Genomic DNA, 144,179 nt, shown 5'->3' with positions numbered 1-144,179 from the left:
TAACATCATCTTTCACATTACACAAAAAAATTGGGCTAACTTTACTGTTTCGTTTTCTTAAAATTCATGAAAGTGTCTTATTCCCCAAAAAGTTGCGTTTAAAAGACCGCTGCACAAATACCGTGTGACATAAAACATTGAAACAATCACCATTTTATTCTCTAGATTCTCTGCTAAAAAAAATTATACATAATGTTTGGGGGTTCTAAGTCATTTTCTAGCAAAAAATACAGATTTTTCACTTGTAAACACCAAATGTCAGAAATAGGCTTATGCCGCGTACACACGGGCGGACTTTTCGACGGACTAAGTCTGGCGGACTTTTCAACGGACTAGTGCCGCGTACACACGAGCGGACTTTACGGCAGACTTTGCCCGGCGGACGGGATTTCGTCTGACAATTCGATCGTGTGTGGGCTCCAGCGGACTTTGTTTTCTCAAAAGTTGGACGGACTTAGATTTGAAACATGTTTTAAATCTTTCCATCGAAATCGAGTCCGGTTGAAAAGTCCGCTCGTCTGTATGCTAGTTCGACGGACAAAAAGCCATGCTAGGGCAGCTATTGGCTACTGGCTATGAACTTCCTTGTTTTAGTCCGGTCGTACGTCATCACGTACGAATTCGACGGACTTTGGTGGATTGTGAGTAGGCAAGTCCATTCATTCAGAAAGTCCGTTGTAAAGTACGTTGAAAAGTCCGCCGGGCAAAGTCTGCCGTAAAGTCCGTTCGTGTGTACGCGGCATACTTTTCGACGGACTTTCCGAATGAACAGACTTGCCTATACACGATCAACGAAAGTCTGACAGATTTGTACGTGATGACGTACGACCGGACTAAAACAAGGAAGTTCATAGCCAGTAGCCAATAGCTACCCTAGCGTCGGTTTTTGTCTGTCGGACTAGCATACAGACGAGCGCACTTTTCGACCGGACACGAGTCCGTCGGAAAGATTTGAAACAGGTTTCATTTCTTGGTCCGTCGAACTTTTGGGGAAAAAAAGTCAGCTGGAGCCCACACACGATCGAATTGTCCGACAGACTCTGGTCCGCCGGACCAAGTCTGTCGTAAAGTCCGCTCGTGTGTACGCGGCATTAGTCATGAAAGGGATAAAGTCCTGATAGGGAAAAACAGGAAAACTTACTTGAGCATGCAAATACCTTCATGCTTTGAAAATCTCCTTGAATATTGACCCCCATATTTTGCCTAAAGAAGGAACACAAGAGATGTTTTCAGTGTAACTGATGAAAATATATTGGTTAAAGCTGAACTATGACTAACTTTTTAAACATTGTTACAGGTATAGGTTTATGGCAGGTGAGACTGTTTATGTCTCTTCTGCCATAAAACTTCCTCCTGGCCTGCTAACATTTTTTTCCTATTTGCACTCTGACTGCTAAGCATGCAAGTGAACAAACTCAGCATTTGTAAAATGAGAAGAGCAAGAGCCAGGAGCCATGTGCAAGAGTTGTGTCGTCCATGGCCGAGCAATGCAGAATTCCCTCTTTCACAACCTTAAAACGGAGTTCAACCCGAAAGTGGAACGTCCGCTCTAGGGCCTCCTCCCCGACTCCTGTTTGTGAATTCCACTATAGACACCCATGTGTCCTCAGGTATCACCTATCTCTAGCATTTATTGCTGCTCTCACAGTAAACCCTAATCACTACCTGAGCATTAACCACTTCAGCCCCAGAAGGATTTACCCCCTTAGCCACTTGAAGTGGAGGGCCACCCTAAAATAAAAAATTGCATGAAAAATCGTAAAATAATAAAAAAAAAAACATTTGGAAAAAAAATGTTTTTAAACTTACCTGAACCCTTGTTGCTAGGCAGTCTTCCTAATCTGCCTCTTCCTATTCCGCGGCCTGTCCTGTTCCTCGGTGAGCGGCCCCGTTGCCTTCTGGGAACTGTGTGTGTTCCCAGAAAACCACGGGGCCATTCACAGAGCGTCGCGCCGCAGGAAACTGGCAGTGAAGCCGCAAGGCTCCACTGCCTGTTTCCCTTACTTAGGCTGGCCGTGCCAGGACCCGAGAGCCGAGGGACGGGTCAGCTTCGGGCGGCCGACATCGTGGGCACCCAGGACAGGTAAGTGTACTTATTTAAAGTCAGCAGCTACAGTGTTTGTAGCTGCTGACTTTTAAAAAAAAATTGTCCTGGCCGGAATCCCTCTTTAAGCCCCGGACCATTTTGCTGGCCAAAGACCAGAGCACTTTTTCGGCACTGCGTCGCTTTATCTGACAATTGCGCGGTCGTGCGATGTGGCTCCCAAACAAAATTGACGTCCCTTTTTTTCCCCACAAATAGAGCTTTCTTTTGGTGGTATTTGATCACCTCTGCGGTTTTTATTTTTTGTGCTATGAACAAAAATAGAGCGACAATTTTGAAAAAAAAGCATTATTTTTTACATTTTGCTATAATAAATATCCCTCAAAAAATATATAAAAAAACATTTTTTTTCCTCAGTTTAGGCCGATACATATTCTTCTACATATTTTTGGTAAAAAAAAAAATCGCAATAACCGTTTATTGATTGGTTTGTGCAAAAGTTATAGCGTTTACAAAATAGGGGATAGTTTTATGGCATTTTTATTCATAATTTTGTTTTTACTAGTAATGGCGGCGATCAGCGATTTTTATCGGGACTGCGACATTATGGCGGACACATCGGACATTTTTGACACATTTTTGGGACCATTGTCATTTATACAGCAATCAGTGCTATACAAATGCACTGAATCCTGTGTAAACGACATTAGCAGTGAAGGGGGCAGTGTAAGGGTTAAGTATGTCCTAGGGAGTGATTCTAACTGTGGGGGGGCGTGGCTACGTGTGACACATCTCTGATCTCTGCTCCCGATCAGTGACAGTGTCACTAGGCAGAACGGGGAAATGCTTGTTTACATCAGCATCTCCCCGTTCTTCCTCTCCGTGAGGCGATCGCGGGTATCCCCGCGGCAATCGAGTTTGCGGGCCCCAGGACACGACTCACGGAGGTCCCGGCCGGCACGGCGGCAAATTTAAAGGGACGTACAGGTACGCCCATTTGCCCAGCCGTGCCGTTCTGCCGACGTACATCGGCGTGCGCCGGTCGTTAATGACCAGGTCAATTTTTGCGATACGGCACTGCGTCGCTTTAACTGACAGTTGCGCAGGCATGTGACGTTGTACCCAAACAAAATTGACGTCCTTTTTTTTTCCCAGAAATAGAGATTTCTTTTGGTGGTATTTGATCATCTCTGGGGTTTTTATTTTTTGCACTGTAAACAAAGAAAAGTCATACAATTTTGAAAAAAAACAATATTTTTTACTTTCTGCTATAATACATATCCAAAAAAAAATATATAAAATAAATGTCTTTATCAGTTCAGGCCAATATGTATGATTTTTTTGGTAAAAAAAATTGCAACAAGCGTATATTGATTGGTTTATAGGTTATTGGTTATAGCGTTTACAAAATAGGGGACTTTTATTTATTTTTTATTGTTTTTACTGGTAATGTCCCAATCACATCACAGCCATCCCCATCACAGAGTCAGAGGCCCTCCATCACATCAGAGTCCTCATCTACACAGAGTTCCTCCCATCACAGAGTCCTCTCATCTGTTTCTGATCCAGGGCAATCCGGGTCATGTGCTCACAGCACCCCAGGGAAACCAAATGGTTAAGAAACGCTGCCATATACACTCACCAGCCACTTTATTAGGTACACCTGTCCAATTGCTTGGTAACAAAAACTGCTAGTTAGCAAATTACACGGCAGCAACTTAATGCATTTAGGCACCTAGACGTGGTGAAGACGACTTGCTGAAGCTCAAGCCGAGCATCAGAATGGGGAAGAAAGGATATTTAAGTGACTTTGAACGTGGCATGGTTGTTGGTGCCAGACGGGCTAGTGTGAGTATTTGAAAAACTGCTGTGATTTTCACACACAATTATCTCTAGGGTTTATAGAGAATGGTCTGAAAAGAGAAAACATCCAGCGTGTGGCAGTTGTGTGGGAGAAAATGCCTTGTTGATGTCAGAGGAGAATGGGCAGACTGGTTCAAGATGATAGAAAGGCATCAGTAAGTCAAATAAGCACTTGTTACAAACAAGGTATGCAAAATACTATCTCCGAACACACAACACTTCGATCCTTGAAGCAGATGGGCTACAGAAGCAGAAGACCACACCGGGTGCCACTCCTGTCAGCTAAGAACAGGTAACTGAGGCTACAATGCGCACAGGCTCACCAAAATTGAACAATAGAAGATTGGAAAAATGTTGGCTGGTCTGATGAGTCTCAATTTCAGCTGCGACATTCAGATGGTTGGGTCAGAATTTGGCGTAAATAACATGAAAGCATGGATCCATCCTGTCTTATATCAATGGTTCAGGCTGGTGGTGTAATGGTGTGGGGGATATTATATTGGCACACTTTGGGCCCCTTAGTAAAAAATTGAGAATTGTTTAATCACCACGGCCTACCTGAGTATTGTTGCTGACCATGTCCATCCCTTTATGACTACAGTGTACTCATCTAATGATGGCTCCTTCCAGTAGGATAATGCACCATGTCACAAAGCTCAAATCATCTCACCACTGGTTTCTCGAACATGACAATGAGATTACTGCACTCCAATGGCCTTCACAGTCACTAGATCTCAATCTAATAGAGCACCTTTGGGATGTGGTGGAACGGGAGATTCACATCATAGATGTGCAACTGACAAATCTGCAGCAACTGCGTGATGCTATCATGTCAGTATGAACCAAAATCTCTGAGGAATGTTTCCAACACCTTGTTGAATCCATGCCACAAAGAATTAAGGCGGTTCTGATGGCAAAAATGGGTCCAACCCGGTACTAGCAAGGTGTACCTAATAAAGTGGCCAGTGAGTAAATGATGTAGTCTATCACTAGTAGGGATGAGCCGAACACCCCCCGGTTCGGTTTGCACTAGAACCTGCGAACGGACCGAAAATTTGCACGAATGTTAGAACCCCATTGACGTCTATGGGACTCGAACGTTCGAAATCAAAAGTGCTCATTTTAAAGGCTAATTTGCATGGTATTGTCCTAAAAAGGGTTTGGGGACCCGGGTCCTACCCCAGGGGACTTGTATCAATGCAAAAAAAACTTTTAAAAACGGACGTTTTTTCGGGAGCAGTGATTTTAATGATGCTTAAAGTAAAAAAAAAAAAAAAATGAAATATTCCTTTAAATATCGTACCTGGGGGGTGTCTATAGTATGCCTGTAAAGTGACGCGTGTTTCCCATGTTTAGAACAGTCCCTGCACCAAATGTCATTTTTAAAGGAAAAAATCTCATTTAAAACTGCTTGCGGGTTTAATGTCATGTCGGGTCATGGCAATATGGATGAAAATCAGTGAGACAAACGGCATGGGTACCCCCCAGTCCATTACCAGGCCCTTTGGGTCTTGTATGGATATTAAGGGGAACCCCGCACCCAAATTAAAATAAGGAAAGGTGTGGGGCCACCAGGCCCTATATACTCTGAACAGCAGTATACAGGCGGTGCAAACAAGACAGGGACTGTAGGTTTGTTGTTAAGTATAATCTGTTTGTAATTTTGAACGGGTACATTTTTAACATGTTTAGCTCCAGCCAAAAAATCTTTTTTAAGCTTTTAGGAAAACATAGGGAAGGGTTATCACCCCTGTGACATTTGTTTTGCTGTCTTTCCTCCTCTTCAGAAGATTTCACCTCACTTTTTGTCCCAATGACAAATGTTTTTTGAAAATTTGGGGTTTTTTGTGGAACAAGGATTGGAAAGCATCAGTGGAAAGGAGAAATTGTTTTTCCCATATTAACTCTTACAGGAGAGAATTTCCCTTCCTAGGGGTAGATTTCATCTCACTTCCTGTTGTCTCCTTCCGTTTGCAAGTTAGATGTTTGAAAGCAGAAATTTGGGCCTTAGGTGTTGTTGTGGCCACAACACTGTAATGCCCCGTACACACGGTCGGATTTTCCGATGGACATTGTCCGATCGGAGCGTGTTGTCGGAAATTCCGACCGTGTGTGGGCGCCATCGGACATTTTCCATCGGATTTTCCGACACACAAAGTTGGAGAGCAGGAGATAAAATTTTCCGACAACAAAATCCGATCGCGTCAATTCCGACCGTGTGTGGCCTGTTCCGACGCACAAAGTGCCACGCATGCTCAGAAGAAATTCCGACACGGGACAGCTCGTTCTGGTAAGCTTAGCGTTCGCAAAGGATACAGCACTTTCGTCACGCTGCAATGTTAAAAATGGTTTAATACAGCGCACTCTCTTCTTCTTTATAATGTGACAAGAATTAAGTCGTTTTGCTGCTCATATTCACACACACTTCTCACAAACTTTTATTTGTGTTTTTTTAGTGGGATTCCCTCAATATATTGTTATTAGTTGTCACATCTGACAGTTTTATATTTTTTATGTTTTTTTTTTTTTTTGTTTTTAAGCCTTTTTTTTTCTTTAATGTTTGGATTTTTTCCAAGGCTGATCTTTGTTCATTGTTATTTTTATTTTTACTCCAGAATATTTTTGTGTGTGTTTTGTGTGTCAAGTTACCCCAACACCATTGATATCTTTTATTATTTAATCTCCAGGAGATTTTTTGTTGTTGGTGACCCTTGTTCATTTCACATTGTATATTAGAAATGTACCTGAATCCTCACAAACAAACTGTCATTTTTGAAGTAAAACACATAGGAGAGTATAATTCAAAACAAAAATCCTTTATTAAGGGATCAGAACCAAACAAAGAGGAAGGCAACACTGGATCAACAGGAGAAATTAGTGAAGCCTGGGACCCCCACAGCAGACATCAATTCTTAAACATCAAAATTGGTGGCCTGAGGAGTCCATATGTAAGGGAGGGCAGTCTGGTCCGGGATTCACAGAGACTTGGATAGCAGCAGATGACATCAGTGTCCCCAGGCTGTGGTACCACAAGAGGCTGCATCTTTTGGCCGACCAGACTGGATCCAGGGCAATCACTCTCTGGTCTTCCTTTCACACTTCCTTCCGGGCTGTGGCTGTGCTGTTGGAGATGTGGCAGGAGGAGGAGTAGGACCTGGAGGAGGAGGAGGAGGAGGACTGGGAGGACCTGGAGGAGGACTGGGAGGACCTGGAGGAGAGGGAGGAGGAGGAGGAGGACCTGCAGGAGGAGGAAGAGGACCATCCCAAAGCTGTGTGTGAGGTGTAATTTGGCCCCTCACACCTTTCTCCAGAGCCTCTGATATGAGGGCCTCACACATGGCTTTTTGGCCCTCCTCCATCCTCTGCATTTTATAGGCAATGAATGCAGCAATGTTCTCCTGCCTGGTGTGTGGTGCTCCCAGGACCTCTGTAGCCCTCCAAAAGAATCTGATAGCCGCCTCCTCTAGGGCACTCGTCCTACTGCCACTTTCTGTTTTCAGGGGGGGTGGAGGGACCTGCAGATCAGCCAGCCGGCTCGGCCCGGCCACCTCCTGGCTAAGACTTCCCTGTGTATGAAAAAAGGACATAGTTGTAATGTTTTGCATCATCAATCACAATCATAAATTAGTACTCCCAACTAACATATAGTTCACATCATTGATTGGACAAGCAGAAATATTTAGAGGAATGCTATACCTGGCTCAATCTGGGCTCCTCCACATATGGCCTGGAAGGCCCAGGTTGGGCGTCAGAAGCCTCAGCCGGGGGGGAAGGAAGCGTGGAAGGAAGACTGGAGAGGGATGGCCTGGGTTCAGTCTGGCCTGCCAGAAAATGCAGCCTGTTGTAGTACAACATCCTGGGGACATAGATGTCATCTGCTGTTCCGGATCTCTGTGAATCCAGGACTTTCTTGCGCTCCCTCAGATATGTGCTCCTCAGGCCACCAATTAATATCTTTAAATAGGTGATGTCTGCCGTGGGGATCACCTGCTTCACAATTTCACACAATTGCTCCAGTGCTGCCTTCCTCTTTGCTTGGTTCTTGAAATGGGGGTGGGTAATCTCCCACAGACAGGGCAGCTCCCTTAGCATATCAATGAATAGTGACATGAAGTCAGTATCTCTCATTAAGATATCCATGTTCACTGCAAGACACAACACAAGACAAAGCCTAATGTCAGACCAAACTCTCCTAATCTTGTTACAATATAGGCCTCAATCTAGAAGCAGTATAGGCCCAAGTTTGTCTCTTACCTTCGTTCTTACGATCGGCGCGTCCAATGCTCCTTCCTCCGCTCACAGATCGTACGTAATACGCACGCGTGTTACGCCTTATACACACTGCGCATGCGTGTAACTCCGCCCGCCCCTGACGTTCTTTCTAGTCTATTCCCCGCCCCTTTTCGTTCGGCCCAGTGGGGGAAGAGCATGATGGCGGAGTTACAACAGGTGCGTGATAATTCTAACAACGAGGAGGAGGAGGAGGAAAGCCCGGATCCAGGCACGTCCCGATCCAGAAGGAGACGTTTTAAGGCCACAAATATGTAGTTTGGGGAGATGTTGGAGATGGTAGACATCGTGAGGAAGTCCGACTATGACGGAAAGTATGGGCCTTACCCCCACCCCAACATCAGAAAGGCCAAAATCATTGGTAAAGTGGTCAGGAGTCTTGAGCGGAATTTCGGGGTACGAAGGTCTAAAGATCAGCTCAGGAAGCGGTGGTCGGACCTGAAGTTGAGAGAGCCAGAGCAGTACCGAAAGATCCGGAGAGTGCTGCAAAAAAGTAAGTAGTTGTGCTGTGTTCATATTCTTTCTGTCTTTATTCCGTTCGTTCTGCTCCATATGCTTTTAGTAATTGTAACGTTTAAAAAGGTCAACTTTAATGTTCATGGGCCCATTATTCGTTCGTATCAAACATTTTTCTTTCGGCCTCTAGAACACCATTGTTTAGGCCATATGCATTTTCACACATTTTTTTTGGGCCTACTTGGATGCCAAATATTTGTTTGTGTAGATGGGTTTGTTACTAGAATGAAATGCAAACTAGATTGTGTGTAAGGAGAGGACACTGAGCAGCTGTTTTCACATCTGGACACTGGAGCACTATTGTGGGACACAAGAACACCATTTTTATTAGGGGGGGCACACAGGTGCTCCAGTGTATACTATAGGGGGTGCTACATCTGTGAAGCTTGTACTAAACAGGTAAAGTATTGCAGCTTGACAAAGGACAATAAAAAAAAGACATCTTTGAACTCGGCTAAAATAGAAAATTATACCCCACTTCCAAGCAATGTTTCCTATTTCTAGTTCTGCCATCAAATATCTGTGTGCTAAGTATACCATTTTTGTTTTACATAGGGGAGAAAAGACTCGGAGGACACTCCTCATCCCAGGAGACCAGAGACCCCCCCCTCTGGAAGAAGGGGAAATACCAACCCAAGAAGAAGAGCAGGAGGAAGAAGAAGACGTGGTGGAGATTGGCACCACAACAGGTGAGTGTCTGCGACCACAGGCTCAGGTAAAAGAGATGGATGTTGGCAGATTTTTGAGACCTGTTTTTTTTGTTCTTTATCTCTTTTTAGGTGATCGTGATCCAGAACGCTTTACATCTGAAAGTGCCCAGATACTGATCGGGGAGATCATGGGGTATAATCTCCAATTGCAAAACATCCAGCAACAAATCAGTGATGTTATTAAAAAAAATAATAACATCATTGATGTTTTGGGGCGAATTTAAACCCCACAAAATCACCTGTTTTATCTTACAAAAATTTTTACAATGTTTAGAAAAGCCAAATTTGGAGGATGCACACAGTGTGCCAACATGTGCTATCTGCCATCACGGGAGATCAATGGACGTGTTTTGGGGGTGCAACCCCTTCCTCAATTATAAAGTAGCGTTGAGGAAGGGCTTGCTCCCCCAAAACACGTCCCTTGATCCCCCCTGATGGCAGATAGCACATGTTGACATTGGGAAATTTGTGTGCATCTTCCAAATTTGGCTTTTCCAGGGGTGATTTCCCCCCATCTGAACGCTATATCAAACCCAGTTCCTAAATACTGATGTCTGATATAGCCTTCAGGTTTTACCTAATGTGAACTTTGTAAGTTCAAGTTTTTTGGCTTTCTTGTTGGTTTTACACAGGCCTGTTTTATCTGAAATGGATATTTCGATTTTTGATAATGCCCCCCCAAAAATTGTTATACAACAAACATGTTGTTTTGTTTTAAAAACCTTTGGTAAATGCACATGTGATTGTGCAGGTATAAAAAAGTGCCTTACTCAAGAATGTGTGGATTATTGTCTCAACACTACAACACTTTTGGGGTGATGTAATTGCTGTTTTATGCAAAAATGGGGGTTATTTCCTAAGGGCAAATACACTTTGCACTACAAGTGCAGGTTCAGTGCAGTTGCAAGTGCACTTGTAGTGAAATGTGTTTTTGCATTTAGGAAGTACCAGCCAACACTATTCTTTATAAGGTTACCCAATCACGACATTTTCTGCACTCAACACATTTCTGTCAGGGTCAGCTCAAACAAACACAAGCAGTAAATGTCCACCAAGAATTGCTTTTGGTTGTTTTTTATTTGAAAAAGGTGTCACAGATTGTCTGGCATATTGATAGCCCCCCTACCCGCAAAGAACTCCAGGTATCGTAACCGGACATCACGGGCACTCAGGGAGGGCAAGCCAGGACGGCCGCTTTCAAGCGCCGTCATTGTTGATGTATTTGGTATTCTGGCCTCAGGCCCAACTGAGCCAGCATAGTTGGCTGAATGTTTTCTTAAAAAATTATGGAGAACACAGCACGCCAGTATAATATGGTTCAGTTTATACTCCGCCATATGGATGGGTGTCAGAAATAGTCGGAACCGGCTGGCCAGGATTCCAAATGTGTTCTCCACCACTCTTCGGGCTCTGGCCAGCCGGTAATTAAAAACCCTCTGTTCCGGGGTGAGGGTCCTCATCGGGAATGGCCGCATCAGGTGGTCCCCCAGCGCAAACGCTTCATCAGCAACGAACACAAATGGGAGACCTTCAACATTGTCCTCTGGAGGTGACAAGTCCAAGCTGCCATTCTGGAGACGCCTGTAGAACTCCGTCTGGGCGATGACTCCACCATCGGACATCCGGCCATTCTTCCCCACGTCCACATACAAGAAGTCGTAATTAGCCGACACCACCGCCAACATCACTATACTATTAAACCCCTTGTAATTATAATAGTACGACCCCGAGTTGGGTGGTGGGACGATGTGGACGTGTTTCCCATCAATTGCCCCTCCGCAGTTAGGAAAGTCCCACCGCTGGGCAAAGTGGGAGGCCACAGTCTGCCATTCCTGTGGCATGGAAGGAAACTGTTGAGGAAAAAACAATAAACATTACTATTTTTTCACAGAAACATGGCAAGCAGATTAGACACAAACATTATGGGTCAACCTCCAGATAGCATTTACTAAGGGGAATTTTACAACAACAAAGTATAAGGTACACCTATCATATTCCCCCTCCCCCCCTCTCATGGGCCATTTCTAACATTATAGGGGGGGGGGAACTCTTGGACAGGTAACCCTCTTCACTTCATTGAGAGATGAATGCCTAAATACAGGGTATTACTTGGAACAGCCCCTCCTTAGTTACACTATTGGCAGACCACTGGACAGGTAAGAAGTGTCATAATACAAAGATATAAATACACACTGTACACATTTGAGGACATTTGAACATTCTGCTATTACCTATCAAGATAATAATAGGATACAAAAACTTTAAACAGTACCATTGGAAAGTAGACAGGCAGGCCCTTGCACTACATGCTTTGGGGAATTCATCCATAAATCTGACCAGTAAAGAGATGGGTATAGTGTGTATGGGTTTGGCAAAGTCAGCAGATAGATGATTGAGGATAATGAATTGGGATCAGCTGACTTAGCAGTTGGTGGGGGGGGGGGGTTACAAAAAATTTGGGGACACCACAAAAAAAAGCCTCTGGCCCTCTGCCTGAATTTAAATCAAAAATAACATTTCCAAACATTTTAGGGGGTGTAAAGCACTACTATGGAGCTGATAAATACATTGTTAAGTGACTACATGAGGTGACTATAGGGCAGGAGACACCATGCTGGGGAGGTTATTGAAGGGCAAATATGTATGAAGGACCTAAAATAATAATGACATAAAAATCCAGCATGCATGAGGACAAAGGGGACATTCACAGCATATTACAATCATGGTAATTAGGGAATGAGGAAAGAAATACAATATATTATCAAACATTCAATCCAATAAAATGTGATATAAAAGGATAAAAATCTTACCTTCATATACTCCTTCTGCAGGACCTGGATGATGGCAGAACAGGTCTCTGGGATGATGATACCCAGAGCCTGGGGGGAGATGCCTGTCGAGAACTTCAAGTCCTGCAGACTTCTCCCTGTGGCCAAATACCGCAAGGTAGCGACCAACCTCTGCTCCGGAGTGATGGCTTGCCTCATGCAGGTATCCTGCCTGCTGATATAGGGGGTCAGCGAAGCCAACAAACGGTGAAACACGGGGTCCGTCATCCTGAGAAAGTTCCTGAAATCATCAGGATTATTCTCACGGATCTCACGGAGCAAAGGCATATGACAGAACTGGTCACGCTGAAGCATCCAATTCTTGGTCCATGAACTCCTCCCCACCCTGTTCATGGACTGGACTTGTGTCAAGGTCAGGACCCCAACACCAAGCCCCCGCACAGCACGAACTCTACGAGGAGTACGCATACGAAACATGGCTAGAAAACGGTCGGCTGCTCAGAACGAAGTAACAGAACGCACTGAAGAACAGCAAGGCCTGTGAAGAGCGACCTGAAAAACAGCAACGAGCAGGCAAGATCACACAGAAAACTCCGATACGAACTGACTGCACGCACTGAAGAGCAGATACAAACCCACAAGCACAAACTGAACGTCAGAAAACGATCTGAAAGCCACGAGTCTGAAAAAGCGCGAATCAACTCTCACCAAACTTTTACTAACACGAGATTAGCAAAAGGAGCCCAAAGGGTGCCGTGCTTGGTTCTGAACCGGCCTTTTCTAGTCTCGTCGTACGTGGTGTACGTCACCGCGTTGTTGTCGATCGGAAATTCCGACAACTTTGTGCGACTGTGTGTAGGCAAAACAAGTTTGAGCCAACATCCGTCTGAAAAAATCCTAGGATTTTGTTGTCGGAATGTCCGAACAAAGTCCGACCGTGTGTACGCCCTATAAGCCCTCACAGGGCCCTGCTGTGAAATATTAGATCAAGAATTGTAATTACATGCCCCTGTTGAACAGGGGCAGAAAAATGGGCCTTTGGTGGTGGTGCTGGTGCCACAACATTGTAAGTCCTCACTCGCTCTTGGTGGGCGCAGAAATGGGCCCTGCTGTGAAATATTAGATCAAGAATTGTAATTACATGCACCTGTTGAACAAGGGCAGAAAAACTGGGCCTTTGGTGGTGGTGGTGCCACAACACTGTAAGTCCTCACAGACACTCTAGTTGGAACACAGGAACGAGCCCTGCTGCAAAGTATTGCATCAAAAATTGTAATTACACGCCCCTGTTAAACAGGGGCTGAAAAATTGGGCCTTAGGCACTGGTGCTGGTGCCACAACACTGCAACCCCTCACAGATACTCTAGTTGGAACGCAGAAACGAGCCCTGCTGCAAAGTATTGCATCAAAAATTGTAATTAATAGGGGAGGTTATTCCCGCGCTATCTATTATGGAAAAGGCTGTGGGTGGAAAAGCCGCATACACCAATAAGGTGAACACCTGACCTTTTAGATGAATGTGTGTAAGTAAGTGGTGCTGCGCTGATCCTTAGTGTATAAACAGGTGAACATAGGCTAATAAATAATAATAACCAATGCGCTAGATAGGAAAGTGGTAGAATGGCGTAAACGTGAGGAATACTGTGTATTAAAAAATGTTCATTTGAATATTCAATACCTTCAATAGTGCATAAAACTTAACATAGGTATACTCAAACAAAATATCACTTCAATTACCTTAAAAATAAAATCCACATAATAACAGTATAATAACGTGATAGTATCAGAGCACTAGTGACTAGCTCTGAATTAAAAAATAGAGTGCATAGTAGATGTGCATATATACTTGGACCAGCGAAATTTAAAGTGCGGACAAAAGGTGCTAAGTGCAAAAATTGGAAGAATAGTGACTGGCTATTTCTATATAAAGTGCATATTGTGCATGTTGACATCAAATAATGAATAAGAGTAAGAAATCTACAAAAACAAAAAAAAAAAAAAAAAGGTTTTTTTAAAATATAATGTGACAGCCACGTGCTACCATGCACACGTTGCAATTAAAGTGCTAAGGAACGCATTCATAAATGCTCAAGTACAGTCCTTGTGTATAGTTGTGACAGCAACGTCCTGGCATGCACACGTTGCAGTTAGAGTGCTGGGTGAGTCACATCTAATTTTTTCTTCGTGTGCTAAACACTTTGGTGGGTAGTAGCCCCTTACCTTCAGGTAATGGGGCAAAAGCAGGTAACAAAAAGGTTGTTAAGGGCGTCCGCCTATGGGTCCCAGCGCGTCCCTCTCTATCCTGGATCTTGGGTTGAAGTTCCCTCAGATGTAATGCAGGGGGGTTGTATTCATAGGGGGTAATCCACAGAAGAAAAGCCCAATAGTGTAATCCAGTTTTAAAACGTAACACTCTTTATTGTAAAAAATGCAGGTACTCACATAAAGATAGGAAACAATAGTAGCAATCCAACGAGCAGCGAGCTCGTGTGCCTCTGTCTGTGTTTGCAGCCTGTCTCGTCCCTACGCGTGACGTCACACCACGTGGACGAGACAGGCTGCAAACACAGACAGAGGCACACGAGCTCGCTGCTCGTTGGATTGCTACTATTGTTTCCTATCTTTATGTGAGTACCTGCATTTTTTACAATAAAGAGTGTTACGTTTTAAAACTGGATTACACTATTGGGCTTTTCTTCTGTGGATTACCCCCTATGAATACAACCCCCCTGCATTACATCTGAGGGAACTTCAACCCAAGATCCAGGATAGAGAGGGACGCGCTGGGACCCATAGGCGGACGCCCTTAACAACCTTTTTGTTACCTGCTTTTGCCCCATTACCTGAAGGTAAGGGGCTACTACCCACCAAAGTGTTTAGCACACGAAGAAAAAATTAGATGTGACTCACCCAGCACTCTAACTGCAACGTGTGCATGCCAGGACGTTGCTGTCACAACTATACACAAGGACTGTACTTGAGCATTTATGAATGCGTTCCTTAGCACTTTAATTGCAACGTGTGCATGGTAGCACGTGGCTGTCACATTATATTTTAAAAAAACCTTTTTTTTTTTTTTTTTTTTTTTTTTTTTTTTTGTTTTTGTAGATTTCTTACTCTTATTCATTATTTGATGTCAACATGCACAATATGCACTTTATATAGAAATAGCCAGTCACTATTCTTCCAATTTTTGCACTTAGCACCTTTTGTCCGCACTTTAAATTTCGCTGGTCCAAGTATATATGCACATCTACTATGCACTCTATTTTTTAATTCAGAGCTAGTCACTAGTGCTCTGATACTATCACGTTATTATACTGTTATTATGTGGATTTTATTTTTAAGGTAATTGAAGTGATATTTTGTTTGAGTATACCTATGTTAAGTTTTATGCACTATTGAAGGTATTGAATATTCAAATGAACATTTTTTAATACACAGTATTCCTCACGTTTACGCCATTCTACCACTTTCCTATCTAGCGCATTGGTTATTATTATTTATTAGCCTATGTTCACCTGTTTATACACTAAGGATCAGCGCAGCACCACTTACTTACACACAAAAATTGTAATTACACGCCCCTGTTAAACAGGGGCTGAAAAATTGGGCCTTAGGCACTGGTGCTGGTGCCACAACACTGCAACCCCTCACAGATACTCTAGTTGGAACGCAGAAACGAGCCCTGCTGCAAAGTATTGCATCAAAAATTGTAATTACACGCTCCTGTTAAACAGGGGCTGAAAAATTGGGCCTTAGGCACTGGTGATGGCGCCCAGAACCAAAAATGTTCTTACAAGCTATCAGCGTGATCATTGAGGAGGAAGAGGATAATTACTCAGGGATAGTCACTCAGCATCAGTATAGGCAGTCTTTGAAGGGATCTGAGATTTCAAAAAAAATTATTTGGTTACATCAGCATCAGGTGCTTGGTAGCTGGTGGTGATCCAAGACTGATTCATTTTTATGAAGGTCAGTCGATCGACCGAGTCGGTGGACAGACGCACCCAGTGATCGGTTACAAAGCCTCCAGCAGCACTGAATGTGCGTTCCGAAAGAACGCTGGATGCAGGACAGGCCAGTAGCTCAATTGCATACTGTGCAAGCTCTGGCCAGTGATCCATCCTCAAGACCCAGTAACCCAGAGGATTTTCGGTGGGAAAGGTGTCCAAGTCAGATCTTGCCCCTAGGTATTCCTGCACCATGTAAAACAGACGCTGGTGATGGTTGCTGGAACCGATCATACCTTGGGGCTGCGGACCAAAAAATTGTCTGAACGCATCGGTCAGACGGCCACCTTCTCCACCGCTCCTTCTTTGACTGACCGAAGCCTCAGCAACATGTTGTCCAGAAACAGGAGTTTGTAACCTCCCAGTCTCTGGGAACGCGTTGCACAGACCTTTCTGCAAGGCCTCCCAAAGATGTTTCATCCTCTGCTCCCTCTGCGATGGCAAGATAAGGTCAGCAACCTTACCATTGTAACGTGGATCAAGGAGGGTTGCCAGCCAGTATTGGTCCTTCTCCTTGATACCACGAATATGAGGATCCTTACGCAGGCTTTGCAGGATCAGGGAGGCCATGCAGCGTAGGTTTGCTGAGGCATTCGGTCCGGAGTCCTCTGGGTCACTAAGGACGACATGGTCCGCAGCCACCTCCTCCCAGCCACGTACAAGTCCATGTGTTTCTTGGGACTGATCCCTTAAAGACTGCTGCTGATGCTGAGTGCCAGGCTCCACCTCCATACTGACACAATCTTCCTCCTCCTCCTCCTCGTCCTCTTCCTGTGTGATCGGCGGGCACGCAGGAACACTGTCTGCATAAAGGGGGCCTTGAGAGCTAAGGAAGTCCTCCTCTTCCTGTCTCTGTTCTGCCTCAAGTGCCCTGTCCATTATTCCACGCAACGTGTGCTCCAACAGGCGGACAAGGGGGACAGTGTCACTGATGCATGCACTGTCACTGCTCACCATCCTCGTGGCCTCCTCAAATGGTGACAGGACAGTGCATGCATCCCTGATCGTGGCTCCTGTCCCCCAAGCACACCAGCTCAAGCACCGCATGGCATCTTTTGGCCTGCGTACTTGCGTAGCCCCTTGAACGGCTACGGAGCACTGCTGGTTCCGAGGAAAAAGCACAGGAAGAGGCCATGGAGGAAGAAGAAGAGGAGGGGTGGAGGAGAGAGGTGTGTCACAATCAGTACTGGCATTTTGGAGGCGTGGTGGCGGAACAACCTCCAACACTACTGCACCTTGTCCTGCATCCTTCCCAGCTGCCAGCAGAGTCACCCAATGCGCCATGAAACTTAGGTAACGTCCCTGTCCATGCCTGCTGGACCATGAGTCAGCGGTAATATGCACCTTACCGCTGACCGCCCTGTCCAGCGAGGCATGGACATTGCCTTTCACATGCCGGTAGAGAGCCGGAATCGCCTTCCGTGAGAAAATGTGGCGTTTGGATACCTGCCACTGAGGAACCGCACATTCCACAAACTCACGGAAGGGGGCAGAGTCTACCAACTGAAAAGGCAGCAGTTGAAGTGCTAGCAATTTTGCCAAGCTAGCATTCAACCGCTGGGCATGTGGATGGCTGGGAGCAAACTTCTTTCGGCGGTGCAGCAGCTGGGGCAGGGAAATTTGCCTGGTACAATCTGACGTCAGTGTACCAAAAGCAGATTGCCCATAAGTACTTGGCTGTGACACACCTAATTCTACACCTTCATTCCTCTCAGTGGAGGTCTCAGAGAGGACTGAAGGTATAGTGGGGTTGGAGATCTCAGCTGATGAGGAGCAAGGAGAGGTCCTCTTTGTTCTTTGGTGTTGGTCTTTTAGATACGCTTGCCAACGAACTGCATGGCAGGTCAACATATGTCTGGTCAAGCATGTGGTACCCAAGCGGGAGATGTTTTGGCCACGCGAGATACGCTTGAGACATATGTTGCAAATAGCAGCGGTGCGATCTGATGCACTCGTCTCAAAAAAGGCCAACACCAAAGAACTTTTTGAATAAAGCGCAGAGACTGCAGCGCCCTGCACATGTGGAGCTTTGGGGTGTGATGCAGTCAGTGTGCTGCCCTTAGGCTGGTCCCTGGAGGGCATCCTGCCTCGTTGGTGATGTGCCGCCTCCTCCTCCTCCTCTCTCCTATCAGGCACCCACGTTGAGTCAGTGACCTCATCATCCCCTCCCTCCTCATCACTGGAGCAAACCTGGCAGTATGCTGCAGCAGGGGGAGCATGACTGCCAGATTGCTGTCCTTCTTGGGCACCCCCTCTGTCCGTGCTCATGTTACTGCATTCATCGAGCTCAGTATCATCATCAGAGCCTTCCAAACGCTGGGCATCCTCCTGGACCATGTACCCAACACTGTGGTCAAACAGTTCGAGGGACTCCTCAGGAGGACATGGTGGGGCTAGGGAAGGAGTCAATGATGACATTGAGCCGAGGGAAGAGGCCACTGCTTTGCCAGACAAAGTACCCTGAGCATGGGTGAGAGAGGATGAGGAGGATGAGGACGGCTTGGTCATCCACTCGACCAAGTCTTCCGCATGTTGCTGCTCAACACGGCCAGCTGCCGAAAAAAAGGCCAAGCGTGTCCCACGGCCACGTGCTGATGAGGATGCACCGTCTCCACGACCAGCACTAGACACAGAGCCTGCTTGCCCTCTTTTATTGGTTTGTGACTGTCTGCCTCTCCTTCTTGGCCTTCCTGACATACTAATGGCCTGTAGCTGCACTAATCTGGGATATATATATATATATATGTACTGATACTGCAGCTAGCAAAATCAACTGCCTGCCTGTAGTATGAGAACACCACCAACCTTCTACAGGTAGCTTTAGCTGAACACTGTGCAGAGCTCGCAAAAAAATAACTTGTAGGTTTAGCTGAACACTGTGAGGAGGACACACCACACTAACTTGTAGTTTTAGCTGAACACTGTGAGCAGGACGCACTGCACTAACTTGTAGCTTTAGATGAACACTGTGCAGAGGTCTCACTACACTAACTTGTAGTTTTAGCTGAACATTGTGAGCAGGACGCACTACACTAACTTGTAGTTTTAGCTGAACACTGTGAGGAGGACGCACCACACTAACTTGTAGTTTTAGCTAAACACTGTGAGCAGGACGCACTACACTAACTTGTAGCTTTAGATGAACACTGTGCAGAGCTCGCAAAAAAATAACTTGTAGGTTTAGCTGAACACTGTGAGGAGGACGCACCACACTAACTTGTAGTTTTAGCTGAACACTGTGAGCAGGACACACTGCACTAACTTGTAGCTTTAGATGAACACTGTGCAGAGGTCTCACTACACTAACTTGTAGTTTTAGCTGAACATTGTGAGCAGGACGCACTACACTAACTTGTAGTTTTAGCTGAACACTGTGAGGAGGATGCACGCACACTAACTTGTAGTTTTAGCTAAACACTGTGAGCAGGACGCACTACACTAACTTGTAGCTTTAAATGAACACTGTGCAGAGCTCGCAAAAAAATAACTTGTAGGTTTAGCTGAACACTGTGAGGAGGACGCACTACACTAACTGTAAATAGTCTAGCTGCCTGACTGTGGTACTAATAGGATCAAAAGAACACCAGCAATTTTCTTCAGGTAGCTGTAAATACTGTAACAAGACAAGCCTGCCTGTCAGTAAGAAGATAACAGGAACGGATCTAGCTAAACTGAATACAGTGTATATATATATATATATATATATATATATATATATATATATATATATGCAACACCTGGGATGCATATATATACACAATACACTGTAAGTGCAGCTAACTCACTGATTGTCCTGCCTAATCTAGCTAACTCAAATGAAATGACACTGTCTCTCTGTCTATCTATGTATCTCAACGCCGGAACACACACTACACAGGGCAGCCGTGCAGGCAGCCTTATATAGTGTGGGGCGTGTTCTAAACCCCCTGAGCCATAATTGGCCAAAGCCACCCTGGCTTTGGCCAATTACAGCTCTCTCTACCGACGGCGCTGTGATTGGCCAAGCATGCGGGTCCTAGTGCATGCTTGGTCAATCATCAGCCAGCAATGCACTGCGATGCCGCAGTGAATTATGGGCGGTGACGCGCCACACGAATTTGGCGCGAACGGCCCATAACGTTCGGAATTCGGCGAACGACCGAACAGCCAATGTTCGAGTCGAACATGGGTTCGACTCGAACACGAAGCTCATCCCTAAATCACCAGCAATAACACAACAGTGTTTGTTTTTCTAAATACTTCCTGTAACCTATTAAAAAAAGAAATGTGCAATCTAAATTATCCATAGGCACATGCATATTTTATTTGGGAGCAGTATTCTATAAAATAAAACGCTAAAGGAATAACTACACATTTATTAAGAACTTTGAGTGTGCTCACAAGATTGACAATACAATATATATATCTATATCTATTGACAATACAATAGATACCAAAGTCTGGAAAGTGCTTGTGCAAGGTTTTAAAAAAAATAAATAACACACACACTTTATTATGAAAAGTGTTGGGATGCCTGCCTTTACACGTACATGAACTTTAGGCTGGATTCACACCTATGGCATTTTTAGTGCTTTTTGCATTTTGCAGATTTGCACTGCAGAACGTGTTCCATAGGAAACTGTGTTAAATGGACTGTAGTGCAAATCTGCAAAATGCAAAAAGCATAAAAAAATGCATACGTGTGAATCCAGCCTTAAACTCGCTCATCCATGTCTTTATGGACCTTGCTTTGTGCACTGGTCCAATCATTTGGTGGAGGGGGGATTATGGTGTGGGGTTGTTTTTCAGGGGTTGGGCTTGGCCCCTTAGTTCCAGTGAAGGGAACTCTTAAGGCATCAGCATACCAAGACATTTTGGACAATTTCTTGCTCCCATCTTTGTGGGAACAGTTTGAGGATGGCCCCTTCCTGTTCCAACATGACTGCGCACCAGTGCGCAAAGCAAGGTCCATAAAGACATGGATCAGCGAGTTTGTGGTGGAGGAACTTGACTGGCCTGCACAGAGTCCTGACTTCAACCCGATTGAACTCCTTTGTGATGAATTAGAGCGGAGACTGCGAGCCAGGCCTTCTCTTCCACATCAGTGCCTGACCTCACAAATGCGCTTCTGTAAGAATGGTCAAACATTCATTCCCATAGACACACTCCTAAACCTTGTGGACAGCCTTCCCAGAAGAGTTGAAGCTGTTATAGCTGCAAAGGGTGGGCCAACTCATCATTGAACCCTACAGACTTATGCCCCGTACACACGGTCGGACTTTGTTCGGACATTCCGACAACAAAATCCTAGGATTTTTTCCGACGGATGTTGGCTCAAACTTGTCTTGCATACACACGGTCACACAAAGTTGTCGGAAAATCCGATCGTTCTGAACGCGGTGACGTAAAACACGTACGTCGGGACTATAAACGGGGCAGTGGCCAATAGCTTTCATCTCTTTATTTATTCTGAGCATGCCTGGCACTTTGTCCGTCGGATTTGTGTACACACGATCGGAATTTCCGACAACGGATTTTGTTGTTGGAAAATTTTATATCCTGCTCTCAAACTTTGTGTGTCGGAAAATCCGATGGAAAATGTGTGATGGAGCCTACACAGGGTCGGAATTTCCGACAACAAGGTCCTATCACACATTTTCCATCGGAAAATCCGACCGTGTGTACAGGGCATAAGACTGGGATGCTATTAAAGCGGAGTTCCACCCAAAAATGGAACTTCTGCTTTTCGGATTCCTCCCCCCACCTGGTATCACATTTGGCACCTTTCAGGGGGGAGGGGGGAGCAGATACCTGTCTAATACAGGTATTTTGCTCCGACTTCTGGGCATAGATACCCGAGCCACCCGCGAGTATCTACGCCACTTCCGTCGCCTTCTCCGTCCCCCCTGCTGTCTTCTGGGAAACACACAGGTCCCAGAAGACAGCATGGACCAGTGGGAACGCGCTGCGCAAGTCGCGCATGCGCAGTAGTTAACCATGCTGTGAAGCCACAAGGCTTCACTTTCTGATTCCCTTATCGAAGATGGCGGCAGCAGCACCCAAGAGCCGAGGGACAGATCCGCAACATCACGGGCACCCTGGACAGATTAGTGTCCTTATTTAAAAAAAAAAAAATCGGCGGCGCTCCGCTTTAAAGTTCATGTGTGTGTGAAGGCAGGTGTCACAATACTTTTGGTAATATAGTGTGTATAAAATAACGTATATTCTCCTAATTAGTCCATTGACTACCCACCATATACTACAATACCCATAACAATGTATTTCACAGTTTTACTGCTTCTTCGGGATGAAAGATACATATAGTAGGGTTGTCCCGATACCGATACTAGTATTGGTATCGGCACCGATACCGAGCATTTGCCCAAGTACTTGTACTCGGGCAAATGCTCCCGATGCTTCCGCCGATACCTGTACAATCAGCGGTGATTGGCGCGTGGTGGAGTTACAAGCTTTCCCCCCCCCCCCCCGCAGCTTTCAGCTGCTTAGTGACATACAGCGGTGATCGGTGCTTGTAACTCCCCAACACGCGATCACTGCTGACTGTCACCTCATCCTCCATGCCCCCTCTGTTCCTCTGTCCCCCTCTGCTGTCCCCCTCCATTCCTCTTTCCCCCTCCATTGTCCCCCTCCGTTCCTCTTTCCCCCTCCGTTCCGCTGTCCCCCTCCGCTGTCCCCCTCCGTTCCTCTTTCCCCCTCCGTTGTCCCCCTTAATGTCACGTGACATTAAAAAAAAAGTATCGGTAATCGGTATCGGCGAGTACTTGAAAAAAAGTATCAGTACTTGTACTCGGTCCTAAAGAAGTGGTATCGGGACAACCCTAACATATAGTATATCAAAAAACAAATGCAGGGGGTGCTTCATAGGGAGGGCTGCTCCAAGCGCTCTTCCTAACCTAAACCTTCCTAACCTAACCTTCCTAAAAACTTTACTAACCTTTAAAATGACCCATAAAACTAAGCCTATCCACGATATCAAGAAACATAAAGCCTTGCTTCTAATTAAAATATTAAATTAATTAATTAAAATTTCTGTCCTGTTATTCAATAAAAAAAAAAAAACTTACATTAACCACTTCAGCCCCGGAAGGATTCACCCCCTTCCTGACCAGAGCGTTTTTTTGCGATTCGGCACTGCATCGCTTTAATTGACAATTGCGCGGTCGTGCGACGTGGCTCCGAAACATAATTGACGTCCTTTTTTTCCCACAAATAGAGCTTTCTTTTGGTGGTATTTGATCATCCCTGCGATTTTTATTTTTTGCGCCATAAACAAAATAAGAGCGACAATTTTGAAAAAAACGCATTATTTTTTACATTTTGCTATAATAATTATCCCCAAAAATGTATAAAAAAAACATTTTTTTTTCCTCAGTTTAGGCCGATACATATTCTTCTACATATTTTTGGTAAAAAAAAATCGCAATAAGCGTTTATTGATTTGTTTGCGCAAAAGTTATAGCGTTTACAAAATAGGGGATAGTTTTATGGCATTTTTATTAATAATTTTTTTTTTTTACTAGTAATTGCGGCGATCAGCGATTTTTATTGTGACTGCGACGTTATGGCGGACACGTCGGACATTTTTGACACATTTTTGGGACCATTGTCATTTATACAGCAATCAGTGCTATAAAAATGCATTGATTCCTGTATAAATGACACTGGCAGTGAAGGGGTTTACCACTAGGGGGCGGGGAGGGGTTAAGTATGTCCTAGGGTAGTGATTTCTAACTGTCAGGGGGATGGGCTGAAAATAGAAAAAATGTGTCTGCGCTAGATAAAAATTGCCATAAAAGTGTTATAGCTAACCAATAATAAATAAAAAATAAATCAAAGATAACCATAAGTACATAAAACTGTAAAGTGCTCAGTGCTGTATCAAACATGCAATGTAAGTGCTCAATCAGGGAACATATAAAAATTGAATAAAATATAAAAAGAAAATATAAAAAGAAAATATCTTCTTGTGAATCTAATCAAGTCCAAAACAGGGTGCATCCAGAGATATAAAAGTGCCCAAAAACATTGTCCGTATTCAGTGAAGTTCACACATCTTTCCTTCTGAAGGTGTATCACCATAAAACGTGCTATAGTGTCTTCCAGCGTTCCCCACAAGCATATATGCTCACCTTCTTGCGTGTGACACAGTGATTACACTCTGTCAAAACAAGCTTTGGAGACACTCCTGTGCTCTAATGGAAACCGCTGTGTAGACCTCCAATGCTCTGTCGAAAATTGGAGTCCAAAGTGGTGCTTAGGCTGAGGGTGGAGGTGTTAGCATAGTCAGGCAGCCTGGGTCTTCAACAGAACTGGCAGAAAGGCCCAACATCAGAATCGTCAGGCAGAAGCGTCATCAAGAAATCAGGCAGAAGTGCGAAACCAGTAGTTTACACAAGAAGGCAGTCTACCAGTGAACAAACTCAACACAAACGGGTTGGGGGATGGGCTGGTGTGTGACGTCACTGATCTCTGCTCCGATGACAGGGAGCAGAGATCGAGTGACACTTGTCACTAGGCAGAACGGGGAGATGCTGTTTACAACGGCATCTCCCCGTTTGTCCTCTCCGTGAGGCGATCGCGGGTACGCGACCCGACTCGTGGAGATCGCGGCAGGCGGCAAATTCAAAGTAACGTACGGGTACGTTACTTTGTGCAGCCGTACCATTCTGCCGACGTAAAAGTACATTAAAAAAAATAAAAAAAACACTTCTCAGACCAGCTTTTTATGAAGTTGTAGGTTTCAGTGGGCATGACTGGACACTACAACTACATTAGGACAATCCCTGAAACCATTTTGTTCAGAAATTGCAGTGGCTATTTTCACATTAATTAGGAAGCCAACAAAAAGCAACATGTCTGTGAAGATTTTCATTTCTCCAGTTCATTGTATAATTAGTAGCAGTTAATAAAATTCAAATGGTCTTGTTTTTAATGATAAAGTGTTTATTACTCATTTCTCTTCCTCAGTTCGAATGAGTGTTGGGAACACACCCCAGCATTTATACCAACATGGCAACTCAGTCACCAGAATCCAATCAGCGTGGTTTCATGAAATGTGTCTGTACATATGCTGATTGTCCGAGAAGACTAGGGGTGGGAAAGAAAAACACCGTGTTCTAATTTGGATTATGCTAATTAGAGCATGTTTCCACAATGTTCACACTACTTATCAGAGTGGTCAAACGTCTTCATTACCAAACAATTGGATGTAGTTTACTAGCTAGAAATTCCTAACCTCGTTATTTTTAACAGATAAAGGCTGGTACACCCTGGCTGAATATTGGTTCAACAGAAACTGGCCTACATTCAGCCGGTGTGTACAGCAGCCTGTCTGACAGAATCTGGCCTAATGTCCAGCTTCTGTTGAACTGGCATGCTGCAAAACCAGCAGCCGATCCGCATCCAACCAGCCCGAAAAAAGCTGCCTGCGCAGTTGCTGCACCCCTCCTATAATCTCTAATGTGAATAATTCTGTTAATTGTTTTAAAAGCCTAATACTCTGTTGCCTCATACCCATGGTCTTCACCCTTCAGATCCAACTAGATGGCCTTGGCAACTTTCTCACTAACTGGTAGTCCTTGTGCATTCACCTATGGTCCATCCTTTGCATGGTCTGTCTGGCAACATACCCAGCGTACATACAGTATTCTCCTTACAGGGACTGAGCAGGTCCCAATCTCCACTCCAGTCTCTACCACAGGCAGGGTTAGGTGCAGTGCAGACGGCCACCATTTTGTTGAAGTCTACTGGAGCCTGACAAACTAGTTCTGTTCTTTGGAGAAAGGAAAATTATACATCCCCAGAATCATTTTAAAATCTTTGGGATTCCGTGCATTATATTATGCAGCATCCACAATATGGAACTCACTGTTATCCATTGTCCAATAAGCGGATGTTTTTTTAAAGCGGAATAAAGACATATCTCTTCACCTAGACCAGGGGTCTCCAAACTTTCCAAACAAAGGACCAGTTTACTGCCCTTCAAACTTTAGGGGGGCCAGACTGTGGCTAGTGGGGGAAGAAAATGTCTTGGCGTTAGTGGCAGTAAAAAATGCCCCATCATTGGTATTAGGGGGAGTAATAGTGCTCCATCGTTGGCATTGGTGGAAGGAATAGTGCCCCAATATTGGCATCTGTAGGAGGAACAGTGTCCCATCATTGGTGTCAGTGTGTCAGAAACCATGAACCAGACCGAGACAGAAGTACAGTAAAATAACACTTGTTTATTAATAAAAATAAAAAATGGGAATTTCCTGCGAGCCACAAATGGATCAATGCCTCTAAGGGGTGACAATCATTAATTAATTAGCAGCAAACACTCAACCACGTTTCATATCGTGTAATATAAAGCATAAAAATAATAATAAATGTGCCTGCGCTGAAAAATATACTAGAATAACGTGCATCTATAGTAAATTAATCCACTATAAATGAGCTGTGAAATCATATATGTATACTATAAAAGTGCAAAATTAAGCCTCAAAGTGCATATATCATTGTGCAAAAAACAATATAACCCATTGAAAGTGCACCATGCATAAATAAAAACAACAACAAGTGCACAGGTAACCTGTGTATTGTAAGTGTCCAGCTCAATCCACGGGTTAAAATCCAAAAAAATGTATGTAAACAGTGTCCATAAGAAAAACGTTCCTCCGAGATCTTCTAAAAAGGTGCTCAAATCACAGCAAACAATACGTGCTCTCCCGTGACACCCCACATGTGCTTGCGCTCACCTCTACTCGTGTGACCCAGTATTTAAACTGTGTCAAACACGCAGTGGGGCCAATCCTGGGCTCCCTCAGGATGGAATAATAAGAATCCAATCCTCACAGGTGCAGTCAGTATCCACATGTATAGGAGAGAAGTAAGAACTCCATAGTGTAATAAAGCAGGGATATTTTATTAAACCAAAAGAAAATCCTCCAGGAGGGTACTCACATTCAGTGGGTGCTTCAGTGCACCAAACTTAACATGCGTATAAAACAAGCTGCGATCCAGATGGCGTGCGGTGTGGTGTGTATTGTCTCCTCCACTGCTGACAGCTCCGTCCTACCCCTCCCCGACGCGTATTCGGCACAGGGATCACGTGCCTTCCTCTGGGGGATGTCATTGGACGGATAATCAGTGTGGTTTTATATATGCTGATGGCGGCCATTTTGCCGAGGACCGCCGACAACCTTATTATAGAACCAATAGCTCAGGACGGTCAGCGGCCATTTTGCGTGTGATCCTCAGTCTATGGTGTAAATAGAGATGGCTTGTGTATGCTAATTATACATCGCCCACCATCCAATAGAGATGTGTCAGCGGCCATCTTGCCTAAGACAGCAGACAATTCTAGTGATGGGCTACAGCTAAGATCACTCAGTACATTATGTTGGCAAACGACAGCGCTATTCTTACGACTTTAAACTACTCTCCTAGTTAGATAACCCAAATGTAAATGGCATAATAAGCCCTAAAGGTGCATAACCATAATACTACTACTATATTGATGAGAACAAGGAAAGAGCTGTGCATTTAGGAGCCACCACACCGCACCTCACATGATAACAATGATAATCATATGAATCTAAGTTAGCCATACAGAACATAAAATAATAATAAAACATCATACTCATGACCTATATAAAACTAAAATAACTAATGAAATGTGTGAGTACTCCTCAATAAAAAAACAACAAGCCCATAATATCTAAAAAGAAATCCGGGTCTCAGAGCCCTATTTTAAAATAAAATAATGAGATACAATGAAATCAATACGCATCTCTAAACTATCCATCTATGTCAGAACTGTAAATTTACACTATATTATGTGATGCTAAAAATAAATATAATGATAAAATAGAATACTACTGTCATAATAAAATACTCTTACAGGTAACCTCTATACCAGCAGTCGCAGGAAAACATATGGGAACCAATATAGAAGATAAATTCAACCCCCAAAACTATATATGACTATCTAAGTGGTACAATAATGTAAGAATGAATAAAAATATATAAAAATATCAAAAATGTAAAATATTAAAAAATCCCTTTATTCAATATAAAAAATAAAAATTAAAAATTGCTGAGAAAACATGCTAGATCAAAATCCCTATTGAGCCCCCCAGGAGATAGAGAACCCAACTGGTGTATCCACCACGATTCCCGTTTGCTGATTTCTCTCGTAAAATTGGACCCCCTCCAATGGCGTTTAGGGGCCTCTATCCCCCAGAATTTCATCCCCACCGTGCTCTTATTATGTACTTTCTCAAAGTGGATATATAAGTGGTGTTTGTCTGACCCTTTGTGGATATTTCGTACGTGCTCCTCTACTCTATCTTTCAGGGCTCTAGTAGTGCGCCCCACGTAAATTAAATTACATGGGCACTTTAAAGCGTATACCACCCCAATAGTGTCACACGAGATAAAATCCCTGATGGTATAAGACTGATGGGTACTGGGATTCATAAATTCCTTTAACCTCCTATCATTCCCCGGAACTCTCACACAACTGTAGCATCTCCCACATGCATAGAAGCCCTTAAGGTCCCAGAACATTTTAGGATTTGGGGGCGGTGGTTCCACTACATTGTGTACCAGTTTATCTCTTAAACTGGGCGCTTTTTTAAAAACAATTTTAGGTTTCTCTGGGAGCACACTTTTGAGGTGACTGTCTTGCTTCAGGACATTCCAATATTTACGTATGATCCTTTGCACTTCATTGTTTTGTAAGGAATAATCAAGAACGATACTGATATTATCACTATTGGCACTTCCCGTGGTTTCAATCTTGTCCCTTAGTAAGCTATTTCTATCGAGACATGCAACCTCCGATTTTTCTTTCTGTAAAAAATCCTTATGATATCCTTTATCAAGAAACATACTGCTTAGTTTGTCAGATTGTAGCTCATAGTCCTCCATTTTCGTGCAATTTCTTCTCATCCTCGTATATTGGCCTCTGGGTATATTCTCCAACCAGGGTTTGTAATGACAGCTGGTGATGGGTATATAAGAGTTGCGATCTGTTGTTTTAAAATATGATCTAGTAATGATACCCTCATTAGTATTAAAAATTTCTAGATCTAAAAAATGGATGCTTTCTCTGTTAACATCCCAGGTTAGGGAAATATTGAGATCATTATGGTTCATGGACTCCAGTAAGTCTTTTAATCCCTCCATATTCCCTTTCCAGATAATCAACAGATCATCAATAAATCTCCTATATAATAAAATATCATCATACTTTCCATTTAACCCGTGGATTGAGCTGGACACTTACAATACACAGGTTACCTGTGCACTTGTTGTTGTTTTTATTTATGCATGGTGCACTTTCAATGGGTTATATTGTTTTTTGCACAATGATATATGCACTTTGAGGCTTAATTTTGCACTTTTATAGTATACATATATGATTTCACAGCTCATTTATAGTGGATTAATTTACTATAGATGCACGTTATTCTAGTATATTTTTCAGCGCAGGCACATTTATTATTATTTTTATGCTTTATATTACACGATATGAAACGTGGTTGAGTGTTTGCTGCTAATTAATTAATGATTGTCACCCCTTAGAGGCATTGATCCATTTGTGGCTCGCAGGAAATTCCCATTTTTTGTTTGCATCTTTTTTCATACACTTGCTAGTAGCCTATGGATCCCTTTGCCTTTTTTGAAAACAGGGAGATAGACCTGGAAGGTCTATTCTCAGTTAACAGCAATAAGGAGGATGACATAACACACCTTTTCAGGAAACTGGGGCATTGTATGGACAAAAAAAGTAACTTATGGTGGGATCGTTCCACCATGGATAAGTATCTAAAGGATGGCATGGTCCCCAGAAAATTGAGATGGGACGTTCCCATAAATGACGGGTTATTAGGCGATGGTGATATAGAGGAATGGTATTCCTTCTTTTCTAAGAAGGGAAGGGAGGTTATGGAATTTCTCCTTAAACTGAAACAACGTAAATTATCACTAATAGAGGGCCAAATCCAAGAAATTAGGGATAAATTAGTTCCTTTCATTAATACACCAGAGTATGAAAGGCTTATGGGGGACCTACACAAGAGTATGCAGAAAAAAGATCTAGAGAATAAAAATACCAAGAGGAAGAAATATCTTAGGGATTATGAGGACTATCAAAATAAGCAGGTTTTTCGATGGCAAGCTACAATATTAGCTAACGCCAGCGCTAGCGCACAGCCGCAGGCAGCAAACAGTGGTTCGGGTGATACGAGAATATCACAACCACAAGGACAGCAACTTCATCAACAACAAAATACAAAACAACCAGGGAGAGGATTACCCGCATATCAACAAGAGGACAGGCAACCACAAACCCCTCGCCATCAACCAGTAAGGAGACCACACTATGACCAACAAGATAGAACAGGCTATGGAGGCAATTACACCCAATACCCCAACCATGGTCCACCGAGTAACCAGGGAAATTGGCGTAATGGAAGACCACCCTATCGGGGGAAGGAAATAGAGCCCAACATAATTATTATGATAGGGGATACCAATCCTATCCCCCCCCTCAACGACGGGGTGGACAATATAATTCCTATGGCTACAATAAACAGCATGGATACCAGCAGGGTACCCCGTACAAGTCCCAAGGTAATTATGGGTATCAACAGGGAACGCCGTATAGAGGAAATTACCAACCCCGTAGGGGTCCCCCACCGAACCATCATCAACAGAATGGACACCCCTCGGAATCTTATGGGGACACACAGAGGGGAGCTGTATATTATTCACCAAAACCCCAAAGAGTGAGGTACGAAAATCCCCCGCAAGACCAATATAGGATACCAATATATAATAGGTATCAATCTTTGGAGGATAATGAAGATTTCTTCTCTGATGAGTCTTTTTTAGGGGGGACCAGGGGAGGACCCCCCCACGAGAGAAGAAACCAAGGAAGAGAGGGGGAAGAGCAGGAAGGAGAATACAGCAGAAAAAGAAGGCGAGAAGATTAGGGGATGGGATTTTCAACCTCAGTGGAGTTCCGCTTTCAAGGGAAGAACTGCTGGTACTCGATAAAGGTATTAAGTTCGCCCCCAAGAAAGGACTCAACAAGTTTGAAACCTATATTGGAATACAGAAGTTTGTCAGGAAGCTGAATATAAAAAAATATTATGCCCTTAATCCTGTTGAAAAAGTTATTGGAAACACTAGGTACACTAACTTGAGGAATAACTCGACATTTAACCCCCACATAGCCAATAACAAATATGTCGATTTATTCAAGAAATTAGTGACTACTGAATTAGAGCAATTACCCGTTAAGAAGTTTTTTGAGCATAGGGATTTCACAAAAGGCTTGAATCAACTAAACAAAAGAACAGATATAGTGGTGAGGCCAGCGGATAAAGGAGGGGGGATAGTTGTACTATCCCTGCAACAGTATAAGGCGGAAATGGAAAGGATACTGAGCGATACTGATACCTACCGACTATTAGAGAGAAATCCATCCAAATCTTTTAAAACAATATTAGAAACTATCATCCACAATAGCGAGGAAGCAGGACTCCTGAGCAAACAGGAAGCGAAATATCTTGTCCCCACGGCCAGCAAGACTCCAGTAATATACTTCTTACCGAAGATACATAAAGATAGCAAAAACCCTCCGGGAAGGCCAATAGTAAGTGGCATTGATTCTTTGACGTCCCGTTTGGGGGAATATATAGATATCCACTTGCAACCACTGGTCAAAAAAACAAAAGCCTACCTCAAGGACACTAAAAACACATTGCAGTTATTAAGTGAATGCAATGTAAAGGAGAATATTATCATGGCCACTGGAGATGTGGCCTCACTTTATACCAACATAGATCACGAGGGGGCCCTGAAAGCAGTGGAATGGGCTCTTTTAAAGGAGGAACCCGTCGATAGAGAATTTATTATGTTTATCCTTGAGTGTCTGGATTTTTGTTTACGGCACAATTTTTTCTGGTATGGGAACAAGTTTTATTTGCAGATAAAAGGTGTCGCCAGGGGCGCCAAATTTGCCCCCAGTGTGGCGAACTTATATATGGCCAAGTGGGAAGAGGGGGGGGTTTTAAATGGAAAGTATGATGATATTTTATTATATAGGAGATTTATTGATGATCTGTTGATTATCTGGAAAGGGAATATGGAGGGATTAAAAGACTTACTGGAGTCCATGAACCATAATGATCTCAATATTTCCCTAACCTGGGATGTTAACAGAGAAAGCATCCATTTTTTAGATCTAGAAATTTTTAATACTAATGAGGGTATCATTACTAGATCATATTTTAAAACAACAGATCGCAACTCTTATATACCCATCACCAGCTGTCATTACAAACCCTGGTTGGAGAATATACCCAGAGGCCAATATACGAGGATGAGAAGAAATTGCACGAAAATGGAGGACTATGAGCTACAATCTGACAAACTAAGCAGTATGTTTCTTGATAAAGGATATCATAAGGATTTTTTACAGAAAGAAAAATCGGAGGTTGCATGTCTCGATAGAAATAGCTTACTAAGGGACAAGATTGAAACCACGGGAAGTGCCAATAGTGATAATATCAGTATCGTTCTTGATTATTCCTTACAAAACAATGAAGTGCAAAGGATCATACGTAAATATTGGAATGTCCTGAAGCAAGACAGTCACCTCAAAAGTGTGCTCCCAGAGAAACCTAAAATTGTTTTTAAAAAAGCGCCCAGTTTAAGAGATAAACTGGTACACAATGTAGTGGAACCACCGCCCCCAAATCCTAAAATGTTCTGGGACCTTAAGGGCTTCTATGCATGTGGGAGATGCTACAGTTGTGTGAGAGTTCCGGGGAATGATAGGAGGTTAAAGGAATTTATGAATCCCAGTACCCATCAGTCTTATACCATCAGGGATTTTATCTCGTGTGACACTATTGGGGTGGTATACGCTTTAAAGTGCCCATGTAATTTAATTTACGTGGGGCGCACTACTAGAGCCCTGAAAGATAGAGTAGAGGAGCACGTACGAAATATCCACAAAGGGTCAGACAAACACCACTTATATATCCACTTTGAGAAAGTACATAATAAGAGCACGGTGGGGATGAAATTCTGGGGGATAGAGGCCCCTAAACGCCATTGGAGGGGGTCCAATTTTACGAGAGAAATCAGCAAACGGGAATCGTGGTGGATACACCAGTTGGGTTCTCTATCTCCTGGGGGGCTCAATAGGGATTTTGATCTAGCATGTTTTCTCAGCAATTTTTAATTTTTATTTTTTATATTGAATAAAGGGATTTTTTAATATTTTACATTTTTGATATTTTTATATATTTTTATTCATTCTTACATTATTGTACCACTTAGATAGTCATATATAGTTTTGGGGGTTGAATTTATCTTCTATATTGGTTCCCATATGTTTTCCTGCGACTGCTGGTATAGAGGTTACCTGTAAGAGTATTTTATTATGACAGTAGTATTCTATTTTATCATTATATTTATTTTTAGCATCACATAATATAGTGTAAATTTACAGTTCTGACATAGATGGATAGTTTAGAGATGCGTATTGATTTCATTGTATCTCATTATTTTATTTTAAAATAGGGCTCTGAGACCCGGATTTCTTTTTAGATATTATGGGCTTGTTGTTTTTTTATTGAGGAGTACTCACACATTTCATTAGTTATTTTAGTTTTATATAGGTCATGAGTATGATGTTTTATTATTATTTTATGTTCTGTATGGCTAACTTAGATTCATATGATTATCATTGTCATCATGTGAGGTGCGGTGTGGTGGCTCCTAAATGCACAGCTCTTTCCTTGTTCTCATCAATATAGTAGTAGTATTATGGTTATGCACCTTTAGGGCTTATTATGCCATTTACATTTGGGTTATCTAACTAGGAGAGTAGTTTAAAGTCGTAAGAATAGCGCTGTCGTTTGCCAACATAATGTACTGAGTGATCTTAGCTGTAGCCCATCACTAGAATTGTCTGCTGTCTTAGGCAAGATGGCCGCTGACACATCTCTATTGGATGGTGGGCGATGTATAATTAGCATACACAAGCCATCTCTATTTACACCATAGACTGAGGATCACACGCAAAATGGCCGCTGACCGTCCTGAGCTATTGGTTCTATAATAAGGTTGTCGGCGGTCCTCGGCAAAATGGCCGCCGTCAGCATATATAAAACCACACTGATTATCCGTCCAATGACATCCCCCAGAGGAAGGCACGTGATCCCTGTGCCGAATACGCGTCGGGGAGGGGTAGGACGGAGCTGTCAGCAGTGGAGGAGACAATACACACCACACCGCACGCCATCTGGATCGCAGCTTGTTTTATACGCATGTTAAGTTTGGTGCACTGAAGCACCCACTGAATGTGAGTACCCTCCTGGAGGATTTTCTTTTGGTTTAATAAAATATCCCTGCTTTATTACACTATGGAGTTCTTACTTCTCTCCTATACATGTGGATACTGACTGCACCTGTGAGGATTGGATTCTTATTATTCCATCCTGAGGGAGCCCAGGATTGGCCCCACTGCGTGTTTGACACAGTTTAAATACTGGGTCACACGAGTAGAGGTGAGCGCAAGCACATGTGGGGTGTCACGGGAGAGCACGTATTGTTTGCTGTGATTTGAGCACCTTTTTAGAAGATCTCGGAGGAACGTTTTTCTTATGGACACTGTTTACATACATTTTTTTGGATTTTAACCCGTGGATTGAGCTGGACACTTACAATACACAGGTTACCTGTGCACTTGTTGTTGTTTTTATTTATGCATGGTGCACTTTCAGTGGGTTATATTGTTTTTTGCACAATGATATATGCACTTTGAGGCTTAATTTTGCACTTTTATAGTATACATATATGATTTCACAGCTCATTTATAGTGGATTAATTTACTATAGATGCACGTTATTCTAGTATATTTTTCAGCGCAGGCACATTTATTATTATTTTTATTAATAAAAATACAAAGGTAAATAGCGTAAGCGTAGTCAAAGCATAGCCAGAGTCCAGTAACTGGATCAGGTAGTCAGCCAAGCCAGAGTTCAGTAACCAGATTGGGTAGTCAGCCAAGCCAGAGTTCGGTAACCAGATCGGGTAATCAGCCAAGCCAGAGTTCAGTAACCAGATCGGGAAATCAGCCAGTTCAGAAGTCAGGGATCCAAGTAGAGGAAGAGCAAGCAGGATAAAGAGCCAGAAGGGATGTCAGCAAAGCCAGTCTTTAAACAGGAACGCAGGAGATGGTTTCTTGTCATGTGACCAAGGCGAAGGCAGGAATGAAGTGAGCTGCAGATCTTTAAGTAGGCGGGACTGATGAGCAGATCCACAACAGCTGGTTAACTGTGGAGAGAGATGAGAGCTGGCAATTAGCCGACAGCTGAGCGACCAGCTCAGAGAAGGAAGGGCTGAGCCAACCCTGACACAGTGAAAGGAATAGGTCCAACGTCGGTATTGATGGGAGGAATAGTGCCCCATCATTGATAACAGTGGAAGGAATTGTGCCCCATCACTGAAAAAATTACCTGTTTGCAAAACTGTATAACAAACTATGAAACATGTACCCATCATTAGTACCCATCTGTGCAGGGCTGGCCCAAGACATTGTGCTGCCTGGGTCCAAGAATGAAATGCTGCCCCCCCTCTAAAAAAAAACACGCCCACCAAAAGGCCCCCACATCCATTATTTTATATCATAATAAATAAAACTAAAATTTAATTTATCAGTAAGTCAGATTTACATGCACCAGTCTATATGCAAAATTATATGACATACCATTATGTTCAATTCCAAGGGGCGGACTAGGGCAGTATATAGACAGGCTAGGGTAGCATATAGACAGGCTAGGGTAGTATAGGGCAGGCTAGGGTAGTGTATAGACAGGCTAGTGTAGTATAGGGGCAGGCTAGGGTAGTGTATAGACAGGCTAGGGTAGTATATGGACAGGCTAGGGTAATATATAGACAGGCTGGGGCAGTATATAGATAGACTAAGGTAGTATATGGACAGACTAGGGGAATATATGGACAGGCTAGGGTAGTATATCGATAGGCTAGGGCAGTATGTGGGCAGGCTAGGGTAGTATATAGACAGGCCAGGTTAGTATAGCGACAGGCTTTGGTAGTGTATAGACAGGCTAGGATAGTATATGGACATGCTAGGGTAGTAAATGGGCACGTTAGGGTAGTATATGGACAGACTAGGGTAGTATATAGACAGGCTAGGGTAGTATATAGAGAGGCTGGGGTAGTATATAGACAGCCTGGGGTAGTATACAGACAGGCTAGGGTAGAATATGGACAGGCTAGGGTAGTATATACAGTAAATAGGCTAAGACAGTATAGGGGCAGGCTAGGGTAGTATCGAAGAGAAGGAGAGGTGGCCGTGGTTCAATTTGCTGCCCCTCTCAAAGTGCTGCCTGGGTCCAATGGACCCACTGGGACCCATGGTAGGGCCGGCCCTGCATCAGTGCCTCATCAGTTTCACCTATCAATGTTGTGTGTTCACTGATCAGTGCCGCTTACCAGTGCCTATCAATGCCCATCAGTGTCGCCTATTAGTGCCACCTATTAGTGCCCATCAGTGCCTCTCAGTGCCGCCTATCAGTGCCACCTTTCAGTGCCCTTCAGTGCCACCTATCAGTACCCATCAGTGCAGCCTCATCAGTGTCTTCTGAACAGTGCCCACCAGTGCTGCCTCATCAGTGCCCATCAGTGCCACCTATCAGTGCCCATCAGGCACTGATGAGGTGGCACTGATGGGCACTGATAGGCACTGATAGGCACTGATGAGGCGGCACTATCAGTGCACATCAGTGTAACCTATCAGTGCTGCCCATCAGTGCAGCCTCATCAGCGCACATTAGTGAAGGAGAAAAATGACGTGTTTTCAAAATTTTATAACTATGAAAAATGTTTTGTTTTTTTCAAAATTATTTTTTGTTTGTTTAGCAAAAAAAACCAGTGGTGATTAAATACCACCAAAGGAAAGCTCTATTTGTGTGAAAAAAATGATAATGATAATGACCACACAATTGTCATTCAAAGTGCGACAGCGCTGAAAGCTGAAAATTGGTCTTGGCAGGAAGGGGGTAAAAGTGCCCAGTAGGCAAGTGGTTAAAGTCCCAGTAGGCAAGTGGTTAAAGTGACCCCCTCAGCACAGGTTTCCTTGCGTAGAAATACATACCTGCTAAAAACTAGTCTCCATACTTACCTTTCTAGTGGCAGGTTGAGGGCTGGGAGCTGCTAGTATTCTACTAGTCAGGAGGGTTGAACACCTATTTCCCCCACCACACACTGTGGTTCCTTCCGCCAGCTTTGTATTACTGTAGTAATATACACTATGTTACCAAAAATATTGGGACACCCGCCTTTAAACACACATGAACTTTAATGGCATCCCAGTCTTAGTCTGTAGGATTCAATATAAAGTTGGCCCACCCTTTGCATCTATAAATAGCTTCAGCTCTTCTGGGAAGGCTCTCCACAAGGTTTAGGAGTGTGTCTATGGGAATGTTTGACCATTCTTCCAGAAGCGCATTTGTGAGGTCAGGCACTCTTGTGGATGAGAAGGCCTGGCTCACAGTCTCTGCTCTAATTCATTACAAAGGTGTTCTATCGGGTTGAGGTCAGCAGGCCAGTCAAGCTCCTCCACCCCAAACTCGCTCATCCTTGTCTCTATGGACCTTGCTTTGTGCAGTGGTCCAAATCATTTAGTGAAGGGGGGTTATGGTGTGGGGTTGTTTTTCAGGTGTTGGGCTTGGCCCCTTAGTTCCAGTGAAGGGAACTCTTAAGGCGTCAGCATACCAAGACATTTTGGACAATTTCATGCTCCAAACTTTGTGGGAACAGTTTGGGGATGGCCCCTTCTTGTTCCAACATGACTGCACACCAGTTCACAAAGCAAAGTCCATAAAGACATGAATGAGCGAGTTTGCTTTGCTTTGAACATTTTCTTAACTATTTTATTTTCATCTGTCCTTTATGGTTGTGTGTAATAACCCACAGACTGGGGAGTTAAAGTGACCTTGGTTCCCAGACTAAAGAAAACATTTAGTCATCATAATGAAATGTCGCAGGCCAGGAATTTTGGCGAGTGAGCTTTAGAATTCCTTATTCTTATGCTTGCTGTTGGTCAGTGACTCAGAAAGTGTGAAAAACAAATGATCAGTATGACAGTCAGAGGTCTAGCCTTTATAATAGGAGAGGGCAGAAAAGGCAATCTACACAATTCCCTTGCGTTACTTTAACTGACAATTGCGTGGTCATGTGACACTGTACCCAAATAAAATGTATGTCCTTTTTTCCCCACAAATTCTTTTGGTAGTATTTGATCACCACTGAGTTTTTTTATTTTTTGCGCGATAAACAAAAAAAGACCAACAATTTAGGGAAAAAAAAAACAATATTTTTTACTTCCTGCTATAAAACATAACCAATAAGAAAAAATTAAAAAATCTAATTTCTTCATAAATTCAAGCCAATATGTATTCTGCTACATGTTTTTGGTAAAAAAAAAATCCCAATAAGTGTATATTCATGGGTTTATTTGAACGATATAGCGTCTACAAACTATGGTATATATTTATGGAATTTGTTTTGTTTTTTTATATACTAGCAATGGCGGCGATCAGCGACCTATATCGGGACTGCAATATTGCGGAGAGCAATCGGACTCTGACACTTTACAGAAACTTGTGACACTAATACAGTGATCAGTGTTAAAAATTTGCACTGTACTAATGACACTGGCTGGGAAGGGGTTAACATCTAGGGCAATCAAAGGGTTAACTGTGTACCTAACCAGTGTTTTTGTGTATTGTGTTAGGTGCTTTTACTAGGGCAAGTGATGGATTTTATTTCCCGCTTTTCAGGAGCCAGATCTCTGTTCTGTGTATTTTAGCGTCAATCGTCGGGTTCTGGCCGACATCTATTGACCGGCACCCACAAATCTGCTTCTGCTGTGATTAATCACAGCAAAAGTGGCCAGCCCGCGGCAGGCGCATGCCCCCTGCAGGTGGAATTGCAGAATCATGTATATATACGTGATCCTTCACAGGAGTGCCACCCTGTAGCCGTAAATCTGCTATGGGGCGGTCCTGAAACGGTTAAAGCATATCTAAACTCGAGAACAAAAATGTAGCATATTGGAGCTTAAAGGGGTTGTAAACCCTCATGTTTTTTCACCTTAATACATCCTATGCATTAAGGTGAAAAAAATCCTGGCAGTGACCACCCCCCAGCCGCCCCGTTTTACTCACCTGAGTCCTTCGTTCCCTCGGCGGAGACGCGCTCTTCCTCTCTGCCTGGGGTTCTCGGCTCTTGATTGGATAGATTAATAGCAGTGCAGCCATTGGCTCCCGCTGCCGTAAATCAAATCCAATGACGCGGGCGCCAGGGGGGCGGGGCCGAGTCCAGCATTCTGTGTCTATGCACGCAAATGCTGGCCTCGGGGGGTGCGCCCGCAAGGTAACCCCCCGGGAGAGCGCTTCTACCAGGGGGTTTACCGATGCGGGGAGGAGCGGCGAGTGCCACCGGGGGACCCCAGAAGCCGATGATCAGGGTCACTCTGTGCAAAATGAACTGCACAGTGGAGGTAAGTATATGTTTGTTATTTAAAAAAATAAATAAAGAAAGGTTTACAATCATTTTAACACTCCCTACCAGGGATGAGCTTGGGTTCAGTTCGAACCAGGAAGGTAGCTAATTATGTTAGACCAATGAGCTGCTGATTCCCACCTGGCTGCTGCATGTATACAAGGGGACATGGTGCTCAGGACATTATTTGTAGCAACATAGCCATATTACATTGACATATGGCCATGTACTCTTAATGAGTCCTGACCTTTCTGTACATCAGCTGAGGAGTAGTGAACCTCCCATCTGCAGTTCATTGGCCCAACAATGACAGCTAACTTCCTGGTTTAGGCCGAAACCCAAGTTCATCACTACTCCTGAGATGTGTTAGCTGCAATACTTTTGTTGTTCACTTTTTAAAGCAAAAATTTTTTTAATTGTATGTTTAACAGACATCGCCAGATATCACGTTTTTCTATCGAAAACCTTGCCAATGTAGAGGGTATTAAGCAGTTGCATGTTCTAACATTTAATAATGTTTTTTCTCCATGTTGTAATCTATGTACCTATATTAGGAATCTGACCACCTCCTGGAAGTTTCAGTTCCTGTCTCTGCCAGCCCCTGCTCCTGCCTCCTTTCTCTGTTGCTGTGTAGGTAGACACAAGGCACCTGCAAAGCTACTGTTTTGTAAAGTTAGTCTTTCAAGCAGGATCGACAATTTGTTATCTATGTACCTATAAAGTAGTGTTGCACCCTCTTAGATAGGCTGCTATAATTTGGTTAGGCATATTTAGTGTTGCAGCTCTCCTGTAATCAGTAGAGCAGGGAGTGATTACTTTGGGCTGCTCTGGGCTCTGCAGCCTGCAAGCTTGATTGCTTTCCCCTGTTTTCTGGAGAGTTCCAGAACATAGTGGGTGGGGAAGTTAGATAGGTGGCCTGAATATTTATACAGCTCCAACCAATCCCAGAGGAGGTGTGCCAATATGGTGGTTGGAGCCTTCTAGAGCAGTGTTCTTTCCCATGGAAGAGAGGTTTCCAACCAGGAGGACTGCCAGCCTTTCCTGGCCATCCAGCTCAGGATCATGCCTAGCTCATCGAGGTCCCAGCTGTATTTAGCCTATGCTTCCTTTGGGAGCCAAAAGAGGGAGGCCACTAAAGATCTTGTCTGGGAGTGGTACATAGAAGTCTGCCTGCTTGAGACTAAGGGAGACATCCAAACCCAGACTTAAGGGAGAGAGGATCTAAGTGACTGTGTTATTAGCCTTTACCATACTTGCCAGGCCTGGGACATTGAAGATGGTGTATAAGTGCTGCCCACTTCATAGCCTAACACTTGGAGGACTGTGTTAAGAAGCTGCTGCTGCGGGGATAGTGTCCTCACATCCTTGTTTAGTTTTCCGGAGTATTCCACAGCTCCCTAACTCCCCATCCAGGTTGATCTGCAATAAATTGTTAAAAAGGCAACCCCTACACTGTTTCTTAAGCCACAGGTGTGGAAGTTGCTGTGTGCCTGGCTGCCGCTATACGGAGAGAAAAGACCCGGGTACACGAATCAACAGGCCTTACGAGGGTAGCGCAGCAGTAGTTAAAATGGACCTTCAGTCATGTTTTCAACTTTCCATCTATTAAATTCTCTGCCCTTGTTGTTTTAACTTTGGATAGTAAATGTTTTTTTTCTGCCAGTAAATACCTTATACAGCCCACTTCCTGTTTCTCTCTCTAACTCTCGTGAGAGTTTGCCAGGAAGGGAGGGGGGATGAGTCATAAGAGGGCCAATGAAAGCTGCAGACCTGGAGGTGCCTCTGTGTAAATCCAGAAAGTAAACAGGCAGCAGTTTCAGCTGCCCACAGTTAAAATGGATGCAGCCAGACTCAGTGGAGGGAGATTTCTGCAGCATATTTGGCAAGTACAGAATCACAATATATATAAAATAATATGCAAAATTGGTTGGAGGGAAGCTTCAGAATGGCAAAGATGTTTTTATTACAAATTATGTGAGCAGTTCCTCTTTAAACAGAAGTGTCTGTTGGGGCAGAGTCGTGCACAAAACGGTAAACAAAGCAGAGGCTGATTGTAATATATGCAAAATGGGGAGGTGTCAGTACAGGCATTATTCAGTGCTCTGCTGCTTGTGAGGTCCTACTATCAGTCTTTCTGCCCTGTAACCAGATAAATGAAACACTGTTGAATGGGTATCAATCATAAATGATGGCAGGAAATACTAATGAGTGTCATTTGAGAGACAGCTCTGAGTTTGTCTGGGGCTGCTGATGTCTCATCCAAGATGGCGGAACCCAGCAGAAGTCTTAGGCCTGGTCAATATCCTAATATCATCAATAATTACAGGGAGATTAAATGCACAAAACAAGATTTCTCATTCTTCATCGAGGGCCTAACAAAGAATCTTACTTTGGAGTTCACGCATCATCTTCAGAAGTAGGAGGTGGCGCTATGACCCTATGACAGTGGTTCTCAACCTGGGGGTCGGGACCCCCTCAGGGGTCGAATGACGATTTGCCAGGGGTCACCGAATCCTGGGCTGTTCCTAAAGCTTGCACCTCTCTCCCAGACTTTTCGCGGCCGCCCAGCTGGGCTGTTCCTGGAGCCCGTGGCCACCCACCCAGCCTCTTCGCAGCTCCCCATTCAGTTCACGACATGGCTGGGGGGCAGTGACTAGAGGTCAGCTGACTGGTGAGGAATGTGAAGTGGGAGGGGCTGATGGAGACCCCATCTCCTGAATTCAGCATAGGTGTCACTGCTGCGAGACACCACAAAGTCGGATACACAGTGAGTAACACTACCTGTGATTATAGTTGCCATTAACAGTCTCCACTATAGTTCTCAGATTAGCAGATGACCTTGATCAAGAGCACCTAGGTTGACTGATCAGAACTCCCCCCCAGTGCTGCCACTGATCCCATTCCCCCCACCCCCACCAAGGAGTAAGAGAAGTAATAAAAATATAGAATACATGGAAGGGAGTGGAAATGAGGGGGAGGAACAAAGAAAAAAGGAGAGAAAGAATAAGAGAAAGAACAAGAAAGACAGCTAGAGAGAGGTATGGGGAAAAAAAAAGAAATTAGGATAGTGAGATAAAAGGGAAAGAAAGGAGAACAAAGAGAAAGAGTGGTACATCCTAAAATGTACCATAAGGGGTTTTAATACTGTACGAGTGGAAGAGACTTAGGGAGTGCTAAATGTCCATGGGATAGGGGTGCATATTACTTATCTTGCCTTGGGTGCTGACAACCCACGCTACGAAAATAATTTTACTGTTATGGGTCCCCACAACTTGGGAAATTTTATCAAGGGGTCATGGCACTAGAAGGGTTGAGAACCACTGCCCTATGATCAAAACTCCTTGTCGGGCTGTGTCCTTCAATGAACTCATAGGATGCGATTCTGTGGTGGTACAAAAAAAAATACCATGATTTTCACATATTCCTATGGGAAGATTGTTGCTGATATTAACAGATGGGGACAGGATCTCATTTAATACACACTGAAATAACTATTATTTTGTTTAATAACAGGATTCAGGAATTTCAACCTTCACTGTGAGGGAACACCCTCTCTACTTTTTGCCGCAGATGAGAAAAGGAACATTCAGTTGTCGGAAGTCGTTTTTACACAGTCAAAGTTGACGCCTACATGAGTCAGGAGAGAGACCACTTGGCTGGAGGTCCACACTACGTCCTCGTCATCTGTTTTGGACAGCACTTCCGACCTTTCCCCATCCTTCTCTTCATCAGAAGAGTTCTCAATGTCCACATAGCCACACAACATCTCTTCTTGCGGAGTCCAGACACAAAGGTTATTATTAAAGCAGAGAACACCAGAGAGCTCAGTTCAGATCCTGAAAGATTCAGTGACTTCCATGGTTATATCCAGAAGCTGATAGTGAAGGACATCTTCAGTGACCTTCATGTGGTGTGATACTTGGGACATGAGCATTGCTTATAATACCAACAATGTGCATCTACCAGAACTTGTAATTAGGAACCAGATATGTGTGTTTTTGAAATATATTTGTAAAATCAGCTGGAAGAAAACAGTATTTTTTTTACAAGAGTGTGACATTCTTTTTTTCAGTAATTAAATTAGATAACATGCAGTTCTGTACATCTGCCAGATTAACATAACAATGCAATCGCAAAACATTATTATGGGTGGACCTATTTTGAACAATTGAACAATCAACTGCTGCATCCAAACAAACAGCACTATCAAGAGCTCCTTATAATGTTTGGCTTTCTGATTTTAAAAAAAGAACCTGACAACAATGTGCCTTTGCAGTAAGATGGACCTCAACTCCTTTTAACAGTGCTGCCTTTTAGAAAATAGATTTTGTTATTTTTTAATTTAATGTAATGATTATTTAATAATTTAATAATTCATTTAATTGAATATATGTAATTATTTACTTGTAATCTCTTTCTGTAAAAGCAGAGTGAGTGTTGGACTATAGGGCTGTCCTCCTGCTTGAGCTCAGTGTTGATAAAGGGCAATCAAAAATACTGAGAACAGGAAACAGGTCAACTTCCCTGAGGTACTTAGAATCTGCCATTGAGCTGTTACGTCCACTCTGACAATAAGAGAATACGAGTAAGTAACAGCACATACACCTCCATCTATGAAAGGTAAAGCTGCATTATAACAACGTAAAGCCTAGTACACACTAGTCGTTTTTTTTTGTTCAACCCATCAGGGCTGAACGAAAAAAAAAAATACAGCTCCGCTGTACTATGCATGCGATGTTAGTACAGCGATTTCCCATGCTGTTCTATTCAGGGGGACGGTCATTGGCTGAGAGCGCTGACCGGGAGCCGGTCGGCGGACCATTTTCAGTCATGCCCCATAAACAGAAGCTGACTGAACGGCCAACTTCTGTCTGACCAACTGAAGTACACATGGGCTGAATGTTGGGCGGTTTCTATTAAACCGGCCGATGCCGCTCAACATTTTCGGCCCATGTGTGCTGGGCTTTCAATTTTGGACGGGTTCTCTATACAGTAAAAAATATATATACTGGTTTTGCTTTTTGATTTAAGCATACTACCTTTTTTTTGGTCAAGCCCCTTCGTCTGAAGCTGGCCAAACAGCCGGCTTCTGTCAGACTGGCTGCCATGCACATGGGCCGAATATCAGCTGGTTTTTAGTGAACTGGCTGATGTCGCCAAACATTTGGCCCGTGTACTAGGCATACGTTCTTAAAGGAAACCTGTGTAGGCTTCATGTTTGGCCTCCTTCTGAAAATGTTAATTCCATGGTTGCCCCAGTGGTTATAATGTTTTCTAATGTAGAGCAATTAGTGAACACGTGCATACTTGTTTCAGAACAGTTAGTCAAAGTATTAGATTGGCATGACAGGCAAGCATTTTCACAAGCAGTTCAAGAATATATTTTCCTTAGTTTGTGGCAAAGTAAAAGTGTCACACTTCTCCCCAGAAACACATACTCACATTTCCTTCACTCAACAAAATGAAATAATTAGCGCTCCCTGGTATAGGTGAGCGTGTGATTACTTTCCCCCACACCCCTCGCCCCATCCAATGACAGCGCAAGGTACCTCTCGATTGGCTTAGTCCTGTCACATGAGGGCCAGTGAATGAGTGCATAACTAAGGTGAATTAATCTACCCAGATTCAATTCACAGTGGGTTCAGCTAATCTTGTCAGAAATTTGGCTAACCCAAACTTAACAGTGAGTCTCACCAAAGTTTATAGTTGGGGTAAATCCTGTTAATACATTCTGGCTATTTTTTAAGGGGTTGTAAACCCTCAAGGTTTTTCACCTTAATGCAATCATTAAGGTGAAAAACCTTCTGTAGTGCAGCAGCCCCCTCAGACCCCCCCTTTTCCTTACCTGACCCCGATTGTTCCATTGATGGGGACAAGCACAGCGGCTCCAGCTGCTGTCTCGGGTCCTCATTGGAGAGATTAATAGCAGTGCAGCCATTGGCTCCCACTGCTGTCAATCAAATCCAGTGACACTGGAGCCGGGGGGTGGGGCCGAGTTCTGCTGTCTGTGTCAATGAACGCAGCAGTAGGACTTGGGAGCACACTCGCACAAGTGTCCCCTTGGAATGCGGGTCTCCGAGGGGGCACTCAATACGGGGAGGAACCAGGAGCGCCGCTGGGGGACCCCAGAAGAGGATGATTGGGGCCACCCTGTGCAAAATCCTTGCACAGAGGAGGTAAGTATAACATGTTTGTTATTTAAAAAGAACAAAAAAAAAAACGAACTTTTACAACCCCTTTAAGGCTAATAGGCTACTACTGTAACAAAAAGGGAAATAGAGGGAAGTGTTTTCTACAAGAATTAAGATGCAGATGATACAGAAGTGAAAAAGTGGCCAGCAGTGAATCAAGTTTAATGAGCAAGGCTAGGCCTAAATTTACTACAGACAAAAAGCACAGGAAGGGGTTTTCATTACAATAATTGAGGTACAGCAGGAGGCACAGCAGTGAAAAATTGTCTAGCAGCAGGACAGTTTAATCAGGGATAATAGGCCTAACCAGTGTATACCTAACTTTTATTGTTAATATGGGGATAAAGAGTAACAGTTAATGTGAGTGATATAATTTTAATGGTTTAATTGCACACTGTTTTTGAGCTTAGTTTTATTTTCTTTAAAATGATGCAGTGGAATGCTGTGAACAAAAGGCAGGTCAAAGAACCTAAATTGAAGGCCCTATCAACATAAAATAAATAACAAATGCACCCCCTAAAATAAATGAAAACCCCCAAAAACAAAAAGCACAGTTTTTTTTCTTTGAAGGGATGCCTTTACCAAAAAATAAATGACTATAAGTGGGACAGCAGCTAAAAGTGACCGCTGACCTGAAATCAACCACAAAACTACAAAATTAAATTAAAGACAAAACAATAACAACAAATGGCAGCAAAGAGGTTGAAAACATACAGTGCCTTGAAAAGGTATTCATACCTCTTGAAATTTTCCACACTTTGTCATTCTACAAACAAAAAACGTAAATGTATTTTTGTGGGATTTTATGTGATAGACCAACACAAAGTGGCACAGGATTGTGAAGTGGAAGGAAAATAATAAATGGTTTTCAAATTTTTTTTACAAATATATATGTTAAAAGTGTGGCGTCTATTTGTATTCAGCCCCCTTTACTCTGATACCCCTAACTAAAATCTAGTGGAACCAATTGCCTTCAGAAGTCACCTAATTAGTAAATAGAGTCCACCTGTGTGTTATTTAATCTCTATATAAATTCAGCTGTTCTGTGCAGCCTTCAGAGGTTTGTTAGAGAACCTTAGTGAACAAACAGCATCATAAAGGAACACACCAGACAGGTCAGGGATGAAGTTGTGGAGAAGTTTAAAGCAGTGTAAGGTTATAAAAAAATATCCCAAGATTTGAACATCTCACGGAGCACTGTTCAATCCATCATCCGAAAATGGAAAGAGTATGGCACAACTGCAAACCTACCAAGACATGGCCGTCCACCTAAACTGACATGCCAAACAAGGAGAGCATTAATCAGAGAAGCAGCCATGAGGCCCATGGTAACTCTGGAGGAGCTGCAGAGATCCACAAAGTTGTCCACAGGACAACTATTAGTCGTGCACTCCACAAATCTGGCCTTTATGGAAGAGTGGCAAGAAGAAAGTCATAAGAAGTCCCATTTGCAGTTTGCGAGAAGCCATGTGGGGGACACAGCAAACATGTGAAAGAAGGTGCTCTGGTCAGATGGGACCAAAATTAAACATTTTGGCCTAAAAGAAAAAAAGGCTATGTGTGGCGGAAAACTGACACTGCACATCACCCTTAACACACCATCCCCACCATGAAACATGGTGGTGGCAACATCATGTTGTGGGGATGGTTTTCTTCAGCAGGGACAAGTAAGCTGGTCAAAGTTGATGGGAAGATGGATGGAGCTAAATACTGGGAAATCTTAGAAAAAACCTGTTAGAGTCTACAAAAAAATTGAGACCCTAAACATACAGCCAGAGCTACAATGGGGGCCAACACCAATCTCAGAAGCATCAACCTCAAGGATAAAAGGTAACGTAGGATCAGGTTGTGCCAAAACAGAAGCAGAAACAAAGGCAACCTTGAGAATCTCAAAGGCCTTAACGGACTCCGGACACCAACTCTGTGGGTTACCATCCTTTCTGGTCATATCAGTCAGGGGCTTGACCAGAAATGAGAAGTTACAAATAAACTTCCGATAATCAGTGGCGTCACTAGGGTTGGTGTCATCTAGTGCAGTAAAACATGGTGTCACCCCCCTCCTGTCTAGGCTGCCCAGCACCCTGCAGGCAGCGTACAGTCACGGGGCGCACCTCAAACAGTATAGGGTGGTATAGTGACAGGTTAGGGTATGTTAGGGTGGTATAGTGGCAGGTTGGGATGGTATATGGCAGGTTAGGGTAGTATAGAGTGGTATAGTGGCAGGTTGGGATGCTATAGGGCAGGTTAGGGTAGTATAGAGTGGTATAATGGAAGGTTGGGGTGGTATGGGGCTGGTTAGGGTATTATAGAGTGGTATAGTGGCAGTTTGGGGTGGTACAGGGCAGGTTAGGGTGGCACAGGGCAGGTTGGGTTGGTACAGGGCAGGTTGGGGTGGCGCAGGGCTGGTTGGGAGTGGTACAAGGCAGGTTGGGGGTGATACAAGGCAGGTTGGGGGTGATACAGGGCAGGTTGGGGTGGTACAAGGCAGGTTTGGATTCTATGTAGTGACAGTGTGCTGTGCAGTAACTTATAGCTGCTGTGTCCTCACCTCTATCTCCTTCAGCTGTGGGATCAGCGTGAACGGGTCTGTGGGAGGAGTGGATGAGGCAGCCACACCCCCAGCTCCGCCCACCTACAACGGCTGCCTCAGGAGATATTGGAAATTGGACCCTGAGTGACAGCTGGGGAGTGTTATAGGCAGCCTGAGCCTCTCCTGCACGGCTGAATGCCCTCCTCGCATCGCTCCGCTGCAAGCTAAAGTGTTTAGCGGCGGCCCCGGTGTCACCCCTCTGGCAGGTGTCACCTGGTGCGGGCCGCACCCCCATAGCAACGCCACTGCTGATAATAGTTGGCAAAGCCCAGAAAATGCTGCAGAGAATGTAAACCCACGGGTCGGGGCCACTGTAGGACTGCTGAAAGTTTCTCTGGGTCCAACGAAAAACCAGCAGTGGAAATTACATAACCCAGGAATTTAATCTGTTCATGAAGGAACTTGCACTTCTCCAATTTACAATAGAGATTGTTCTCTCTTAGTTTCTGAAGCACACAACAGACATCTGTGTGGTGGCTCTCCAGGGACACATATGAGGATATCATTGGGGTAAACCACCACAGATCAATGCAACAAATCTCGGAGGACATTGTTAATGAATTCCCAGAAAACTGCCGGGGCGTTACAAAGGCCAAAAGGCATTACAAGGTACTCATAATGGCCTGTTCTGGTATTAAACGCCGTTTTCCACTCGTTGCCCTCCTTAATCCTCAGGAGATTGTATGCCCCTCTCAAATCAAGCTTTGTGAAAACCGTTGCTCCCTTGAGGCGGTCAAATAACTACGTAAACAATGTAATCGTATAGGCATTCTTAATCGTGAAATGATTAAGACCCCTATAATCAATACAAGGTCTCAGTTCACCAATCGTCATTTTCACAAAGAAGAAACCAGCACCAACAGGGGATGAGGATTTGCGGATGAAGCCTCGAGAAAGTGCATCTGCAACATATTCCTCCATGGCCTTATCCTCCAAGACCGACAAAGGGTAAACCTGGGCACGAGGGGGTATGGCACCAGGTTGAAGGTCAATTGCGCAATCATACGACCGGTGTGGAGGCAAACTACCGGCTTGACCTTTGTCAATGACATCGCTAAAATCGCGGTACTCCTCCGGCAGGGAGGAGAGTGAAGAGGTGCACAGGACCTTGGCTACCTTCTGGAAGCATGTCTTACTGCATTGTGGCGACTAGCAGAGAACCTCAGCATGGAGTCAATCAAAAGAGGGGTTGTGCCTCTTTAACCAAGGATAACCAATAACCAGCGGAAACTTAGGTGAGGAAATAACTTGGAATTGGATTATCTCATGGTGAAGAGCCCCCTGGTCACTCATAAGTCACATGGGCAGGCTGTAGAGGTCTCCCATCAAGAGCCTCAATGGCAAGTGGAGTGTCACGCAACTGCAGCGGAATCGAGTGCTTCAATACAAAGGCAGAATCAATGAACAGGCCTGCAGCCCCAGAGTCGATTAGAGCCTGTATCTTGACGGACGACTCAGCCCAAGAAGGGGTGACCGAAACCAGGGGCTTATCCTTTTGGATAACTGGGGATGACACAACGCCACTTAAGGTCTGTCCCTGACAGGACCTCAAGGTTCGGGCGTTCCCTGGATGGGCAGGACAAGACTTCAAAGAGTGACCTGCCTGGCCACAATAAAGGCATAATCTCTCCCTCCTCCTAAAGGCTCCCTCATCCGCAGAGAGACGCGTGAAGCCCAAGTGCATGGTTTCATCTTCACTGACTGACTCGGTACCAGGAGGCATGTAAGGTGAGGGAGGCATGGGTGGGACTGCAAAGCTCGGAGGCAAACATACAGGAGGCTTCCGCAAGCGCTCCTTAAAAGAGAGTCTGGAGTCAATTAAGATGGCAAACGTGATCAACTTCTCTAGCTCAGTGGGTATATCTCGGGCTGCTATCTCATCGTTGATGGAATCCGATAGACCATGAGAAAAAGCAGCCACGAGGACCTCATTGTTCCACCCAACCTCTGCTGCCAGAGTACGGAATTCAATGGCATAGTCGGCAACAGTTCTCGTACTCTGATGGACATGAGGCACTTGGCAGCAGAAGCAGAGCCTGTGGGAACCTCAGATACCCTTTTAAAAGAATCCACAAACTCAGGGTAACTCAAGACAACAGGTTTTTGCGTCTCCCATAGTTGGTCCTGGCGTAAGGCCATTGGGTGCATTATGTTTTTAAAACTATTTTCATCTGGGCAAATCTTCACATAAATTCACCACAACTACAAATTTAAAACTCATAGGATTCACCTCAAACCCATGGTTCTGCAAATTCAAAAAAATAATCCTTAACTAGAACGATTTGGAGCTCACACAGGGCTTTCTTTCCCTGGTCTTGGCAGCTGAAGGAGTGGCATGGGACTGAGGAAAGGTAAGTACTGTACTGTATATGCTGAAACACCTGGTCTGCACACTTGTTCTAGGCAGGGCTTTTTTCTCAGAGAGTAGGTGCAGGAACTCCCCCATTTCGAGTCACCTCCTGTCTCCACCCACCACAGAGCACTGTTCCTTGGTTCCTTGGTTCTACCCCCTACCCACCTCCCAGCATTGCCCCTTGTAGAGAATACAGAACCAAGTATCATTTTGTGGTGCTAAGCAATTTGTATGGAATTTGTTAATGATAACAAGAAAGGACATAAAAGAGATTCCCTATAGCTAGCATTAATAGACCCCTCCGCCTGCAACTATAGACCCCCCCAACAACAATAGACTCCTAACAGCCAGCATCAATAAACCCTCCAGCAGCCAGCAACAATAGAGCCCTCCCTCAAAAGTAGATCCCTTTCAGCAATAATTTCACTCCAGCAACTATAGATCCCCACTAGCAACAATAGACCCCCGTGCAAAAAAAGATCCCCTCCAGCAAAAATAGATTCCCCAGCAGCCAGCATCAATAGACCTTCCAGCATACTTAGCGCCCTTTGTCATTACATACATTCAATGCTGGCGTTGCCCCACATTCCGGCTGAAGAAAAGTCCTGGTTCTAGGTCAGGGTCACAAAAAAATTCAGCCTATTACTGAATTTCACAAAACACCACTGCCATGGTGTATATTGTTTTGGGCTGCATTTACACTCAGAAGCTCTGAAATGTCTTACTAGCACCCCAAAAGCATTACTATTTTGACACGTTTGTCACGTGACAAAACGTGCGAAAATCAAAGCAAAATGTGCATTGCCAAACGAGCCTGGCTTAGTGCCAAAATTTGCTACGTGATCTTCTTTGGCACATTTGTTGTGCATAGGGCAGCCCATTCAAGTAGATGGGCTGCCTTATGCATAGCGTGCGAAAGTGCGTGAAAAATGTGCGCAAAAAACAGCAGGAACACATATTCCCACTACTTGAATTGTAAATGAGGCCATACACAGAGTAAATCGTTAGATGGCACATCTGCTATTCTTTATATGAAATATGGTTTTGAGAATATGGAACAGTGTAGCAATTACATCAAACATTACTTGTAGGTAAACTTTATTTTGATCTCATAAACCTAAAATGAGAATAGCTTGTGTCAATATCCTTTTGGACTTACCTCGGGATATTTTACCTGGAAATTGGTTGCAATGAATTCTACATGTTTTGCCAACATTTTTAGATGGTATTTTGTGTTCAAATTTACACATGGAGGAGATCAAAGATAAAGTATTTAAAGGCATTGTTTTAAAAAAAAAAAAACATTTATACAGTGTAGGAGAGAATAATAGAACAGAGGAGCTGGCTGTAATTGTTCTTCACCTTTACAACCACTTTAATTTGCAGGGACTTCCTCTCAGTTCCTGTTTTAGCTATGGGACAGGACGTGAAGGTACAGTAAATCTTCCCAATGGGACACAGATGGGAAAAGTAAACCTTACAAGGGTTATAACCCTCTCTTACTCTATCCAAAATTGCCTATAGTTCTACTTTAAGGCGCCCCAGCGGGGACATTGTGGAACTGTGCTCTCTAACGCCTAAACTATAGGTGCTCAAACTGTGGCCTCCAGCTGTTGCAGAACTACATGTTCCATGAGGCATTGCAAGCCGCTGGCAGTTACAAGCATGACTCCCAAAGGCAGAGGCATGATGGGACTTGTAGTTCTGCAACAGCTGGAGAGTCACAGGTTGAGCATCCATGGCCTAAACTATAGGCAGAAGTCACGGTCATGGGAAATCAAGATTAAGGCGAAACTCCAGACTTAGAAGTGAACAGTGCACTTGCACAGTTGACACTTTTTTATCAATGGCCATACTTACACATAATCCATGGCCATACTAAAGCCTAGTACACATGGGTCGAACGTCGGGTGGCTTCGGCCGGTTCAACGGAATTAAGTCGACATTTGGCCTGTGTGTTCTGGAGTCGGTCTGACAGAAGCTGGCCATTCGGCTGGCTTCTGTAAGAGGCATGACCAAAAAAGGTCTGCTGACTGGCTCCCAATCAGAGCTTTCAGCCAATGGAGCTGACCGGGAGGGGGGTCCCCCTGTCAGAACATAATAGCACAGCAGGGGAGATCACTGTACTAACATTGCATGGTTAGTACAGCGGCTTCTCCTGAGCTGTTAGGTTTTTTTCGTTCAGCCCTGCTGGGTTGAAGGAAAAAACTACTAGTGTGCACAAGGCTTTACACTGTTGACACCAAAGCACTTAGGACACAACTTCTGTTAGAGAACACCTCTCCCTCTAGGTGTGCAGCATTCCTGAACCTGTCCTGTGGAGCTTGTACCAGTCTCCACCAACTGAGCAGTCCCATCACCTCACTCTCAGTGACAATGTTCCGTATGTTACTGTTGGATACAGGAAACACACTTTCTGAATAACTCCATGCTTTTTCTCCTTCCAGGGGCCCCCATTACATCTCTCTCTCTCTCTCTCTGTGACTCCAGGTTAGGTCCCTAGGTACTGGTCCCAGAATGTGGGGATCCAGTTGCTAGTAAAGGGTCCAAGCATAACACCTCTTCACTACTAGAGTATCCATCGCCTCTGCCATTTCACCCGTTTCCTGGCTGGTTGGTTGACTTAGCAAGTAACGCAAATGTGGTAGTCACTGGCAACAACAATCTAACTTCCTCTGGATAGCATTCTGCTTGTTAGTCCTCTGTACTGTATCCTCTCTAAGCTTCTCTGTCCCCTGATGTAAGCCCTGTTCTTTTGATATGCCATGCATGCACCCCTTTAGAGACTTCAGACCAATTTAGTGGAATCAAAGGTTCACCGATGGAAGACTCTGGCATTCCTCTACGGAAAGATCCTCTCAGGTCTGTGTCTCAGCTTTGAAAGCTGAGACACAGACCCGAGAGGATCTTTTTGGAGAGGAACGCCAGATTCTTCCATCGGTGAACCTTTGATTCCACTAAAAGCTCTGTTTGACCCCCCTGAGTAAGGGAGGTCGCAGGCTTTCTGGTAAGCCTTTTATCTTAATGGGGTGACGGGAAACACCGTGATGAGCACTTGATCTAAGTTATATGCTGCACTTTGAAGTCACTACATTGGATTCCAGCAATATATGAACATTTTTTTTCTCATTTACATCGTTTTGTACTTTGTGCGTTTTGTATGCGACTTTGGTTTCACCATGCATTTTCGCATAGGACTGCACTGAAAATAACTATTTGGTTGCATATAGCACAATTTATTACATTGCACTGCACATTTGCACTTTGTTTGAATTTTTGCTATTTATGTTTAGGTTATATTTTGCACATTTATAATATTGTGTTGTACCTACTCTATATACGTTTTTATGCACAGGGTCATTTTGTGCTTAAACCTAGTGCTGCACTTTACTATTGCATCTTTATTTTGTAACCAAAATCTGGGTTATAGTGTTCAGCTGCAGGTCACTAATTGACAATTTTCATATTACTTAAATCACCTAATCACTTAGCGCAGATATACATTTTTTACTTTAGTTAATTTTGTAAAGAACAAATTTTTCTCCTTCAATGATGTGTGTTGATGAGGCAGCACTGATGGGCACTGATAGGCTGCACTGATGGGCACTAATGAGGCAGCACTGAAGGATACTGATTAGGTGGCACTGATGAGGAGGCACTAATATGCAGCACTGATGGGCACTGATAGGCAGCGCTGATGAGCACTAATTGGTGGCACTGGAAGGCACTGATAGGTGGCACTGATAGGCAGCACTGGTGGGCACTGATAGGTGGCACAGATAGGCAGCACTGATGGGCATTGATGGGCAACACTGATGAGTAGGCCCTAATGGGCACTGAAAGGCAGCAGCGACTGGCATTACTAATGGGCACTGATTGGTGTCGCTGATGGGCACTGCTGGGACTTTACAGTAATCAGGGCACTCCCACTACAGTTCTTCCCACTGACCACCAATGTAAGAGACATTCTTTCTTTTAACCTCCAATGTAAGGGACATTCTTCCCACTGATCACTAATGTAAGGGGTATTCTTTTTGACCACCAATGTAAGGGTCCCTTCTTCACTGGCCAGTGGCCACCAATGTAAGTTGGCAGTACACTGATCACCAGTATGATCAAAAGAATGGGTGTACTTTCCCATCAATGTAAAGCAGGGGAATTTCTCCATTGAACATCAATGTTCGCTGTCTGCATTTCTTTTCTGACTTATTATTTGTTAAATGTATCATTAATGTAATTATTAGTGAAAACTATTTTGATGTATAGAGCAGTACAGTGGGTATCAACTTTGCTAAGAATGCCACATACCTTATTCATTTATTAATTCCTATATTTCATTTTTTACTGTGCATGTTAATGTACCCAGAACTGTAGATATAGTAATTATTAGCATCATTTAACACTTTTGATTGTTGTTTTTTTTTGTTGGGATCTTCATATTGGAGCAGAAAGATGCAAAGAGGGGTTTGCTTCTAAGGACTATCCCTTTAATGGTGGGCATACACTGAATTATTTGATAGATAATCATATTATCGATAGAGTTAGGCTCCATTCACATGTGCTGCTTGGGGTGCAGTAAAACCAGGAGGTTAAGCTGCAGTTTTACAGTCCCCATGACTGGCCGTCTGAATGGAGATATGCAGCCATGTACAGCTGTAAACCGCATGCTGCTTTTGGTGGGTTTTGCTGCCATCGAATGTGACCAATTCAGGCCTATGGGACAGCCCTGCACCAGCGTGCTATGCATGTAATTGCGCCCACTGTTGACTGAAAATGGATAACAGGAGTTCAGAACGAACTACACTCCTGTAATCCATAGAAGTATAGCCAAAATTGCTTTGGCTATACTTCTCCTTTTACTAATTACCTACTGGGCACTTTTACCCCCTTCCTGCCCAGGCCAATTTTCAGCTTTCATGCTGATGCACTTTGAATGACAGATGTGCGGTCATGTAACATTGTACCCTTATGACATTTTTAGAATTTTTTTCACAAAAATAGAGGATTTTTTTGGTGGTATTTAATCACCACTGGGTTTTTTATTGTTTGCCAAGCAAATGAAAAAAGACCAAACATTTTGAAAAACAAAAAAGTTTTCTTAGTTTCTGTTATAAAATTTTGCAAACAGGTAATTTTTCCCTTTCACTGATGTGTGCTGATGAGGTTGCACTGATGGGCACTGATAGGCAACACTGATGAGGCGGCACTGATGAGGCGGCACTGATGAGGCAGCACTGTTGGGCACTGATGTTCACTGATAGGCACTGTTGGGCACTGATAGGCAACACTGATGAGGCAGCACTGTTAGGCACTGATGTACACTGATAGGCACTGTTGGGCACTGATAGGCAACACTGATGAGGCAGCACTGTTAAGCACTGATGCTGCGGCGGTGACAATCCGCAACGTGTGGCAGGTGACGTAGCAAGTGACAATCCACAAGGTGTGGCAGGTGATGTGGCAAGTGGCAATCCGCAAGGTGTGGCAGGTGACGTGGAAAGTGACAGTCTGTATCTGGTGGCAGGCAAGTGACAATCCACAAGGTTTGGCAGGCGATGTGGCAAGTGACAATCTGCATCTGGTGGCAGGCAAGTGACAATGCACAAGGTGTGGCAGGTGACGTGGCAAGTGACAATCTGCAACGTGTGGCAGGTGACGTGGCAAGTGACAATTCGCAATGTGTGGCAGGTGACGTGGCAAGTGACACACTCAGGGCTCCCACTGATTCTGCATTATGGTGAGTTGAACGATTTAATCTTATATTACAATGTAATTATAGAAATAATGCACTTCAATCATCCTGACACTGTAACAACCATGGTGCTGGGATGATTGAAGCGCCAACACCAGCTGTTTCCCCGATAAATTGCCTACAAAAAAAAACGGATTTTCTGGCAGTGCTCCTCCCGAGACTAGACTCTGGATCCGCCCCTGTTGGTGGCACTGATAGGCAACATTGATGAGGCAGCACTGGTGGGCACTGATTGGCAACACTGGTAGGCAGCACTGATGATGAGGTGGCACTGATGAGGCAGCACTGTTTGGTACTGATGCTGCGGCACTGATAGGCAACACTGATGAGGCAGCACTGATGGGCACTGATTGGTGGCACTGATAGGCAACACTGATGAGGCAGCACTGATGGGCACTGATTGGTGGCACTTATTGGCAACACTGATGAGGCAGCACTGGTGGGCACTGATTGGTGGCACTGATAGGCAACACTGATGAAGCAGCACTGGTGGGCACTGATTGGTGGCACTGATAGGCAACACTGATGAGGCAGCACTGGTGGGTACTGATTGGTGGCACTGATTGGCAACAGTGGTAGGCAGCACTGATGATGAGGTGGCACTGATGAGGCGGCACTGATGAGGTGGCACTGATGAGGCGGCACTGATGAGGCAGCACTGTTGGGCACTGATGCTGTGACACTGATAGGCAACACTGATGAGGCAGCACTGGTGGGCACTGATTGGTGGCACTGATTGGCAACACTGGTAGGCAGCACTGATGATGAGGCGGCACTGATGAGGCAGCACTGTTGGTCACAGATGTGCACTGATAGGCACTGTTGAGGCAGCACTGTTGGGCACTGATGCTGCGGCACTGATAGGCAACACTGATGGGCACTGTTGGGGCTGCACTGATCATCAGGACACTGATAATAAGTGCCCTGATTATAAATGCAGATGTCCCCTTTCACACCAGCTGGGTGCCGGCTCTCTTATCTCCTCACGATGAAAAGATTTAGCAATAACCGGCAAGTGTGTGATTGGACACAGCTGATCACGTGGTAAAGAGCCACTCTGATTGGCTCTTTACCCTGATCTGTGATCAGCTGTGTCCGGAGGACACAACGATCACAAAGCTCACTGCAGCGAGCGCACGGGGAGAGCTTTAACGGGAGGAATTCATATGACACCCTCCGAGAACTGACCGACTGTGCTGTAGCCATTATTTTGCTATAGAACAGTCAGCAAGTGCTTAATTCTCAAACTCTAGACGCTCTTCAGCTCCTGAATGTTCCTTTGGCATGTTTGTTTTCTGCCTGTGAACGTTCCTCTTCTAATACACATGTAAACACCTATGTGTACATGGACAAATAGGCTAACATAGAGGTGTGTTTTCAGGCTAAAAAAAAAAAAAAAGTTCAGCGCTTCTAATAGCGTTGTTTTTTTTTAGCTCTGTGGGCATGAGGCCTTAGTGTGTGGCAGCTGTCCATTACTGTGTGAATGGGACTTTTTTATTTTGTCCTATATAAGGACCCATAGCAATTTAACCCCTTTGCGCCGGCCCTTTAAGCGGTTTCAGCTGCCGGGAGGTGGGGCGGAGTTTATAATCATGTGATCACATCATCAGAAAGCTCCCGATTCCGTTAGCCACCAGTAAGTGTGCCAGGAGCGCACAGGGCGCGCGCTCTCAGCACAGCTGCGTCTGCAAATTGGTACACAAATATGCGGCCGGTCAGTTGCCATGGCCCACCCGCCATATGTGCATACTGTTAAAAAAATGTGTGTTAATGCACATTAAAACGCACATGAAAATGCACGCCAATGGAAGGCAGATCCGTTTTTTGAGAATTTCATGCATTTTAATGCGTGTTGTAATATAAACAGGACAATATTGTGCTATATAGCGCCACCATTCGAAAATTCACATTATTTGATTCCGTGAAAAGTCATTTGATCTGATCGTTATGTTACGGCCTTTATATAAAAAGGACAGTCGGTAAATGTAACGAAACCTTTTTAACCACTTCAGGTCCACCCTATAGCAGTTTTATGGGTAGGGGGTGCTCATGTGCTTCGGCTCACTCCCGCTGTGATCACACACAGCTGGAGCCCAGCAGCAGGTACCACCGACTCAATATCCGCCAGCACCCACTGATGATTGAGCAGAGAGGCAGAACGGCGGTCTGCCTATGTAAACAAGGCAGATCGCCGATCTAACAGGAGAGAAGGCATGTCTTCCCCTAGTAAAAGCACCTAAAACACTAGCTAGGCACACAGTAAGCCCTAGATGTTAACCCCTTCCCAGCCAGTGTCATTAGTACAGTGGCAGTGCATGTTTTTAGCTCTGATCACTGTATTAGTGTCACTGGTTCCCACAGAGTGTCAGTTAGTGTCAGACTGTTCTCCGCAATATCGCAGTATCGCTATAAGTCGCTGATCACCATTACTAGTGAAGGGAAGAAAAAAACATCCCATAGTTTGTAGACTCTATAACTTTTATAACCAATCAACATACGCTCATTGGGATTTTTTTCCAAAAATATGTAGCAGAATACATATTGACCTAAACTGATGAAGAAACTTGATTTTTCTTTTTTTTATTATTTAAAGGCTAAGTTCACCTTTGTTCACTTTTTTTTTTTCTAAATTCCAGCTCCCCTATTTTCCAATATAGCATTAATGTAATTTTTTTTTGCAAAAATATCAAAACTTTCCAGTTAATCTACAGACATTTAAGCCTCGTACACACGATCGGATTGTTGGCCAACAACACCGTAGACTTTTGTCCGAAGGGCGTTGGCCCAAACTTGTCTTGCATACACACGGTCACACAATTGTTGGCAAACAATTACGAACATAGTGACATACTACATGGATTTTCAGCTGTTTAGCACCACACTTTGGGCTCCTCCTGCTAATTTCGTGTTAGTAGAAGTTTAGTGAGCGTTGATTCGCGCTTTTCATTTTGCGCTTTTCATTTTGCGCTTTTTATTTTGCACTTTTCTGTTCGTTTCTGAACGGCCGTTCGTCAACCAGCCATGTTGCGGAATCGGAGGAGATAACGTGTTATTTATGATTGGCATTGGAGTTATTGCTTTGACATTATTTTTTGGTTGAATAATGATTTGATTTGGTATATTTTCGATATTTTTGGATGCACAGAATGCACTTTTTGGTTAAGTTCTATTGGCAGATAGCATGTCTAATTGTATATGTTTTCTCTTTTTGATGCACAATAAAAAAATTGTGTAGAATAATACTTGGCTATGTGTTTTACTTCAAATTACATTTTGGGAGTAGGCAGTTACATTTTAAAAAATACAATGTAAAATTAACAAGAGACACCAACATAGTTGTATCTTTGATGTGATAATGGTGTTGTGGTAACTTGCCCAAATAAAAAAAAAAAAAAAAGCATAATAATATTATTCTTGATATCACTAAAAAAAAAAAAGCCAATTACAACTAAAGGGAGACATACATAAGAGAGACCAAAAAGGCTGCACACCCCGAAATAGATTTGTCTAAAGGATTTTGGATTCCCCAGTGGGGCTTTAAAGCAGCAAGGTACACCATTACAAAAGTCATTAATATAGGTATTATGAAGACAGTTTATTGACAAAGTGTCCAGTAAAGTCATATGTTTATGTAAAGTCTGATCCAATGATAGGTTCATATTCCATGAAACGGCAAAAATACATTTATAATCCATAAAGCGGTAAAAATGCATTAACACATCATTACATTACATAGTGTAGTAAAATGCCAAAGCCCCGACGCGTTTCGACCTATATGCGGTCTCTTCAGGGGGCACATCTGAATCTATAAAGTAATACAAATATTCAGAAATCCTTTAGACAAATCTATTTCGGGGTGTGCAGCCTTTTTGGTCTCTCTTATGTATGTCTCCCTTTAGTTGTAATTTTCTTTTTTGGGTGGTTAAACACCCCTTCCCTGTGTGTCTCATGCCACCTTCAGATTCCTGCATTTGCCAATTTTAGTATATACAACCTTGAACATATTTGAATTGTCCCCACTAAGGGGAACCGGATTGAGATCCAATCCCTTCCCTTTCCATGCACCAGGAGGAACAGACCCCTGTATTGCAGGATACTCAAATGCCTCACACGGTAGTTTGTGACTAAACTCTTTTGGACTTCATGCAGGAGTCTGGAGTTATGGTCTTGGCATTCTGCTCCTGTTTATAACACTTAAACATTTATTGTTCCCTTTGGTACATCCCATGACCATGTAAGACGTTTTTTAAATGTGTTTTTAGTGCTTGGGGGATCCTTGTAAGTCCCGGTGGGCGCAGTTGTACCTTCCCCCCACCCCCTCGGGGTGGAGCCTGGCTCCTTTGTGACTTCCCGGCAGGGTGGGGGCGTATGGATTTTTCCGTATACCCCCATTCTTGCTCTACTCGGCGTCTGTTACCAGACGCCGACGCGAGCCTCACCCTGCCGGCGGCGTCCCGCGTTCACCTCCGGAGTGCCTATGGCGGTGTGTGCGAGGGCCCGGCGCGCGCACGCCGTCATGACGTCACGTGTTTTGCAACGGAGATGACGACGGTGGTCGGGACCTTCGGTCTTCCGGGACGCCGAGGGAGCCACACGTGGGCTGCCGCCGGCGGCCCACACGCCATGATCCTGGGTGGGTGGGGGAGTTTGGCACCTGCATGGGATTATCCCATTAGCCTTAGCCTAGCTATATAAGAGACCAAATGTTTACCAGTCAAACAGAATTTCCATGCAGGCCAGGACAGACGGCACTCTTTTTTCCTAATAACTGCAGTCCGGTTTCTGTCAGCCAACAAGCTTCACACACTTCATATAACCTATACAGCACAAGGTAAAATATCAATTTTTTCAACCACATCACCTCATTTCACACATCACTTCATTCATACACCGTCATTTTGGTTGGCTCTTCATTCTTTTATTTTTTACTTCTCACATTTTTGTTTGTGCTTGTTTTTGTTTTTCACTTTTCACTTCTTTGCCAACACTTGGTCCATCACACTATGTTTTCATCGTATCATGCACTTTCTTAAGGACTCCCTAATTTCACTCCCAGCACACATTTTCACACACACACTAGGCACTACCTGTGCACTACATTGGGTCTGGTAGTAACACCAATTTATTTGCATTATTCACTTATTTTTATTTCATGTGATGCAATTAATATTCCCAAATATGTACACATTTTCAGTCTCAATATACAACTAAATATTAATACTTACAATGATGACTTAAATACTAGTATATTACTTTATTAATAGCTATCAATGGATGTCTGTTGCAGGTGTGCACTCTTTCGCTCCCCCGGGGGGGGTGTATCAGTGTGGCTCCTTGTAAGCCCCTTGGGGCTGGCTCTTTCTCCCCGTCTGGGGGGGTGGGGACGGCCTGCATACCACTTGGACCCCGCAATGGCTCCTAATGCCCCTAGAGACATCTACTTCATTTTAACGGTAAAATCCATCATCATGATCCATTTTATGTGACATTTCTCTAGAAAATATCTATAATTCTGAATATTTGTATTACTTTATAGATTCAGATGTGCCCCCTGAAGAGACCGCATATAGGTCGAAACGCGTCGGGGCTTCGGCATTTTACTACACTATGTAATGTAATGATGTGTTAATGCATTTTTACCGCTTTATGGATTATAAATGTATTTTTGCCGTTTCATGGAATATGAACCTATCATTGGATCAGACTTTACATAAACATATGACTTTACTGGACACTTTGTCAATAAACTGTCTTCATAATACCTATATTAATGACTTTTGTAATGGTGTACCTTGCTGCTTTAAAGCCCCACTGGGGAATCCAAAATCCTTTAAAAAAAAGCCTTTGAAAATTTGTTTGCAATAAAGAGAATGTGCGCTGCATTTCGAGATTTCATAATTTGCCGCGTCACGAATGTTAATTCTCCAATACGAGCGCTAGTTTACAAGACCAACCACTTCTGGCTCATCCTTGCTTCCGAGCACGCGTGTCTGTACTTTGGACTTTTATCCGACAGACTTGTATACACACGCTTGGGGAAATCTGACAAGACATTTGTCGTCAGAACATTTTAAAACCTGCTAGCCGTGGAAACTCCGACAACAATTGTCCGATGGAGCATACACACAGTCGGATTTTCCGCCAACAGCCTGTCATCACACATTTCCTTTCGGAAAATCCGATCATGTGTATGAGGCTTAACTTCACTTGTCCTCATCCATGTTTCCAAACATATCCATTACTTCTGCCTTACTTCCTGGTCAGGCTTTAGGTCATGACACAGGAAGGAGTGGACCAGTTGACCTCATTAGCACACACCCTGCATCATCCACCCACCAGTTCTCAGCTGCACGTTTTTTAAATGAAATGCAAGCAATCAGTGATCACCCTTCTCATTAAATACACAATATACAATCAAATTGTATAGTGTATGGCCATGTTTATACACCTAAATTTACTAGTTGCGCTTACAGTGCCATTAATTGTTAACGGCAAACCAAACACAGAAGCAAACACACATTTTGCCATGTGAAAAAACAAATGGCAAATGGCTGCAAAAGGCACAGTAAAAAAACATGCAGCCCACAAAACGCCAAAATGTCCCATGAGCAACATGTAGCGCAGCCCATTGAAATCAACAGGCTGCCCTATGCGTGTCAAAGGAAAAACGAGCCACAAAACGTTCGCTTCCACTGTGCTAGATGTGAATGGGGCCTGAAAGTGAAATTGGTGCGTTAACACAAGAGCAATGAGGCTCCATTGACATCTGTGTGTTTCCTTGCATTTCAGAAATGCGCTGCAACAAAAATCGCAGTAAAAAACGCACCAAGCTCCGCTCTAAAAAAAAAAGTTCTGAAGCTTCTTTGGGGCGATTGCTGCATACAGGGCAGCCCATTGGTCTGCCCTATGTGTGATGAGTGAAAATGCTCCAAAACGCCTTCCCACCTGGCTCAAAAAAACCAAAGACGAGACGCATGTGGGAATGCGGGTTCCTGCTATGCAGAGATGTTAACGTGACTTGACAGCTGAGTGTTTCTGTCCACTCCCTCCTATGTACTTGTTTGAAGATGGCCATACACTATGCAATCTGATTGTATATTTAGTGAGAAGGGTGATCAGTCATTGATTGCATTTCATTTAAAAAATGTGGCAGTAGGGTGGACGATGCAGGGTGCGTGCTAATGAGGTCAGCTGGTCAACTCCTTCCTGTGTCATGACCTCTGACCAGGAAGTAAGGCATTACTAATGGATACACTAAAAATTACACCAATATTAAATTTGCGCTTACTCTAAATATTCATAAAGATATTATATAATCATATGAGCCGCTCACACCACAACTAGAATCGTTGCCAGACAGATGGATAAATGCAAAAAATGTGTAGCGCTACAAACAACACACTATCTTAAAGACAGTAAGTTAAAAAAGGCCTAAACATAAATGGTAATGAACACAAATAAATGTATCACATATAGTTCAAATAGGCAAACAATGAGTTACTCCCAAAAGTGAGGTGAGGAGCGCCTTCACCAAAATGCAGCAGAAAAATATTGGAAGATATTACTCTGCAATCAATTAAAAAGTCTCATTAATATATTGAATTCTCATATCACACCACTGTGTCTTTTCAAAACATGCAGTGCCCTTGGATGTTACAGATGGGAGCTTACCGGAGGGTTTGAACCCAAAGCAGCGTATGCTGTGAGGGTCAAACCGGCTTTTATTGCACCCTGGCAATGGTAGGAAGATCTCAGCAGTCTGATGGTATTGAAAGAAGCTGATCTAAAAACGTATCTTCTCCACCCGTAATAATGGATCTCTCCCAAAAGGTTCATAAGGGTAAAAAAAGGGGGACTACATAGTGTGATACCGTAGACACCGTAATTTATTAAAAGTCAAAGAAATACACTTACATGAAGAAGTTGGTAAAAAAGCGCTTGTACATAAAAAGGGCGGTAGTGGAGTCCTCCCATCTGTAACATCCAAGGGCACTGCATGTTTTGAAAAGACACAGTGGTGTGATATGAGAATTCAATATATTAATGAGACTTTTTAATTGATTGCAGAGTAATATCTTCCAATATTTTTCTGCTGCATTTTGGTGAAGGCGCTCCTCACCTCACTTTTGGGAGTAACTCATTGTTTGCCTATTTGAACTATATGTGATACATTTATTTGTGTTCATTACCATTTATGTTTAGGCCTTTTTTAACTTACTGTCTTTAAGATAGTGTGTTGTTTGTAGCGCTACACATTTTTTGCATTTATTACTAATGGATACGTTTGGAAACATGCATGAGGACAAGTGAAGTAACTGACTGTAGTTTTAATGGAAAGCGTTGATATTTTTGCAACAAAAAGTACATGAATGTTATATTGGTACATAGGGGAGACCGCCCCACGTACGTTTACTGCAGAGGGGCGGCCTCTCTTGGCGAAATTACATACCTATACGTGATTTTGCCCTTCCTTGTCCACCGGGACCCGCTGATCGTTCCCAAGGAAGGCAGAATGGCGGTCTGCCTATGTAAACAAGGCAGATCACTGTTCTTTGAAAGGAGAAGACAGTGATCCTGTGTTTCTGTTAAACAGTAACAGAGATCTTTGTCTTCTTACAGTACAAGCACCCCCCACACAGTTAGAAAGCACTCCCTAGGGACACCTTTAACCCTTTGATCACCCCTTTTGTTAACCCCTTCTCTGCCAGTGTCATTAGTACAGTGACAGTGCATATTATTTTGCACTGTATGTGTCACTGGTGTGTCCAATTTGTCTGCCGCAATGTCGCAGTAATGCTATTAGTCACTGATACCCATCATTACTAGGAAAAACATAAATAAAAATTCCATAAAAATGTCCCATAGTTTGTAAACACTATAACTTTTGCGCAAACCAATCAATATAAACTTATTGGGATTTTTTTCACCAAAAATACGTAGCAGAATACATATTGGCGTAATTTGATGAAGAAATTAGTTTTTTTTAATTATTTATTGTATGTTTTATAGCAGAAAGTAAAAAATATTGTTGTTGTTTTTTTTTTTTTATAGCGGAAAAAATAAAACACACAACCGCGCAGTTGTCAGTGAAAGTAACGCAGTGCAGTATCGCAAAAAAATGGCCCATGAAGGGGGGTAAATCTTCCGGGGGTCAAGTGGTTAATGCGCGTTGATGTGTGAACAGGCTCTTATTGCGCCATGTACGGTCACCATTAGAAAATTCATGTTATTCAATTCGGTGAAAAGTAATTTGCTCTGATCTTTACCTATACAGCGTGTCTATATTGATAATACCTTTTTTTTTAGAGCCCAGAAAAACACTGCAGTCCTGTTCTAAACGACTCAGAATTGCGTGATTCGGTATCACGCTAAAATGCACAATGTGAATTTGAGTACCATTTATGCTTAACCACTTCCAGCCCAAGGACATCATATGACGTCCTGGATTTTGAGTGGGGATATCTGAATGATGGGTGCAGCTACAGGCATCATTCAGATATCTTTTTTAGTTGGCGATTCTGTGCACCGTAAGAACAATCATAGTGGCAGTTCAGCCGCTTGATCGTTCTTATAGGCGGTGGGAGGGGACATCTCCTCCCCCCTCCGTTGCTTCTCTGGGCTCGCCCGTACGATCGGCGAACCGGAGAACTAATTGGTCGCCACCAGAAGTTGATCATAGAGATTTCTGGGGACCAGATAATAGCCGGTGTCATGCCTATATCCGCGCTTGCTGCAGACACGACATCTTCTTTGGGGGGCTCGTTGGGTAGGGGTACTCGGGAGGACATATAGAAAATGCCTCTCATGCAGCCAGCTTACTGCATTTGGTTGGGGAAGGTGAGGTGGAGCACCGTCTGGAAACAGAAGGGCTTTGACGATCTCTTCCTGGAATTTAAGGAAGGATCCAGTCCATCCTGAAGCTCTGTATAGCACATGAACGTTCAGCAAAGCCAATTGAAATAAATAAACAGACACTTTCTTGTACCAGCGTCTGGCCTTACGGGCAACTAGGTACGGCGCCAACAACTGGTCGTTGAGGTCCACCCCTCTCATATTTTGGTTATATTCGTGGACACAGAGGGGGTTCTCCACAACACCAGTCGCCGTAGTAATTTGGGTCGTCGTGTCTGCATGAAGGGAGGTAAGAACGAAAACATTCTTATTATCCCTCCACTTCATAGCGAGCAAGTTATTACACTTCAAGCAGGCTCTCTCCCCCAGCCTAAGATGGGAATCTACAAGCCGCTGGGGAAAGCCCCGGCGATTAGGTCGCACGGTGCCACATGCTCCAATCTGATCATCAAAAAGGTGACTAAAAAGTGCCACGCTCGTGTAATAATTGTCCACGTACAAGTGGTACCCCTTTCCGAATAAGGGTGACACCAAGTCCCACACTATCTTGCCAGCGCTTCCTATGTAGTCAGGGCAGTTTGTCGGCTCTACGTGACTATCTCTTCCCTCGTAAACCATAAAACTATATGTATAGCCTGTGGCCCTGTCACAGATCTTATACATCTTGACCCCGTATCTGGCACGCTTGCTGGGAAGGTACTGTTTGAATGACAAGCGGCCAGAAAATTTAATCAGGGACTCATCAACGCAGACAACTTGATGGGGAGTAAACAAGTCTGCAAAATGTTGGTTGAAGTGGTTTACGAGGGGCCGAATTTTGTAGAGCCGATCGTATTCAGGGTCTCGACGAGGACGAAAGAGCTCATTGTTGTTGCATGAACCGCAAAATCTGCTCGTATCGTGCCCTGGTCATGGAAGCAGAGAACACGGGCATATGGTGAATTGGGTCAGTGGACCAATATGACCGCAACTCACTCTTTTTATTTATGCTCATGTTGAGGGAAAGGCCCAGAAAGATCTTAAATTCAGAGACCGTAATTGGTCTCCAATCTCTGGCAAGGGAGGACTGGGGATTAGTGGCGATGTGTTGACCAGCGTATAAATTGCTTTGGTCCACAATAGATCTATAGAGATCTTCGGTGAAAAACAGTGAATAAAAATCCAGTGGCGTAAAATCAACTGTTTCCACCTGAATTCCGGGTTGGCCAGTGAATGGGGGAAGTACGGGCGCTGCAGAAGTGGTGGGTACCCAATTTGGATTGGCGAATGCAGCAGGAAGGGCACTATGGGCACGACGGGCCTGTCTTTGTCTTCTTGGTGGCAGCGGGACACTACTTGTGCTTGCCACCTCGCCAGCTTGAACTGCACTTATGGGACTTGCCATGTCACCACGTGTTACTGCAGTGCTGGATGTACGAACAGGGTGTACTAGGCCGCTGGTGCTTAACAGTTCACCAGAAGGAATAGCGGCGCTAGTACTGCCCTGCTCCATACGAGGGACCTGCGGTTCTTGCACATCAAGGACAGCAGAAGAAGATTGGGGTCTAGTATGCCTGACCTTGGCAGGGACCACAACTCCGTCATCAGAGCTATCTGTCATGGAGCCGCTGTCCTCTACAGGATTGTATTCTGAGCCTGAATCTGACAGATGAGTGACTTCCTCTTCACTATCTGTCGTGCTCAGAAACGTGTAGGCCTCTTCACTAGTGTACCTTCGATTTGCCATTTTGGGCTCTAAATTTAGGGGTACACTAGTGAGACTCACAGGCAAAAAAGCTCCCGACTGTTAGCAACTGTATCAAAACGCTACCAAAAAACTGTTAGCGATCGCAGGGATCAGGCCTGATTCTGCGAATGCTGCAGTTATGTGTTTAGTGTTTTGTAAGTGACAGTGATCGATCGATACTGCACTTGGGTGGGCTGGGCGGAGGGGCAAAACGCAGGTGCTAGCAGGTATCTTGGCTGATCCCGCTAACACTGTGTTTTTGGGAACCCTAAACTGCTGGGGACGCTAGTATAGATCTGATCGGATCAGATATTGATCCGTTCAGATACTATAGCACTAAGGGAGGTATATGCTGCGTGCGTGGGTGTTAGCGGAACTGGCACTAACCTGACACTGCCTGGGGCGACGCAGACCTTATCTGACCCTAAAACTTAACTTATATCACCGCCGGGCGATCAGGGGGTTAAACCTTTATTAGGTAATAAACAGCGGGTGCCCTGACACTATAAAAAACAAACTAACTAACCAGCGTCACCCGTAACAGTTATACGGTGATCAATGGTGAAAGGGTTAACTAGGGGGCAATCAGGGGGTTAAAACCTTTAGTAGGTAGTATATGGGGGTCCCTGATGCTATAAAAAGCCGACGACGAACCTAAATACTTACCTCCCTAACTCACGTCACCTGTGACACTAATACAGCGATCAGAAAAACGATTGCTTACTGACACTGGCGATGGGGGGTGATCACGGGGTTAAACCTTAATAAGGGGGGTACCCTAGAGGGGCCTAACACTAACTGCCCTACCATCTATAACAGTCACAAATGACACCAGAATAATCATCAATCAACAATCAGAATAATCAGAAAAAAAAAAAAAACTGCTATTGGTGTCACTGTGACAGGGGGTGCAGGGGGGTGATCGGGGGGTGACTGGGGGGTGAAATGTGTGCCTAGAGTGTTCTACTGTAAGTGTAGTGTTGGTGCACTTACTTGGATGTCTTCTCTCCTCGGAAACCAGAACGAAAAGACCGACACGAGGAGGAGATGACATCACTTCCTCTGCCGCTGTTTACATTACAGAGGCAGAGTAAACATTTAATTTGTCAGGAGTGATCGCGAGGTGGTGGCCACGAATAGATGGCCTCCCCCTCAGCACAGATCGCTCCTGTAACGAAGCCGATCGCCGCAGGCGGAGTCCGATCGGACCCCCCGCCCGCGGGCAGGCAGGGACGTACAGGTAAGCCCTTATGCCTGCCCGTGCCATTCTGCCGACGTACATCGTCATGCGGCGGTCGGCAAGTGGTTAACCACTTCAATACCAGGCACTTATACACCTTCCTGCCCAGACCAATTTTTTAGCTTTCAGCGCTGTCGCACTTTGAATGACAATTGCGCGGTCATGCTACACTGTACCCAAACTAAATTTTTATAATTTTATTCCCACAAATAGAGCTTTCTTTTGGTGGTATTTGATCACCTCTGGGATTTTGATTTTCTGCTAAACAAATAAAAAAAAGACCGAAAATTTTGAAAAAAAGTTTTGTTTTTTTGTTTCTGTTACAAAACTTTGTAAATAAGTAAGTTTTCTCCTTCACTGCTGGGCGCTGATGGGGCTGCACTGACGGGCACTGATAAGGAAGCACTGTTGGGCACCGATGAGGTGGCACTGATGGGCACTAATAGGCGGCACTGATATGCGACACTGAAAGGCGGCACGGATGTGATATGCGACACTGAAAGGCGGCACGGATGGGCACTGATAGGTGGCACGGATGTACACTAATGGATGGTACTGATGGGCATCACTGATTGTCAGGAATTATTGTTTAGCACTGATTGGCATCCATTGTGGGCACTGATTGGCATCCCTGGTGGCCATGGGTGGCATACCTGGTGATGACTAGTGGTGGGCATCCTCGGGGGGGCTACGCTGATTATCAATCAGCACAGACCCCCCGTCAGAGGAACAGCCGATTGGCTCTCCTCTACTCACGTCTGACAGCCGATCAACGGCTCTTCCTGTTTACACTGTGATCAGCTGTGATTGGACACGTCTGATCACGTGGTGAAGGGTCTCCGTCAGAGACTGACACACCATAACAACGATCGTCGCGAAGCACGCCCCCGGGGGCACACGGTGGCTTGATATCCTGGCGACGTCGTATGACGTCCGGTCACGATATCGCAACCACTTTGCCAACGTCATTTTGCTATATGGCGGGCGGCAAGTGGTTAAACTTTTTTTTTCCAAAAAAAAAAAAAAACATGGTTGAAAAATTCCTGCGGAAATACCACGTGACGTAAAAAGTTGCAGTGATCGCCATTTTATTCCTCAGTCTGCTAAAAAAAAAAAAAAAAAAAAAATATAATGTTTGGGGGTTCTGAGTAATTATCAAAAAGAATAGGCCCGGTATGGAAGTGGTTAATGACACCCTGACCGCGCCATAAAGACGGGCATTTTGTTGTGTGCCGTCGAAAAACGCACCAAAATATGGAACAAGGAGCTACTTTGACGTGTTTTTTTTTTTGCATTGCTCCAAAAAAAGCGTGAAAAACAACGCTTGGGCGTTGTTAGGTGTGAATTGAGCTTAGGAGCTCAAAATACATAAAAGAAGCATACAATAAATGTAAAGATAAAAGATGAAAACACAATGTGGTTGTTTGAGGCTTTTATTCCAATGATAAATGTGTTTGTTTGACTTATACACCCCATTTCACCAAATCACATCGCTCACTTCCTCGGCTGACCTCTATAACGGTCGCAGCACCCCGCTCCTCCCGCACAAAGCACGCCAACCTGCAACAAAACAATGCAAAGGCCGAACGCCCAGACACAACACAATCGGAAGCCCAGTGGCCCCGCGCTGCGCATGCGCCTCGGCCAGCGCCAAGCGTCGTAGCGCCTCGCGAGAGCTGGCGGGGGCGCGCGCAGGCGCAGTGGGCGGTCCCGGGACGCAGGACATGCGTAGCTGCCGCCGTACGCGGCCCGCGCATGCCCAGTGAGCGGCTGTGTGGTGGGCGCGCTTGCGCAGTGCGGCTCCTCAGCAGCTTCTATTGTGGAGCTTTCGGGCGTCGTGTGTTGTTGTGCGGGCCAGCGGTCCATGAGGGTGTTGTGCGGGCCCCCGGTGGACGGAGGCGAGGCGGTCGTGTGAAGGATGTGTGTGAAGACTTAGTGCGGCGCTCCGCTCCCGGTTTACCTCAGCAGCCGCCTCTCTCCGTTCGCTTCACCTTCACGGAGAGGTCCCCCCCCCCCTCCCTTTCCTCCCCCCCCCCTCCTTCCTTTCCCCGCCGCCGGCCATGGAGCCGACCTTTCCCCCCAGCATGCTGATGTTCAGCCACCTCCCGCCCGTCACTACCTTCGCCCGCCTGGGCTCCGACCTACTACCCCCTCCTCCGCCTCCCCCCATCCTACCGAGCCCCGGGGACATGATCCTGAAGAAGGAGCCCGGCTCCCCGCCAAACCACGACTTCCTGCACGGCCTGGGCGCCATCAAACAGGAGAAGATCGGGGAGCACGACCCCTACCACTACTACGGGGACAGGCCGACCGAGATCCTGGAGGTGACGGTGGGGGGCCCCGGGCTCATGCAAGAGCTAGGCTTCAACAGAGAGGTGAGATCTCACCCCCCCCTCCCCCAAATCTATACCCACCACTGACAGATCCCCCCCCTCTCCATCCCTACACCAAATCCATACCCTCCACAGACATATCCCCCCCTCTCCATCCCTACACCAAATCCATACCCTCCACAGACATATCCCCCCTCCATCCCTACACCAAATCCATACCCACCACTGACAGATCCCCCCCTCCATCCCTACACCTAATCCATACCCACCACTGACAGATCCCCTGCCTACACTACATCTATACCCACCATAGACACATCCCCCTTTGTTTACACCCCCCCTCCATCCCTACACCAAATCTATACCCACCTCAGACAGACCCCCCCCCTCCATCCCTACACCACATCTATACCCACCACAGACACATCCCCCTTTGTTTACACCCCCCCCCTCCATCCCTACACCAAATCTATACCCACCACAGACAGACCCCCCCCCTCCATCCCTACACCACATCTATACCCACCATAGACACATCCCCCTTTGTTTACACCCCCCCTCCCTACACCACATCTATACCCACTACAGACATATCCCCCTTTGTTTACACCCCCCCCTCCATCCCTACACCAAATCTATACCCACCTCAGACACATCCCCCTTTGTTTACACCCCCCCCTCCATCCCTACACCAAATCCATACCCACCACAGACATATCCCCCCCCCCTCCATCCCTACACCAAATCTATACCCACCACAGACACATCCCCCTTTGTTTACACCCCCCATCCCTACACCACATCTATACCCACTACAGACATATCCCCCTTTGTTTACATACACCCCCCCCTCCATCCCTACACCAAATCTATACCCACCACAGACACATCCCCCTTTGTTTACACCCCCCATCCCTACACCACATCTATACCCACTACAGACATATCTCCCTTTGTTTACATACACCCCCCTCCATCCCTACACCAAATCTATACCCACCACAGACAGATCCCCTTTGTTTACATACACCCCCCTCCATCCCTACACCAAATCTATACCCACCACAGACCCATCCCCCTTTGTTTACACCCCCCCCCTCCATCCCTACACCAAATCTATACCCACCACAGACAGATCCCCCTTTGTTTACACCCCCCCCTCCATCCCTACACCAAATCTATACCCACACCACAGACACATCCCCCTTTGTTTACACACCACCCTCCCTCCATCCCTACATCACAAATATATCCACCACAGACAGATCCCCCTTTGTTTACACCCCCCTCATCCCTACACCAAATCTATAACCACAACAGACAGATCCCCCTTTGTTTACACACCACCCCCTTCATCCCTACACCACATCTATACTCACCACAGACACATCCCTCTTTGTTTACACACCACCCCCCTCCATCCCTACACCACATCTATACCCACAACAGACAGATCCCCCTTTTTTGTCACACCCCCCCCCCTCCATCCCTACACCACATCTATACCAACCACAGATAGATCTCCCTTTGTTTACACCCCCCCTCCATCCCTACACCTATACTAACCACAGATAGACCTCCCTTTGTTTACACCCCCCTCCATCCCTACACTACATCTATACCCACCACAGGTAGATCTCCCTTTGTTTACACCCCCCTCCATCCCTACACCACATCTATACCCACCACAGACAGATCCCCCCTTTGTTTAACCCCCCCCCCCCCCATCACTACACCACATCTATACCCACCACAGACAGATCCCCTTTGTTTACACACACACCCCCCTCTCTCGATCTGGTGACAACTGTCCAATTCCGCAGACAATGGGCCACAGGGTGACTCTTCCTTGAGGGGAACGTCAACTGCTTTACAAAATGTCACCATCCGTGTTCTCTATGAGGGAGACTTTTCATTTACTTCCTGTCCAGGGGATGCAACAGGAAGTCAGGGGAGTCACCAGAACAGGTGTCCCCCAGTGGGAGATTTCTGTTGACCTGGTGACAATTCCATGGGACAATGGGTCACAGGGTTTACACTTCCTAGAGGGGATGCGGACCGCTTTAGAAAATGTCACCATCTGTGTTCTCTATTAGGGAGGTTTTTCATTTACTTCCTGTCCAGGAGATGCAACAGGCAGTAAGGGGAGTCGCAAGTGCAGGTACCTCCATTATAAGATGTTCTGCTGACCACTGTACAATTCAGGTTTTTCCTGTAGCACAGGTTGACAGTTCCTAGAGGGGATGCAAGTTTGCTTTACATCTGTGTCCCCATTGGGGAGATTTCCCCTCACTTCCTGTCCAAGGGATGAAATTAGAAGTGAGGGGAGTCACCAGAACAAGTGTCTGCAGTGGGATATTTCCCTTGATCTGGTGACAACTGTACAATTCAGGAGACAATGGGCCACAGGGTGACTCTCTTCCAAGAGGAGATGTAGACTACTTTACATAATGTAACCATCTGCGTCCTTGTTGGGGAGATGTCACCTCTCTTCCTTTCCAGTGGGTGCAACAGGAAGTCAGGGGAGTCACCAGAACAGGTGTCCTTTTGTCCTAGAGGGAACACGGACTGCTTTACAAAATGTGATCCTCTGTGTTCCCATTCTGGAAGATTTCACTTCCTGTCCAGGAGGTGCAACAGGACGTAAGTAGAGTCACCAGAACAGGTGTCCCCAGTGGAAGATTTCTCTTGATCTGGTGGCAACTGTACAATTCGGGAGACAATCGATTGCTTTACAAAATGTCACAATCTGTATCCCCATTGGTGAGATTGCCCCTCACTTCCTGTCAAGGGGATGCATCAGAAAGCAAGGAAAAGAACATGTGGAAAATGCCTTCCCAGCTCTTGTACTGGTGACCATTGTAAGTTTTTTTTTTTTTTTTTTCTTTTATTATATACAGGGGGACACTTTCCAGAAGGGGCACAGTTCTTTACGAAACATGACCATTTGTGTCCCCCAATGGGGAGATTTCCCCTTGCTTCCTGTCCAGGAGGCTACAACAAGAAGCGAGGGGGGGACACCAGAACAGGTGTCCCCAGTAGAAGATTTTTCTTGATCTATTGACAGCTGTACAATTTGGGAGGCAATGGACCACAGGGTGACTCTCTTCCTGGAGGACATGTAGACTGCTTTTCTATCTGTGTCCCCATTGGGGAGATTATCCCTCACTTCCAGTCCAGGGGATGCACCAGGAAGTGAGCAGAAGACGGTTGTCACGAGAACAGGTGTTAGATTTGTCTTTGGTTCTGGTGACTGCTGTAAGGTCCTGGCCATGATTTTCAGAGTATGATTTCATGTGTCATGCATAGGGCTTCCCACTGAATCTAGCCCTATGTGCGTTGTCACCCAGAAGAAGCTCCTGCACCTCATTGGGTGACCAGCTTTACATGATTTTAAAGGTGCATTTTCATGTGATAATTGCAGCAAAATCGCATCGCGTTTGTGGTGTCAACTAGAATGAATCGCACCCAAACGTGAACTGCATGTTTTGCAGCGATTTCCACCCGCAATTCAAAATTGCAAGGTCTAAATGGCGCCTACAGAAATTTGTCTTCATCTGGTGACAGCTGTACAATTCAGGTTTTTCCCGGGACATAAGATTCCTAGAGGGGATGTAAACTGCTTTATAATAATGTGACCAGGGTTCTAATGTTTTCCTAAAGTGAATAGAGAAGGAGCAGGGATGTGTTAGAAAAGTTGTCTCTGTTCGCTTCCCTGGGGGGGGGGGGGGGGGGCTGTGATTGGCTGTACACAGATCCATTCTCTGCACTCCAGGACTTCATTGATCACAAAGGTACCAGGATGTTGGTGTTCAAAGGTGGCACCATGGGTAAGGCAGAGAGATGAGCCCTGTTGTCTTATGTGTGGAGTGGTGTCTGTCTATATTGCACAGATCTGAGGCCAACTGTGAACTTGAACAGAACATGGGTTCATGGCATGGTGCCAAGACACTGTCACAGAATGTGGGTTCAGTTGCAGGTTGGTAGGAGAGTGCCAAAGCACAGAACATGAGTCCCATTGTATGGTGGGAGAATGCTGTACCACGGGATATGGGTTTCATTGTGTGGTAGGAGAATGCTGTACCACGGGATATGGGTTCCATTGTATATTGGGAGAATGCTGTACCGCGGGATATGGGTTCCATTGTATATTGGGAGAATGCTGTACCACGGGATATGGGTTCCATTGTATATTGGGAGAATGCTGTACCACGGGATATGGGTTCCATTGTATATTGGGAGAATGCTGTACCACGGGATATGGGTTCCATTGTATATTGGGAGAATGCTGTACCACGGGATATGGGTTCCATTGTATATTGGGAGAATGCTGTACCACGGGATATGGGTTCCATTGTATATTGGGAGAATGCTGTACCACGGGATATGGGTTCCATTGTATATTGGGAGAATGCTGTACCACGGGATATGGGTTCCATTGTATATTGGGAGAATGCTGTACCACGGGATATGGGTTGCATTGTATATTGGGAGAATGCTGTACCACGGGATATGGGTTGCATTGTATATTGGGAGAATGCTGTACCACGGGATATGGGTTGCATTGTATATTGGGAGAATGCTGTACCACGGGATATGGGTTCCATTGTATATTGGGAGAATGCTGTACCACGGGATATGGGTTCCATTGTATATTGGGAGAATGCTGTACCACGGGATATGGGTTGCATTGTATATTGGGAGAATGCTGTACCACGGGATATGGGTTGCATTGTATATTGGGAGAATGCTGTACCACGGGATATGGGTTCCATTGTATATTGGGAGAATGCTGTACCACGGGATATGGGTTCCATTGTATATTGGGAGAATGCTGTACCACGGGATATGGGTTCCATTGTATATTGGGAGAATGCTGTACCACGGGATATGGGTTCCATTGTATATTGGGAGAATGCTGTACCACGGGATATGGGTTCCATTGTATATTGGGAGAATGCTGTACCACGGGATATGGGTTCCATTGTATATTGGGAGAATGCTGTACCACGGGATATGGGTTCCATTGTATATTGGGAGAATGCTGTACCACGGGATATGGGTTCCATTGTATATTGGGAGAATGCTGTACCGCGGGATATGAGTTCCATTGTGTGGTAGGAGAATGCTGTACCACGGGATATGGGTTCCATTGTATATTGGGAGAATGCTGTACCGCGGGATATGGGTTCCATTGTATATTGGGAGAATGCTGTACCGCGGGATATGAGTTCCATTGTGTGGTAGGAGAATGCTGTACCACGGGATATGGGTTCATTGCACAGTGGTGGAAGAGTGCCATAGCAAAGGGAATGGGTTCCATTGTATGTTGGGAGAATGCTGAAGCACAAGATTTGAGTTCATTGCATGGTTGAAGAATGCCATAGCATAGGGTATGCATTTATTGCATGGTGGTGGGCAAATGCCAAAGCACAAGACATGGGATTGTTGCATGGTGGATGAACACTGTAGCACAGAATGTGGGCTCAGTTGCATGGTAGTGGAGGATTGCCCATAGCACAGGACATGGGTTTTGTTCTAAGTTGTGAGAATGGGTTCGTTGCATACTATGGAACCCACGTCCAGTGGTGGGAGAATGCTATAACACTTGACGTGGTCTCCATTGTATGTCTGGGATGCTGTAGCTCGGATTATTATTATTTTTATTTAGTGCCCACAGTTTGAGCAAAGCTTTACAACATGAGGGCAGACAGTACAGTTACAATACAATTCAATACAGGAGGGATCAGAGGGCCCTGCTCTTTAGAGCTTACAATCTAGAAGATATGGGTTCAGTTGCATGTCAAAAACTACAAACAAGTATTCACAACTCACTTGCCAGTCTGCAACAAACTGAATTGTCCTCTCTAACAGTTCGTGGTAAAACAGAGGGGTTTAGTTTGCACGCATTTGCAAATACATACATATGATGCAGTGGTCACGCCACGTCACCCCAGTGTACTGCGGTCCTAACTCTAATTTTGAGAGTCTGCGGAGTTGGAGCAATTATATATTAATTGATAGAGGAAGCTCTCCCTGCCCTTAATCTATTTACACTATATTACCAAAAGTTTTGGGACACCTGAATTTATTGAAGGTTTTCCTTATTTCCTGTTCTAATAGATCATTTAATTCATCTCTTTTTATTACTAGTTCTTGTGACACTTCCTGATCTTGTGTGTGTGTATATATATATAAAATCAACTCTTCTATACGTGGTCACACCCCTGATGACGTCTGGTTACAACGAAACTCCGTGTGAGGAGTGACATTGATATCCTGTGATGGCAGATAGCACATGTTGACACACTAAGTGCATCTTCAAAATTTGGCTTTCAGAGCCCCTGGGCGGTAGCATCAGGAGACCGTTAGTGTTAAAGTTGAATTGAGATGAGTACTGTTCCCTCTCCCACAGGGAACTGGATTGTCACATGCACTACAGATGGCGGAATTTCCCCTCTTCTTCAAATTTCTTCTCCCTGTTTTTTGTTTTTTTTTGTCCGGTATTTTCCCTTTACACACAAATTAACTTTAATGGCGTCTAAGTCTGTAGCTCTCAATATTGAGTTGGCCCACCCTTTGCAGCTATAACAGCTTCAACTCTTGTGGGAAGGCTGTCCACAAGGATTAGGAGTGGGTCACCCCAAAGGTGTTCTATCGGGTTGAGGTCAGGACTCTGTGCAGGCCAGTAAAGGTCCTCCACCCCAAATGTGCGTGTAAAGGCAGGCGTCCCAATACTTCTGGTAATATAGTGTATGTGCAAGAAAAACAGAAATGCAAGGCGTGCACACCTAGTGCATTACCAAAGATAATTTAATAATAAAAGTGGGTACTCTCAAAATGCAACTGACAAAAGACCATAAAAACAATGCATGGACATGCACAGAACACGGGGTACAGCTGACGCGTTTCGGGGGCGCACCCCCTTCCTCAGAGCCTAGTTCCTTTCGGATTACCCCATCTGAGGAAGGCAGCATCCACCAAGTTTTGGATACCATTATATACCTTTCACACCACCATTTTATTTGATATCTGTTACTCCACACCTTGGAAGACCTATTAGCGCTGGAAGTGACTGTGTTTTGTAATATAGTGTATGTGCTCCAACTCCAATTCTAGCGTTAGAACTGCAGTACATGGGGTACTGTGACATGGCCCCTGCAGCTTATGTATGTATTTGCAAATGTGTGCAAACTAAACCCCTCGGTTTTAAAGCAGGGTGGATAAAAATCAATGATTTTTAAAAAATAAAACCTGTGTTTTTTTTTTTTTTTTTTTTTTTTTTTTTTTATTACATTTATTTTAATAAAATGCTTTTGGAGTAAAAATCTATCTAAAAATCGTTTTCCATTTAGGATACTTTAATAATTTAGTATATTCAGCATGAAATGGAGCTTAGTTATGAGGCTGTATATTCTGCAATATTTACTATTTTGGTAAACTCATTAAATGAATGCAAGCTGAGATAACATGCACTGCATTGATGCATTCACACAATTTCACAGTAACCATGAGATAAAACAAAGTTAAGGAATATTCCTTTATCCCATTGTTTTGCATATCTATGTACACTTCAAACTGTATGATGGAATCGGTTCTGATATCGCTGTTTTACTAACCCGACAGCTTATTCTAAATAGGAAACCTTCATTTTGTTTGCAAATAATACAGATTCTAACCACCAGCAAGATTGAGTCCTTACATTTAAGGAGCACCTGTCATTTCAGATCCATCATGGGCAGCGCCTGTTAGTGGACATCCACTCACCTGCTGTCTCCATGTCCCTCACCTTGTTGTGTCACTGCCACATTACCAGCCGTCCTATTAAAATGAATGGGACTGTCGGTGTGTCAGGAGGAGCCACTGCGGGACACAGATGACAGTTGCTCTTTAAAAAAATTATGATTTAAATGAAGCCTTTTTACTAGTGATTTAAATCATATCCACCCTGTTTTAATGTAAACTTTTAGAAGGGGTCAATTTACTTTGTTGCAGGCTGACCGGTAATTTGTTTTTTGATGTGTCGCTCTTCCATTTTCTGCTTGCTGCAAAGGCCAGTTATAGGTTGGGGTGGTTGTCCTTTTGTTTGTATTATAGGTTCAGTTGCATGGTGGTGGGCGAATGCCATAGCACAGGGCATGGGTTTTGTTGTAAGTTGAGAGAATGCTGTAATACAGGGCATGGGTTCATTGCATTGTGGGAGAATGCTGTAATACAGGGCATGGGTTCATTGCATTGTGGGAGAATGCTGTAATACAGGGCATGGGTTCATTGCATTGTGGGAGAATGCTGTAATACAGGGCATGGGTTCATTGCATTGTGGGAGAATGCTGTAATACAGGGCATGGGTTCATTGCATTGTGGGAGAATGCTGTAATACAGGGCATGGGTTCATTGCATGGAGGGTGATAACCGTAGTACAGGATGTGGCTTCAGTTGTATGGTAGGTAGACACCATAGTGCGGGCTGTAGGGTCATATGGTGGGCATACACCGTTGCACAGGACACAGGTTCACTTCATTGTGGGCAAATGTCACAATATAGGATATGGGTTTATCACTCTGAGGGCAAATGTTGGTGTACACAGGGGCTTGGAATCAGTAAAGAGATGTCTCCACAGTGTTTGTTGCTGACCTCATGTGTCTGTAACCAACGAGGGTTTGCTCACACCAATGTGCAGTTATGCCATTTTGTGTGATTCAGTATGGGTTTTCAGTGTCATTACAGTGCACTTTAGAACTGAGTTTGATTGCATGTTGTGTGAATGAGACCAAACCGTAAAGAATAGAGATGTTTCATAGTGTAAGGTTTTGGCAACTTGAGAATTTTGCAGTCCTACAGTTAAACCAAGGCAATAAGATTTGCCCTGTGTATAGTGTAACAGGTATACTATCTTTTGATTTGTGTTTTTGATGGTAGTTTAAGGCCCATTTCACACGGACCGTCTGATCGGGTCCGTCTGTGTGTTTTCAGGCAGACCTGATTGGACCCTCCATTGTTCTCTATGTAGTGGTGGATGTTGATGGACACGTGTCAGCTGGCACCCGTCACCATGTGATCCTGTCTGCAAAAAACAGATGGATGGTGGTCCTATTTTCCATCCATCTGATTGCCCTATAGGGGAGAGCGGGACTGTGGCTATGTCTACTCTGCATAGTGAAGCGGACATGGACCTATCATCCGCCTGCTCAGCGGGTATAAGCGGAGAGATCCCCTGTTAAGCAAGTGAATACCACTTAGCGGAGGTGCCTGTGTGAAAGGGGCCTTAGAATGCTTTGTCACTATGGCTCAGCATGGGGGTCCATTGAGACCAAGGGGGAGATATACTGAATCTGGTGCAGCTGTGCGTGGTAACCAATCGGCTTCCAACTTCAGCTTGTTCAATTAAGCTTTTACAATAAAACCTGGAAGCGGATTGGTTACTATTCACTGCTGCTCCAAATTCTGTGTGCACCAGGTTTAGTAAATCTGTTTCATTCAGTGCTTACAAGCCATGACATTGGTGCCACAAACAAAGTTGTCTAGGATCTCTGGAATCAGTCAGTGTATAGAACTGAGCTGCATTTATATAGGGTACTAACTCTGGGCCTTATGCTAAGTCCTTGGGAGCACTGACTTTCCATTCCATTTACATATAAAGAATGAAGGGTGAATGGATGTTTGATTTTCAAAATGATCCCATTTAATTACACTAAATTGGTGCATGATTTATGCTTCATTGTATCATATTGTGATTGTCACTACATTAAAATGGTTGGTGTTTTCACCATGCACCAAGTCATGGGCTATGCCTCTTTAGCATGTATTTTGCCTGACTTCAAGCCTCTGAAAAGAATAGAAGTGACAAAGGGTTTAGTTGAATGTAGGGAGCATTCAATGCTTATAGGGGCTTGTAGGTGAAATGGGACAAAGGAATGAGGACTTGCCCTAATACCATGCGGCAATGAATTTTGGTATACTGACAATTGTATTCTGTAGAGCTTGTTCCATGTTTTGCATCTCGGGTATTTGCAAATTCACGTGCACTCAGTGGTGGTGTGAAATGAAGGCAATAAGACCAAAAAGTCTGGTTGGCAGCACATCCAGTAAAATCACCTTTATTTCCGCAAGTTCAAAACAAAATTCCAACAACACAAAATAGAGGGGAACAGCATCACCAGCTAACGCGCTTCACGCTCACTTAGCGCTTTTCCATCGCTCATTGGTTGAAATCATTTTTATGGACTTACTGATATAAAAGGTGATTTTACTGGCCGTGCGACCAAACTGACTTTTTGCTTATTGGAATCCATGATGGACTGGGCCAGCTCCTGGATAGTGTGTTGGTGGAGGCAGAGATGGGAGACTGACCTAGAGCGGTGTTCACACTCATTCATGCAATGGTGTTTATTTACATTTGCATTTGCATTTAATTCATTCATAGGCATACACAGGTGTAAAAACAAACACTGATAGCACTAGCACCCTGCAATCCTATTTTAAATGAGGTTAAATATTTTGTTGGTATCCTGCAAGCCATAGGTACATAACATAGGTGCTCAAAAGAGCCAGCAGCTGGACAGGTTAGAATCTATTCTTTACTGGAAATGATGTTGGGGTAAAAAACTTGGCCATAACTAGTAAGGCCTGCAGAGGCTGAAACGCGTCAACTGTTTTGTTCCTGGTTTTTTTTTTTTTTTTGTCCCAACATCATTTTCAAGAAAGAAGATTGGATTCTAACCTTTTGAGCTGCCAGCTCTTTTGACTGTCATATACAGGTGTACTACTTGTAAGGTTCTGAAGTTGCACACTTGTCCTATGATACTGTTCTGCTTACTGTAGCTCAGCATGTTGGCGAAGATTTATTTAAATTGGGGTGCACCAATATATTGGCCGCTGAAAATAATCGTCTGAAAATAGGCTTATCTGCATTTTGCTGAAAGAAAGAAAATAGGACCATTTTTGGCCAAGTGCATCCTGAATTTTTGGTTTTGGTCCAGAATTTTCATTTCGGTGCACCACTAGTTGTGTTCTGACAGAGGGAGCCATTCGCTGAAATAGGTTGCGTTCGGTGAGCAGTATATTTTTAGCTGTAAATCAGAACATCTCAGCTGTTTTGTGTAAAGCTCCCATCCCCCCATTGGCTTCGGTGTTAGATTCAGATGGAAGTAAGACTGCAACTCAACCGCCTTTTGTTAACACCCAGCAGCCTGTGAAAGTGAGCCCTTATAATGTGCGAAGAAGCTGATGGAAGTCAGAGGGATGCATGGGATATACTGTTGGCATCATACAGTGATTGTAAAGTCTCGTTATTTTTTTCCCTTTAAAAATAAAAAACATGTTATACTTGCCTTCTCTGTTGCAGTGGATTTGCACAGAGCAGCCCAGATCCTTTCTCTCAGGTCCCTCTTCTGTGCTTCTGGCCCCTCCCTCCTGTTGAGTGCCCCCACAGCAAGCAGCTTGCTATGGGGGCACCCGAGCCGAGTCACAGCTCCCCATGTCCATTCAGATACAGATCTTCTCCCCTGATTGTCTAGCTGAATTTGACAGCAGCGGGAGCCAGTGGCACCGCTGCTGTGTGTCAGCCAATTGGAAGAGAAAATCTCGGATGGCTGGACAGAGAGGGACCTCAGGTAAGTGTAAGGCAGGCTGAGGGGGGGGCTGCTGCACACAGAAGGATTTTTATTTTAATGCATAGAATGCATTAAGGTAAAAAAAAACTTCTGTCTTTACAACCACTTTAATCTTTTGTGCAGCAGCTCTTTTTAGAAATATGTCCAAGCCCTTATTCAATTTCTGGCCTTTTGTTTATTGTGTGTCCTTGACTTCATTAAATTATGCAAAATGTCCTTAGCAAGCACTATATGTGGCATACCCATAAAACTGCAAATCATGGCGTGCCCTGACAGATGTATCCATGGAAGGGCATGCTGGAACAAAGATCTATCTGGAGCAGCTGTCTTCTTGTTCAGGTTAGGGATCTAGGGTATAGACTAGGGAACGTTTTACTAAAAGTGCACGTGTCCTTTAATTTGTTTGCTGTGTGTATTTTTATTATTATTAATATACCGTTCTATTATTATTATTAATATACCGTTCTTTAGAGCGGGTGGTTGGCTTTCTTGAAATGACTGATGTGGCTCAGAAGCCACTTGGCTGTTATTACAAGCAGCGGGAGGGGACATTGGCTTTTATCGGATCTAGTAACCTGGAAGCGATGTCATGACATAATTTCCAGATTACTGGCATCCTAAAAGCGCCAGTTTTAAAAAATAGAAAGTATTCAAAAACCCCAATCTTGATGTTTTGAATACTTTCAAGTGTAGGTGTTTGGGGTCTTTATAGACACCAGATCTCTCCATAAAAAGTACATGCCTATTACTGTCACAAGGGATGTTTACCTCGTGACAGCAATAACAGAGAATAAAAAAAGACAGTGTAAAAATGAATAAAGTTTAAATCTACAGAATATGGGCACCTGATATCGGCCTGAAAGGCAGCCAGAATATTGGTAACGGTCGACCCCTAGCAGATATATTGGGCTTCATTCACATGGATGGTGAGGCTTGTACACTATGAATGGACCTTTTGTTTGTCACAGGAGCCATGTTCAGGCAACCTATGTCAGTCTATGGGGAAGCAATGGCTGTATAGACAGCCACTCGTTCTAATTTGACAGGAGTAAGAGGCCTGAATGCAGGCAGTGTGTGTGTTCGGGGGGCTGCTCACCCACACCTGAACGCCTGTTAAATTGAGACCAGCACCTGTGCCCCTATAGACTTGCATTGGCTGCCTACATGCAGTACTTAGCGGCTCCAGCCACATAAACAAACAGGCAATATACGGTGTATGGACTTTTGTGCCTGTCACTCGTGTGAATGAGACCATAAAATGTACTGAATGCCAAATGATGTCTTCTCTTGTAAACAGTAACCTAGGTCATTAGGCTTGTCATATACACTAGATAGTGGTTGGGTGTGTCTGCAGGATGCACAAAAGTAAAAAGTAATTTTTCGTTCTATAAAAGGTATCAGGTGCCCTCAAGTCCCAACATACAACAGCTCAGCAGGGTAGATCTCGACCAAGAAAAACTGTAGTGTGTACCTGTCTTTAGTTAAACTAAAATCAAAAAAATCAACACAAGGAACACATTTTACAGTTTAGTATCTTCCTCAATACATAAAAGCTGCAGTACGGCTTCTATGAATGGTGAATCTGGCAAGAAAGAGCAGGCATATTTTTTAAAAATGATGATGCCAGAACAGAAAGTAAAGGGGGAATCCTTCTGATGGAGCTCCATATAGCAGTAAAAGTTGTACATTTTAAGCAATATTATCAGGAAGTGTGTTAAGACTACAGAACACTCTCCCCCCCCCCCCCCCCCCCAATCTTAGAGGAGAGGGGAAGGTGTTCCGCAGTCTTAATACACTCCCTGTCCAAGGGTGACCTACATCCATTAAGTGAGTGGTGTTACTATCAGGTTAAGTGGAAGGAAGGATACATTCACATCTGCTCATGCAGCACTCAAATGCAAGTGATTGGCCCTGGACAGCAGTGTTCATTTCGTCACCGAAAATATTTTTGTCATCGTTTTCTTGAGCTGCATGTTTTCAGTGACAAATACTAAACAAAAGTAAAATTCCGTTTCAATTCAGATGACTAAAATATTACTAAAACTGCATTATAGTCAGACTTGGACGAAAACCAATCGAAATTTGACGTCAAAAAGCAATAGTCTTGTTTTGTTTCCGAAACTTGGTTTTATTTTTTATTTAAAAAGATGTTAGGCCCCTTTCACGCGAACCAGTCAGGTGTTGTGTTTTTTTCTTTTTCTTTTTTTTTCTGGTGCACCTGATTGGACCATTCATTGCCCTCTATGGAGCGAGAGATGTCAACGGACATGTGTCCTCTGACTCCCGCCGACATCCGATCCTACCTGGTAAAAACAGACTGTTGGGGGATCATTCCCCATCCATCTGATGGATCAGATGACAGTTTATATCTGACCGCCCATAGAGGACAGCAGGCTGTCTCCGCTCTACATAAGTGAGCAGACATGGACAAGCCACCCACCTTCTCAGCGGGGATCAATGGACCGATTCCGTGCTGTGCAGGCGTAGTCCACCCCATGTGAAAGGGGCCTTACTTGATAATTGTTTTATTAAAAGAGAACTGTTAGAGCCCTTTCACACTGCCAGCGCCCGGGCGTCGGTAAAGGGCCGCTGGCTTTACCGTTGTTTTTATGGTGCTTTTCTGGTGCTAGCAGGTGCTTTTAACCCCCACTAGCGGTCGAATAAAGGGCTTAAAGCGCCGAGGCACTTTGCAGGCGCTTCGGCGCTGCCCATTGATTTCAATGGGCTAACTGTTCTCATTGCTTTCAATGGGCAAGGGCGCTTTAGGAGCAGTGCTTGCAGGACTTTTTTCTCCCCAGTGTGAAAGCCCCCAGGCTTTTACACTGGGATTGCACAAGGCATTTTTCAGGCACTACAAGCTCCTGAAAAACGCCTCCAGTGTGAAAGGGGTCTTAACGTTTTTATATTCGGGTAATATGTGCAATGGCATTGCAGCCAATGGAGTTTACAGTTTTCTGTTTTATATTTTAAAGCTGCACTTCTGTTTGTCAAGAAGCAATTTTTTTTTTTTTTTTTTTAATACTGGATATTTTAGTTGTTTAAAACATGACTAAAACCATTCAGATGACTAAAATGGCAGTTTTGGTCAAAAGACTATGACTAAAACCAAATCAAAATTTGACGTCCAATCGAATTGCTGGACACAGGCTATCTGCACCCGGGGCTCATGTGATCACTTCTTAGGCAGTGACACGAGAATGGCCACGGTTAGCTGCAGGAGCAGGCAGCTTTCCAATGCTTGCCTCCCTCAGCTGATTGCCCGGGGTTTTTGCATGTTATCGGTGTGGAGTGCATTTGTAGGTGAGTGCACCCTAAAAGAGAAAAAGCCTTAAAAATCAAATACAGTCCCTACCTCTAAGAACTGGGAAGCTGCAATATATTGTTTTCTTTCATTTGTATACACTTTTTAAACCTTTGCCCTGATAGGGAGTATGTACTTCTACAGCTATTTGTTTATTCAGCAGACTAAATCACTCTTTAAGAAAATAAAAAGGGCAAAGCTGTGTGGGTCAAAAGAGCACAGCAGGTAACTTGGCTAAACAATAGGTTTCCTGCCTAGGTTATATCTACTTATCTGAGGTGTTTTTATACTGTCTTGCACAGTGTTGACTAGACAGTTTTGAAATAACATGTTATTGCATGGTGTACCCAACCTGACTAGCCATATCCTACCTGGTGGCTGCACAAAGTGCAATAATTGTGCTATTGCCATTTAAAAAAAAAAAAGGAAGGACGTATGAAGGTATGATGCAGGTGCTGCAATCAGTAATTGAACAGAAGCAATTCATGTCTCCAGGAGGTAGTAGCAGCAGCCAGCAATTGATAAACATTGGATGTTTTTGGCAAGGCCTATTGTCACTAATTTTGTTTTTCTCTTGTAAATTGCAATGCTCCGTAAAGGAGTTCTTTAGCCACAGAATACACTTTCATTTTATAACCTCAGCATTGTAATAGCAATACAAAAAAATTATATTTGACAGTCCAGTAATATAAGCTTTCTTGAAAAATCTCCTTACGTGTAGTAAGTGTTGCCTGTCTGCTGGCCATCTTTCTACAACTTCCTGGATTCCATGCATGCTTTGCAGCTCTGCTGTTTACTTTAAATTTAAGCACCACATATCCCATGGTACTTTGCTGCCTGGAAGTAGTGATTCCTGTACTGACCCCTCTTCTCAGCACCTCTAGTTCAGAAGGCAGGCTCTGCCAATTGTGTGACACAGCAGTGCCTACTCACAGGATATAATGAATAAATATCATAGAATTCAAGGGAGTAAATGTGTGGGATCTTCAAAAAGTAAGCTTACAAACTTTGAAATCAGATTAGTTTGCGTAAGCTAGAAATGAATTAGAACTTGGAGGATTGCTGTACTGAATTTAAAGTGGAATTCCAGGCTATACTTAAAGTGGTTGTGAGGGCAGAAGTTTTTTTTGTGTTTCGTTTTTTTTTTTTTTTTAACTTAAAGTGGATGTAAACCCTCTCCTATACCCAGTGAAGTGAACAGCCTCCGATGATACACAGAGATGAAATAATCTCCCTACATAAGTTTTACATGTATATCTGCTGTCTTCAGCTTGCTATATTCTTTAGAATTCTTAGACTGTGTTAGAATTTTTACTTCCTCATTCAGCAGTAGGAGTGGATTCTTGGCAAACACTGTGTGACAGCTGATTGGAGGAAAGGCACACACCCTCCCTCCACATAGGCAGAGACTTGTAGAGCTGTGCTGTGACAAGATGAGCTCTGCTAATCTATTTATAGCACCCACCCCAACACAAATTTCAGGCTGGTTTTATCTTGGTTGTCAAAGAACTTGTCAGAAGTTATGCTGATAACAGAAGAATGACACACACAGGAGTAAGGCCTCATGTACACTGCTACTGGTAAAAGAAGGTTTAGGAGCAGTTGGGCATTTTTTTTCAGCTGCCCCTGAACTGTCCTCTTATCTTATCAGTACATGTACACAGGGTCCTTTATAGTCATTTCTAGGCAGTTGAGTTTAGAAGCATTTTGTGGAAAGCAAAAAAATGGGATCAGACAGATGTTCAGAAGCATTTGAAACACCAAATGCCTGTAACAGCTTATAAACACTGCTAAACACATTTTGTTTACAGACATTTTCATGTTGAAAAAAAAATTAAAAATAATTTTTTTGTTACACGCTTCTATATGTAAACACGGATGTTTTTAGATGCTGATTTCTAGCTGTCAAGGTAAATTGTTGAGGTTGAACAACGTGCCATGTACATAAAGTGTTTTGGAGAGAGATAAGAAAACACTACAGATATGTGCCCAGCTCAAATTTAATGAATCGGGTTTACACTTTAATGCATTAGGATAAAAAGACATCTTTGTGCAGCAGCCCCCCAATACTTACCTGAACTCCCTCTCGATCCAGCTGTTAGACGAGAGACTCGGCTGCCTGGGACTCTCTCTCTCTCTCTCTCTCTCTCTCTCTCTCTCTCTCTCTCTCTCTCTCTCTCTCTCTCTCTCTCTCTCTCTCTCTCTCTCTCTCTCTCTCTCTCTCTCTCTCTCTCTCTCTCGAATGGCTGAGACTGCAACGAGGCGTCATTGGCTCCCTTTGCTCTTAGTAAGCTAATGAGGAGAGAGAGGGGGCGGGGCCAGGCTGCAGCTCCGTGTCTGAATGGACACAGGGAGCTGAAGCCTGGTCAGGTGCTGCCATAGCAAGCTGCTTGCTGTGGGGGCACTCAAGGGGGGGAGGGGCCAGGAGCACCAAAGAGGGACCCAAGAAGAGGAGGATTTTTATTTTTAACAGAAAAAAAACTTGAGACTTTAGTATCCCTTTAAGACCAGGCCTTTTTTTTTTGGCACTTTGTATTTACATGTAATATTCAGTATTTTTTGCTAGCGCCATTTACATCTAGGTAAACCGGAAGTGATGTAAGGTCATTGCTTCCTGTTCCCTATATCATAGCGACAAATCGGTTTTGGTCTCTATGGTCTGTTTGTCTCTATGGTCTGTTTGTCTCTATGGTCTGGTCAGTATGGTCCCAGTGGGATGCAACAGCCTGATAGACACCGAAGGTGATGGAAGGGGTTAGCTGGTAGGATTGCTTTTACAAGAGAGCCGACGTTTGGCTCTAAATAACTGTACCGGGATGATGCCTGCAACTACCAAGGGTGGAAGGAAAGAAAGTTGCTTTATTTTTCCATCAGCACTGAATCCCTCCTGCAGTGCTATTGTATTCTGCCGTCAGGGGGCCTTCCCTGCTTTCAGAACACAATGATTAGTGTTGCCAGCTATAGCCGGTAGCACTAATTGTTTGGGAAAACCCAACAGGCTGGTTGTACACAAGTCAATCGATAGATCGACTTGTGTACAACAGGGTACCCATACATGGATCAAAATTCAGCTGGTCCCTGCTGAACTTTGATCCATCTATGGCTGGCTTTGCTCTATCCAAAATAAAAAGTATTGCCTTTTTTGTTTTGCTTTACGCTGCATTCACACGTTATCGTGGGCGCAATCGCTGCGATTTTGTCCTAATGGCCGCAAAACACGGGGTGTGCTTGCGATGTCATTGCTTCTAATGGCACCCCAATCGTGCTGCGATTTAACTACGCAGTAAATTGCGCTGTGAGACGCTTACCGCTCAAAAGAAGCTCATGTTCCTTTTTGGAAGACAGCATTGTGATTTGCCGCGGAGCAGCAAAAAGTAGATGTGATTAAAGTAATAGCATTGCAAACGCTTCCCTCGTTTTGCGGCCATTTGAAATCGCCGGCGGCCATTGCGCCTGCGATCAAGTGTGAATGCAGCCTTAAGGGTTTGCAAAATGCCGGTGAGAGTTGACTGAATGTAGCATGTAGGACTTTTTGATGATGTATTGGTGAGAAAAACAGACCCAATTGAAAACAATAGATGATTAGTGATGTACCGAATGTGCCAAAAATTATCGCCTGAAAGAAAAAGTGTCGATAATGGCTGCCGAAAACGCCCACATTTTAGCACAATTTTTACCTTGCTTATGGTGTTTTTCATAGGTCATGTGACTCAAAGAAATGCATCAAAGCGCAACGTGTGCATTTTATGCGTTTTTGCTGCGTTTTCAATGGGGAGATTTTTTTTTTTGGTGCAGTTTGCAAAATATGCACCAAAAATTCAGCCGATTCAAAAGGTGCCAAAAAGACGAATAGTTTGGTTTTGGCATCCTGAATTTTTGGTAGCGCTATTTTCATTTCGGTGCACCGCTAATGATGATCCATTTTGTGTGAACAGACCTGGCAGAGGATAGATCTTAAATTTGAGATCAGGAGCTATTGACTGGGAATGTCCTAACAAGTCTTTACCCCGACCGCCACATACAACATTCATCAGCAATAGGCGTCTGGTGCCGTGTGTGATTACCATAATGTGCCTTTATACAAGCTTTCTATGGGGAAGAGTCGGCTTGATATTCCCGGCCCATTGCTATTATCCCAAGAAAGGCTTGTTTGTGTCGGGGGTTGTGTGCTGAGCCTATTCAAATGTGCATGTAGAAATGATCTTCTGGTGGTGAGTTTCTCACTAGAATAGGTAGATTTGCCTCTTAGGAATTGATGGTCATGTGAGGATGGTATAGATGTTACACAATCCAGCTATAGTCAGTGAAGGAGAATTCTCTAATGTTGGGCTAGCCAACAGGATGGAAAATGGTTTCCTTGAAGAGTGAATGTGGGTTTTGTTCAGGAAAGTCTGTTTACTCCAAAATCACGGTAAAAGGAAAAGATTGTTTGAAGTATTGTCTTTTGTCAAGTCTTCGAATGTATTTAGAACTTTCATAACGTTTTCAAACTAAAATTTACTAGTGTATGATCAGCTGTTGTCTGTAACTTTGTATGCATATTTTCTGTTTGCTGGCATTTGTCTGCAGTTTTTTTTTTTTTATTTCAATTCCTGTTTCTGTGATCTAAGTAACATAACAATGGTCTATTGTGGAAAGTTTGTTCGCGTGGCAGGTGTCACAACCTTAGAATTACTGGAAGCCACAGACGTTGGATGTCTTCAGCTAATGTAAATTGCCATTCACACATCTCCTGAGGCTTTAAGCAGCACAAACAATAGGCTCAATGGTTATCTCAGACCAGGCTTTTGTAATGTTCCAGAGCATTGTTCAATCAATAAATCTTTTCTTCAATCAGATCTAAAACAGTTGGCAGTCTCCCACTGTGCTATTTACAGCTTCTCAGGCTGTGATGTAGCCGTATGTTGGCTTCTTACTCAAGACTTGAAAGACGAGTGAGAGTCACAAAGATATACGTATCTCTTATTTTCTGGGTTGGAAGTTACCAAAGGTTATTACATTGATTGTTTTAGCCTATTTCAGACCTAGAATAGGGATCGCTGGTTGCAGACCTAGAATAGGGATCGCTGGTTGCAGACCTAGAATAGGGATCGCTGGTTGCAGGCCTAGAATAGGGATCGCTGGTTGCAGGCCTAGAATAGGGATCGCTGGTTGCAGGCCTAGAATAGGGATCGCTGGTTGCAGGCCTAGAATAGGGATCGCTGGTTGCAGGCCTAGAATAGGGATCGCTGGTTGCAGGCCTAGAATAGGGATCGCTGGTTGCAGGCCTAGAATAGGGATCGCTGGTTGCAGGCCTAGAATAGGGATCGCTGGTTGCAGGCCTAGAATAGGGATCGCTGGTTGCAGGCCTAGAATAGGGATCGCTGGTTGCAGGCCTAGAATAGGGATCGCTGGTTGCAGGCCTAGAATAGGGATCGCTGGTTGCAGGCCTAGAATAGGGATCGCTGGTTGCAGGCCTAGAATAGGGATCGCTGGTTGCAGGCCTAGAATAGGGATCGCTGGTTGCAGGCCTAGAATAGGGATCGCTGGTTGCAGGCCTAGAATAGGGATCGCTGGTTGCATGTTCTTTTGTAAAGGGTACTTGCATACAAAATGGATGCTGCATTTTGCTGGGTGGTTGTTGTCTGGCTTTAAAGGGTGCAATGGTTTCAATTGAGCTCTTATATCTCCATCTGGTGGATAGCATAACAATGGGCGCAAGTCATATGTGATATGGCACCTTTCTATAAATGTTTCTGTTCTTGCTTTTTAAGTGACTAGTGTTGCACAGTAACTTCTAGCAACCAGTCACAGGGGTGTGGATTTTTTTTTTTTTTAACTACTTGTCTGAGGGACTAAGACTGGCCATTCAATATTCAGTTTTCCTTTAGATTTGACCTCCATATTATATGGTTTTGTTAAATCTTAACGCTTTTAATTTGCTTGCAATCAGGCAGGCTCTTGTACTACATAGTTGAAAGGAAATTGAACAAGAACATTTGTATAATGTATGGCCAGTTTAAATCTGGGTCACAATCTACTTGTCCTGTTTCTAAAAAAAAAAAATCACAGCATTGAAAATATGAAAAGTTGATGCATTTTATTAGGCAGGTGTGCTTTTAGGAATGAACGGGGGCTTTTTTTTTTTTTTTTTTCTATAAAATTTCTTAGAAGCCCCAAACATATTTTTTAACACAGAGGCCCTAGATAATAAATTGGCTGGTGTTGCAATTTTTCATGTCGCACGTTGTTTGTGCAGTGGTTATTTATTTACAAATTTTTGGGAAAAAATACCCCTTTTTGAATTTATAATGGAGGGGAAGGAGGGGGACTTTATCTCTATCTATCCCAATTTTTTGGTAAAATAGAAAAGATGGTACGCAGAGTAAATAGATACAAAACATGTCATGCTTTAAAATTCCACATGCCCATGCAACGGCCAATTTTACTATTTATAGGCGACGCTTTAAAAGCCTTTACAGGTTACCACTTTAGATTTGCACATTTGGTCTGGTGCTAGATTTAATGCCCATGATCTGACATTCATGGTCATACCTCACTTGTGTGGGACGATCACCGTTTGCATGCATGCGGATCCAAAGCGTCTTTGCCTGGGGGGGACGGGCACCTACAATTTTTTTATTTTATTTATTTTTTTCACTTTTATTTTTGTCACAAACAATAGGCAGTGACAGGTATTTAAAAGCCCAGACCCCTCCTCTTCCCTTAGAAACATTTGGTCACGCCACATTTTTACCACTCCCCTTTCTTCTGCAGAGGCTGCTGCCAAGTGAATGGGGCCATGCTGCAACTACTGGCTTTCAAAGGTTAAATCAGGCAATACGACCGCTTCTCACTGTCTGTCATAGATCGTTTCAATGTTGGCCAGTTCAGCAGGGACCGGTTGAGATTCAAACCATCGACTTGCGTTACAGTTCATCGCACAGCAGTCAAATAACTTGTATGCTGCCTGTGCATTTTTGGTAAGTTGTGGTGCTTTAGGCAGCCTATTTAAATGAATGGGTTGCCCTAATGCAATGCGCATTAAAGTGGTTGTAAGCCCACTTTGAAAAAAAAAAAAAAGCAAAAAACGAACACCTGCAAGACAAATGCATAATGAGCTAATAAGCAGAGCATACTAGCTAATTATGTAATACTCACCTGAGGTCGAAGCCCTCGCTGCGGTGCCCATACAGGGCACTGGCTGGCAACATCACTTCCGGGTATCGCAGCTCCGGCGCTGAGATTGGCCGGAGCTGCATTGAAGTCACTCCCGCGCATGCGCGCGGTAACGGCACACTCTCTGAAGCAACGGCACATACGTGCCAGTGCTTCAGTTTGTGTCAGTGCGCCGATGACGTCGGCACATGCAAATACAGGGGATATCTCCTAACCCGTGCAATACCCGGGTAGCTACAGGTAAGCCTTATTATAGGCTTACCTGTAGCAAAAATTGGTCTGTAAGTACAACCACTTTAAGGCATGACATAATGAACGTTGATGCAAGTGTGCTAAAGCAGTGCAACAGTCCTAGATCAAAAATGTAGAAAATAGTTCAAACAAAGAGCAAATAGCTAGTCTGGGGAAGATGCTGTTATGCCCCATAACTGTGCGGAAACTGCACTTTCAAAATCAATGGTCTTTTTGACCAATTCTGAATAGGCTTGCATCGTCTGCTTGTCAAAGACTGGTGTTTCGAACAGGGTTTTTTTTTTTTTTTTTTTTTTTTAATCAAATGCATGATTTGGGCTTTTCTTTTACATTTCTTGTTTTTGTATGAAGAAGTTTTATTTTACATGGTGGTGTTCGCCTGCAGCGCACCAGCAACAGACACATGCAGCATCCAGCCCCGCTGCAGGAGCCTGTTAGGGCACTTTCACACTGAGGGCGCGGGGGCATCGGCGGTAAAGCGCTGCTAGTTTTAGTGGCACATTACTGACGCATTTTGAACGAATAAAGGGTTAATAGTCCCCGCAAAGCGCCGCTTCGGCAGCGCTACCCATGGATTTCAATGGGCAGGGGTGCTTTAGGAGCGGTGTATGCATTGCTCCTAAAGCACCTCAAAGATGCGGCTTGCAGGGCTTTTTTTTAACGTCTCACAAGCGCACCGCTCCAGTGTGAAAGCCCTCGGGCTTTCACATTGGAGTGACAGGAGAGGCGCTTTGCAGGTGCTATTTTTAGTGCCTGTAATGCGCCTCAGTGTAAAAGTAGCCTTTAGTGTCTACTCTGGCTGGACGGGTCTGAGTGGCATTTAGGGCCCGGTACATTTGTGGGTGAGGTCCCAGACATAACGGGAGGGATGGCAGCTGATTGGCCCTGTATGCAAGGAGCATAACTTGTATGTAAACCTAACAATGATCATCTCATCTAAAGAGATCAGCAGCACAGATGCAACAAAGGAGGAAAAACTTTGGTTTATATTTGCTGCTTTTTTTTTTTTTTTTTTACTGGTCTGGCCTACTATTTATGTTGGCTGGTGATTCTCAGAAGAATTTACTTGTTTTCTCTAGTTTTTGGCTACATCTTCTATCCGTCGTTTTTGTTGAATAGATAGCAAAGTTCTATTCTTGTGCTAGTTCATTAAAAGCATTAATAGTATATTCAGTGCACGCAGTAGATTACTGTTGATGGCCTGCGGCCATATTTCAGGTGTACAATCATTGAGTATGAATTTTTGTCCTAAATGAAGACCATTTTTCAGCTATTTTTATTCTTGTTAGACATCGAATGTTTAACCACTTAAAGCGGTTGTACCCGCACATGTCAAAAAAACCCTGTAAAGACATAATGAGCTGATATGCACCGCATACTAGCTCATTATGTAATACTCACCTTAGAACGAGGTCCCCGTATCGCAGCCCGGTCCACGCCGAGGGAGCTGACATTTTGCCCTCTGCGTTTTTCTTCTGGGTTCGCGGCTCCAGCACTGTGAGTGGCCGGAGCTACGTTGACGTCACTCCCACACATAACGCGCGAGAGTCTTCTTCCCGGTCAGGTCCAGCGGCGTCTGCCAGACCTTTAGCCAGCCATTCACAGCGCATGCGCCGCTGACGTCAGCGACTGTACACAAAGTAAATATCTCCTAAACCATAGATGTTTAGGATATATTCATTTTACATACAGGTAAGCCTTATACCCCGGTACAACCACTTGAAATCAAATGACATACCAGGTATGTGATTTGGCGGCAAGTTGTAAAGCTGAGTTCAGCCGCTTTGTAAAAAGTCATTTATTTATTTTTATTGCATTAAAATGTAAATGTGAGATCTGAGGTATTTTTGACCCCAGATCTCGCATTTAGGCTACTTTCACACTGAGGCGCTATAGCGCTAAAAATAGCACCTGTAAACCGCCTTTCCTGTCATTCACACTGGAGCGGTGCGATCACAGGACGTTAAAAAAAAAAAAAAAAAAAAAAAACGCCCCTGCCTATTGAATTCAATACTTTTAACCCTTTTTCAACCGCCAGCGGAACGCTCCCAGCTAGCAGCTGTAAAAGCGCCACTTAAAATAGCGGTGCTTTACCGCTGACGCCCCAGCGCCTCAGTGTGAAAGTGCCCTTAAGAGGTCCTGTCATGCATTTTTTTTTTTTTTTATCCTATTACAAGGGATGTTTACATTCCTTGTAATAGGAATAAAAGTGACCCAAACATTTTTTTTTTTAAAAAAGACAGTGTAAAAAAAAATTTAGAGCGGCCTGTCCCGCCGAGCTCGCGCACAGAATCGAACGCCTACGCAAGTCACGCCCGCATATGAAAACAGTGCTCAAACGACACGTGAGGAATCACCACAATCATTAGAGCGAGAACAATAATTCTAGCATTTGACCTCCTCCTCTCTAACTCAAAACTGGTAACCTGTAGAAAATTTTAAATGTCGCCTATGGGAGATTTTTAAGGGTCAAAGTTTGTCGCCATTCCACGAGCGGGCGCAATTTTTAAGCATGACATGTTTGGTATCAGTTTACTCGGCGTATTATTATTTTTCACAATATGAAAAAAAATTGGTAACTTTATTTTGATTAAAAGTGTATTTTTTTTTTTTCCCCCAAAATGTGCACTTGTAAGACCGCTGCGAAAATACGTGTAATGTTTTGGGGGCTCTAAGTAATTTTCTAGCAAAAAAATTGATTTTAACTTGTAAACACCAAGTCTGAAAAATATTTTGGATGAGTGGAGGGGAATTAAAACACACCTGTCAGGTTTTTATTTCTGTATTTTTGTCTGTGCCCGTTTACCATTGTCTGGAGTGAAAATTAATATTGGGTTGTTGCCAGAACAGCAATCAAGTGGAAATCTTCCAATGGGGATACTAGGACACTAGCACCAAACACCAGGTGAAATTTTGAATAGGGTTGCACAGATATTTTTATGATAGACGAGTACCAATACTTTCCGTCAAGTACTCAGATACCGTGTACCCATACTTTGCAATGCGATTTGCATTAATACAAAATAGGCGATTTGAACAGGACTGAGGTGCGATTCCTCTCCCAAATGCATGCAATTTCCCCCACCGCTCTTTTGTTTATTTAGAAAGGGTAAAGCGCCATCTAGTGGGCAGTTTATTAAACATTTGTATAACTCGCGTTACAGTGTTACTAAACCCACAATAGTAAAATCAGTCTCTATAGCAGGGGTCTTCAAAGTACGGCCCTCCAGTTGTTCAGGAACTACTATTCCCATCATGCCTCGTCATGTCTGTGAATGTCAGAGTTTTACAATGCCTCATGGGACGTGTAGTTCCACAACAGCTGGAGGGCCGTACTTTGAAGATTCCTGCTCTATATGCTGTAACGCATGCAATCCTCTGCATTGTTTAAAAAGGCTGTTTGATCCTGTCTTCTCTGATCCTCCCATTCTTCCACTGTCCCCAATCCATCTTCTGATAGTACAGAGCATTGGGAGGCGCTCACCACCTTTTTTAGTTTGTGTATTGCTAAAGAGTGTGTTTGTTTTGTGTTTTTTTGTTTGTTTCTCTTGGGAGAGTGCATGTGATCAGCACAGGGCCAATCAGCACTGTCCAGACAAGAGGGTTAGGAGTCATGCAGCCTCATAGGATAGTCGGAGGAAAATGAAAGCTCCTCCTACAAGCTTTAACCAGTGCTCAGCCAGACACTGATAGAAGTCGCAAGACTGCTATAAAGTGCTGATGAGAAAAGGTATTTAGCAGTTTATATTTACTAAAAAACTGCATTTCCATGTTCTGTGTACTGTGGGAGACCAGATATAGTGAATGCACTGGGTTTATTAACAGTTTTAAGTACATATCTGGTCAAATGCAAAATCTGCATAGTGTCCCGGTCCTGCCGATGATAGAAAATTACGGTCAGTGGAGATGCTCACAGAGCTTGAGAAGTTCTGGGACTCCTGTGGGTATAGGGAGGGAGTCATGTCCGCCTTTGTCTCCTCCAGCCCTGTGAGCATCTTCAGCAGCCGTTATTTTCTATCATCGGCAGGACTGGTACACCTGGCAGATTTTGAATTTGAACTTTACTTAAAGTGGAAGTCCATGCAAAAATTAAAATCCCTGCATCTGTAGACACCAGGGATCTAACACTATCCTCTCTATCTCTGTAAAGAAAAAAAAATTAGAATACATGCCTTTTTGGAAGCCGATCGGACCCGCTTGACTGGATCCCGCACTGAGCTGCAAGCCGCGGCGGGAGGAGGCGGGTGCAGAGGAGACGGATGTCAACGGAATCCCCATAGTAACTCTATGGGTGACGTCACTTCCCGTTCATTTCACAGCCCTTGTTGGCTGTGTCCTCTGTAGAGCTTCCACTGCTGGGGATCGGGTTGTTGTGGCTTCCAAAAAGGTATGTATACTCATTTTATTCTGTACAGAGATAGAGAGGATAGCGTTCAATCCGTGGTGTCTATAGATGCAGGGATTTTAGTTTTTGCATGGAATTTCACTTTAATGTGAGTTCTAAAATTTTTAATTAGCTGGCCACTAGATGGTGCTTTTACCTTTTTTTTTTATACAAACACAGGAGTGATGGGGGTAATGGAATGCGATTCTTTGTAGTGCGATTTCCGCTCATTCATTTTGTAGTGTCGCAAATTGCACCACAAAGGATCGGGAGCATTAGTACAAGTAGTTTTATGCGTGAAAATACTTTGTATCCGCACTTCGTATCCACACCGCTATCAGTGCAACCCTAATTTTGAACATACAGGGGCTTATGTATAAGAAGGTGCTAACAGGATTCCTTAGTGCTGATGCAGCAGCCAATCGCAATCCTTGTTGGATTTTCACAGCTGGACTACAGAAATCGGTGAAGCTGATTGGTTGTTGGGATCAACAGTATTTTTCTTGACCACCATCTTCATGCATAATCCCAACATAATTTGGCTCCCATGGTTTGTGTATGTTATCAGTAAAGTTGTGTCGGACTTTGTGAGACCTTGGGGAGAATTATAAAAAAAAAAACAAACACATTTTTTGCTCAGCTGGTGCGCAGGCATCCGCTTCCAATGTGGATTTTTTAAGTGCTGTGTGGAAAATATGAAAGAAGCTGATTGGCTCTAATGGGCAAAGTCTTTGAGATAAAACATGTCCTGGACACTTCTATTAACCCCCTCCCAGTTGTGCGTTACTCATCTAACATCATTTAAACTTGTTGGGCATTTAAGAAAGTTGACAAGTAGGCAGTTCCATTGTTTTACTGAAAATGCATAATGGTATCTCATGAATGATAAAGAAAAGCCAACATAATATCAGTAATGCGCATGCATTGCATCGAAATGGCTCAGCCAGTACAAGTTTTTCAGTTTCTCCCTTTATGTTGTGTAAATGAGAAAAAAAAATTAGCCTTCACAAGTTGATTCTGTAAGAATGTTAAAGCTTATCGTCCACCTGTTTTCTCACAGCTGTTCTTAAGAACTGAAAGAAATGGCTTTGATCCAAAACAAACTTCATCCATGAAGAAGGCCAGGCGTCCAAGCTCAGAAGCTCAGGAAGCAAAATCCAAACGCAGGCGGAGCGACTCCTCTAAAGTAAGAGCATTCCTGTGCTTCTACCACTGTGGTCATTGCAAATGTCCTAATCTGAGACTTAAAGCAGAACTCCAGGCAAATATAATTGCAGAATTATATAGAGCTAGAACCAGATATATAAGCACCTTTTTTCTTCTATCTGCAGGCATCTACTATGTGCACAGTTTAAAAGCCATCTGATAATGGTACCCATCCAGTGACTAATGGTTGAAGCTTTTCTTCCTAAAGCTGTCATAAACTGTTCGAATTGAATATCGGCCGTTTCAGCAGGGACCAGCTGAGACGGTTCAAACCCATGTATAGGCAGGCTGATTGTACCCAAGTTGATCAATGCAATTATTGCCAGCGTATATAGTCGCTAGCAATAATCTGTGTGTTTTCCCAGCTGGACTTCTCATCACAGTGCCTCCTATACAGTGCAGTCACCTTTATATCATTTAACCTCTGCGTCCCCTGCACAGGACCCCTGCCTTTAACAGGGCAGAGGATTTACTCAGTCCGTGTTTCCTCTCCCGGCTCCCCTGTCCACCGGATGATGTCATCCTATCAGCAGAGCAGGGGGCTAAAGTAGCTCAGGAGCCATTCAGATCTGCAGCTCATTCCGCCCCTTGCCCTGCTGATAGGATGACAGTGGCAGGTGGGGGGGCCAGGAGAGGGGACGGGGCATGGTCGCATAGCGAGGTGAGCGGCGAGCCTGATCTGTGATAGCCCTGTGCAAACTGCAGTCGCAGCTCACCTCCTGCTGTGCGGCCTGGTCATCAACAGGCCACAGAACGACACCTGTCCATGGCCCAGGGGTTGGAGACCCCTTATATTGAGAATTATACAAGCCAATCATAAAGATATGCTATCAATAGTCGGACTGCATTAAAAATAACTGGATTAAGGGATGTTCCTATTTGCCTGGTGTTCATATTTAAAGCAGTATTCAACCCAAACGCAAACCTTTTTTTATATTACAGCTTACCGGATCTTAGATGTGTTGTCTGCATACGTTTTTTCTTTTTAGGCTTTCCTTCTGTATTCATCTGGTGATCCAGTAAGTTTGTTTTTTTCAAAAGAACACGCTCTCTTCCAGATGGATCAGTGTACAGGAATGAGACATACCATTCAACACTGACCGGGGGGTGCCTGTAATGATTAACTTTTAAAACCGTTCTCCCAAAAGAGAAAAAAAAATGGTTAAAAATGTTTCAATGGGAACACAACTGTATAAGAGGAAATATTCACTTTGGACAGATATTCTCAATTCCTGGCTACAAGGTTGGAAGTAAAGAGAAACTTCCCGAAGATTAGTTAACCACCCCTCCCCAAAAAGTATATATTTTCTGAAAGCAGAAACCCTGGAGAATGCAATGGTGCTAGTTGCAATTTTCTTTGTCGCATATCAATACACGTTTCTCCAATGTAAATTTTCTGTAAAAAATACACAAGTTAATTTTAGTGCACACAAATATAGTATATTACCCAATTTCTTGGTAAAACACAAAAGCTGAGCTTGCAATGAGTATACAGATACACTATGTATCAAAAATTGTGCATGCCTGTGAACTGGCGACTAACTTTAGTACCCCGAAATGTCCATAGCTGAGACTTTAAAAGCCTTTGCAAGTTATCAATTTAGCGTTAACCGTGAATGCTGATCTTGGAGTAATTGCTCTCACTACAACAGTGGTGATGTAACGTGTAGTGCAAGTGTCCTTTTCGTTTGTCGGCGCATTCGCCATATTTTTAGTGTGTGTGTGTTTTTTTTTTTTTTTTGTTTTTTTTTTTTTTATTATATTACTCTTGCAGAATACTGTTTGATTCGTGACTGCATTGTGGAAGATTTGGTCCTGTAGAGCAGGACAGTAAAATTAATTTTGGAAATGGTTATCAGGATCTAATTTGTCTGCTTAGGTCTATATATACCATGCACCCTACTGCTTCATGATCTAAGTAAAATCACTTTAAAGTAAAGTCCACTTTTTAACTTGTTCCTACAAGTAGGCATATAATAAGGCTTACCTGTAGGTACGGTGAAAATCTCCTAAACTTGCACTGTTTTTAGAGGATATTCACACAGGATACAGCCAGTGATGTCACAGGCACATGCGCTCTGAAGGAACGGCACACCTGTGACATACTTTCAAAGCTTTGGCCATTCATATAGAGCCAGAGCTCATGAAGATTGAAGTGCTGGGGAGCTGTGACAGCTCTGCACTGGAGGGCTCTGTGTGCAGGTAAGACTATCATAATGGACTAGTATGCGGTGCATATTCGTACACTCATGGCCAAAAATATTGGGACCCCTGCATTTGTCAGATAATGCACCACTTCCCCCAGAGAATTGTTGCAATTACAAATGTTTAGGCATTCTTGTTTTTCTTTTGTTTGTATTGGTATGACATACAAACGTGGAGAAACAAAAAGCGAAATCTGACACAATCCATGCAAAACTCCAAAAATCGACTGGACAAAATTATTGGCACCGTAATGTAATATTTGGCAGTACACCCCTTGGAAAAAAAATAACTGAAATCCACCACTTCCTGTAACCATCCATGAGTTTCTTACACACCTCTACTGGAATATTGGACAACTCTACTTTTTGCCAACTGCCCCAGGTCTCTCAGATTGGAAGGGTTCCTTTTCCCAACTGCTGTTTTGAGATCTCTCCACGGGTGCTCTATGGAATTTAGTTCTAGACTCATTGCTGGCCAGTTCAGTACTCTCCAGTGCTTTTGTTTTAAACTATTTCTGGGTGCTTTTTGATGTGTGCTTTGGGTCATTGTCCTGCTTTAAGACCCATGAACTCTGACAGAGACCCAACTTTCTGGCACTGGGTCTACATTGCACCCCAGAATTCTTTGGTAGTCTTTAGATTTCATAATGCCATGCACACTGTCAAGACATCCAGAGCCTGAAACAGCAAAGCAATCCCAAAACATCAGTGAACCTCCACCATGTATGACTGTAGGGGACTGTATTCCTTTCTTTAAAGGCCTCATTTCTTTTTCTGAAAACAGTAGAATGATGGGCTTTACATTCTCCCAAAAGGATTTTGGCTTCCTCAGGTAATTTTGGCAAACTCTTTTGATTAACTTTTTTTTTATTTTTCGTCCACATCCAGGGAGATTCGCTACAGTGCCATGGACTGTAAACTTCTTGGCAGTGTTGCACACAGTGGACCCAAGAACATTAAGACCTCTGGAGATGGACTTGTAACCTCGAGATTGTCCATGCTTTTCTCAATTTTTGTTCTCAAATTCTTTGCTGCTCTTTCTCTTTGTGCTTGGTGTGGCACACAGACGCACAACAGAAAGGTTGAGTCAATTTTCATGATTTTAACTGGTTGGCGGTGTGATTTTTATATTGTCAGCACCTGTAATTGGTACAGGTGAGTTTAATTTACAAATTACAGGAGCATCACAAACTTGGAATGCAATTTATTTCTTACGATTTTGATAAGGTGCCAATAATTTTGTCCAGTCCATTTGGAGTTTTGCCTGGAATATGTCAGATTTGGCTTTTTTGTTTCTCCACTTTTTGTTTTGTCACACCAATACAAACAATAAAAATAAACATAATGCTTAAACATTTGTAATTGCAACGATTTTAAATTTAGTATTTTTTGCTAGAAAATTACTTAGAACCCCCCCAAAATAAAAAAAAATCTCTCTATCTATCTATCTATCTATCTATCTATCTATCTATCTATCTATCTATCTATCTATCTCGATGCAATATATTTTCTGTCGCTCTGTATTTGTGCAGTCTATTTGCCACGTAAATAGATACCCAACATGTCACGCTTTAAAATTGCGCACGCTCGTCGATTGGCGACAAACTGCGGTACTTAAAAAATCTCCACAGGTGACACTTTAAACATTTTTTACAGGTTACCTGTTTAGAGTTAGAGGAGGTCTAGTGCTAGTATTGCGATTGCGGTGATACCTCATGTGTGGTTTGAACACAGTCTACATATGTGGGCCGAACTTATGTATGCGTTTGCTTTTGTGCGCAAGCTTGGAGGGACAGGGTGCTTTCAATTTTTTAATTTTTAATTTTTTTTTTTTTTTTATCACTTTTTTATTCCTATTACAAGGGATGTATACATCCCTTGTAATAGAAATAAGCATGAAAGGGCCTCTTTATTATGAGAACTTTTACACTTAAAAGCAATAAAAAAAAAAAAAAGTAACTTTTCCTTTTTATGAGATGAAAAAAATCATTCCTTCCTTTTTAAGGTCGGTAAAGGTCTGGTATGATCGGGGAGGGCACCTCTCCCGCTGCCTCTAAAAGTGATCCTGTGGCGAATCTGCCACTGGGATCACTTTTATGTGAAAGAGAATCATCCACAGTATAAAAAAAAACACCAGGGTTATGGCAGCTAGCTGCTGCCATAACAACGGTATATAACGTTGAAGTAATGACGTATATGTAAGTGTGTGTGTGTGTGTGTGTGTGTGTGTGTGTGTGTGTGCGCGCGCGCGCGCGCTCGCACACACAGGATGGTCTTGAAGTCGTTAAAGTGATTTTTTTCCTTCCCTTTTTTTTTTTTTTTTAATAACAAACATGTTATACTTCCCTCCTCTGTGCAGTTGGTTTTGCACAGAGCAGCCCATATCCTCCTCTTCTCAGGTCCCTCTGCTGCTCTTGGCTCCTCCCTCCTATCGAGTGCCCCCACAGTCAGCTTACTATGGGGGCACTGGAGCCGAGTCACAGCTGTGTGTGTGTTCATTCATGCACAGCCTGACCCGGCCCCACCCCTTGGGGCTCAGGTTGGTATTAGGGGGTGCTGGGGAGGCTACTACACACAAGGTTTTTTATCTTCATGCATAGAATGCATGAAGATAAAAAACCTTCTGCCTTTACAACTCCTTTAAATCTTCCGGGGACACAATTTTGTTTTTTCTTTTTTTTTTATTGTGGCAGTTTGCTACAGTTTTTAATTTTTTTTTTTTTTTTTTACACCTATTATTACTACCTCGTGAGTAAGTATAAAGTTCTTTACATTACAGCTAGCCCTCCAGGTCATTTAGAAAGATGGGACCAGATGCATGTGTTACTTTGTTCCATGGGGAATTGGTAGGTGTAAAGAAATGTAAAGTTCACCACGGTCTTCAGTCAGCTCTAAACACAGGATTAACCAATTTTTACAGTTTGCATTTGGCTGACAGCTGAAATTTGAGTATGAAAACTTTAAGGCCCTGTACAAACAATGAAAAGTACCGTACACATTTGATTATTTTGCTGTCCTGACCTAGAATATCTGCTTTTCCAGAAAAGATGCGAACCAGCAAAGAAGATATAAATACAGTAAAACCTTGGATTGCGACCATAATTCGTTCCAGAAACATGCTTTTAATTCAAAGCACTCGTATATCAAAGCAAATTTGATATATTTGATAGAAAAAATGGAAGCTCAGATTAGTTCCACCACCATTTCTTCATAAGTCCTTCAGTTTATAGTCCATATAAAAAGATTTTAGCAATGTGATAGGTTGTGTAAGCAAAAAAATGTCCATCCACAAATGACAGGCTCCACAAGGGGATTAGAAGCAGGAGCCACAGAGTATAACAGAGAAGAGAGGCGCCTCTAAAAGAGGCACATCTAAGTATGCAGGCATCCGGGGTAAAGCTGTCCACATAGACCATCCTCCGCACCGTCTGCTCTCACCGCTGTCAGTCTGCGATCTTGACCGGGAAGACTACCCTGCAGTAGAGTGATTTGAAAGCGAGGCTTGAACCGCTCGTGGAGCGCAGAGTGGAAGGGATGACGTCAGAGGACAGCTTTACCCTGGATGCCTGCATATTTAGATGTGCCTGTTTTAATCATCAACCATGTGAGTTGCTAAATGTTGTACCTTCATTAAATGTAACCATTTTGCTACACTTAGAGGTGCCTCTCTTCTCTTATTTTCAGGTGTGACATGATAAATGAGCAATGTCTTGATATACAAGTAGCATCAAGTCAAAATTTATAAAAAAAAATTAGCTTGTTTGTAAAACACTCTGACCAAGTTACTCTCTCAATCCAAGGTTTTACTGTACATTTGTTGACATTTTAATTTGTTTGAAAAGTGTCGGGTTCTAGAGAGCCTTTCTGCGTGAACCTCCAGTAGCCCAAAAAATGTGGAAGTGCAGCTTGTGTCAGCCACACAAACGCACACATTCTGAGCTGCACTACAGCTTTTTCAGCATGCATCAGGGGTAGGCAACCTTTTAAAGAGGTGGTGATCTACCTGAACAACACAAGGGAAGTCCAAGATTCCCGGGCACTGTGTTGCCCAATGTCACCACCTCACACCTGATTTAAACCTCTAATTGCCGTACTGCCTTGTCACAAACGTGTGTATTGCACGGCAGTCATGTGTTTAAATCGGGTGGCGATGAGGCAACATATCGCCACCTCATCAACTGTCAACACACTCAGATCGCTTTTCCGCACGCACTCAAATCGCTTTCTAGAGTAACAGCAGTGCCTGCTGCTCCTATGAATGAGCCCGTGGTTTCATTCAGCAGTGGCACCCTTAGGGCTCCTTCATACATAAAGTTGGGGGTGGTAATACAGCAGGATATAATGGAGGTGTATGGTTAAGCGCAGCTAACCCACAGGAAAGCTGTAGGTACATTACACCCGTAGAGAGGGTAAACCGCAGCACATCAGTGTGAAAGCAGTTCTTTACTATTATGCCCAGTGTAGTGCTGTACGCTGACATGAAGATCTCCTCTTTCCTGCTGCTAGCACCACTCTGGAGATCGCTAGCCGGAATAAGAGGCAGAGTGCAGTTGGTATAACTCCGCATGGGACAGGAGCCAGCACTACAGAGGAGACTTATGCAGCTCTTGCTCCCTTCTACAGCTCCAACTTTACAAGTAGTATCTCTAAAATTGCACTCTGATGCTCTGGAGTGGCAGGTCAGCAAGCCCAGACTGTGATCTACCAGTCACCTGTCTGCGATCTAATTCTAGATCACGATCTATGGGTTGCAGACCCCTGGCATAGATAATACACAACAATGATTTTCCTTAGGAAACAAATTGCTAACTACATTCAACACTGCAGAGGAGATGGCAGTTGTGAAATTCCATCTACCCTCATGTTAAGATTATCAGTTGTCTATTGTCAGAAGAATTGAACATTAGTCTTGCTTGTGGTCTCCCTGTGACTGATCTTTTCCTTATTACTGAATGACCATGTCTGAGATGCCACTCTGCTGACTTTTTTTTAATCTGATGACTGATGGAAAAATATTCAAGCAGCAGCATGAGAGGTGTAACAAAAACAAATCCGTTGAATAAATAAGTCATAAGCAAAGTGATCCTTGCTTGGCAGGTCCTCAGGTTCCACTTTCTCTTTAGCAAGTAGAACCGTGAGTAGCGGCATCACCAAATCTCGCTTCATATCTGAGACTCGCAGTCGGAGTTGTATAGTTCCTTAGATCTCACACTGCAGGTATAAATATGAGACTCGAGGCACAAGAAGTACACTGCTATTTTTCAGGAGAAATTCAAGACAAAATTTAGCTTTTTGAAGGTACTCGTTAAACAAATAGCATTGCTAGGATATTCCCTATAATATAGCATATCTTTGCACTTTTGGTTCACTTTACCGCTTGCCGACCGCCTCACACTAATATACTGCGGCAGAAGGGTGCGTACAGGCAGAATCAAGGTACGTTGCCCTTTAAGAGGTGGCCTGCGGGCGCGTGCACACTCTGTGGGTCGGGGGACATTGATTCCGCGGGGACACCCGCGATCGTCTCACGGACAGAAAGAACGGGGAGATGCTAATGTAAACAAGCATCTCCCCATTCTGCCTAGTGATCGGGAGCAGAGATCAGTAACGTGCCACACACAGCCCCCCCCCCCCCCCCCACACACACTCACACAGTTAGAAACACTCCCTAGGACACACTTAGTCCCTACACTGCCACCTAGTGGTTGATCCCTTCACTGCCAGTGTCGTTTACACAGGAATCGGTGCATTTGTATAGCACTAATTGCTGTATAAATGACAGTGGTCCCAAAAATGTCCGATGTGTCCGCCATAATGTCGCAGTCATGATAAAAATCGCTGATCGCCGCCATTACTAGTAAAAAAAAATAAATAAAATATTAATAAAAATGCCATAAAACCATCCCCTATTTTGTAAACTCTATTACTTTTACGCAAACCAATCAATAAACTCTTATTGCGAATTTTTTTTTTTTTTTTACCAAAAATATGTAGAATACATATCGGCCTAAGCTGAGGGGAAAAATGTTTTTTTTTTTTTTATATATATATATATATATATATATATATATTTATTTATTTTTGGGGGATATTTATTATAGCAAAATGTAAAAAAAAAATGCATGGTTTTTTTTTTTCAAAATTGTTGCTCTTTTTTTTGTTTATAGCGCAAAAAAGAATAACCGCAGGGGTGTTCAAATACCACCAAAAGAAAGCTCTATTTGTGGGGAAAAAAAGGACGTCAATTTTGTTTGGGAGCCACGTCGCACGACCGCACAATTGTCAGTTAAAGCGACGCAGTTCCGAATCGCAAAAAGTGCTCTGGTCAGGAAGGGGGTAAATTCTTCCGGGGCTGAAGTGGTTAAGGCCCCTTTCACAGGGGCGGGATCCATTTTTCTCAATGGCGGATCTGTCCACTGAGTGGGTGGATGACAGGTCTGTGTTCATGCCGCTTATGCAGAGTGGACACAGACACAGCCCACTCCGCTGTGTGGGCAGTTGGCTGTAAATAGGCTGGCTGTCTATTTACACCTGGCTACCTTCCGATTTGATCCTGCCAGACAGAGAGGAGCGGATCCTCTTCTATTAATTTTTGCCGGATCGGATTAGCGGTAGGCAAGTATAGACGCACAAGTCCACTTACATCTGCTGCTGCATAGAGAAGAATGGGAGGGTCTGATTGGGTCCATCTGAAAAATGGACATGTGGACCCGATCGGACCACTCGTGTGAAAGGGGCCTAAGGCATGTTATGGGGTGGATTAGGAATACAGATCCTTCTACTATGTTTTGGTAATTTCCCATTTAGTATCCTCTTAGGTGTCTGTCCGATTCTAGCTTTGTTGGTACCCGATCCAGTACAGCACTGTTCTTTGCTGCTATATGCTGTGTTGTGTATGAGCCTCACTCGTGTGTGTCTGTCTGTCTGTCTGTGTCTGTCTGTCTGTCTGTCCTAACTGCATGTACAAGTCAGCCACCGTAAAGTTTTCAGCTGGATTCAGCAGGTTTCTGATTGCATTTCTTTTTTTCCTTCCAGTCATTAGGTTGTGATGGTGAAGCTGCTAATCTGTCTCCAAATCAGAAACCTCATATATGTGAACATTGCAGTGCTGCTTTTAGGAGTTCCTATCATCTACGCAGGCATGTGCTGATACACACAGGTATGTTAATTGTCCTTTAAGCTGCTTCAGATGATGACAAAGAGATCTTGGACATCTGTGGTTTGTCTGTGGCTGCATGTCTAGCCTTGTTTCTTTTTTTGTATATCTCTTTATATGTATGTATTATATTATACATTATATGTATGTTTAACTGGGACTCAAATATCAATTAAACAATGTATGTTCTAAAATGTATCGTGTTCAATACTGTTAGCACAATATTCTCATAATCCTACACCTCCTACAACCAGACTGTGTGCTCCCCACTATGCATGTGCAAGATCAGTTTAGTAACCTCTTGGGACATGTCACATGTCCCAGGAGGTTAAAGGCGGAGAGTGGGTGGCAGGGGGTGAACTTCTGCAATTATTGCCTAGGTGAGACTTAAAGAAGTGGGAGTTGGGTACCTTTCAGAAAAATTCAGTGAACCTTCCATTTTTGATGGATGGTTCACTTTACATGAGTAACGATAAACACATTCAACTTGCTCCGAGCTGCCGTCAGCACATTTAATTCAGCAAGGCGGCTTGTACGTCGCTTCGTGCAGTAGCCTCTGGGGGCATGCGCCAGCTGATTGGACAGAGGGGGAGCCAATCAGCGGGCCACCCGTGATCGTTCCCCAAGAGAGGCAGAACAGCGATCTGCCTATGTAAACAAGGCAGATCGCCGTTCTGACAGGGGAGAACATAGAGATCTTGTGTTCCTGGCACACGCACACACACGCACACAGTTAGCAAGTACCCACTAGGGACACATTTAACACTTTGATCGCCCCTGATGTTAACCCCTTCCCTGCCGGTGTTTGGATGCTGCAATGTCGCAGTCCTCCTAAAAATCACTGATCGCCGCCATTATTAAAAATATCCTATTGTTTGCAGACGCTATCGCTTTTGCGCAAACCAATCAATATACACTTATTGGGATTTTTTTTTAACCAAAAATATGTAGCAGAATACATATTGGCCTAAATTGATTAAGAAATGGGCCATTGTCGTATCGCAATGGCTCATGAAGGGGGTATAACCTTCCGGACCTGAAGTAATTAAACAGAAGTAATTGGTAGAAAGTCTGTCATTTAGTTCTATAGTACAGGAATAGGGGAAGATATATTTACATAGACCAGCTTGTTTGGTGTTGATGCATAGCCCACCTTTCCAGCCATTATTCCCTGCCTCCAAACTCACAAGGCTTTCGGAACCTAGAGATCTGAGCAGCCAGGCCTGCGGAGGGAGGGAAGTTGCTTACATCACAATATGATCGGATGACTAGGAAGTCTGGACTACCTTTTAATGCTGACTTGGTACTGCTATGTGCTGTATATAATATAGTGTAGCAGAGACCAGTTGTTTACTTGGGTCTAGAACACGTATGACATGGAAAAAATTTCCACGTCTACTGTCAGAAAGTCAGTCTCTTTAATGAGAAGAATTGAATTTTTTAAAGGTTGTACAATGGATGCAAACATAATTATTCATTCCAAATACAACTTCCTTTTGCATTCTTTTTATAGGTGAAAGGCCATTTCAGTGCAGTCAATGCAATATGAGCTTCATTCAGAAGTATTTGCTACAACGACATGAAAAGATACACAGTGGTATGTATAAAAAAGGGTTTGTGAAGGCTACTTATGGAAGAATTGCAATATCACCTAAATGGAAACAAGCTTTGACACCCCAGACTACACATATCAAAAGAATTCCAGTGAGCTAGATTTTATACTCGTTGCTCCTGTCCTGGAGATGGTAAAGCACACATTTCCTGTCTTTTTCTTTAGATGAAAGGAATGCCTTTTTTTTCTCCTATTTTGTGACTCATCTTTTTAGCATAAATAGGGAAACGTCTTTATTGAGACTTGCTTTTCAGCTGGCATGTAATGAGTCCATTACAGAAGTATATTTGGTAATTTATGCACATATAATTATACTAAGCTTCCCTTGTTCAATACTTGAGTTGCATTATAAAGAAAATGTATGTGTGTGTGTGTGTGTGTGTATATATATATATATATTTTCCATTAGTGGTTTCTGAAAATCCTGGTATGTTCGTGTAACATTAACCACTTCAAAACCAGCCTCGTTTTGGATTTTAGGTGTTTAAGAGTTTAAAACAGGTTTTTTTGCTAGAAAATTACTTAGAACCCCCAAACATTATATATTGTTTTTTTTCTAACACCCTAGAGAATAAAATAGCGGTCATTGCAATACTTTTTTTTGCACCGTATTTGCGCAGCAGTCTTCTAAGCGCACTTTTTTTGGAAAAAATTCACTTTTTTTGAAAAAAAAAAATAAGACAACAGTAAAGTTAGCCCAATTTTTTTTTATATTGTGAAATATAATGTTACGCCGAGTAAATTGATACCCATCATGTCACGCTTTAAAATTGCGCCCGCTCGTGGAATGGCGTCAAACTTTTACCCTTAAAAATCTCCATAGGCGACGTTTAAAAAATTCTACAGATTGCATGTTTTGCGTTACAGAGGAGGTCTAGGGCTAGAATTATTGCTCTCACTCTACCGGTCGCGGTGATACCTCACATGTGTGGTTTGACCACCGTTTTCATATGCGGGCGCTACTCACGTATGCGTTCGCTTCTGCGCGCGAGCTCGTCGGGACAGGGCGCTTTAAAACTTTTTTTTTTTTTTTTTTATTTATTTTACTTTATTTTATTTATTTTTTCACTGTTTTTTAAAAAAAAAAAAATTTGGATCACTTTTATTCCTATTACAAGGAATGTAAACATCCCTTGTAATAGAAAAAAGCATGACAGGTCCTCTTAAATATGAGATCTGAGGTCAAAAAATCCTCAGATCTCATTTAGACTAAAATGCAAAAAAAAAAAAAAAAAGTCGTTTAAAAAAAATGACACAAAAAAAATTGTGCCTTTAAGAGAAGTGGGAGGAGCCGTCGTAATGACGTCGCTCCGGCCGTCACATGGTATAGAGACGGGTGGGGGCCATCTTGGCCTCACTCGTCTCAGTACCTCAGCAGTGACAGGTCCCGATCTCCTCCGCCGCTACCGACGGCTCCGGTAAGCGGCGGAGAGCGGCGGGAGGGGGGTGGCGCCTATCCCGCCGCCGATAACGGTGATCTCGCGGCGAACCCGCCGCAGAGACCACCGTTATCGTGTACAGAATCGCCGGCCCTAAAGATGGATACCTCGGTTGTGGCAGCAGCTGCTGCCGTTACCGAGATATCCATCTTTAAAAAACAGGACGTCAATATACAGTGGGCGGTCGGGAAGCGGTTAAGCTTGGTTTGTTGAGCTTTAAAAGTCTGCATCCCAGAATTAAAGTATGTAGCAAGTGGAGCTGCTTTATAATTTTTCACCATCTTGATGCAGATTCTCGCTGCTTTTAAATTTTTTATTTGCTTTGATATCTACACTTCGAGTGCCTAAGCTGAACTGTGAGGACCTACAGCCAATTATAACAGGGAATTTGCTTATTTAATTTTTCTTCCCTCTAGGTGAAAAACCTTTTAATTGTGATCAGTGCAACATGAAGTTTATCCAGAAGTATCACATGGAGAGACACAAGCGGACTCATAGTGGGGAAAAGCCATATAAGTGTGACACTTGTCTGCAGGTACAAATTTTTTGCATGCCATCAAGTAGATTAGTGGAAAATTCTGGTTGTATACCCTCTCCTATCTATAGCCTGCCCATTCTTTGCAGTGCTCTGCTCTTTTAAGGAGTTACGGAGGCACTGGGCATTGCAGGGTAGGTGCAGGGTGCATGCATACACCGTTGCCACAAAACAAAAAAATTCCAAGGGTGGTATTGAAAGAAATTTAGCTGTGTGAACGGTCTGGCCTGACAGTTTTAAGTTCTTGCTTGCACAGTCCATTTGCCACAGATTTATTAGGCTAAATAGAAGCCTTCCAGATGGGCGAGCGACTGTGAATGTTTGCACTGATTTGCACTTTGCTGATTTTTCTTGCCTAGGTGGATTCTGCATCTGTCCTCGCCTAACACTGAGAACCGACCTTTCTAACACCGCAGATCGCTTGGTTCTCACAGCTTTCTGAGCAGAGAGCTGGTGACTATCAGTCACCGCACTCTACTCTGCCCCCTTCTCACTTACTGGAGCGATGGGCTGTGTAAGGGGCGGGAATGGCCGGCTCAGGCTCTGTGGCTCGCTTCTCACTTTAGCCCACTGTCTGCTGAACCACAGAAGAAGTACAACCAAATGAGCTTTGGCTGTACTTCTCCTTTAAAACCAACCCTGAAGCTAGAATAAAAATTTCAAAATAAGGTTTCTCTTTAGTGCCGGTTCGACTCTGAAGCCCTGCACAGCGCGACCTCAGCGCGCCTCGCAAACGACTTCTTTATTAGAAGTCATTGCATGCCACTCCGAAGTCACCCCAAAGTAGTGCAGGAAGCTTTTTCTAAGGCGGAAAGACTTCAGTTCCATTGCATTGCATGGAGTGTGACTTGTCAGGCGGCTAAGTCACCTGACAGGTTGCTCCTGTGTGAGCCGGCACTTGAAAGACACAGTAACTACCTGTCCCTCAGACTGCACCACTGATCTTTGCTCTCATGAAGTAGCTATGCGGTCTGAAAAATCATTGGTATTCAAACTTACAAGAATGTCAGATGCCTTGTTCCCTATTGCACTTAGGGGTTTCTTCTACTTGCCTCTACCTCGCTACAAGAAAAATAGTGACGGGCCAAACCTCTAAGGGAAGCAGGGGACAAGACACCCAAGAGTATGTTGGATGCAGAAGACTTTTCTCTCCTTTAGAGAGCGAACGTTCCTGGCTTGGGTGGGAGGAGACAGGTAAGTATTTTCTTTACAGTGAGAGCTGTAACACCTAGTGTATGTGAAGCCAAAACTGTTTTTTATTTTAGTTGAGAGTAGGGAGTGATTAAACGTTTGCTGTCTGTATACGGTTGGGAAATTTTCCCTTCAGATCCTGTCCCAAAGACACTGCAAGTCCTTAGAGAAAATCTCCCAAAGTGAAGGAAAATATCCTTTTAGACAGTTGTTCTGCAACGGGTGTCCCCATTTGAAGATATCTCCCTACCTTTTGTTCTGGAGACAACTTTAAAATATTGGATTTCCCACTTTTTCTTTTTCAGTGACAATGGTCACCAATACAAATTGTGTGAATCTTCCTAATGAGGGCTACAGACAGCAAAAAAAGGGTCTAACCAAAACTGGAAAAGGTTTTGTCTAGAGATACTTTTTAAAGAGATGCCAGGCTATTCATTTCATCAAAAATCTTTCTATAAGAATATATGTGCATTAAAGCCGAACTATACTCACCTCAGGTCCAGTGATGTGGCATCCTGAGCTCCCCTCCCAGCCGCTGGCATCTTCGGACGGCCAGCTTCTGGGTCTCAATCGTGGGCCACTTTCATTGCTTGGGCGGGGATGACATCACTCCCACGCATCTTTGGGAGTTCAGTCAAATTGTTTTTGACTGAACATTGTAATGCATTGTTTGAATTAAGGTAAAAAACATTTTTAGTTTCCCTATGCCCCCCTTCCCCTGTGTGAAAAGTTGAGAGAGGGGAGAAGAGATCAGCACTATCTTTAATCCCTTTCCTTTTTTACACAGCTTTCGAGCAGCAGCAAGTACATTCAGTTTTCTTTATGACTTCTGAGTGGCTTTGGTAGGTGTTTTTAAACTGCTGTAGAAGATCTTGCTAAAGGCTTGTTCGTACACACTATGAAAATCGGGCAAACATTTTCGTCCAGAGAAATTTTGGACGAGGACATAACTGTCATGTTTAGTTGCCAGCCAAAGAAATGGTATTCTTCACCTATAGCGCCAGGAAAAAGTCCATATCTCTAGTTAATGCACATATCAGACCACATGAGAAATCTGGGGAGACACTGCAAGCTTTCGTGGTAACTTAGGTTCTCATCAGGATTGCTGTAAATCCTGCTTTGAAATGGCAAAAGAAAATTCTTGAAAACAAAAACCTTTTGATCTCTCTAATATTGCAATGATTTCAGCAAACTGTATTGTAGATTTATTTTTTCTTTCTCTATTTAGGTAATAGTGATAGTGGGGAGGATTAAGTTTGTGGTGTAAAAAAACCCAGCCCTGTCACTTTTCTTTATCGTACATCATAGGACACAGAGCCTTAAGTATTTACTTAGTGGGTTATAGCTACCTTCAGGTGTTGACACTGGCACACCCAATACAGGAAGTTAACTCCCCTTTATAACCCCCCCCCCCCCCCCTCCTTCACGAGTGAAGATGTGCTCTGCGGAGCTCCAGGAGGGATCCATGCTGGATTTAAAAAGCCTCCACAACCGGATCCATCCCGACATTGCGGCTCCAGGATGGTACCCGGGCCTCGCATACAAGAACGAGGTTTTGCCTATAATGCTCCTCTTTGAGGGCTGGACCCTAGGAACCAGGACTCTTTGTGGTCTTGCTATATTACCTAAAGCTGTCCTAAGGGCTGCTATACATGGTCCAAATGAGTGGAACCCCTATTAAAAGGGCCCCAGTCTTTGAAGGTTTAAACACGCTGCCCGCCGTAGTGGGTGAAATTTTGGATCTGTCTGTCTGTTTATAGCAGTATCCTGCAGTGAGGAAAAGGTAAGAAGAAAACATAGAAACTGCGAAGTCCACCTATGACTTTTCTTTCAATTATATTGTAAAATGCCTTAAAAAGTCCTCTAGAGGGAGTAATAGTGTATAGACCCTGTTTAAATCTGCGCTAATACAGCGTGTGTCTCAGCAGCTGGAGGGGGGGGTTTCCTCTCCCCCTAAATGGGGAAACTGAGTGGATAGGGATACGTGTTATGTTTAAACATGCATAAATCTGAAAAGCTGTTAAAAAGGCTTTGTAATTCCCCTTCCCCGCCTCCCCTTTGAGGTGACTCTTGCTAAAGCACAGGAAAGGGTGTGGCGCATAGACAATCGGGCTCACACCTGAAAAAGCTTAAAGCTGATACTCTGGGAAACAGTGTCTATCAGAGCAGCTGAAGCAAGGCTGCCACAGGACACAGAAGCGCTGGTGCACGTGAGGGGTTTACACAGGCCAGATCCCTCTCTCCCACTCCAAACCCCTTACAGGGGAACAGTGGGGACAGGATGAGGTATTGCCCTCAAACGATCGGGAAAAACAAACCGATTACTCCTCTGCAGAGGAAACAACAGTTGAAGTTTCAGCTTCACAATCTGAGGTACAAATCCTTAAGAACATGGTTCGCTCCACTTTCATGCTACCCCTAACAGAGTCAGCTGAAAGTCTGGTTTCTTCTTTGGGTTCTTTGAAACCTTCACAACCAGTGCATGCGTTTCCTGTCCACGCATTACTAGAGAAGCTTATTTACACCTTATGGGATCATCCGGATAAGCATTTTCTCCCTCCAAAGAGATTCTCAGTTCTCTATCCTTGGGGAAAAAAAAAAAAATTCCCCAAAAAATGGAAAGTTCCAGCAGTAGATGCTGCGATTTTCAGTGTGAATAAAAGTTTAACTTGTCCAGTGGACAATGCACAAATGCTAAAGGATCCAACAGATAAAAAGTTGGAATTCCTGTTAAAATCCTTTTTTTCTTTAGCAGGTACTGTTGCTCAGCCTGCAATTGCAACTATAGGCATCTGTCAGTCCTTAAAAGACCAGTTCACAGAGGCCCTTAACGAGCTCCCTGCACAACAGGCCAGTGAGTTGGCCGATTTACCAAAAGCATTATGTTTTGCCATAGATGCTATAAAGGATTCTATTCACCAGGCGTCTCGCCTTGCACTTGTGCTAGTACACATGCGTAGGACCCTTTGGCTAAAGGGTTGGTCTGCCGAAGCACCCTGCAAAAACCTACTGTCTAGTTTCCCATTTCATGGGGAGAGATGATTTGGACAAATACATCCAGACAATTTCCAGTGGAAAAAGTACTCCTTTTGCCAGTCAAAAGAAAGTATAAACGTCCTTCATTTAAACGTTCTCTCCTGTGCCAAGCGCATCCTCTAGGCAGAGGCGATGGATTCCAGAGGAAAATCGCAGGGTCAGGCCCAGGCTCAAAGGAAGACCTGGAGCCGCAAGACTACAAAGCAGAATACTAAGACCTCTTCATGAAGAGGCGTCTATCCTCACCAAGGTGGGGGGAAGACTTCTGCATTTTGCAGAAGTCTGGCAGAGGGAAACTCAGGACAGATGGTCTCTCTCCACAGTGACTCTAGGATACAAACTAGAGTTTCGGGAGTTTCCACCATCTCACTTTCTGAGATCAAACGTTCCCAAGGATCCAGGGAAAAGACAATCCCTGTTTCAAGCATTAGACCGATTATTGACTCAAGGGGTAATCATACAAAACCCCACAGAAGAACAAGGTTTAGGTTTCTATTCAAACCTGTTTACGCTACCAAAACCGAATGGAGATGTCAGACCCATTCTGGATCTAAAAAATCTAAATCGGTTCCTAAAAATTCGCTCAAAATTTCCTGCTCACCAAAGGTTTCTGCGATTCGAAGTGGAACAACGGCACTTTCAGTTTGCGGCCTTACCCTTCAGGCTAGCCACAGCACCACGGGTATTCACAAAAATACTGGCCCCACCTCTAGCGAGGTTGAGGGCACAGGGCATAACAGTGTTGGCGTATCTAGACGATCTATTGTTAATAGACCAGTCAGTGACTTGCTTAAGGCAAAGCGTACACATTACAACCAGTTACCTGGAGAAGTCTTCCTTAAAACCAGTAAGAAGGCTGGATTACTTAGGCCTGATAATATATACAGATCAGAAAAGGGTGTTCTTGCCTCCAGCAAAGATCCGCTCCATACAAGAGCTGGTACGGATGGTCAGGTCAAAAGCAAATCTTTCAATTTGCCTTTGCATGAGGTTGTTAGAAAAGATGGTAGCCTCATTCGAAGCAGTCCCCTATACCCAGTTCCATTCAAGACTGTTGAAAAACAGAATCCTCTCTGCTTGGAACAAGACGATCAAAGCTTCGGACTTGCCAATGCAGCTGTCCCCAAGAGTGTTTCCAAAGCCTCAATTGGTGGTTACGAAGCCAGAATTTGCTGAAGGGGAAATCCTTCAGACCAATAATCTGGAAAGTAGTAACGACAGATGCCAGCCTCTTACGCTGGGGAGCAGTACTAGAGGAGACGACTGTCCAGGGACAGTGGTCAAAACTCGAAAGAGCCCTGCCCATCAACATCCTAGAGATTCGGGCAGTGTATCTGGCTCTGAAAACCTGGACCTCCAGGTTAAAGAATTCTCCAGTCCGGATTCAATCCAACAATGCCACGGCTGTGGCCTATATCAATCACCAAGGGGGCACCAAGAGTCTCTCAGCTCAGAGAGAGGTGAACCATATCCTAACTTGGGCAGAAAGGAATGTCCCATCCCTATCGGCAGTTTTCATTCCGGGAGTAAAATTGGCAGGTGGACTAAGTCGCCAGCAGTTATTCCCAGGGGAATGGTCTCTTCACCCTGAAGTGTTTCGGGCTATTTGCCAAAGATGGGGGACTCCAGACATAGATCTTCTAGCGTCCAGATTCAACATGAAGTTAGTCAACTTTGTGTCCAGAACAAGGGATCCACTCGCATACGGAACAGACGCGCTGGTAACTCCGTGGGATCAGTTTTCACTGATCTACGCTTTTCCCCTGATTCAGTTGCTGCCTCGACTTCTTTGCAGGATCAAGCTGGAAAGAAAGCAGGTAATTCTGATAGCACCAGCATGGCCCAGAAAGTCATGGTACGCAGAGATCGTAAAGATGGCAGTGGAGGGTCCTTGGCCTCTCCCACTAAGGCCAGACCTGTTATCGGGCCAATATTCCATCCCACTTTACGAACGCTAAATTTAACGGCTTGGCTATTGAAACCCACATTCTGAAGAAGCGTGGGCTTTCCATGTCTGTTATCTCAACTTTAATCAATGCAAGGAAACCAGTTTCCAGAGCTGTATATTATAGAGTTTGGAAAGCTTATGTTTCCTGGTGTGAACCCAAGGGTTGGCACCCTCGGAGATATTTTCTAGGCAGAATTCTTGCCTTTCTACAGTTGGGCGTAGAGATGAAGTTGGCCTTAAGTACTATTAAGGGCCGAGTCTTAGCCTTATCGGTTTTATTTCAAAGACCATCTGCTATGCATTCTTTAGTCCAGGGTTTTATGCAAGAGGTGATGCAGATTAATTTGCCAGTTAAATCACCTTTAACCCCTTGGGACTTGAATTTAGTTTTGTCAGTGTTACAAAAACCGCCATTTGAACCATTACAGCATGTTCCCTTAGTCCTTCTGACTAGAAAGCTGATATTTTTGGTTGCTATATCCTCAGCAAGGAGGGTTTCAGAATTGGCTGCTCTTTCTTGTAAAGAGCCATATTTGATTATTCATGAGGACAGAGTGGTGTTACGCCCTCGTCCTGGCTTTTTGCCAAAAGTGGTTTCAGGCTTTCATCTGAATGAAGATATTGTCCTGCCGTCGTTTTTCCCAAAACCATGTTCCATGGAAGAAAAGTCACTACATTGTCTTGAAGTGAGAGCAGTGAAAATCTATTTAAAGAAAACTGCTCCGATTCGTAAGGCTGATGTCTTATTTATTCTGCCAGAGGGTCCTAAAAAAGGACAGGCAGCATCGGAATCCACTGTTGGTAAGTAGATTCGGCAAGTTATAATTCAAACTTATAATTTAAGGGGTAAGATCCCCCTATTCAAGTTAAGGCGCACTGTACCAGAGCGCTTAGTGCTTCTTGGGCAGTGCATCACCAGGCCTCCTTTGCTCAGATCTGCAAGGACGCCACTTGGTCTTCGGTCCATACATTCACAAAATTTTACAAAGTGGATGTAAGAAGAAATGAGGATATCGCCTTCGGGCGCAGTGTGCTGCAGGCAGCAGTATAAGTCCTCAAGGTCTGGGGGTGCCCTACGGGTTGTGTCTCCCTCCCTTCAAGTAGCATTGCTATGGGACGTCCCACTAAGTAAATACTTAAGGCTTTGTGTCCTATGATGTACGATAAAGAAAATAGGATTTTTAAAACGGCTTACCTGTAAAATCCTTTTCTTGGAGTACATCATAGGACACAGAGGTCCCGCCCCTCCTTTTTTATGGGGTGTAAGTATATTGCTTATATTGCTTGGCTAAAAAAACTGACGACTCCTGGAAGGAGGAGGGGTTATATAGGGAAGTCAACTTCCTGTATTGGGTATGCCAGTGTGAACACCTGAAGGTAGCTATAACCCACTAAGTAAATACTTAAGGCTCTGTGTCCTATTATGTACTCCAAGAAAAGGATTTTACAGGTAAGCTGTTTTAAAAATCCTATTTTTTAGCCTCTTAAAGGTAGTCCACCTCCTGTTAAAAATAAAAAAAAATAAAAAAAGATGTTGCTTGTAGTCTTGCCATTCACAGATCAAGTGAACAAAAAAAAAACTAGACTGAAGTCAGATTTTATTTTTCTGATTTTATTGGCTTTTAAGTAAACATGTAAGGAATATTATGAATTAAATATTTGTATACCTGCATTTGTGCATGTTTATTTTTGTTAAAAGGTGTATTAATGTTTCCATCATATATTTGCTCAGTGATTTTAAGATTTTTTATTTTTTTTTCTTTTCGTCTCTCTAATTTACTTTTTGCCATTTGTCTTTTGACAGTACTTTTCAAGAACAGATAGGTTGTTGAAGCACAAAAGGACATGTGGTGAATCTATAAACAAAGGACCCTTGGATCCTGGGTCATCAAATCCAAGTATGGATCATTTATCTGGTAACTTTGATTTATCTCAGGGAAGTTCAAATTTTTCTGGTCGAAAAAAAGCAAAGTCCAGAAATGGTTCCTCACACAAGGACCTTAAACCAGGCAGCAAGATGAGCGAGGCACACCTGGCTACTGGCATTGACATTCAGACTTATGCAGTCAACGTTCCAATTGTGTCTTCCGGTAATGGCTCATCCAACACTGGTTTGGATGATCTGGACACCAAGGTGCCAAAATTGGTGTTTAAGAAGGCGGGCCGGAAGCCAGCAGAAAAGAATGACCTCTCCATGGGTTCCCAATCAGCAAACATGGCCATGCATAAACTTTCAGATAAGGCAAATGGTCCTCTTGATATGGTGAGCACTACCAATGTAGACACCATGAATCTTCTTCACACGTCAGGTAACAAAGTTTCTCACAGTAGCAATTATGACGATGCAATGCAGTTCCTGAAGAAAAGAAGATATCTACAGTCCACTGGCAGCAACAATGCCTATGCTGTGAATGTAGGGCATATGGGGACACAACAGTCTGTCATTCAGTCTGCAGTTTCCAGTGTTATGGAAGGGGACAGCCCACTAACTCTTATTGATTCCCATGCCTTGAATGTCGAAATAAAGAACTGCCATGACAAATCCGTCATTCCTGATGAGGTGCTTCAGAGTATCTTGGATCACTACACTCATAAATCAGTTGGGCATCCTGATGTGCCGTTCAGCATAGGTGAACAACACGAACTACAAACGGCAAGTGAGAATGATTTGGTCCAGGAGGAAAACGTCTGCTCAGATTCTCAGTCTACACCAATTGATAAGGCCAGTATGTTTCAGGAGTATTCAAAGTACCTTCAGCAAGCTTTGGAAAGAACAAGCCATACAACGTCATTCCCTTTGGGTCCAAGTTTACAGTTCGTTAGCCTCTCTTCATCTCTACCCAGCCCTTCTCTCTTTCCGGACAAACATATATACACTACATCTTCTCTTGATTGTGGCTTTAGCCAGTCTGTCACATCAGTATTGCCGTCCACTCTGCAAAAGTCAAACTTTGGCATGGTAGTGGGCCCCCAGGCTGGCTTTTCCTTATCGCTGGAGGCAGCGCAGCAGATGTCGGCGCAGCAAATGGCGCAGCAGATGACGTCACAACAGCAGATGTCGGCACAGCAGTCACAACAGCAGATGTCGGCACAGCAGTCACAGCAGCAGCAGATGACGTCACAGCAACAGATGGCGTCACAACAGCAGATGGCGCAGCAGCAGATGACGTCACAACAGCAGATGCCGGCGCAGCAGCAGCAGATAACGTCACAGCAGCAGCAGATAACGTCACAGCAGCAGATGTCGGCGCAGCAGCAGCAGATGACGTCGCAACAGCAGATGTCAGCGCAGCAGATGACGTCACAACAGCAGATGTCGGCGCAGCAGCAGATGACTTCACAACAGCAGATGTCGGCGCAGCAGCAGATGACTTCACAACAGCAGATGTCGACACAGCAGCAGCTAACTCCATCACAAGAGTTAGCTGATCAAATTGAATCGCAGAAACAATTAGAGAACTCCAGCTACCAGATCTCATCTCAGGAATTGAATGGGCAGAAAGATCCGCAAAAGAGCCTGAATGCAACTTCAGGCTTTCACCTCCAACCTCAGGATTTAGCCCGTTCCTTAGAACAGCGGAAAGACATCAGGCCGCAGACATGCCAGATCGAGAACTTTGCACAAGCGTTTGGTTCGTTTAAATCTGGCAACAGGGTGCCAATTTCATATAACACTAGCACTGATGGAGTGGATCACAGGTTGAGGACTTCAACTCCAGAATTCTCAGGGTACACAACTTTGCTATCTGATGTAAGTGAAGCGGGTAGCACACGAGTAAAGACTTCAAATAGTCAAAGTTTCAGGTGAGGATTTAAGTTGGACCCCCCCCCCCCCCCCAACTTTTTGAGGTCTTTTAAAACATGGTGTATTTTATTTTTTTTTTTTTGTTTGTTTGGATAACACTGCCATCAAAATGTTTCGACACAATCGTTAATAAGAATTATGTAATCTATGCCCTGTCAATGCAATTTTTTTTCTTTTTACTCTAAAGTGTTGTGATAGTTCAGATTGTACCTAATTTTTAAACTGAAATTAGTTAGTTGGGGGGGAGGGTGCGGGAACAGGGTAGCCAAACATAATTTGGGAGATCACTGCTCAGCAGTCAGTTTGATTTCTTGATTACAAAATCCCGAAGGACAAAAAAGAAAGATGCCCATTGTAACAATTTCTGAAAATACAGTTAACTGATTTAAAAAAAAAAAAAAAAAAATTTTGGACTCAGGAATTAAATTTTGAGCTGAAGGCACATAAAAATATGAAGATTTACTTTTTAAACCATGACATTTTGTGTGTCACTCGTCCCAGCGACATATTGTCTTCAAAGTAGGTCACGTCTGTAGCCTGTATTCCGTCATATACTTAATATTCTTGGCAATAGCTTTAAATTAACAAAATTTACTATCAAGATTTTTGACAAATTGATGTATGTACAGTGTTCTATTTTTATTTTATTTTTTTTCCTTTTGATATACCTCATTTTTACTGTTCATGCAGCATTCAGGAACATGTATTTTGCAATATCTTTCAAAAATAATAAAAAGAAAGTTGTGTTCAAATGATTTTATAGGGGTGTGTAGACAGCAGTGCCGTTGAATGGTATACGTGCCGTTTTTCTGTTGTAAAATTCTCTTACCTATGTAAAGGACAAACGTATTATTGGCTCAGTCGTATATTATACATGTATACCTTTCTGAGGATGGATTCTTCAAAGGGTAAATGTTAAACGAGCCCCAGTGGTTGGCAAATTCCCAAGAAATTAATGCTAAAATTTAATTTAAAAGAAAAAAAAAAAAGTATCACTAGTTATTACTGTAGTATGCTATCCTAATTAGGCTCAGTCCCAATTTTATTATGGGGTCTTGTATTCAGACCTTCTCACCCCCGTATTTAGTGTTAAACTTCCTTCTACTAAGTCATCACTGCATATACTGTACAGTGATCAAGGAAAAAATTGTGGCTGTTGGGGGTTTGTGGCCGACAGGTTTTGGGTTTGTGTTGATTGCATCTATTTGGCATCAGTTTGAGGAGCTTTTGAGATAATTCACAACTGATTGACTGTTGCATTTTGACCTGTGGTTGGTCTACTTTAAGTGTGTTTTAGCTTCCTATAGACTTGCATGGAAATACTAAATATGCCGGATGTAAACAAAAGCCCTTGGACACAGGTCCTTAGTAATTTTTCTGCACTAATTGCAAGGCAGTAAAAAGTGTATTTATTTTGATGCTGACCCATGAAACCTGACAGGTGTATATTCAGAAATGGTTGACCGTTGGGAAATGCATCTCTACAAGGAACAGAACTAGGTACACACTGAACGCATGGATGTCTAGGTCTACATGCATAACTCCTAAGGATTCGTTCAGATGGTGCTGGCAGGGCTGCTGTTAGAAGCCACAGGGCCCCATACAGCCAACCTGACAGGTTATGCTTCAGTTATGAATGAACACTGTGAATGATCGGTACCGATCACTCGTGTTCATTCAGGAAAGGAAGAGGATGGTAAATATATTTACTGGACCCCCCCCCCCCCCCCACTCTCCATCCTGAAAGAGGAACTACACTGCATCTGAGCGCCACAAACCAAAAGCGCTATTAAATTCATTTTCAATATCCAAAGCAAACACCCCTATCCACCCATGTCTCCATGCTTTTATTTTGCTGAGAATTCACTTTGAAAAACATCCCCCTAACATTTCTGGCTGTGGCCATCTTGCGTGAGGACAGATGATGCATGTAGCATTTACTTCCTGGAATCCATCTGCCCATAGTGCTTTCATGCATACAGGAGGGTGTGCTTAGCTGAGAAAACGTTTCCTTCTCTCCTAACCTCCAGAAGACTACGGGGATTTATGACATTATTTGCCTAGGCATCGAATCCAGGAAGTAACTAAAGAAATGTAATAATTAAAAGTTTAAAATGAGTAGATATAATATACCTTCCTATTTATTTACTAATGCTACTATCATAAGTATTAAAAATGGTCAATGTTGATTTGAGAGTGTGAAGTTCCATTTGAAGGATCCTATTGTGTGCTTACAGCTGCCGACAAGGAGGGGAGCTGGAAGCATCGCAGGGGTGGGGCACACAGGGGGCCTGGACAGCAGGGGGAAACATATGGTTTACAGGGAGGGCAATTAGTGGAACCAGTCCCCTGTATGGCTCTCTGCAGCAGCTAAAAACTGGAGGGAGGCCATGGAGAAGTGGCCAGCTTTCAGCTGCTGCAGAGAGTGCCATACAAGGGGATCGGTTCTAGTAATTTCCCCTTTGCTGTGCCATTCGCCCTCCCTGCCCACATCAGATTCACCCTGCTGGCCTGGGCCCTGTATAGGAGGACCAGTGGTGTGTGCATGCAGCCTATGGAGGATGCAGGAGCTGTGTGAACACCGTGCATGTCAAAATTGACAGCTGTGCAGGAGCGTCTGTCAACTCTGAACGAAACTGAAAATATTACTAACACTCCTTGAAGCCTCATATTTAATATAACAAGTCGAACAAAGCCTGGCTCCATGACGATCCACTGGCTTCGACTCTTGAGTCAGACCAGGTGCAAGTATGCAGACTAGTAGCTGACATGCTCTGCCTTTATTGCATGCATGTACTGGAGTAGCTACTTAAAGTATTGAAGCCAGTGACTTCAGAACAGTTAGTGCTCATTTCTTCAGGTTTCCTTTTATAAGACCACTCCCTAGAAAGCAGGATGATTATATAAAGGACCACTGAAAATAATTTACTGTACAATGGTGTCAAAAATGCTCTAAAACCTGACTCGGCAAATGTTTTAACAGGCCGAGCTGCAAGGTGGTGAGATTTTTTGGGGGATTCGTTTTCAGACTACTGGCTCTAACTTGAACAGAAGTGTTTAATTGCCGAAATCTATTAAAAAAAGGGTTTATTCGCTATTCAAGATTACGTTTTAGCTGGTCTTCATATAATTGTCTAATGCTCGAAACTGAATAGTGCTGCCTTTTAAGTCTTATTTGGATGAAATAATTCTTTGAGATGTGACGTTAAGGTGTGACCAATCCGTTTTCCCTGTCATGTAGCACTGAAATCCTGTTTTGTTGATGTATACGAGTGATGTGACGTAACTAAAATTTGCTGCCTGATGGGTCATATAAAAAAGCAAGTGGAGCTTGTATGAATGCAGCTGTTCCCCTATGCAGCTTTGATGTCTTTTTAAATGCTTTATGTTCTGTGTATTGTCTGTAGTTCAGTGTTTTTTTGTTTTTGTGTTTTTGTTGTTGTGTGGAGAGCAAAAACCTTATAGGGCTATTTTCCTGGCTGCTTTCAGTCGAGAAAGCAACTTGGCACACACAAAGTTAGCTGTTGGCCTCAGGACCATAATTTTATATAAAGAGTTAAGGGAATGAATCTAAAACAAGAGAAATCCTATACATGAGTTAGGTGTTACAGTTCCTAGCAGTGTCAGGGCTTTGTGCCGGTCATCACTGAACTTGTCCAGTTCAGGCTAGCTGACTCGCCAAGGATGTGCTCTGAGCCTGGGTTCACACTGCCCATTGCTTCAAAGTCGCGCGGCTTTTAAGCCGGGCCCCAGCGCGACTTTGGCATGACTTACAGGTGACTTCTTTAACAGAAGTCAATGAAAGTCGTACCAAACCTAGTGCTGGAACCTTTTTTGAAGTCTGAGCGACTCAAGTTGCACAGATTTATTTTTTTATGGTTCCATTGCACCGAATGGGGTCCAACTTCTGATGTGACAAGTGCTCCAAAGCCCGAGCGCCTGTTGCATCAATGTGAACCAGGCCTTACTGTGCAGTAGATTTGAAAGATGGAGGAGCTTACCAGAGTGTGATTCTGAGAGGGCCGTACTTTTCCTTTGCACCATCCATTTTTGTTTTGTGGTATCGACTGTAACGCTGTAAACTTCTCCTTACCCTAAAATTGCCAAAAGCATCAAACAGCAGGCTGTGTTCGGCTACATGTCAAATGTCAAAATGCAGTCTGTCCCACAGTCTGATCCATTTATTTTTTATGCTATAGCGTTTAAGTTTGTTTTTAAGTGGGTTTTTTTAATTGCATCCCTTACTTTACTGGCTATAGCTTACAAATGGGTAGACCTCTTTCTATGTGGCCTTCTTTACTTATTTAAATAGCACCCTCATTTTTGTGTCAATGTCACAGCAAAAACCAAAAGAGGTGAGGACAGGCACTGGCCAATAATTCTTGGGCTTTTTCCAGGCCTCCAGTGGGATTTCATTCTGTTGCCTCCCACAGTGTGGCCAATCCAGATGAAAAAGTCGCACCTTTTTTGTTTATTCCCTGGTCGAAACGAAATGCATAAATTGAGAACCCTTTTGACAAGGTTTTTACATAAATAGCGTTTTCACATGGTATTTTTCCATTTAACCGAGCGGGCTGAACGAAAAAAAAAGTGACAGCTCAGGTTGTTGCTGCTGTAAAAATCTGATGTTAGTACAACAATCTCTCCTGCTGCTCTATTGTTTTCTGACAGGGGGAACATCCTGTTAGGCCCCCCCCATATCTTGGGCAATTCAGCAGGAACCGGCTGAGATTTGAACCATGTATGAGGAGGCTGAATGTTACCCAAGTTGATCAACTTTGGTACAGCCAACCTGCCGGATTTAGCCAGCTTAGATGACTTGCTGATTGCAATTTTTTTTCTTGGTAAAAGAGCAGCACAGTGATCAAACGGTTTTCCGGAATAAATAGCTTGTTGATAATCAGACTGAATCGCATGCAGAAATATCTGACCCGCATCTGATTGTTCTTTTGAAATGTGCAAGTTCAGGGATAATGACAGCAGAGATTGTTAAAGGGAATTGTGAAACATACTTGCCAGAGTGGTCTCTGATTTAGATCTCAACTAATCCCTGATTCATAGCATTTGTAGACATCTGTATGGATGGAACTAACACAATAAAACCTGATTAGAACGGTTATCGAAACTCTACTACATACTCCCAGTTAAATTAAATCTGGCTATACACGGATCAAAATTCAGCAAGGACTGCCCAAATTTACATCAACTTCTCTACAGCCACACGGTCAGGTTTTTCCCAATGGCTTAGTCCCGTCTGCTATAGTTTGGCAGCACTGATTAGTGTAGTCTGATGGTGGCGGGGAAGTCTCCCTACTGTCAGAATAGAATAACTCACCCATCCACACACTCAATGTGTGAACCAGGTCATTCTTTTTGTACAACTCGTTGGTTAAAAAAAATGTGTGGGCTGTTTTAATGTTCAAACTTGCTGTCCCAGAATTAGTCTACAGTTTGAGATGGAGAATAGTAGCCTACATCAGTGGCTTCCTAATCATAATTTTCTTTAAGGCTTAATTCACACGTGCCCATATGTTCATGAAATGCAGGTTCTTGTTGGCAGAGCTACAAGAAGATCTTGTGTAAAATACCCTCCTAAAGTAGGTACAGTTCTTCTAATGGCTTATCTGTGTGTGCATTACTCACGTTTATGCATGCACGTGTCTAAAATCTACACATCTGTGTCCTACTTTTTTAATTTTTTTGTGTATGCAGCTAAACACAGCCCACATTTTCACACTTTTGTTAGTCACAGCTGTGTATATGGAATACTTAATTGCTATAGTGCGCCATTTATACATGTAATCTGTAAATTGTATGCATCTAAACGTGACTTTTAGATGCCCATGTGAATGAGATCTAACAGTCCCTTCGTGTCCATTCACACTCGTACGACTTGTCATGCAGCTCTGGACCTCAGAGTCGGATGCCAAGTCTTACCTCATGTTTTCCTATGATAACCATTCATATATGTGCAACTTAAAGTTGCAGCGACTTCAAGTAGTTCATGCACTACTTTTGTCCAACTTTCATGCAGCTTGAGGACCATAGACTTCAATGTTAACTCTCAAAATTTTCATGAAAGTCATGCCTTAATGTTTTACATGCAACAGTTGTCCATTATCATTGGTAAAGGCCAAAGTCGCATCCAAGTTGCATCCATGCAAAGTCACACGGCTTTGGAGTCCCATGAGTGTAAATGGAGCCTTAAATGCATAAAATGTAAAGTTTGATAACTTTTAGCTCTCCCTTTATTCAGGCAACTCTCAAAAATTAGATATAAATACTGTAGTCGCTTTCTTCCCTAGAGGTGTGAGTTTCAGCCTAGGTCACTAGATGGTGCTGTGTGTGTATATAGAAACTATGATTCGCAACACCAGCTGTAACTCACAAAGGCAGAAAGCTTTGGTTGTCGGTTTGCTGGTGAGTGTTTGCAAATTGAGGATTTTTGCAAATCTCAGTTGCTAAAAAAAAGTCTATGTGCACATATATACAGCATGACGGTGCAGACTTTTATGGATGGATTATCCATTTATTTTAGATGTCAGGATTACACATTTTATGTTTTAATTGATAAAGTACACTTTAATAAGCCTAAACAATAAAGCAAAGTGTAGTGCCCAATAACCAGTCAGGGGCAATCTTTTGGTGATCTGTAAATTGTATTGTGCTATTGGTTAATGAACTTTTGCAATGTCCTGTAGATGAAGCCTGTATAACCACTGGCTGTCGGTAAAAAAAGTGAAATAAGATATCAGGTCTTTCAAAACATGTCATTATTGGCTTAATAAATGAAGGCCCCAGTTGAACACCCACTCATTAATAGGTTCTTTGTATTGCTCATTACATGACCCGTTAACATCTCCCTGGCAAGTATGTCACTCCAAGAATGGTATAGTAGTACTAATGGCTTGTAAAAAAAATAAATTACACCTTGGTGTTAACACAAGACAACAATCTGTGCTGCTCATAAATGTTCAGAAACACTTTTTTTTTTTTTTTCTGGCGCATTCTCTGGCTTGCGGTGTACAGCTTTCTCTGACTTCTGGTCAAGGAGTGAACACTCAAGACATCCTTTGTCACCTAGCCAAATTCATAAGGACTATGTTCATTGCATGCAGCATAGCCCAGCATTTCTAATATTGGACAGATGTGAGGACACTGCATGTATGGGCAGCCCAAGAAGACACCATAAAGAAGACTTGGCTCTGCCGCCTACTGGACGGTAAGTGCTTAACAGTGGACTTCCTTTGGAGGTGGAACAGAGCTGTGTCTTCTGTGTGTTGTCCTCTTGGGTTCCCCATATGTGTTGATGTCCTCCTGTCCTGTTGCTAGGAGTGGCACATTCCTAGAAACAGGACTACTTGCCATAAGGACAGGAACGAGGTGCAAGCTATAAGGGGACTTGGTCAAACTGCAAGAGAGGAAGTCTGGACATCAGCTGCTGTAATTCAAAACAAAAAACAGGGTTGAAAGTCACTTTGAAAAAAAAAACTGTACTAAGGGAATTATATAAATTTCCCGTGCCAACTACTTTCTGAAAATGCCAGTTGGGTTGCCGGTGGCTTTAATACTTCTAAGGCTACTGATCTGTAGACGGCCCATACAGTATTTGTTGTGGGTCTGTCACTCAAAGCATTATGGCCATAGGGTCAGCGTATCTACCAGCTAACATTCCTACAGAAGTCAGCAATTGGAGGGCCTTTCTTTTAGGCCAGAAGACCGGTAGACCTTAAGTTAAGGGAGATAAGGTGTTAAGGTAACATGCAGTTCGATAGCCCTTAAGTTTTACTGCGTGTTACCTTAACACACTGTTCTTTGTACATTGCCATTCCTTTTGAATAGTACCCGAATGCACAAGAACGATAGATGCCAAGAGACTAAAAATAGAACAGCTCTTATTTTTTTGTTGCTGAATAGTGGGAGTGCATTCAAAATAAATGGTTTACCCTAAAGTAGAAGTTTTAGCCTAAAACTCTATATCTACTGGCAGCCACATTCTAAGACTAATCTATCTAACCTTGTAAAGCAAAAATTGCTATACATACCTTTTCTGCAGCTAATCCAGTCCGATCCCACACTGAGCTGTCAGCGGCGGCTTCTGGGTGGAGGAGTGTGCAGGAGAGGCAGCTGACAACAGAAGCCCCATAGTAACTCTATTGGTGGCCTAGGCATTTCCCAGAGGTCTGCTGTCTCTTCTACTACTCAGCATCCACTGATGGAGACCGGATCGGCTTCAGAAAAGGTATGTATAGCAACTTTTGCTTTACAGGGTTAAATAGATTAGTCTTAGAATGTGGCTACCAGTAGATTTAGGTGCACTAATGCACCACAGTGGCCTTCAGAGGTCTGAAATATCCTTAACCAAAAGCTCTATTCAGTACTAGTAGCATTTTGACTCAATTGCATTTTCAAGTAGCAGCCTTTGCTGTATAAAGAAAAAAATTGTATTGTCCCCTTTCCTCTGAGTCACTTGTCAGAAAAGTTATGAAGCTGTCTGAGTGGTCTGAGCAAGTAGAGCAGTTGATCTTCCAAAATTTAATCTGTGATCTCCAGGGTATAGTGGGCGGGGGTACAGAGCAAGATGACATTGAATTACATGCTGGCTATTGTTTCAGAAAATCCTTTTTTTTTTTTTTTTTCTTTTTTTTTTTATCAAACGAATTAGCCAGATACAATTGCATTAGTTTAGGTTTTATTTTTCCTATTGCTGGTCACTCTTTAGGCATGTCCTAATTAGATCTCGGCCAGAAAGGAAATTGGTAATGTGTTTATATTGGTCGCTTTACCTGTTCAGCTCTTTATGCGCTATGATGCATCGTGAGAACACATGGACCTAGTTGGTGAGCATGTCAGGTACTAAAAAGCTGCTAATTCGGAAGCTCGGTCATAGCAAGGAAAGGTCAAAATGTTTTCTAAGATTTCGAAAGCTCCTCATTTTAAATTCTCCTGAAGCCTTGAGATTTTCTATGACATGTTAATGCCCTTTTAAGTCACAGTTTCCATGTGTGCAGCTTTAAAGAATAAATGCACTTTAAGACCAAATGCACCTCTCCCTTTCTTGACCTAACTGAACTCACACTTCACAGATGCATGTCTTGATCTGGTGGCCAAACCCCTGCTGGTGATTGTTTACATTGAGTGCCCCAAGCCCCACTGACCTGGTGACTGTCTTGAGGCCGACGACACCCCTATAGCGTGCCAGGATGTAAACAAACATCTAGAGGCTGCATCCAGCAAATAGAGGTAGCTGCTTATCTGTAAAGGGTTGTGACTTTGGATAGGTTGGGGCAAAAAATATTTTGTCTTAAAGTGCATTTATTGTTTTTAAAAGTAGGCTGGAAATAGAAATTCCTTTACTAGATACTGTTACATTTTTGCTTTCGGTAGTTATTATCCAGATTATTTGCCTGATCCTGTAGCTACTGCTGTATGTATTACATATTCTGTTGTACTCATCACCTGCCTGATAAACTGTAGACCTTACTTTGGACATCAAATCCAAATGGAAGAGTGAATCTCATCAGTTGTGCTGAACCAGTAACATACAAGGTATTTGTGATGTCCCTGGTTGCTATTGAGGCTATATATTGCATTCATACAATTGAGTCCCACAAGTTGGCTGCTCCACACTTTGACTTAAATGCATTGTCCATTTCCAAACGGGTACATGCTAAGAAATCAGTATTAAGGGGAATGTCTGTTTTGTGTTATGTGTGTGTGTATATATGGGTTGATTGTGCAATAAAACATTTCAGATTTTCTTAACTCCGCGCAACAGTATGCACATTTTTATAAATTGCTTTTTTCCTGTTTTCTCTATGTAAAATTGCCACGGTGTAAGCCATTTTTTTTTTCTTTTGCATTGTAATGCAAGGGTTTGTCCTTTTAATGTGGACCTATTTTGAAGAGAATTCATTCTGCAGGGGAGGTAAAAGATAGGAAGGGCCAGTGAATGGTTTTATCAGTTGATGTAGTGTTTCATTGGGCTTTATCAGTGGTGCCTGTTACAGTTGAAGTGGTAAGGGGTCATGGATTCAGAAAATGGGAAGAGCCAGATGCTAATGTACTGAGATGCTGACCTGATGGGAGATTTGCTTCATTCAGACTAAAGAATTTTATTTAATTCATGTTAGATTAAAGTAGTGCCACTTTTTTAAAATTAATCTGAGATGCTGTTGATGAAACTAGCAGACTACACTGAGAACAAATTTAACAAGGGCAATGGGATGTCTTTTCCGCTTGAGGTTTCATCTAATCACAGGGGCATTTGTGGACAGCAATGTCTCATCATTAACATAACCCCATGACACTGGGTCTATTAACAGGCATATCTAATGACTGGAAGCTACATGGCATGTTTGAAAAAATTGTTTGGGTGGCAATTTCTACCTTTTTTTTTTTTTTTTTTTTCTTTTTTTATCTCCTCCTTTTTTGAGTTTTAGTGCTACTGCAGAATGGCAGGTCCACTTTAAAGACCAGCACCAGCCAAAACTGAAATATCACTGTTGGATTGGCTCTAGTGAGTTGAATCAGAAGCAGGCTTTTATGTCTCAGATTTATGGCAAAACCTACTTGATTCCTCAATTTGTTAGGGCTGGTTTACAGTAAAACCTCATGATCAAGCCCCTTTGTGTGTGTGTGTTTTGTTTTTTTTTTTTTTTTTCCCACTCCCCGTTTAGCTACACAGGCAGCTACTGGGGGGGTGTCATAGCAAGAATTATACCCGCTTTGCCTTTGGCTGGCACTACCGCCTGCCAAATGTGAGTCAAATGTTTGAAGCAACACTGCAAGCGCTCACTGCTGTGCAGGTGCAGCTTTTAGGGGGGCAAAACAGGCAGCGGGGAGGGGACATACCTCTTCACCACCTGTCCAAATGAGGAGTGGCATTGCTTGCCACCATTGTAAACAAGCCCTTACACATTATGCATGGGGGGGGTTCAGTTTTAAATTTGTTCAATACATTGTAGGCATATCGAAAGAAATCAATGTACAAGGTCTAAAATTTGTTTTTCTTTAAAAGAAGCTGCAGCCAGAGTAGAAAAGTATGTTTTTCCAGCATGCTGAAGACCAGGACCTTTGTTCTCTGTGGAAAAAGGTGTTTTCTCTCTGCAGAGGTTCGGACACCACCGAGTAGTAGGTAGTGTGAACTTTGGAAATGGCTGTTAATCAGCCAGAGGAGTGATCATATTTCTCATAGTCCTCTGCTTCCACACACAGCAAAGATTTTTCTCTAGAGCATGCTGGTTAGGGAACAGGCTTTTCTACTCGGGCAGTGACTGCTTTCTAAAGAAAATATAATGCCAGGCTTTAACTTTTTTTTTTTAACGCACCTGTAATTTAGTGCAAGCTCACCTTCTCAGAGAAAATAAAAAGGTGAACCAACACTCTACACCCTTCTCAACCTCTCTGGTCCCTGCTGCACTTACCCCCATCAGTGATTAGCTGATTGCAGTGGTCCAGAAATTTGAAAGCTGCTCTTCCTCATCTTTCCTTACAGCTTTCGGGATGGATCAGAGAAATTCTGATTTGGTCATAATGGCAGCACAAGACCAATTGGAATTGGTCTTAACTAATCCAGATGCCCTAAGGATGGGGAAGAACGGGGCTTTTTATTCCCCAGGCTGTTACACCAGCTGCAGTGATGACTAATCACCCATGGAGCAGAGCAGTGGGGTCCAGGGGGGTGGTGGAGGGTATTGGGTGGAAGTTTCCCTTTTTTTGTGGAAAGGTGAACTTGGACTTTAAACTAAAAATTTAGGTATGCTTTTTAAAGGCTTGGACATGATGGGTACATCTCGCTATTGCACTTTCTGGGATAAAAAGCCAGCTTGTGATTCATTTTGCTTGGGGCCATGAATGACTGAAATGTTTGTTTTGAGCTGCGTTGGCCTTTAATATTTGCTGCTGCAACAATATCATTACATAAGTTGAAAACTATGTAAGGGACAAACTGTTAAGTTGGTAACCAAGCTACTTGGTGTCAAACTCAAGTCGGTAGCTAGTGTCGAGCTGGGTCTTCGAACTGTTTCACTGACAACTCAAATCTGCTGTGGAAGTGTTTGTTTTTTTAAGTTTTTAAACCATTGGGAATTAATTTGTATTCCTCTGAGAACATACTTTAAAAACTTGGAAGTATTATTTACTATTTACCATGATCATACATTTTCCTGTGTAATTTCAGAATGTCCCTTTGTATGTACTGTTAATGGTCTATTTATACACTACAGCAATGCAATGTGTGTTTTTAAAATGATCAAGTCACAAGTGTATACGATGTCTGCAATTTATCTCATCGCCCAGTTTTTTTTATATATATGGATATAAATAAATAAGAATATATATATAAATATATATATAGATGAAGTTTACTATTGTTTGAAAAGTTTCCAGAACTTTGTCCAGACACGCCAAATTCCAGAAGTATTTTGAATCTATGTAGCTTTCGGCAGAAAAACAGCATGGACAAGCAATATGTTACATTTTTTTTTAACATTTTGGACAAAGAAATAGAGAATATGAATTTATCTTCTGCTGATGGGAATCCACGTTTACAGAATGTTTTTTTGGGGGCAATCCGTGAAAGTTTTTTAAAATAATTTTTTGAGGGGGGAGGGATGGGATTTTGTGGATCCTAAATTAAAATAAAAATTGTTTACATTAAACCTGGCTCTTGTGGTTTATAATATTTCTGGCAATAAAACGGATCTTCACTGCATCTGAGCATCACAAAACAAAAACACTATTTAATTCATTTTTATTATTCAAAGCAAACTCCCCCATCCATCCATCCATGTCTCCATGCTCTATTTTGGTAAGAAATCTTGGAAAAACACCACCTATTTTTGGCTGTGGCCATCTTGAGTAATGCTCAAGTATGCATACAGGACCATATGCTTATCTGAGAAAACCCCTCTCCTCCCCTCATGAAGACTCCTGGGATGCATGTCATCATTTGCCTAGGGCAGGAAACCAGGAAGTAACTGAATAAATATTAAAGAAAAAGTTTAAAACCAGTAAATATGATCTACTTTCTTATCTATTTACTAATGCTGGCAGCATTAGGATTAAAAATGTTGAATTGGGGGAGTGAAGTTCCACTTTAAATAGCCTTTTGTATAAGTTTGGCTTAAAGTGGTTGTAAACCCACTAACAAAAAAAACTTGCAAGACAAAGGCATAATGAGCTAGTATGCATAGCATACTAGCTCATTATGAATTACCTTAGATCGAAGCCCCTGCAGTGGTCCTTTACAACCACTTTTAAAGTGAAAGAAAGGGCTAATACTATTTTTAACGATGTTCCCTCCCACTCCTACCTACCCTGTATAAAAAAAAAAAAAAAAATCTGTGAACTTACCTATTTTTTTTTATTCTGGTCTGGTAAAGTGAATCCTGCAGCTCTGACTCCCCTATGCCTGCTGCTGCACAGAGGAAGCAGCAACCATGGCAGCCTGTGGATGACATCACGGCTCTGGGCATTCACAGCTGTTGAGTTCCCCCTTACACAGAGGTGCTGGAGCTGCAGTATAACCAGACTATTAAAAATAGTTAAGTACACAGATTTTTTTTTTTTATACAGGATAGTTAAAATTGGCCTTTACTACCCCTTTACCACCTCCTGCCCACGTTATAGCTGAAAGACAGCTACAGCGTGGGCCTTAAAGGGGTTGTAAAATCTTGAGGTTTTTCAACTTAATGCATTCTATTCATTAAGGTGAAAAACCTGCTCTGACGGGGACGAGCACACCAGCTCCAGTCGGTGTCTCTGGTCCTGATTAGATAGCAGCGTAACCATTGGCTCCTGCTGCTGTTAATCAAATCCAATGACTGTGGGGGGGGGTCATTGCCCCGAGGGAGAGTGGCTCTGCCAACGGGGCACTCGAGAAGAGGAGCCAGGAGCGCTGCTGAGGGACCCCAGAAGAGGGGGATCGGGGCCACGCTGTGTAAAATCAACTGCACAGTCAGTCAACAAAAAAAAAAAAAAACTTTTACCTTTAATTGCTGGGAGGGCATCCATGTACGTCCTTCCGAGATCATCCCGACCCCTTACCATGCGATCAGCCAATGACAGCTGATCATGTAAACACAAGATTGGTAAACTGCCGATCAACAGCTTCTGTCAGAGGGACTTTGGTCCCAAACAGGAAGAGCCGCTGCGTCATCTGTGCCCATCAATGCCATCTGCCAGTGCCACCTACTAGTGCATATCACTACTGCCCATCAGTGCCACTTTATCAGTGCTCATCAGCGTACCTCAATGAAGGAGAAAAAATTCTGTTTTCAAAATTTTTTTTTTTTTTTTTTTTTTTTTATAGCAAAAAATAAAAATCTCAGCAGTGATTAAATACCACCAAAAGAAAGCTCTATTTGTATGGAAAAAAAGAAAAATGTAAAATTTTAATTTGGGTACAGTGTTGCATATCACTCTTTGAATTGTCATTCAAAGAGTGACCGTGCTGAAAATTGGCCTGGGCAGGAAGGGGTTTAAGTGCCCAGTAAGCAAGTGGTTTAAAAAGAACCAGTGCCCCCACAAAGCCAGTGAGACACAGAAGTGAGGGTTGAAAAAAAACTGCAGCTGTGCATGGTGCTGGTTTGAATGAGGGCTCAGGTAAGTAGAAGGGGAAGGATGCTGAAGCCTAAACATTTTTTTTACCTTTAATGCAAGCAATGTATTTTTAATTGGCTACTTTTAAGGCGCTTGCTAGTAGCACTAGTGGAACCAATACAGAAAACTAAACAAACAATAGTGTTTAGAATGTGAAAAACATATGAATACACATATGAAAATAAAATTATAAATATGTGTAAGTCCCAATGAGTGATAAAACTCAAATGAGTCAGTCCCAAATGGTGATAAGGGACCACAAGTAAAAATGGTTCATATGGGGGCCAAGAGCACATCAGACTGAGAATTTCTTCATACAGGGAGTCAGGAACACCAAGTAAATGTTGGCAGTAGATTTCACAAAAAGAAAATGAATGGGTACTCTTACCAGAACCAGTGGACGTGGGTGTCAGTGACACCAGGTCAAACGAGCATGGAAAGCGGGGGACTTGATGTAGACAGGCACAATTCAGAGTGTCCCGGAGTAGTCAGCAGAGCAACTGGAATGGGCAGTGATGTCATCAGGGGTCAGTACTTCTCCAATATGATTACCACAGGAGGGCCGGCCCTTGGACCAATGGTGTCCAGATGGATGAATCGAGCAGGTTCATGGTACCAATATATAAAAGAAAAAGGCTCCAGATGGTGCAGATCAAAAGCAAATCAGGTGTTTTATTTCCATAAAAACCAGCATACATTAAAATTGTGGTCACAAGTAAAAAAAGGCAATGTGGAGAGCAAGACAACACAGCCCTATGCGTTTCATCCAACTAGGACTTCTACTGGGGCATCAAAAAACTTTTTTTATGTCCCAGTAGAAGTCCTAGAAGTAGAAGCCCCCGCTCTCCATGCTCGTTTGACCTGGTGTCTCTGACATCCAGGTCCACTGGTTCTGGTAAGAGTACCCATTCATTTTCTTTTTGTGACATCTACTGTCAACATTTACTTGGTGTTCCTGACTCCCTGTATGAAGAAATTCTCAGTCTGATATGCTCTTGGCCCCCATATGAACCATTTTTCATTCGTGGTCTCCATTTGGGACTGACTCTTTTGAGTTTTATCACTCATTAGGACTTACACATTCTATTTATCATTTTATTTTCATATGTGTATTCATATGTTTTTCACATTCTAAACACTATTGTTTGTTTAGTTTTCTGTATTGGTTCCACTAGCGCTACATTTTTACTCACTTACTGTTTATGAATTTTTGTCACATTCGTATGTAGCTGCTTCTCTTCATAGATATTTTTAAGAGTGCAATAATTTTTTCTTTTTATACATCTTCCCACACAGCCTGAACCCAAATTACATCTCTGTATAAAGGTAAAGAAAACGGTCAAGTATCTACTAAAGATCTTTCACAGAAACATTATGTCAAATTATTACATTTCAAGTAGATCTTCAGATGCCTCCTATATTACGTCATGCTGGCAAAGTAATTTACAGTGGGGCGGGGGGGGTATTTAGTCCCCTGCCGATTGTGTACGTTTGCCCACTGACAAAGAAATTATCACTCTATAATTTTAATTGTAGGTTTATTTTAACAGTGAGAGACAAAATAAATATCCAGAAAAAAACGCATTTCAAAAAAGTTATAAATTGATTTGCTTTTTAACCACTTGACAACTGGGCACTTAAACCCCCTTCCTAACCAGACCAATTTTCAGCTTTTGGTGCTCTCACATTTTGAATGACAATTACTCAGTCATGCAACACTGTATCTTTATGACATTTTTGTCCTTTTTTTCACACAAATAGAGCTTTCTTTTGGTGGTATTTAATCACTGCTGGGTTCTTTATTTTTTGCGCCGTAAAAGAAAAAAGACCGAAAAATCTGTAAAAAAATACATTTTTCTTCATTTCTGTTATAATATTTTGCAAATTAGTAATTTTTCTTCATATATTTTGGCCAAAATTTATACCGCTACATATCTTTGGTAAAAATAACCCAAATCGGTGGATATTATTTGGTCTTTTTGAAAGTTTTATAGAGTCCAAAAGCTATGGTGCGAATATCTGAAAATTGATTTCACCTGAAGTACTGACGGCCTATCTCATTTCTTGAGACCCTAACATGCCAGAAAAGTACAAATACCCCCCAAATGACCCCTTTTTGGAAAGAAGACATTCCAAGGTATTTAGAAAGATGCATGGTGAGTTTTTTGAAGTTGTCATTTTTTCCCACAATTCTTTGCAAAATCAAGGTTTTTTTTTTACTTTTTTTTTTTTTCCACAAAATTGTCATATTAGCAGGGTATTTCTCACAGACCGCATATGCATACCACAAATTACACCACAAAACACATTCTGCTATTACTCCCGAGTATGGTGATACCACATGTGTGAGACTTTTACACAGCGTGGCCACATACAGAGGCCCAACATGCAGGGGAGCACCTTCAGGCGTTCTGGAGCACCCAGGCCAATTCTGACATTTCTCTCCTACATGTAAAAATCATCATTTATTAGCTAGAAAATTATTTAGAACCCCAAAACATTATATATGTTTTTTTTAGCAAAGACCCTAGAGAATACAATGGCGGTCGTTGCAACTTTTTATCTCGCACGGTATTTGCGCAGCAATTTTTTTAACGCGTTTTTTTTTGGAAAAAAAACTGTTTTGTGCTTTACAAAAACCAAAACAGTAAAGTTAGCCCAATGTTCTTGCATAATGTGAAAGATGAAGTTACGCCGAGTAAATAGATACGCAACATGTCACCCTTCAAAATTGCACGCGCTTGTGGAATGGCGCCAAACTTTGCGACTCAAAAATCCCCATAGGCGACGCTTTAAAATTTTTTACTGGTTACATGTTTTGAGTTACAGAGGAGGTCTAGGGCCAAAATTATTGCTCTCGCTCTACCGATCGCAGCGATACCTCACATGTGTGGTTTGAACACCGCTTTCATATGTGGGCGGGACTTACGTATGCGTTCGCTTCTGCATGCGAGCACACAGGGACAGGGGCGCTTTAAAAAAATTTTTTTTTCTTTTTATTGTTCATTTTACTTTATTTTAGTTTGATGCTTTTTTCCAAAAAAAAAAAATTTTGACCACTTTTATTCCTATTACAAGGAATATAAACATCCTTGTAATAGGAATATGGCATGACAGGTCCTCTTTACAGTGAGATATGGGGTCAATAAGACCCCCACATCTCACCTCTAGGCTGGGAAGCCTGAAATTAAAAAAAAAAAAAAAAAAAAGATCCTGGCTTCGATCGTAGCGGTGAGTCGGTAGAAGCACCGCAAGGCGGCGGGAAGGGGGGACGTCCCCTCTCGCCTCCCGTAAGAACGATCAAGCAGTGGAACAGCTGCTATGATCGTTCTCATGGTGTAGGGAATCGCCGGCTGAAAAAGCTGATATCTGAATGATGCCTGTAGCTGCAACCATCATTCAGATATCTCCACACAAAGTCAAGGATGTTGTATGACGGCCGGCGGGCGGGAAGTGGTTAAAACGCTTTTGCTTTTTTTTTTTTTAACACAAAGTTGTCCATTTATACAATATTTCTACCACATAACATGTACATACCAAAAAAGACACCCCAAAATAGATTCTCCTGCTCCTCCTGAGTACGGCGATACCCCATGTGTGAGACTTCCACAGCCTGGCCACATACAGAGGGCGAGTACAGCTGAGCATGGCTCAGCATGGCGGGGTATTGCGGAGTATGGTGGGGTATGGCGGGGGCATGGCAGAGTATGGTGGGGGCATTGCAGAGTATTGCACAGCATTGCAGAGTATTGTGGGGGCATTGCACAGCATTGCAGAGTATTGTGGGGGCATTGCAGAGTATTGTGGGGGCATTGCAGAGTATTGTGGGGGCATTGCAGAGTATTGTGGGGGTATTGCAGAGTATTGCACAGCATTGCAGAGTATTGTGGGGGTATTGCAGAGTATTGCACAGCATTGCAGAGTATTGTGGGGGTATTGCAGAGTATTGCACAGCATTAGTAGTGAGGGATGGCTGAGCATGGATGGATGGATGTCTCTGTGCAGCGCTGTGGGCACTACACATACAGCCCACAGCGCTGCAGACATCCATCCATCTCCCTCTCCTCCACAGTGTACCGATCGGTACACAGGAGGGGAGGAGAGGAACCGGCATCATCAGATGACGCCGGTCTGTTTACATGTGATCGCGCCGTCATTTGACGGCGCGATCACATGGTAAACGGCCGCGATCAGCGGCCATTTACCGGGATCCGTGATGCGCCGGGTCCCCTGGACCCGGCGGTCACGGATGTGTTCGGGTGCGCGCCCCAGGGGGCGCGTGAGAGGGGAATTCTGGGAGGACGTCATAGTACGTCCACCCAGAGTTATCCAACCGCCCTGCAGCCGTCATTCGGCTATGGGCCGGTTGGTAAGTGGTTAATGAGTGAAATAAGTATTTGATCCCCTATCCATCGGCAAGATTTATGGCATGGAGGTGGAAACATGCTTTGCGGTTGTTTTTCTGCTAAGGGGACAGGACAACTTCACCGCATCAAAGGGGCGATGGACAGGGCCATGTACCGTCAAATCTTGGGTGAGAAACTCCTTCCCTCAGCCATTGAAAATGGGCCGTGGATGGGTATTCCAGCATGACAATGATCCGAAACACACGGCTAAGGCAACACAGGAGTGGCTCAAGAAGAAGCACATTAAGGTCCTGGAGTGGCCTAGCCCCTCTCCTTAACTCCATAGAAAATATGTGGAGGGAGCTGAAGGTTCTAGTTACCAAACATCAGCCTTGAAACCTTAATGACATGGAGAGGATCTGTGAAGAGGAGTGGAACAAAATCCCTCCTGAGATGTGTGCAAACCTGGTGGCCAACTACAAGAAACCCCTGACCTCTGCAATTGCCAACAAGGGTTTTGCCACCAAGTACGGAGTCATGTTTTGCGAAGGCGTCAAATACTTATCTTGCTCATTAAAATTCAAATCAATTTAGAACTTTTTTGAAATGCGTTTTTCTAGATATTTTTGTTATTCTGTCTCTCACTGGTAAAATAAACCTATCAGTAAAACCTATAGAGTGATCATTTTTGTCGGTGGGCAAATGTACAAAATCAGCAGGGGATCAAATACTTTTTTTCCCTCCTTTACTGTAAATTACTTTGCCAGCATAATATTTCTGTGAAAGTTCGGTAGTAAATACTTGGTTGTTTGCTTTACCCCTTATACAGAGATGTAATTTGGGTTCAGGCTGTGTGGGAAAGTGGGGATATAACACGGGTCTGTACTAGGCAAAAGTTTAAAACCGAACTCGGGCAGATGTGAAATAAGTGCAAAAAAAAAAAAAAAAAAACCTATTGTTTGTGTAGCTGCGCTGGCCCTTTTAAATGCATAAATCAAATTGTGTTCTAATGTGCTAATGATGTGCCATCAAAAAAAACTATTATACAAATGTGGAAAATCCCATAACGCAAACATATGTTGAAATATGGACCAAACAAAGTCCAGATAAGTTGATCCACCGTGCTGAACAAATGTTGACTTCCAAAACAATCGTGTTGTGATTGACCACCACCATCCAATCTATGTGCTTGCCAAAAAGCAGTTATAAACAAGCCTGTGTATTGCCTTTCTTTAATCCTCCAAATAGGTAAGTAGATTTGTCTCCACCAAATCCCAGATTGTTTTCTTATGATCTTCCAGTTAATATAGTTCTCAAAAGACAAAAACTGCCATCATTGCGCAAAAATTCCATACTTTAAAAGTTAACCACTTCCTGCCCGGCCTATAGCAAAATGACGGCCGGCGATGGTTCCGTTATCCTGACTGGATGTCATGATGTCTTTCAGGATAACAAGCCGGCTCACGCCTGTGGGGGCGTGGCGATCTGTGTTCCGGTGTGTCAGTCTGACACACCGCAATGCCGATCTCAGTAAACAGCTTCTGACAGATGCTCTTTACCACGTGATCAGCTGTGTCCAATCACATGTAAATGCTAAAGTAGTGCAGCGCAAAAGATAAAATCACACAAAAATAAATTAATAACAATAGAAGTCCTTGAATCAAGCCATAGGACTGCAAGTCTCAAAAGCTTCAGAAAAGAGATCCACCGTTGCAATAATAAACAAATGGTGACAGACCCTCCACCAGTATGTCTACACTCACCTCAATGCATTGACTCCTGAGCTAACAGGCAGTCAATGCAGACAGATCCCACACACATAGGTAGGCAGCTGGTTAAAATCAATGGAACCGAATCCTCCAAAGTTTTCACATCAGCACGGATTTCCAAATGTGTATATAAAAAAGAAGGAAGGGATCTATAGTAAGTGCTCACTGTGCAGTATTAACCACGTAAATTTTATTAAAAGCCTAAAGTCAGGCTAGTCACATTTAACACATGTAAAACAGGCTCTTTGTATAACAAACAGGATGCAGGTATCCTCTGAATGGCAGCGAGTGATGTCAAACGAGCGTGGCTCCTCCCCCGTAAGCGTTACGTTCGTCCAATCACAGCTGATCACGGTGTAAACAAAAAGAACTGTGTATCGGCTTTTCCTCTGTCGCGTCTGACAGACGTAACTAGAGCGCCGATCGGCTGCTCTCCCGACGGGGGGTCTGCACTGATTAATTATCAGTGCAGTCCCCCTGAGGATGCCCACATAGGACCACCAGGTATGCCAATCTGTGCCCACAAATGATGCCAATCTGTAATGCCCATTTGTTAGTGCCACCCATAAGTACCTTTTAGTGCTGCCTATCATTGCCCATCAGTGAAGGAGAAAACTTACTTATTTACTAATTTTTATAACAGAAAAGTGATCAAATACCACCAAAAGAAAGCTCTATTTGTGGGAACAAAATGATAAAAATGTTTGGGTACAGTGTAGCATGACTGCGCAATTGTCATTTAAAAAGCGACAGTGCTGAAAGCT

General features: G+C 43.4%; 1 protein-coding gene across 1 annotated transcript; it reads left to right on the top strand.

Moving 5' to 3' along the window:
• The first annotated feature begins 71,277 nt into the window (after positions 1 to 71,277).
• On the top strand, positions 71,278 to 132,461 carry LOC141114262 (zinc finger protein 281-like). The gene is made up of 6 exons (XM_073607845.1): positions 71,278 to 71,899; positions 99,625 to 99,750; positions 109,010 to 109,133; positions 110,644 to 110,727; positions 112,598 to 112,716; positions 120,696 to 132,461. Exons 1-6 carry the CDS (start codon positions 71,585 to 71,587, stop codon positions 122,697 to 122,699), a joined length of 2,772 nt encoding a protein of 923 aa, XP_073463946.1. The 5' UTR covers positions 71,278 to 71,584; the 3' UTR covers positions 122,700 to 132,461.
• The last annotated feature ends 11,718 nt before the right edge of the window (positions 132,462 to 144,179 follow it).

The sequence above is a fragment of the Aquarana catesbeiana genome, linkage group LG12 (assembly GCF_042186555.1).
Source record: "Aquarana catesbeiana isolate 2022-GZ linkage group LG12, ASM4218655v1, whole genome shotgun sequence".
NCBI lineage: Eukaryota > Metazoa > Chordata > Amphibia > Anura > Ranidae > Aquarana > Aquarana catesbeiana.
Note: the sequence above shows the minus strand (reverse complement) of the source record. Positions and strands in the feature narration are given on the sequence as shown.

Coding starts and splice junctions, on each gene's coding strand:
- LOC141114262 (XM_073607845.1), top strand. CDS start 71,585: ATGGAGCCGACCTTTCCCCCCAGCATGCTGATGTTCAGCCACCTCCCG. Junction 71,900..99,624: donor AGCTAGGCTTCAACAGAGAG/GTGAGATCTCAC, acceptor GTTTTCTCACAG/CTGTTCTTAAGAACTGAAAG. Junction 109,134..110,643: donor GCATGTGCTGATACACACAG/GTATGTTAATTG, acceptor TTCTTTTTATAG/GTGAAAGGCCATTTCAGTGC.